Source organism: Microcaecilia unicolor, chromosome 8 (genome assembly GCF_901765095.1).
Source record: "Microcaecilia unicolor chromosome 8, aMicUni1.1, whole genome shotgun sequence".
Taxonomy (NCBI): domain Eukaryota; kingdom Metazoa; phylum Chordata; class Amphibia; order Gymnophiona; family Siphonopidae; genus Microcaecilia; species Microcaecilia unicolor.
The window spans coordinates 51,975,007-52,119,185 of NC_044038.1; the positions used below are offsets into that span (position 1 = coordinate 51,975,007).

At 44.2% G+C, this 144,179-nt stretch overlaps 1 protein-coding gene across 1 annotated transcript; it reads left to right on the top strand.

Moving 5' to 3' along the window:
* Window positions 1–54,619: 54,619 nt before the first annotated feature.
* Window positions 54,620–112,445, top strand: METRN (meteorin, glial cell differentiation regulator). The gene is made up of 4 exons (XM_030213144.1): window positions 54,620–54,933; window positions 88,116–88,543; window positions 103,048–103,107; window positions 109,682–112,445. The coding sequence occupies exons 1-4, from the start codon at window positions 54,839–54,841 to the stop codon at window positions 109,996–109,998; spliced, it is 900 nt and encodes a 299-aa protein (XP_030069004.1). The 5' UTR covers window positions 54,620–54,838; the 3' UTR covers window positions 109,999–112,445.
* The last annotated feature ends 31,734 nt before the right edge of the window (window positions 112,446–144,179 follow it).

The window sequence follows — 144,179 nt, forward strand, 5'->3', positions numbered from 1 at the left end:
GCAGCAGCGGCTTGAGGCTCCGGGTGTACCCGCTCCAAAACGATATAAAAATTGCCTAAAACGGCGAACAAATTCCTCCGGACAGCCCTCCATTCGAATACCAGACCGCATGGAAAAATATTTAGGTAAATCACCTACCGAGATGGCGCAGAAATCCAGCGCGAAGACACGGGGTAAGGTAGCGAGCGGAGAAAACAAGATGGCGGATGTGGCGCCGCAACCGGCCCCAATATTCACAGATCAACAGTTAGAACAAATAACGGCGGCGGTGATCCGTGCCCTGAATCCCCGTTGGGACGCTTTGTCTGAGAAGTTAGAAACTATACAAGTTGGGCTGGACGGCCTAGAAACGAGAACTGGCGATTTGGAAGTGAGAGTCTCCGCGCTGGAAGACGATTCCCGCGCATGGGGCCCGGACATTACGCAACTGAAAAAACAACTCGCAGAACAAGCTGAAAAACTAGAGGATTTAGAAAACCGCTCTCGGCGCAATAACATCAGGATCGTAGGGATCCCAGAGAGAGTGCCAGAGCGGAACCTGACTGATTGGTTAGAGACATGGTTATCAAAAGAACTGGCGCTAACCGATTCCATGGGCACTATGACTATCGAAAGGGCACACAGAGTGGGAAAGAAAATGGAGAACTCACAACGCCCGAGAATAGTTGTGGCAAAAATTTTAAATTTTCGACATAAAGTGGAGATTCTTAGAGGATTCCGTTTAAAGAGAGACAATTTGCGTTTTGAAGGTCAACAAATAATGATATTTCAAGACTACTCACAGAAGGTTCAAGAACAAAGGCGAGCATTCCATCCGGTTTGCTCTGAACTGGCCAAAAATAAAATAAAATTTGCACTCATGTACCCGGCGCACTTGAAGATAATGCACCAGGAAAAGTGGCATCATTTTCAATCGGTTGTGGAATCACGGGCATTTATGTCAGAAAATAAACTAAGCAGCGGGACATAGATGGACTGTCCGGAGGGCAAGAATATTAGGTGATGTATGTAATGTTATGCCTGTAAAGTATTACTCTGAGACAACAAGGAGCGGGGGGCCCCTCGCCGACTAAGGGAGTCTTAATCCGTGGGTAAGCCTACGGAGCAAAGGGAGCAAAGAGGGGGGAAAGGGAAAGGGATAAGGGGGGGAGGGATAGAAGAAATGTCGGGGATTCAAGTAAGGAAAGATAAAAGGGTTCCAATAAGAAGATTACAGAAAGTAAGAGGGAGGCAAATTAGGGGCGAAAGACTGAGGCTGTTGGAGCAGAATAAAAACACACCAAGACAAGATGCACAAAATCACACAATGAATATATTTGGGGGAGACAGGGGTAGAAGGTCAATACAGAAGAATGGGACAAGTTTGTTAGGAAATCATACACAACATATGTTATGCCAGCCAGGTTAATCACATGGAATGTGGGAGGCATCACCTCCCCCATAAAGAGGGCGAAAATATTGACGGCTTTAAAGAGGCATAAAGCTGATATAGTATGCCTGCAGGAAACAAGGCTTACAGACCTAGAACATGCCAAATTGCAAAGGCTCTGGGTGGGAGAGTGTTATGCGGCTTCCCCACAGGGGCGGAGAGGGGGCGTAGCAGTCCTATTTCGCAAGGGGTTGCAATATAGGGCCAAATTGTTGGCAAAAGGGGATCAAGGGAACTATATTATAATACAAATATGGTTGCAGGGCATTGAATTTGTTTTGGTGGGAATTTATGGGCCTAACCTCTGTGATCCAAAATTCTATAACATGATAATAGGCCAATGTCTTGAATACCAGCCAAAGCAGATCGTGGTGATGGGGGACCTTAACATGGTCGCAGACCCAGAACAAGATAGCAGTAATCCCACATCCTGCCACTATACAGGTCAACGTATGCAAGAATTTGATAAACTCTCCCAAACTTTGGGGCTAATTGACGCCTGGAGAACACTGCACCCTGGGGAAAGAGATTATACCCATAGGTCTAGAGCACATGGTACCTTGTCTCGACTAGATTATGTTTTGATAGACCGGAGAATGTTCCACCTAGTAAAAACTGCAACTATAGGTCCGGAGGAGATATCCGATCACACTCTGGTTTGGGTGGACTTGGTCATGCCGGCAGACGACATGGGGGGCAGAGGTTGGAGGTTCCCAACATATTTATACACAGACCCCAAATTTAAGGCTTATATAAAGGCCAAATGGGAAGAGTATGCTTTGAATAACGATATACATGCACACATACAACCTACGCTATTTTGGTCAGCCTCAAAAGCAGTGTTACGGGGGGAGATAATTGCATACACTAGCCTGAAAAGGAAGAAAAGAGCACAAGGTATTTTATTACTTGAAGAGCAGATGAAGAAGGCGAAACGCGCACATATACAACGCCCCAATCAAGACTCACTAGACACACTGAAGGCTGCTCAGATAGCACTCAATACGCTGCTGCATGACCAGGAAAACAGATCTTTGCTCTATTATAAATATAAATTGCAGAGATTTGGAAATCGCACAGGGAACTTACTGACGCGGGTAATAAAAAACTGGGGAGGTCCTAGAACGGTGGCAGCCTTAAAAGATAATAATGGTAACATTACAACATGCAGGAAGGAGATAGGGCAGCTATTTACTGACTATTTTTCAAATCTTTATTCTGTAGAGCATGGGCCGCAGGGTACTCAACTTTCAGAATACTTGGCCAAGGCGGGGTTGGATAGGATTCCCCCAGCAGGCTTAGAAACATTGAACGGCCCCCTCACATTGTCAGAAATCCAAGCAGTTGTGAAATCCCTAAAGCAACATTCTGCCCCAGGACCTGATGGCTTTACGGGGGAATACTATAAAATGCTGCCCCCAGGTGCGATGATACCCTTATTGGAGTTTTATGAGGAAGTGATACAGGAGGGAACCTTCCCTAAATTTATGAATACGGCACATATTACATTAATACCAAAGCCGGGAAAACCACCTGAGGAGGTAGGCTCATATAGGCCCATTTCCCTACTTAATTTAGATGTCAAAATACTCGCAAAAGTGCTGGCAGAAAGATTGGCTCAATGGCTTCCCGTCCTTATAGGGCCTGAACAGGTAGGGTTCGTCAGACGCAGACAAGCAACCCACAATGTAAGAAAGCTTCTAGTAGCAATGGCAGCGTGTTTGGAGGCTAGAGACTCGGCCATGGTGATCAGCTTGGATGCTGAAAAAGCTTTCGACCAGGTGCGCTGGGATTGGCTGTTCCAAACACTGGGTCATATGGGAATTCAAGGATGGTTCGTGAAAGCAGTAGAAACCCTATATTGTGGCCCAGAAGCGAAGGTGATAGTGAATGGGACAAGTGAGCCGGCGTTTGCCATTGGGAGAGGGACGAGACAGGGATGTCCCTTGTCCCCCCTATTATTTGTAATTGCACTGGAACCACTGCTCCGGACGTTAAAATTTGCTGCAGAAATAGAGGGAGTTCCAATAACAGGCCAGGAAATAAAAGCCTTGGCGTATGCTGATGACTTATTACTAACTCTGACTAATCCAGATCACTCCCTGGACAAATTATTAGACAGCATAGGCCAATATGGCCAGCTGTCAGGTTTTAAACTAAATAAGGGCAAATCGACGGTCCTCGTCTTAGGGCCGAAAACTAGAACTCTTACCGAACACAGATTACCATTACAGTTGGCACATAGAGAGCTCAAATATTTAGGAGTGTATATTCCCTCTGATCTTACTACTTTGTACGAATCTAATGTCCGTAGGCTTATTAGAGGAACGGAGGGGAGATTGCGGGCTTGGACTCCCTTGCCTCTCTCATTGGGGGGAAGAATTGCACTGTATAATACGATGGTAATACCCCAGTGGTTATATGTATTGCAAACATTACCATTGTATTTGAAAAAGACAGATGAAAGACAATTAAATGCTATGCTCCAACGTTTTCTATGGAGGGGGAAAAGAGCACGGCTTCCCATAGAAACACTTCAGATCCCAGTGGAATATGGGGGGCTGGGGCTCCTTAATCTTAGATGGCTAAATGTGGCTTGTGGCATGAGACATGTAAACGACTGGTTTCGGAAAACACAAGAATACTCTAACACAGAACTAGAACAGAGATTGACATCAGGGGTTCACTTTAGTAACTACTTGCATGTTACGGGGGCAAGAATACCAAATTTATTGAAATCAACTCAGATAATACAGGTAGCCAGGGCGGCGTGGAGGTGGATATGTAAAATGCACAAATTCTCTACAAAAAACACTCCATACTTACCGATTTGTGGTAACGTAGCATTTCCTCCAGGGCAAATGTACTCAGTCTTTCGCAGATGGGATGAGAAAGGCATAAAATATATATTACAGGTAGTTACAGAAGAGGGCAGAATGAAACCATTCTCAGACCTGCAGGCAGAATTTGCCCTGCCGGACAGAGATGCATTTTATTATGGACAACTACATCACTATGTATCATCCTTGCCCTGGGAAGATCTGGCAGAGGATGTTCAGAAAGAACTGTCAACAGCCTTTACATTGGGGGCTCAGGACAAAGTGCCCCTTTCATTTCACCACAGACACATAAGGGACACAATGCCAGAACTGGACTATGGTAAACTAGTCAACTCCTGGCAACAAGACTTAACTTTAACCATATCATCGGAGACCATTAAATCATACATTTTGTCTATCAGAAGCAGATCGGCCTGGCCAATACACTGGGAGCAACAATATAAATTTGCACTTCGGCTCTATATTCCACCAAGACGGGCCTTTCATATGGGGCTCTCCCCTTGGGGAGCATGCCCAAAATGTGGAGGCGGTGGGGCAACTTTAGGCCACATGTTTTGGTCGTGTGAAGGCATATTCAAGTTTTGGGAAACCGTGGTGCAATATATTTCCAAACTATGGAAGAACAGATGGAAATGCGAACCGGCACTACTCTTTGGACAGCCAGATTTGGGACACCCAATTCCAAAAGGATATAAAATGTTTATCAATAAAGCAATCATTGTGGCACGACAAGTTATATTGCAGGAATGGTTGACAAACAAATACCCCACGTTATCGCAGTGGCGGACAACAATGATGAGGATGTTACGCTTGGAACGCATTGGAATAAAAGACATGGACTCGGATGCAGGAGAGGAATTGCAATTGGTGTGGTCACCTTTTTGGAACACTATGACTCCCGCAGCCAGAAGTCACTTATTGAATCTATAAGACTACCCGACTGATAATTACAAGGACATTGAGGGGAAGGTTACGGGAGAAGTTGGGGGAGGGAATGAAAGGGGATAGGTAGGGGGGAGGGCAGTGGGAGGGCAATGGGAAGAAACAGGAGACTTGATGATGGAATAATTAGCAGTGGATCAATGTTACGTTGTTGTATGTGTTTATTATTATCACTGAAACAGGAAGATGCTTGTCTTATAACAATGTTCACTTTTAAATCAATAGGAACTGTAAAGAAAGAGAGCTGATTGGGGGGGGGGGGGGAAGGAAGGGAGATAAACTGAAGAAAAGAGAAAAGAAGTGAGAATAATTTTGACAAATTGGTAATAACTGATTGCATTGGTTAAAGTATTATGAGTGTACATTGTGAGTTAATAAAGAGATTTAAACATAAACCGTATTATCGAAAAAAAGAGATGGCCGGCCATCTTTTTCGATAATACGGTTCCGACCAGCTGTAGCGCCGCCGCCAACATAGATCGCCGGCGATCTATTTGGCCGGCGACGTTCGATTATGCCCCTCTAAGTTGACTACTGCTGAACATCTTAAATTGAAAAGGGGCTGGGTGGGGGAGATCTATTTCTCATCTACCACACATAAGGGGGGGCGTGGCTGTCATTTAAAAAAATCTGCCTTGTGAGGTGAAGCAGCTCAGTGTAGATCCCCTGGGGCTTTATCATCTTCTGAAAATTACAGGGAACTAAGTTTTTTCTGTTAACGGTATATGCCCCTAATTTCTATTATCACTCCTTTTTTGAACTGTTAGCCAATATGGGGACTCGCGATTTGATTGTCCCCCTGGTGATAGTGGGTGACCTCAATAGGGTTCTGAATTTTGAATCGGATCGAATAGGCAGGAGAGCTGCTCTGGATGAACGAAGTGAAGTAAAGGGGGTTCGCTAACTCTGTAATACACTGGACCTGGTTGATCCATGGTGCTTATTGCACCGGGAAGAAAGAGATTACACCCATCTTTCTTATATAGATTATGTGCTTGTCTCATGTGCTCCGCTGGCATTTTCAGCGCTGAGATTGGTCCACAGGAAGTGTCTGATCATTCCTTTATCCAGGTGCGGTTTGACTTGGGTGGTTTCTCCATGCCTCAGAGCATTTGAAGTCTTTTGCAGATTTGCAGGCAGAGTTTGGGTTGGATGGCACTGCCCTTTTTCAATATACCAGTTATGGCACTATGTAGCTTCTTTGCGGCCAGCTGCTCTTACATCCTCCACTTGTATACTGAAGCCTATTGGTTGGATGCCCAGCACTCAGTCCATCTCAAATGCTATCATAAATATCTGCAAGACCTGGTCTCGGAATTAGGCTATTCTTGTTATGTGCACCAATGGAATGTAGATCTGGGGATCGCTCTCACTATCGTCCAATTTACACATAGCCTCAAGGCAAGAGATGCTCTTACTCGCAATGTTATGCATGGTGAGCTTCACTAGAAATTTTTTGTTGTGTTTATATGTTTCCCTACACAGGGCCTTTTTGGCTACATTATGAGCTACTGATGCTTGTTTGAAATGTGGCCATTCCCCAACTACACTTGGCCATACTGTATGTTTTGGTCTTGTTCACAGATTTTTTCTTTTTGGAGAGTCATTGTGACACATGTCTTACAATTATGGCATTGGACTTGGTGCCAATCTGTGTTATGATTGACATTATTAACTGTACCCATCCAGCACCTAAAGGTTTTCTGGGGTTTGTAAGTGGGCAGTACTGATAGGAAAGAAATGTATCTTGCAATGGTGGCTGGCTCAGTGGCATTCGGAGATGATGCAGCTAGCGGCGCTGGAGCGTTGTGACTTGCGGGATCTGGACTTGAAGCAGGGGAAGAGATTTCAACAGGTGTGGGAACCCTTTTGGAACTCTATGACACCCCTGGCACCCAGCTTACTGCTTAATCATTGATTGTTTGATTGGTTTGGGACTTTTGAGTGTATGAAGCATCCAGACAGTTGGGGGGATGGGGGGTGAGAGGTCCTTGGGAGGGGTGGTGTTGTACGGATGGGGTATGGGGTGGGGAGAGATTGAGATGAGGATTGGAGTGGGACGAAGGGGTGGGGGAGAAAATATAAACCCTTTGACGATTCTTGTTATTTGAAGACACTTGTAATAGTTTGTTGTGTTATCGTCAATAAAAATGATTAAAAAAAAAAAGACATACTATAAGACTCAGCTATCTCAGAAAACAGACTCCACAAGAGCACTGGCAGTTAAAAAGAAAATAATTACCACTTAGTTTCATGAAATTCTTAGAGTTGCATACTGCATGGAATGAAAATGGTAGACAATCTTAGTACAGCTGCTTCATTTAGTAAATTAAACAATTACACCAAGTTTGCATATAACTTACATTTTGAAGAAAAGCTGCTGTACTGAAAAGACAAATAAAGCAATATTTATTTAATTAAGAAAACTGTGTGCTTGTGCTGAAAAGCACCCCAAAGGTGTCTTGTTTCTGAATTTCTAGAATGCGGTAGGACTCCTTTTTTTTTTTTTTTTAGATCAGAAAGCTATCTATAGGGGCAGTTTTGAAAACTGCCCATATTGGGGCAAAGTCTGCATACTTTTATTTTACCCACAGGCTTTGCAGCAATTCTCAAACACAAACGTTCATTTGTATTTGAGAATTTCTGCAACGCCTGTAGGTACTTCCATTTTGAAACTTGTGGTGTGTACAAAATACATACAGAAATAGCATAACTGAACTTTTATTAGGTATTTCTTGTGATCATAAAGATTATGCATAAAAATGGGAAGGTGCATCCTTAAACCTTCTGATTTGCAAATAGATCTCATGCATATTCATTGTGGAAATCTTTAAAACCCAACTGAGTTATGGCCCTCAAGGATTGTGTTGCCCACTCCTAGACTAGTGGGTTTTTATAGTTAAATGCACACGTTTTGGATGCTTCCAAATACTTGATCATTCTTTGTACCATTCCTGTAAGGAAACAAATGCATCATTTAATCACCAAATGCTCAAATATCAAACCAAGAAAACCCAACGTTTACCAGAAGAGTACATAAGAACAGGAATCTCTATATTCTCAGTCAACAAATAAACATCTGAGAAAAGCAAATTTTAGTCCACTTATACTACATGTTTACTGAGGCCTTAGCAATGAAAAACTAGCCATCAGATAGTTATATAGTGACACCTTAGAAGACCTGGATTTTGCAAATGATATGGCCTTGTTGGCAGTTTCTCAGGCAATGCAGACCACAACAGAATAATTCATTTTGGTGAACAGATTGAGTTACTACACATCTAGCAAAAAGATGAAGTTTATGACCATGAACATAGCAGATTACACAGCAATCAAGTTTTAAAGAGCTGAAATGGGAAAAAGTACCAGAATTCACATTTATTAGGAAGTCTGGTACAACAGCACTGAAAAAGAAATGAAAATTAGAATTGGTAAAACGGTATCAGTTGTGAACAGATTGGGTAAGATCGGGTCAATAGGAAGCTAACAACTCAACAAAGATGGATGTGTGTAACAGTATTGTGATGCCCACTCTGTTTTATGGTGTAGAAACCTGGCCGAGTAATGAAAACTCTCCAAAACAAACTAAGACGGTTTTGATTCACGCAGCTTAAGAAGAATGCTGCACGTCAAGAGGCATGAAAAGGTTAACACCAAAGCAATAAGAGAAATGACTAAACAGCCACCAGTTAGTAAGATACTTTAGCAACAGTGACTCATATGGTTCAGCACCTACAAAGAATGGATGTATTGCACATGGAAGATGAGTCTGTCTGCCTATATGCCGACTAGCTCAGGAAGACATAATAATGTTAATAATGACATCTAGTGGCTGAGCATCAGACATGGCAAATAATCCAGAGGATGCAGCCACCTGGTGTGTCTGCCAGGCGAAGGGACTGCAGCACATTGCCTGTGGCTGGCAGGATAGGAATGGAGCAGTCGAGTACTTGCTCATTTTGTGTTGCTCTTCAGTCTATCATAGCACAGGTCTTCCTATGGCTGTTTGCAGCAGTTTGGAAACTAAGGAAATATATTTCTTGTGTGATACAATAAGATCCATCTATTTCAATAATTAGTTTAAGGAAACAAATTTACAAGAATATTACTTTTATGCAGTACGTTTGAAGGGGAAGAGCTTAGATGCTCTAGCCCTTGTCTTTCAAAACAGATGAAAATCCAATCTTAAATCTCACATGAAACCAATTTTGATGATCACAGATTATACTTTCAGAGCTCCCAAGTGGGCCCGATTTTTGAGAGGAAGATTTTAGGACACACCCTAGCCCTCTGGCTGCACTCCCTGGCACACCTCGATTCCATGGGTCACAGCACCAACAAACCACCTCCCCATCCTGCAGCAGGAGAAATCTTAATTAAACATGTCTCCTGCTGCTGCTGGACCAGTCTCATGATAAGACCTGTGAGATTTTGCAGCTGTTATTGAGAAAATGGCCCCATGGCAGGAGGAGATGACATCGTAGAAACATATCTCCTGCCGCCAGTGGAGAGGGAGACTGTTGAGTGAGAGTTCTTGGCTCCCCAGCAGGAGTGTGGGACATGACTCGCGAAAGCAGGAGTCTCCCACTGAATGCAGGAGACTTGGCAAGTCTGTATGATAGTGGACAGATTTGGTATAATTAGGCTGCATAAAATAAGTCATACTAGAAGCATGGCCTACGATGGGGGGTGGGGGGGGGGGGGGAGATGAGTATGGATAGATTGTATATTCAAATCTACACATGCTATTTTCCACACAAAAAAGTTCCTGAGGAGAAAGTAGCTGCAACACTCTGTGGATATTTTTACCTGCAGCAAGTTTCAAGGCTAAAGTACATGAATACTTTCACTTTCAGAGATGGTGCAAAATGCACAGTTAAAAAGTACCTGTGGATGTTATCCCAGTGTGGACAGTATCTTTCTAGAAGTGATGGGTTATTTTACTGTAGGAATTATCCAAAGCATTGCATAGACCACATCTTCCATTTTAATGTTGGTTATTCCTCTGCTAATTTTTCTACAACTGAGTTTTCTGCTTGAGACAAAAACAACATAAACTTTACTAATAAAGTAAAAATTAAAATTAAGGTTACCTGTTCAGTCCATGTTTTAGTCCTAAATGTGTCCCACTGCATACAGAGACTTGTAATTTTACTTTTAATGGGAAATCGAATTACAGTGTGTAGGAGTAGCCTAATGGTTAGTGTAGTGACCTGAGATCCTGGTGAACTTGGTTCAATTCCCACTGCAGCTCCTTGTGACTCTGGGCAAGTCACTTACCCCTCCATTGCCCCAGATACAAAAAAAACACCTTAGATTGTGAGCCCACTGGGGACAGAGAAAGTTTTAGTATAATGCGTACAGTGCTGTGTATATCTAGTAGCATTATCCTTCTTATCTGTTCCCTTCTCCACTACTGCCAACTCCAGACTTCGCGCCTTCTGTCTCGCTGTACCCTACGCCTGGAAATAAACTTCCTGAGCCCCTACGTCTTGCCCCATCCTTGGCCACCTTTAAATCTAGACTGAAAGCCCACCTCTTTAACATTGCTTTTGACTCGTAACCACTTGTAACCACTCGCCTCCACCTACCCTCCTCTCTTCCTTCCCGTTCACATTAATTGATTTGATTTGCTTACTTTATTTATTTTTTGTCTATTAGATTGTAAGCTCTTTGAGCAGGGACTGTCTTTCTTCTATGTTTGTGCAGCACTGCGTATGCCTTGTAGCGCTATAGAAATGCTAAATAGTAGTAGTAGTAGTAATTATAGAAATGATAAGTAGTAGCAGAGTTGTGAGGGATGTGAAGCCATGTGCAGAGACTCACTACAGGACCTCATTTGCATAACAGATTAATAAGTAATGCATTTGCATAATAGATTAATAAGTAATGCCCTTTGATATACTGCCTTTCTGTGGTGCAACCAAAGCAGTATGCATATTATATACAGTACACTCTCAATTATCCAACCATCTGGCATATCCGACAGACCTCCCATTGTGTCTCTTTCCATTTTCCAGTACACGGGAAGTTTTGCACCTGAGACAATTTGTTTCAGACCTGGGACCCTGCTTTTAAAGCAAAACAGCACCGTTGTGACCCGGGACTTTGCTTTTACAGCAAAACAGCACTGTTGTGACCCGAGACCCTGCTTTTGTTTATGCATTGTTTGAGGGGTTACCGTTGTTTTCCATATTATCCGACTTTTCACTTATCTGACAATGGGTTGGTCCCGTTTGCATTAGATGATCAAGACTTTACATAAATAAGTAGAGGCTGAAGAGCAGGGCAAAGCACAGTCACTCATTGGTAAAGCCAGCTTTGCACCGAGGTAAACTCAAGACTGGATCAACTTTTCCTGAAAAACTGGATCCAGCTGGCAACCATGTTTAAAACTCTGTTTAGTTTAGTGCTGAGTTTGTATTATAATGGAAAGGTCCTTGAATTCTATCTGCACAGCCCTGAGCTAAGTCTTGCTGTCACAGCTCTCCGAGCGCCCTCTAGTAGGACTTTGATGGAAGCCACACTTAAAAAAGAATTTAAGGATTGATTCAAGTGACTTGGAAGTCCTTTTAATATGCTGCAGCAAAAACCGGCCTTAGCATAGCCTTGCATGGGGCTTTCCCATGCGATATGATCATTTTTTATTGCAGCAGTAAAATGGCCAATTTTCCATTTTTTTTTTGTATTAATGACCATGTGCTAATGCTGGTCCAAGAAAACAAATAGGCAATTGATCTACAAGATACAGCAAGGAAAAAAGAAGCAGAAGAGCTAAAAATAAAAAAATCCTCCAAGATGTGCAAATTGTACAAAATGTTCAATTTATTCAAGCCCGCCGAGGCCATATTTCACCCTCTCAAAGGGCTGAGTCAGGGGCTTGAAACAGAACCCAGTGGTGTTCACAGAATGCTTCACCTAATGGTTTTAAACTACTCTGTCTTCAGAAGCAGCCCCTTGAGAGGGTGAAACATGGCCATGTCTGGCTTTTAATTATTTATGTATTTATTATTTTAGTGGTGAATAAGTTGAACATTTTGTACAATTTGCACATTTTGGAAGTTTTGGTTTTTTTTTCTTAGATCTAGTGCTTCTTTTTTTCTTCATGTGCTAATGCTGCCATAAAAAAAAATTACTGTTTGAGCACTTACACCTATTTTGTAGGTGGTAAGGCCTTGTGGTAATCCATATGCACTAACAGATTAGCGCATGCTAATTTGGCAGCTACTGCAGGATGCATGAGCGCATACCACAATGCACCATTTTAAGCTGCGTTCGGTGTACATAAGCACCTAACATTGCTTAGTAAAAGGACCCTTGATTAGGAGTGTAGCATCTCTCTGTTTTTCAGTTTATATTTTTCCGTTCCATCTCTCTTTTTCACTTACCCAACGACTGCCATTCAACTAAAGGAAGTGTACACTTCATTACAAAAGTTTTCCAAGTTTCATTGCAAATTAGACTAATGTCCTACTAGTTTTCATAGCTTGGCTGTCCACTTGGTTAGATGGTCTATTTAAAATAGACTGTTTTCCAAGATCTTTAGGTGATATTTTACTGAAGCCAATTCTTAAAAATTCTTCCTCCGATGGCAGGGTACTATCCAATTACTGACCTAATTGCTAATATCCCAATTTTTGCAAAAATAATGGAAAGTCTAGTTGCTAATCAGTCATCAGATTATAATGAATCAATCCAGTTTTTGTATAGGCTTTAGTAAAGAGACTCTCCTAGGAACTCTGCTGTCTGAAATTAAACAACTTCTATCCAGAGGGAACCAGGAAACCTTGTTTATTACACTTAAATTTATCATCTGTATTTGACCTGGTGGATCATGATCTCCTATTACAATTATTAAGCGGTTCTTTTACTAAGGTACATTAATGGATTTAGCGTGCGCTAATGGTTAGCGTGCACTAAATGATAAGATGCCCTATTATATTCCTATGGAGATCTTATAATTTAGCATGCTAATTATTAGTACACGCTAAATCTGTTAGTGCACCTTAGTAAAGGGACCCCTAAGTGGTGGTTTAAAGATTTTGTGTTGAGTACAACAAACAGGGTGAAAATGTCCAATTCATTTTCCAATTCTTGGAAAGTATTATATGGAACCTCCTGGGGGTCACCCCTATCACCTATTCTTTTCAGTATTGTGATGAGCTCCTTTGTTAAAACTATTCCATTTAAGGGGTTAGTTTTTACACTTACGTGGATGACATTACTGTACTCAACCCTCTGGTTTGACAAATATTAAAGTATCAATACAGGCAAGGTAGATTATTGGGCTACTACCAATTATTTAAAGATAAAGACAAGAAAAAAAATTAAGTTAGGCCATACCTTGGACATTCTGCCCCATAATAATTTGACCACTGGTAGTAGGGAATTCCCTTTAGAATACTGAGCGTTACACAACCTGAACTTTAGAAAGCATTTTGACTGTACAGTAACTGATTTTAACCTGTGAGGTAAACCAAAGCTTATATAGGACTAAGAACTCTAGTCTTCTCTGTACCACTTTTCTGTACACTTTATACCTGCTATGTCTGTTGAACTACTGTGAATAGACAGTAAATTGACAGAGAAATACTTACGGGCTCTTTTACTAAGCTATGTTAAGCACTTAACATTGGGTTTACCCTGTATTAACTGTTAGTAGAGAGCCTTATTAAGGGGCTTTGTGGTATTTTCACAGTTAGCGCATGGTAAAAAGAGTGTTAAGTGTGTTTTATATCGGGGCCTGGCATGGGCGAAGACTGGGCATGGAAGGCATTTGGCAGTTAAGCTTTCAACTTACTTTGTGCTAAACCTGCCTAACTCACAGGCTAATGCCCAAAGGTTTGCAGTAGAATCAAATTCTACCACAAACCTAGTGCAGCAAAATTGCCAGGGCATGCTCAAAATAATGAGCATGCAAATGAATGCTACAATAAAATCACAGTATTAATTAGCTGCTCAATTTTCTGTGCTAATTTCCCTGTCAGTGGCTGAGCACTGATTGGCTCAGGCACTGAAAGGAAAGTTAATGTCTCTTTAAAAGAAAAAAAAAACATGCCACAGTGTCCCTTACCCCAACCCCTTCCTTATTAATAATTTTTTTAAATCTGGTCCATCCTGTGCTGTGCTGTGCCTCCCCCCAAGCATTGGCCCAACCTTTTAAAAAATCTTTGGTGGTCTGGTGGACCCCTGACCTCCCCCCCCAAATATTAGAAAATGCTCTCGTGGTCCAGTGGACCTGACCCCTTCTTTCCATAAACTTTGAAAAAGCACTGGTGGTCCAGTGGGACTCCAGCCCAGCAAGGCCAGGACCCCCTGAAGTCCACCCTGGTAGGTGACCCCCCCAAATCCCTCCATACCTGTGTAGCACGGGAGCCCTTACCACCTCCTAAATGGGTGGTGGTAAGGGCTCCTGGTGGTAATGACCACACACTAATGGGGAAATTAGCATGTGGCCATTAAAAAAACCCCAAACACAGCCATTTTACTGGTGCACTAAAAGTGGCTGCAGTGCATGTGAAACTCACGCGCTGACAGATGTGCCGGTGCAGCTTAGTAAAAGGACCCCTTAATCAAGGTTCAAGGGTCAATTTTATTTGATATTTCACCTATATCAAAAATAGATTCTAAGTAGTTTACATCAATTATTTTTTTAAAGAAAAAAATGGGGGAAGTGGGAACAAGGACAAAGTAAAACACCAATAGGACTAGAGTCATAAGTACATAAGTACTTAAGTATTGCCACACTGGGACCGACCAAAGGTCCATCAAGCCCAACATCCTGTTTCCAAGAGTGGCCAATCCAGGTCACAAATACATGGCAAGATCCCAAAAAAGTTCAATACAGGTCTTCCACTGTCCAGGCCATCTGGTGTTAAGGATGGTGCAGTCAATGATCATAGGGGTCCTTTTACTAAGCCGCGGTAGTGCGAGCTCATCTTTTGGGTGCACGCTGGGCCATTTTTTTACCGCATCTAGGCAAAAAGGCCTTTTTTAAGGGGCCAGAAAATGGACATGTGCTAAAATTGAAACGAGCACGTATCTATTTTCGAACTGAGACCTTACTGCCAGTCTTTGACCTAGAGGTAAGGTCTCACACGCTACCCGTGCGGTAAGCAAACAGCGCACACCAATTGCTGTTTACTGCCTGGTAAGCAGCCCACGGTAGAAAATAGAAAATTATTTTCTACCGCAGGATTCAGCATGTGCCAAATTCAGAATTACCAGCCAGCTCACACATTAACTGGGCAGTAGTGCCAATTTGGCACATGCTACACGTGCGTAGGCCCTCCTGCGCCTTTGTAAAAGGGCCCCATAGTGAAGAAGTCATAACCATCATACTTCCTGACATTTTTCTTGAGTCTGCCCCTCATGATATGAGATTGAAGGGGGGCAGACTCAAGAAAAATGTCAGGAAGTATTTTTTCACGGAGAGAGTGGTGGATACTTGGAATGCCCTCCCGCGGGAAGTGGTGGAGATGAAAACGGTAGTGGAATTCAAGCATGCGTGGGATAAACATAAAGGAATCCTGTTCAGAAGGAATGGATCCTCAGAAGCTTAGCCGAGATTGGGAGGCGGGGCTGGTGTTTGGGAGGCGGGGCTAGTGCTGGGCAAGACTTCTACGGTGTGTGCCCTGAAATGGCAGATACAAATCAAGGTAAGGTATACACAAAAAGTAGCCCCTGTGAGTTTATCTTGTTGGGCAGACTGGATGGACCGTGCAGGTCGTTTTCTGCCGTCATCTACTATGTTACTGTTACTATCATGCAATGGTGACACCTAGTGGCAAGATTTCAGGCTGATGATTGCAGGCTTTAGAAGGAGACATGGTTTATGGTTTGTGGCCCCTGGTTGAAGACTGTCATTGCAATGACTGGACTAAATTAAGTTCAAAGGAAATATAAAATAGGAGGGAAAATCCCCAGCTAGTTGCAGATGAAGGCACATGCCTCCAGATTCAATATATGGTGCCCAAAATTATGCGCTCAGATTTGGGCACGCACCCAATTTTCATGCACAATTTAACTGAATAACGAACCAATTAGTGCTAAGTGGGTGCTATAATGAATTATCAAGACTAATTGGTACCAATTAGAATTTACACATCTTGTTAGGCATATTCTATAAAGATGCATATGTAAATTCTAGTGTATGAATCTGAAAAGGATTGAAATCACACCTTTTTCAGTAGTAACTCAAGGTGAGTTACATTCAGGTACAGTAGATATTTCCCTGACAATCTAATTTTGTACTGGAGGCAATAGAGGGTTAATGAGTCCTTTTATGAAGCTGTGGCAAAAGGGGGCCTGTGCTGGCATCGGCGCGTGTTTTTGAAGCACACTGAGGACCCCTTTTACTACAGCGGGTAAAAGGCCGGGTTTTTTAAAAAAAGAAATGGACGTGCGGCAAGTGAAGTACTTGTCGTGTGCCCATTTTGGGTGGAAGCATTTCAAACCACCACCCATTGAGGTGGCAGTAAGGGCTTCCGTGCTACCCTGACAGTAACCAGGCAGCGCACAGCACTGCCCGATTACCTCTGGGTACACGCTGGGGGAGGGAACTACCGCCGGGCTGCACTGGTAGCCTGGCAGTATTTCCCTTTTAGCGAGTGGTAAGCCTGCGTTAGGCTTACCACCGCTTTGTAAAAGGGTGACTTCCCAAGGTCACAAGGAGCAGCAGTGGGATTTGAATGGGGTTTTCCTGGTTGTCAGCCCACTCTTCTAACCACCAGGCCACTAGAGGAAACATCTCTAGGCTCATGGCTCATGGCTTTGGATGCCAGCTCTAGTTTTGATTGAATTGGCAGCCCACAGAAGCAGGAGAACTGCCAGGCAAAATGGAAAAAAAACAAAACAAAAACATGCATTCAGGGGATGCAGACTGACAGACAGAGTAAATCTGGCTACCACTAGGAGGTAAACAATTGGTTTGTTTGTTCATTTATTTATTTATTGCTTTATTTTAGTTCCTGTCTTTTTATTAATAGCTCATAGTAGGTTAAGTTTAAGTGTAGTAGGCATCTTCCTATCCCTAGAAAGCTTATAATCAAAGGGGCTTATTGAACACAAGCCCCATTATTTTCAAAGGGGTCCATATACTAATAATTTATGTTACTCACAATAATATACATTTAGGATTAGATTCTATATATGGTACCTGAAAAATCAGTGCCAAAAATATTTCTGTCTAGGCATATTCTGTAAACCGTGCCTAGATTTAGGTGCAGTTTATAGAATACACTTAGCCAGTTTATGGAATATGCACTGGGTGGCAGTATTGCTTCACTGCCCCTTTTATTTAGAGGGGCTTTTTTTCTTGTTACAAGCTGTCCTATCTGTGTTCTGCACTGCTGCCCAGGATCACTGATTTTCACTTCTATCAAGATTTTTGTTTTCTGTAACTAGAAGCAGTTAATCAACTACACCATTCAACTGTTCACAGCACAGTGATAACTGACTTTTGGTCATCAAAATATCCACAATGATGAATCATGAGATATATATTTTTTGTAGCATGATTCAGTTGTCTGCCTTAGGAATGGGATGTATCAGATTAGGATGGGCAGGATGAGGGGTGGGTATCACAGCAGGACAGAGCAGACATGGTTGAGTGACACACTGAGACAACAGGAAGGATGGGATAAGACTTGGTCATCGGTTTTCACTAAAATGTAAGAGCTCATCCCTATTATTGAAAGGCTGCTGCTAGCTCTGGGTGGGACTATCCTAGCATCTGCATTTTTCACATACTGGGTCAATGCCTGGAGAAAGGGGGATAGTGCTACAGGTCACAACACTGGAACAGGTTTTTAATCATGCCACAGACCACAGTTACCTATACCATGCCCATACATGACTTCCCATGTGTAGGATGCAAAAAGTGGAACTCCCAGGAGCAGTACCAAATATTTACTTATTTCTAAACATTTCTAGCTCTAGCCAGTTACAAGCTGCCCTCCCCCTCCTTTGGCTCTTGTGCTGTACCTCATATTCTCCAGCATTACAGAAACTTCCTCTTGTCTTGTCTCATATTTTTCTCCAGTGCTAGCCTTAACCCTCTTGGAACCCAGCCCCTCCTTCTTGTTCAACACTCCCTTTTTCTCTCCAGTGTTAAGTATGAAACTCCTGAGCAATAAAGGATCTCTCACCCTCCCCATTTCTTCCAGTGCTATTCTATCTCCAGCTGTGTTTGGTGAGTCTGTGGATTTGTCTCAGTGAATGACTGAATCCATGGGTCACCTGATGGCTGTTGGCCATGAGGTCACAGCTGTACTGCTCAGCTAAGCTCTGACCAGCATAAAGGGGCCCAGGCCTAGCGGACCTTTGTCTGGTGCACAGAGGGCATCGCCATAGCAACCAGGGAGAAGGGAGGCCAGGCCAAGCTTGGCTGGAGATTGATGAACTGTTTGCTACTGCCTCCAGTTCCATTGAAACTTTAACCTTGCATTTTTTTTTTTTTTGCCTTACTAAGAAAAGTGGTTGAATTAGTTTGAGGCTTAGTCATTTTGTTGTGCGTCACTGTGTGTTCAGTACTTTTCCTGACTGCTCTAAAAAGACACTAAGTGAAAAAGTTCAGGAAGTCCCTAATTAAATTAAATACAAGCTCACAACCATACAGAGGCAAAACCATAATCTGCTCATTGATATAAAACTCTACTGACTGAACTATCCTTGCTCAGGATGACAGAGTCTGTCTCCAGAAGTCCCCAGGATCGTATTTATGTATGTTGTGGCCCCTAAGCTGTAAAATTAAGAACCCCCCCCCCCCAGGAAGTAAAATTTAGGTTTAAAAGTTTTCATTGCTAGTGAAGTCTGAGGCCCCTTGTGATGTGAGGCTCTAAGCTGTAGCTTGTCTATCATATACATAAATCCTGCCCTGGCTGTGCTCATAAAATGTCATACTCAACTCCATTGCAGCAGTATGCAGGTCCCTGGAGCAGATTTAGTGCCTGCAGTGCACTTCAGGCAGGCGGACCCAGGCCCATCCCCCCCTACCTACTTGTGGTGGTAAATGTGAGCCCTCCAAAACCCACCAGAAACCCACTGTACCCATATCTAGGTGCCCCCACCCATAAGGGCTATGGTAGTGGTGTACAGTTTTGGATATGGGGTTTCAGGGGGCTCAGCACACAAAGTAAGGGAGCTGTGTACCTGGAAGCAATTTCTGAAGTCCACTGCAGTGCTCCCTAGGGTGCCCGGTTGGTGTCCTGGCATATAAACCAATACTATACAAACTGACTCCAACGTAAATGTATTAGTGTTGAATTGGTATGGCAGAGAAAAGCCCTCAGAAACCGCTGGCAAACTGCCTACGGTTTAGTGCGTGGTTATATATTACTCAAATTATAACTCACACAGCGTTTCTATCACTGGGCAAAAAACTCTGTCAAGCCTGGGCTAAATTGTTTAAAAAGCCTCAACAAAATATATTAACTGATAGCGGTGCTTTTAAAGAAGCAGGCCCCACTCATAGCCTGGATCAGTTCAGCATAACAGAAAAAAGACTTAGCTTTAAACTGAATTCAAGCACTCTTCTTTATCCGTGAGTAACCTATATGCTTTGAAATGAGCCTCAGTTACTTTCTGTTCTGTCCCAGAGAGATATATACAATTTATTCCCTAAACCTTTAATAAGGTGAAAGATTAGGTTTTCTGCTGCATCTTGAGTATGTTAGAAGAAATTCATTCTGGAAGACATGTTAGCTGTGCTCCAAATGGAGGTACAATTTCTGGTACCTGTCCAAAGAAAGGTGCTGCAAATGCAATGAGTAGGGAGGTGGGAGAAAAACATAATATATTTATTTGGATATAGCTCAAGAGTTTTCAGTAGTAGCTCAAGACAAGTTACATCCAGGTATAGTAGTTATTTCAATATTCCTGAAGGACTTACATTCAGCTGGCAGCAGTCAGTGATTTTGGCTGTCACTGGCTTTATCCCTGGATATTTAATGCCAGGCCCATATCCAAGCACCAGCACTGAATACCCAGGCATATGCGGCCGGTTAAAACTTATGTGTTTAAGTGCAATATTCAGCATGTAACCACATACCCCCTAATTCTATAAAAGTTGCCAAAAATTACATGCACAATTTTAGATGTGCGCCCAATTTGCATGCATAAGTTAATTGAATAATGAGTTAATGAGTGCCAATAATTGGCTTTTTAACAATTATTGGCACTAATTAGATTTAACTGGCACATACACACGTATATTTAGGCATTGGATCTGCATCTAAATTTTATGCACAAGTGAAAAAAGGGGCACGGAAATGGAAGGGTCATGAGTGGAATGGGGGTGTTCCTAGCATTTATAGTAGCACTAGTAAAAAAAGGCCCATTTCTCACACAAATGGCGCTAGTTATCATGTAATGGCAATTATGTTTTAAGGGAACTGTTGGAGAAATGTTCTATCATGATAAGTAATAATTGGGAAGGGTGTATAATGAGTAATATGCTCCAGGGGTATGAGATACGGATTGTTTTATCTATGGTTTTTTTTTTTTTTTTTTAATCTTTCTTTTTTTGTGATTTTTTATGTATAGTATTTTATTTCCTCTCTCCCCTGCCCCCATTCATCCATCCATGCCCAGCAATTCTCCTCTCTCCCCTGCCCTCCCCTCTATCCATCCATGTCCAGCAACTCTCCATTCTCCCCTGCCCTCTCCTCCATCCATCCATGTCCAGCAGCTCTCCATTCTCCCCTGCCCTCTCCTCCATCCATCCATATCCAGCAAATTTGCTCTCTCCCCTGCCCCTTCCATCCATCCATGCCCAGCAATTCTCCTCTCTTCCCCGCCCTCCCCTCCTCTCCTGTCCAGCGATCTCTTCTCCCCCTGCCCTCCTCTCCAATTCCAGCCATCTCTTCTCTCCCCCTGCCCTCCCATCCAAGTCCAGCGATTCTCCCTGCCCTCCCTCAGCTCCCTGACAGCCCTCCTCTCCGTTCCTTTCCCCCCCTGCGCATTTAACCCTTTTACTTTCAGGCGCAGCGATGGCAGTGAAGAGGACAACACAGCTTCTCCCCTCACACAGTGTCCCGCCCTCGCGGAAACAGGAAATGCATTATCGCAGAAGGTGGGACACTGTGTGAGGGAAGGGAGAAGCTGGAGGCAAGCCCGCTGTGTTGTCCTCTTCACTGCCATCGCTGCGCCTGAAAGTAAAAGGGTTAAACACACGCAAGGGGGGAGGAATGGAGAGGAGGGCTGTCGATCGGGGAGCTGAGGGTGGGAAGGAGTGGAGGGACCGTCCGAAAGCTGCCTGGCTGCAGCGCTGCTGCACCAGGCAGCCCTGCGTTTGGGGGGGCAGCAGCCAGGGGAAGGTCACGGTTGGGCTGTGGAGGCTTAGCCTCCTCAAGCCTCTTATACAGGGTGCCTATGACTGTCCTCCCATCCCATCCATGTCCATCAATTCTCCCCTGCCCTCCCCTTCCCTTCCTCCCTCCCTCCCCTTAATGTCCTGCGATTCTCTCCTCCTGACATCATCTCGCCTCCAGCGTTCCCTTCCCCCTCATTGCTCCACCCTCTGACGTCATTATGTTTTGACACAAGGGCGGGGCAATGAGTGGGAATGGATGTTACGAACCCAGGCATTCAGACGTAGAATGTTGGAGGTGCAAATTATTATATAGGATAGTAAATGACGGCACATAAAGACCTGAATGGTCTATACAGTCTGCTCAACAGTCACATTTGTTATCAATTCGAGATTAAATCAGCTGTGAATGTGATATTACATACTTGATCATGGTCTTTCTTTGATGTTTCTGGGACATAAACCGTAGAAGTCCACCTGGCTCTGGTCTTATGTTCCAACTATTGGAGTTGCTGTCAAAGCCTACTTCAGCCTATCTGAATCTGTCTTGTCATTTGTGGGACACACCATAAAAATCTGCCCGGCACTGTCCTTACTTTCCAAATTACTTGATGTGAGTTGTTATAAAATACAGAGGACATGTGCGAAATTTAGACACGTACATTTCAACCTAAAGTTAAGTACCTAACTGGGAGACATGCTATGACCTGTCCATTCTCCACCCAGGTGTATGCCCCTTTTGCAGTTAGGAGTCACGGCACTTAGGGTGCACACAGGCATCTCTCAATGTGATAGCGCTTTTGATGTCTACCTCCACTGTTTCCTCTAAGCTAAGCAGGAGTCCTCCATCTACAGCTCTGCCAGTGGGGGGGGGGGGGGGGGGTGCTGTTTCACTTTTACATTTACAATAGTGAGGCACAGGCAAGCTTTGCAGTATTCCAGGGAACCTGCCTGTCCCTAGTGATATAAAACACAATATTGAAGTAGCACCCCACCCCACCCCACTGGCAGAGCTGTGGCTGGAGGACTCCTGCTCAGCTTAGAAGGAACAGAGCCCACCTCTAAGCTCCACTTTACAGAATTGTACCTAAAGCAGTAAAGAAGGTTAAGTGAATTGCCCAAGGTCACAGGGAATGTCGGTAGGATTTGAACCCTGGCTTCCCTGATTCTCAGCCTATTTGTCAAATTAGTAGGCTATTCCTAGTCTAGCTACAAATAAAGGTTTGCGGTACCACAAAATAAATAAATAAAACATAAAAATAGAAAGAAAGAAGATATGAGATGCACGTTTCCCAAAGCTGCCAGAGAAAATAAAGAACTTGCCACAAAAGAATGAGCAAGAAAAAATCTCTGTACGATCAGCAGGAAAGCAGGAAAAACAGTAGCCACAGCAGCAAAACAATGTCATATTCTGCTACCAGGCCTGAAATGTTTCATGGTTGGAATATCACCGGAGCCCTGGATTTGTCTTTGTCATTTCTGCTCTGCACTCTGTCACTCTTTCCTTTAACCACTTTTATGTATTTCTTTGGCAATATGCATGCAAGTCATCTCTGCAACAGGGTTTCTTGAATCAGACTCAAGAGGGAGAGGGCAAGAGAATATTAATGTCTGTGTGCATTCTTTATTCCATGCACTGTAACACTGAGTGAAACAAAATACAATAAACCCCTTTCTAGCTGATCCTATTTCACACAGTTGGAATCTTTTTGTAAGACACAGCATTTAAACTTACGAACAGTTTTGTGGCATTATTTTTTGACAGGCTGTTCCTTCAGAGTCTTCATGAAGTTTTTGGAAGGATTCAGCTTTTTTTTCTACAGTGGAGTTTTTTTTTTTTAAATATCTGTTTCTAACTGCAGTTAAAATGCAGCTGTAAAAAGAATTAGATATAGCAGCCAGCTCATGTGTTACAAAAGGAACTTTTGATAGAGCTATTGTTAATGTGAAGCACAATGATTCTCAATTACTGCATCAGTGGGAACAAAATGGAGTAAGGCATTTGCCCCAGAGAATTTGTTACTCTGCTGGTCCCAGGGAAAGGTGAATGCTTAAGAGGTTGTGGTAATTTTTAAAGGCAAAATTACACTACACTAGGACGGAGCAAATTTTGTTTGTTTGTTGCATTTGTATCCCACACTTTCCCACCTATTTGCAGGCTCAGTGTGGCTTTCATTATTCCGATCGCCATTTCCGGAATGAAAAATACAAAGTGGTGTTGCATTAAAGTTCATAAGTGACAGAGTAGATTAAGCAGTCAAGTATAGAGAATTCATTCCGGAATGAGAAATAAAGTGGTATTGCGTTAAAGTTCATTAGTGACGAAGTAAATGAAGCAGTCAAGTATAGAGAGTTCGGTTTTGTCCAGTTGTGGTATAAGTTTCGTTGGTGCAGTGCACTTCAGGCAGGCGGACCCAGGCCCATCCCCCTCCCCCACCTGTTACACTTGTGGTGGTAAATGTGAGCCCTTCAAAACCCACCCGAAACCCACTGTACCCACATCTCTATGGCATCACTACGTAGGTGCAATGGTCAACAATTGTATAACATCATCTGTGCACCATAGTAACATGATAAAGGCCTGCACGGTCCATCCAGTATGCCCAACAAGGTGGCTAAAGTTGAATCTGGCACTCTGCACATGATTTAACACTAGTATACTAATGGGCTCATTTTTGAAAGACGTCCTTCTCACAGGGACGTCCAAATCGGTATAATCGAAACCCGATTTAGGACGTCCCCAACTGCACTCCGTCGCAAGGACAGCCAAAGTTCAAGGGGGCATGTCGGAGGTGTAGCGAAGGCGGGACTTGGGCATGCCTAACACTTGGACGTTCTTGACCCATAATCGAAAAAAAACAAGGACGTCCCTGACGACAACTTGGATGTTTTCACCCAGACCTGTTTTTCTTACGACTAAGGCACAAAAATGTGCCTGAAATGACCAGATGACCACCAGAGAGAATCGGGGATGACCTCCCGTTACTCCCCCAGTGGTCACTAACCCCCTTTCCACCCTCAAAAAATATCTTTAAAAATATGTCGTGCCAGCCTCTATGCCAGCCTCAGATGTCATTCTCAGGTTCGTGACAGCAGTATGCAGGTCCCTAGGGCTTAGTGGGTGCAGTGCACTTCAGACAGGCAGCCCCATCCCCATCCCCCCCACCTGTTACGTTTGTGGAGGAAACAGCGAGCCCTCCAAAACCCACCAGAAACACACTGTACCCACATCTAGGTGCCCCTGTAAGGACTATGGTAGTGGTGTACAGTTGTGGGTAGTGGGTTTGGGGGGGGTTGTGGGGGCTCAGCACACAAGGTAAGGGAGCTATGTACCTGGAAGCAATTTATGAAGTCCACTGCAGTGCCCCCTAGGGTGCCCGGTTGGTGTCCTGGCATGTCAGGGGGACTGGTACACTACAAATGCTGGCTCCTCCCACGACCAAATGGCTTGTATTTGGTCGTTTCTGACATGGATGTCTTTGGTTTCAAAAATCGCCGAAAATCAGAAACGACCATGTCTAGGGACGTCCAAATCTAGGGACAGCAAAATTTAAGGATTTGGATGTCCCTGATGTTATTTTCGAAACAAAAGATGGACATCCATCTTGTTTCGAAAATATAGGTTTCCCCGCCCCTAGATTTCGCCGTTTTGCAAGGACGTCCAAATCGCAATTTGGATGTCCCTTTCGAAAATGCCCCTCTAAATCTCTATCTGTCCCTGCCAATTTTGGAGCACAGACCGCAGAAGTCCCCCTGACAGTGGTCCTGCTTCTCAACTACTGGAGTTGCTGTTGAAGCCCACTCCAGCTTTGGTCCTGATCTGTTTTTACCATTTATGGGATCCAGACCATAGAAGTCTGCCCAGCACCGGTCCCAACTACTAAGATTCCATTATAGAATAGTAGTGTACGGTGGCATGGGTTCACCTAGGTTTAGGTGTGACCATTTATGCCATGCCAATGTCAGGTGTAAATATGCACACCTACATCCCCCAAATGATGTGCATAACTGATAGTATTCTTTAAGGAGCCCTTTTTTTTTTTTTTTTAATTTGCATAAAGTCTTTATTAACCATTGAAACATGACATCAAATGCATGGTGCAGGCAACAAAGTAGCTCTGTTCCATTGTATATACAAATAATCAACTTGAACAGCTAACGCTTCAATATTCAACAGTTTCAATTCCCAGTTATTAACATCTCAAAACTTCAGACTTTTTGAATTTTTACAGAAACTAATGTTACCCTCCACAAGCCCTCCCCCCTCCCCCCTCCCCCCTTCCCGCCTCCCTCCCAAAGGATACCACTGACCACTATCATCCATATCACCCTCTCATCAGTCATGCTAAACTTTCTGGGTATCCAAAGAAATATTTTTCCAGACAGAGTGCCATCTTCCCATCTGTTGTTTGCGTTCGGCCACTAGTCTCTCCATTTCACACACATACCTCAATTTATTAAGCCACTTCACTACCGGGGGTACCCCCTCCTGCCACCAATGAGAGGCTACAACCACCCGTGCTGTTCCAACCACATGCCTCACCAAAATCTGCTGGTCTGCTGCGAGTCCTGCAACTCGTGCAGAGAACAGGAACACTTCAGGGGCCCATGGAACCGTGCACCCCAGCCAGCTCTGCAGCCTATAGTGGACCGCTTTCCAGAACACACGAATTTTAACACAGCTCCACTATATGTGCCCCATTGTTGCATGGAACAGGTAGCACTTCCGAAAATGCTACCCTAGAGGTTCTGGATTTGAACTTTCTACCTAAGAGAATTTATATGAAGTCCACAGCAGTGTCCCTGAGGGTGCCCCATTTTCTACGTTTTTCACTTATGTGGTTCCCCCCCCCCCCCAAAAAAAAAAAAAAATTGGCCTGGAAAGATAAATGCAGAGAGCACAAAACCTTGTTACAAATGGTCTTTTTGAAAAAAAAAAAAAGATGTTTTGCTTTTTCAAAAATGGTTACATTTACTATTCAGATTTGGGACATTTACCGCAAAATGTCCAAAGTCCGACTTAGATATCATATCGAAAATGCCCCTCATTGTGGACAGCATGTTGAAATCTCCTGCTCGGTATGTGGCAGCAGACCTATAGCAAATATAATGTTAGGAATTATTAGAAAAGGAATAGAAAATAAAGTGGAGAATATTATAACGCCTGTGAATTGCTCCATGATGCAACGTCACCTTGAGTACTGTGTGCAATTCTGGTTGCTGCATCTCAAAAAAGGCATAATAGGATTAGAAAAGGTACAAAGAAGGGTGACCAAAATGATGGAACAATTCTTATATGAGGAAAGGGGCTTAAGAGGTTAGGGCTCTTTAGCTTGGAGAAGAGATAACTGAGGAGGGATATGATAGAGGTCTACAAAATCTTAAGTAGTGTGGAATGGATAAATGCAAATCAATTGTTTACTCCTTCAACAAGTACAAAGTCTAGGGGGCATTCCATGAAGTTACACAGTAATGCTTTTAAAACCGATAAGAGAAAATATTTTTTAACTCCACGCATAGTAAAACTCTGGAACTCCTTGCCAGCAAATATGGTAAAAGCAGCTAGTGTAGCTAGGTTTAAAAAATGTTTGGGTAAGAGCAGGAATATGAGGCTCTGAGGGGGGAGGAGGGAATGGAAATGTTGGTTTTCTCAGGGGGGGGGGGGCTATAAGAACACAAGCCCTCTCTGCTGTTTCCATGATAATTTTTTAAATAGCTTTGGTTGGATGGGATTGGGGGGTGTTTTATGATTATAGATGTCTTGTGGTAAAGGGTTTTCGTGTATTGTGTAGGGTTTATGAGGCAGTGTGTTTTTGGGAAGGGTTAAAGCAAAGTGATCTGTATATAGAATAAATAATATTTCTGTACAATATATAGAGAGGGTGGGGAAGGCTATAAGTAGGAGGTTGGGAGGGGAGGGATAAAATCTGAAAAATAATCGATGAAGGAATTTTCCATTACTGTTTTTTTATAAGCTTTGACACTTTATTTTCATTGTATAGCAACTGTGTTGGATAAGTTGTCTTATACTTTGTCATCAATACAAACACTGGAAAAAAACACTTGATAAATTCCGGGAGGTCAAATCCATAAACCGTTATTAAGATAGACCCAGGGAAAGCCACCGTTTATCCCTGGGGGTAGGTAGCATGGAATCTTGCTACTTTTTGGGATTCTTTCAGGTACTTGTGACCTGGATTGGTCACTGTTGGATGCAGGATACTGGGCTAGATGGACCATTGGTCTGACTCAGTATGGCAATTTTTAAGGACCTAGGTTTTTAACTTCTGGCCTCACCCCCAGCATACCTCTGATCTTGCACTAACTCTGTGCTCTCTTCATCAGTTCAGTGAAGAAACAATGCAGTATAGTATAAATTCATCTAGATTTAGGTTGCGTGCATTGCGTTAGTACATCTCAGGGAAAGGGGATGGAGCATATCATATCAAAGGTCCTATATCCGATAATGGATGAGAAAGCCTATGTCTCTATTGAGTCCTTCTGTGTGTCTGTTTCATATTGTTTGATCATTCTAATTTTTAAAGTTTTCCATTCATTTGTACTTCTGATGTTTCCATTAAGCATTTTATTGTAAGATCATTAAGAGAATGACCTCCCTTTGATATATGTTCACCTACTGAGCTGTCATTCTATTTTCTTTTATAATAGTTTATGTTTATTACGTTTGATGTGTGTCAATTATTGGCTTATTTCTCTGACGTAGCATTTCTCTTCACATTGGAATCTTTTTACTAAGTTGTGGTAAAAAGTGGCCTTAGGGCGCCCTTACCCAGGTTTTGCACTGTTTTCTTCTGTTTGGAATTCTGTTTGGAGTTTGCTTCTTATAAGTTTTTGTTTCAGCTCGGTTGGCGGAAGATAAGAATGGGGGGGGGGGGAGGTGGAGGGAGAGAAATGTTTCTTTTAGTAATTCAGACTCCAGAAGTAGGAATTGAAGACATTTTATAGTTCTAGATTATATGTTAGAATAAGCCAGGGGTGGGCAATCTTTATATACAGAGGGCTGCATGAATGTCAGTAATATTCCTAACTGGCCACAACATTATGAAATGTTGCGACTGGAAATGCACAGAGCTCCATTTTCCTCCTGTGATAAATAAATAAATAACAATTTAACGAAGAGCAATGGAAACAAACTAGAGTGGCTATTCTGAAAATATTTGCGAAACTGCCAAAACTCTAGTTAATGATATTTTCTGTGTATACTTCCCATGGCCTTGTGGGGGGCCACATAAAATTCAATGGAGACCACAGGTTGTCTACCCCTGGTATAGGTGGTACATATTCCATTATTTCTCTTTGTATTGTAACTGTACAGCACTGCGTAACCCTAGTAGCACTCTAGAAATGTTAAGTAGTAGTAGTAGGTCTTTCCTAGGTATTTAGAGTGAAGATGCAGTTTTCTTGGAGATGATTTTGGTGTGATAGCTCTCTTATTGAGCTTTAAGGTAACTACGGGTCAGAGCAAATGCAGTGGTATTTTGTAGTTTGACTGTATATAATGTTCCTCCTCCCTCTCCACACACACACACACACACACACACACACACACACACACACACACACTTTTATTACCCAACACCTCACATAGCCACATGCCTTTGCTCCCAGAGAACAAAAGCCCAGCATCCCCTTTGTCTCCCACCTTTAGAGTAAAAGAAAAGGCGGCTGCTTGGGTGCAAGAGACCAGGCATGACAATATTAACATAATTGAGGATAGGCAGATGGTGGGGGTGTGGAGGGAGTTGGAAAGAGAGCCAGGGAGCAGGGGGTTGGGCACACAGCTCCCGCCAGAATTATGATGAGGTTTTGAGTCTTTGCAGAAAGAATCAAGGACCCTGTGGAGGAAAGAAAAGAAAAGAAAAGGAAACACTGAGTCTTCTTGTCCCAGTGAGAAATGAAGTTCATTGAAGCAAGGTTGGCTGTGGATTCATTCCAGGTGGTCCAATTCTGGTTTTGCTTCATTGTGGACATGTCGATACAGTTCTGAATTCCTTCAAAAGTCAGGACAAAAATGCTTATGGGCCAATATTCAGCTTATGGTGGTCATCATTTTAAATGCCAGTCTACACAGGCTTTTTTATACCAGGATATTCAATGTTGAGCCATACCCAGGTATAAAGCAGACGCAAGAATTTAACTGATTGATTAATTGCTGTCAGTCAAAGCCGACTCCTGGCGACCATATAGATTGACTTTCTCCAAAATGTCCTGTTGTGTGCAGAGGCTTTTTAATGGAGCCCTTAACCTGATTACTGGTGATATTCGGACCAGTACCCATGTAATTGTTCAGATAATAATTAGAGCAGCCTTTTTGCTGTCCTGTCAAATGAAGGAGGTGGACTCTGGCCTCTTTCCAAATACTGGGAAATACTTATTGGGAAAGATTCATAAAGATCATAGAGTAAAGATATGGAAGAAGAACATAGGAAAAATCTGTGACCAGCTTAGAAGGGAGTGAGTCAGTTTAAGAGAACGAAGATCTAGACAGTAGAGACTGGAAGATTGAAGGCTGTGAAAATACTAAAGCTGTTCCATGCATGCAGTGGGGTAAAACAAGGCCTGGATAAACTTCTTAGAATTGATCTGGCTGAGTTGTCAACCCTAGGTGGCCTTTTCAGTGGTCACTCTCTTTTTCCCTTTTCCTTGCTGTGGCTGTGGTAAGACCTTTCATAGGGGCCCTTTTACTAAGCCGCATAGGCGCCTACGTGCTCCCAACGTGCGCCAAATTGGAGTTACCGCATGGCCCTTGCAGTAATTTCAATTTTGGCACACATCCATTACGCGCGTCCGAAAAAATATTTTTTATTTTCTGATGCACAGCAGCTACGCGCGTCAAGTGGCATTTGACGCGCGTAGACCATTACCACCCGGTTACCGCATGAGACCTTACCGCTAGGTAAATGACTTGCGGTAAGGACTCAGACCCAAAATGGACGTGTGACAATTTTCATTTTGCTGCACATCCATTTTCGGCAACATTTTTAAAAAGGCATTTTTTTGTAGGTATGCTGAAAAATAATTCTGCGCGCGCCCAAAACATGCATCTACACTACCACAGGCCATTTTCAGTGCACCTTAGTAAAAGTACTACTACTACTACTACTACTTAACACTTCTAAAGCGCTACTAGGGTTACGCAGCGCTGTACAGTTTAACAAAGAAGGACTGTCCTTGCTCAAAGGAGCTTACAATCTAATGGACAAAATGTGCGGTCAATCAAATTGGGGCAGTCTAAATTTCCTGAATAGAGGTAAAATGGTTAGGTGCCGAAGGCGACATTGAAGAGGTGGGCTTTGAGCAAGGATTTGAAGATGGGTAGGGAGGGGGCTTGACGTATGGGCTTAGGAAATTTATTCCAAGCATAGGGAGAGGCAAGGCAGAAAGGGCGGAGCCTGGAGTTGGCGGTGGTGGAGAAGGGTACAGAGAAGAGGGATTTGTCCTGTGAGCAGAGGTTTCGGGTAGCAGCGTAAGGGGAGATAAGGGTAGAGAGGTAATGAGGGGCTGCAGATTGAGTGCATTTGTAGGTTAGTAGGAGAAGCTTGAACTGTATGCGGTACCTGATCGGAAGCCAGTGAAGTGACTTGAGAGGGGTGATATGAGCATAATGGTCCATGTGGAAGATAAGGCGTGTGGCAGAGTTCTGAACGAATTGAAGAGGGGATAGATGGCTAAGTGGGAGGCCGGCGAGGAGTAGGTTGCAGCAGTGGCGTAGCAAGGGTGGGACGGTGGGGGCGGTCTGCCCCGGGTGTCATTGGGTGAGGGGGTGCTCCCCTCCCGCTGCTCCGCCTTAAAAAAAATTTTTTCGAAGCGCCGGAGAGTGGCAGGCAGCGCGCCTCGCGTCTGCCCTGCTAGTAAAGAAGATCTCGCTGATGTCGTCGTCCTTCCCACACTGAGTCCCGCCCACCCTCGCGGTAATAGGAAGTTGCCTCAGAGGGGGGCGGGACTCAATGTGGGAAGAACGACGACGTCAGCGAGATCTTCTTTACTAGCAGGCAGACGCGAGGCGCGCTGCCTGCCACTTTCCGGCGCTTTGAAAAATTTTTTTTTAAAGCAGGACAGGGTAGGAAAACGGATCTCAGGTCGGGTCGGGGGGGGGATTCAAAGGGGAGAAGGGGATTGGGGAGGGTGGGGGCGCTCAGAGGGGTGCTTAAAGGGGATTAGGGAGGGTGGGAGAGCATCAAGGAGGGGAGAAGGGGATTGAGGAGGGGTGGGGGACCTCAGAGGGGTGCTTAAAGGGGATTAGGGAGGGTGGGGGAGCTCAGAGAGGGGAGAAGGGTGGGGGAGCTCAGAGGGGTGCTTAAAGGGGGTTAGAGAGGGTGGGGGAGCTTAGAGAGAGGAGAAGGGGATTGGGGAAGGGTGGGGAGCTCAGAGGGGTCCTTAAAGGGGATTAGGGAGGGTGGGAGAGCTCAGAGAGGGGAGAAGGGGATTGGGGAAGGGTGGGGACCTCAGAGGGGTGCTTAAAGGGGATTAGGGAGGGTGGGGAGCTCAGAGAGGGGAGAAGGGGATTGGGGAGGGGTGGGGGACCTCAGAGGGGTTCTTAAAGGGGGTTAGGGAGGGTGGGTGAGCTCAGAGAGGGGAGAAGAGGATTGGGGAAGGGTGGGGGAGCTCAGAGGGGTGTTTAAAGGGGATTAGGGAGGGTGGGGAGCTCAGAGAGGGGAGAAGGGGATTGGGGAAGGGTGGGGGAGCTCAGAGGGGTGCTTAAAGGGGATTAGGGAGGGTGGGGAGCTCAGAGAGGGGAGAAGGGGATTGGGGAGGGGTGAGGGAGCTCAGAGGGGTGCTTAAAGGGGATTAGGGAGGGTGGGGGAGCTCAGATGGGTGCTCAGAGAAGGGGATTGGGGGGGAGGGGAGTGCTCAGATGGGAGAAGGGGTCTGAAGCTGGAACTGGGGTCTGACAAGGGGGCAGGATGGAAAATGGGTCCATGCCTGGGGCAGGTGGGAGAATGTGTCTGGGGCTGAAAGGGGGGGATGCAAGGCATGTGGTGGATGAAGGGGACTGGAACTGGGGGCTGAAAAGAGGGGCAGAGAGAGAGGGGACAGATCCTGGATGGAAGGGGGGCACGTGAGGGAGGACAGACCCTGGACGGATGGGAGAGGGAGGGCAGACGGATTGAAGGGGCAGAGAGAAAGGGTAGATGGTGGGTGGAAGGAGAGAGAGAAAGAGGGCAGACTGGGGCAAATGGTGGATGGAAGGGGCAGAGATAGAGGGCAGATGTTGATGGAAGGGGGAGAGAGAGATGGCAGACTGGGGCAGATGGTGCATGGAAGGGGCAGAAGTGGATGGAAGGGAGAGAGGGCAGACAGTGGATGGAAGGGGCAGAGAGAGAGAGGGCAGACATTGGATGGCAGAGAGAGAGAGCGAAGACAGATGCTGGATAGAAGGAAGACAGTGAAAAGATGAGGAAAGCAGAAACCAGAGACAACGAACTGTAAATATATATTTTTATTTTTTTGCTTTAGGATAAAGTAGTATTGTAGCTGTGTTAATAAATGTTTATAATAGAACATGTAAATAAGGTAATCTTTTTATTGGACTAATTTTAATACATTTTACTTTCGGAGAACAAAACCCCCTTCCTCAGGTCAGGTACTATACTGAATTGACCTGAGGAAGGAGGTTTTGGCCTCTGAAAGCTAAATGTATTAGTCCAATAAAATGATATTATTTGTTTTATTTCTATTTGTTAATTTGTAAAGAGGTGATTGGTATTTGTTAGTTTTTTCAAATTTACATCTGCTGTCTTTATATTTTGCACAGTACTAGAGGACATTTTCTGTTTCTGTGGTGTTGCATTGTATGCAGAGTCTGGCATCGGGGGTTCAGTTTAATTTTTGTCTAAATAGAAAGTTTATGATTATTTATTCTATAGTGGATTAGGGTGTATCTATTTGTGAAAAAGACATGGCTTTCAGTTGGCATTGACTGTGCAGGATCGACGATCTGTACTAATCTGTCTGTTTTGGTTTTACAATAGGTGAATTGATGTTCTAGTGCTCACTGTAGTGTTTAACATGCATTCCTTTTCCTTGTGTGACTCGTACAAATTACTGCTTATGGTATGGTAGAATTGCTCTATAGGTCCTGAGTGTTTTGTATTCTCGGTATACCTAGTACTGGATTTCGGGGGGGGGGGGGGGGGAGGGGTGTTAAAAAATGACCTGCCCCGGGTGTTAACTACCTTAGCTACGCCACTGGGTTGCAGTAGTCAAGGCGACAGGTAATGAGAGAGTGGACGAGAGTTCGGGTGGTGTGCTCAGAGAGGAAAGGGCGAATTTTGCTGATGTTATAGAGAAAGAAGCGACAGGTCTTGGCTATCTGCTGGATATGGGCAGAGAAGGAGAGGGAGGAGTTGAAGATGACTCCGAGGTTGCGTGCAGATGAGACGGTGAGGATGAGGGTGCCATCGACTGAGATAGAGAGTAGAGGGAGAGGAGAAGTGGGTTTGGGTGGAAAGACAATAAGCTCTGTCTTGGCCATGTTCAGTTTCAGGTGGCGGTTGGACATCCAGGCAGCAATGTCGGATAAGCAGGCCGATACTTTGGCCTGGGTTTCCGCAGTGATGTCTGGTGTGGAGAGATAAAGCTGGGTGTCGTCAGCATAGAGATGATATTGAAAACCATGAGATAAGATCAGCGAGCCCAGGGAAGAGGTGTAGAGTGAAAAAAGAAGGGGTCCAAGGACAGATCCCTGAGGAACTCCAAAAGAGAGCGGGATGGGGGTGGAGGAAGATCCTTGAGAGTGTACTCTGAAGGTACGGTGGGAGAGATAAGAGGAGAACCAGGAGAGGACAGAGCCCTGGAACCTAAATGAGGACAGTGCAGCGAAGTAGATTATGATTGACAGTGTCAAAAGCGGCGGATAGGTCAAGGAGGATGAGGATGGAGTAGTGACCTTTGGATTTGGCAAGGAACAGGTCATTACAGACTTTAGTGAGTGCCGTTTCTGTCGAGTGTAGAGGGCAAAAACCGGATTGAAGCGGATCGAGGATGGCATGAGAGGAGAGAACATCAAGGCAGCGGCTGTGAACAGCGCGTTCAAGTATCTTGGAGAGGAAGGGTAGGAGGGAGATGGGGCGGTAGTTGGAGGGCAGGTAGGGTCTAGTGATGGTTTTTTGAGGTGTGACTACAGCATGCTTGAAGGTGTCGGGGACAGTTGCACCTTCAAGCATGCTGTAGTCACACCACTCCTCAAAAAAACAAGCGCCGCGTTATTTAAAGCCCTGCTGCCTGTCTCCAGCCTTCTCTGCTTGCTTTGTGATGAGTTCGTTCCCTTAGTCCCGCTTTCTGACGTCATTTCCTTTTTCTGCGTAGGCAGGACTGTGGGAACAAACTCATCATGAAGCAAGCAGGGAAGGCTGGAGACGGGCAGCAGGGCTTTAAATAACGTGGCGCTTTGACGGAGGTAATAGAAAAAGACGGATGGAAGTGGGAGGGGAGGGTGGGGGCAAAGGACATCGCTGGACATGTTTGGGAGGGGAGGGCAGGGGAGGGAAGAGAATCGCTGGGTTAGGATGGGTAGAGGGGGGCAGGGAAGAGAATTGCATGGATGGGTAGAGGGGGCAGGGGAGAAAATTGCTGGGCATGGATGGGTAGAGGGGGGCAGGGGAGAGAAAACAATTGCTGCGTATGGATGGATAGAGAGGGGCAGGGGAGAGAGGAGAGTTTCAGGTCATGGATGGAGGGGAGGGCAAGAGAAATTCTGGACATGGATGGAGGGGAGGGGAGGGAAGGGAGAGAGAAGAAATGCTGGACATGGAGGGAAGATAGAGGAAGGAGATCAGATGAGGGGAAAAGGAAGCGAGGAGAGAAACTGCACATGGACGGAGAAAATAGGCAGAAGTTGGATCCACTGTACAGTCAAGTCTGTGAAGGACCAGAAATGAAGAAGAAAGGAGGAAAGAAAAGAAATAAATGGAAAGGAACCCTGGAAACGGAGTCAAGGGAACAGACAGAGAGCAGCAGAATCAGATACTGGCCAGCATGATCAGAGAAACAAAGTCACCAAACAACAAAGGTAGAAAAAAATAATTTTATTTTCATTATAGTGTTTGGAATATGTCCACTTTGAGAATCAGGTGCTGAACGTTAAAAGTTTATATTTATTTACTTTTTATGGCATTTTATCCCATATTAAACATGAATTAGATTGGAACCTGGGATCATTTAATTTTTTTTCCTGGAGAGAGTAATGCATTGCCCCCCCCCCCCCCCCGGCTATAGCCAGCTCTGCAATTTTGGGGGGGGGGGCGCAGCGGTGGGGGGGGGGCGCAGAGGTGGATGGGGGGACGCAGTGGTGGACGGGGGGGCACCGAGGTGGATCGGGGAGAGAGCCTGTTGTTAAAAATTTACCAGCACACCACTGGACAGATCCCTATACAGAACCTACACATTAGCAAAATACCTGACCTCAGTCACACCTGCAAAACACAGACATGTCCTCCCCAAATACAGAATAAGTGACTGTATGTAATGCAATGCTGGGGAATAGAGTCACTCCTGTACATGCAAAGATAGCAGAGAGAAACTTTTTTCAGAACAACAAAAAAAAATCTGACTTTCCACAAAAGGATGAGCAGGAGAAACTGTACCATTCTGGGAGAAAGAGTTAAAACAGCACCTATATAGCAGCAAAATACATTGCATCCTGCCACTCGGCATGAAATGTAACCTAAGTAAGGACAATACAGACCAGAACCTGGGAGTTGTCTATGTTATTGTCCTCTGTGTACTCTGTAATTTTATTTAACTGTTAGTACCAGTCGGGGCCATCCCCAGGGCTGTACGAGAATGTAGCCACACAGGGTACAAGGGAGACCAGAGTACAAAAATTGCTCCATATTCATTACTTTTCCTGTGGTGCTCACAGTGCAGTGGATGGGGTGGATGCAGTGTTGCACAAGGCGCGATTCCAGCTTCAGACACTCCTACCACTATTTTGTAGATTAATACTTTCTGTTTTATTTTTAACCTTAACCACTTTAAATTAGTCATGCCAATATAGTTATGTGAATCTGAAACAAATGCCCACATTGCTATACACTGGCTAGTTTAAATTTCATCTATGTATCCTGTTACTATTGGGAGAGAGAACTTTAACTTTCTGCTGTGAAAATGAATACATTTGGGGATGGTGGGTTGAAATGTGAGGAGGGCTGAAGTTGTGCTGGAGCATTAGGGATGGGGTTTGCAGAGCAGAGTTGGGAATGGAGACCCTAGTGCTCCATAGAGTGACTGTTCCAGTCCCTGGAACTTGTACAACTTTTAAACTGCAATTATAGCCCTGTTACAAAAGTCCTTTACATCCTTCCAACAAAGGGAAGCATGGGAGGGGGGAGGTGACAGGCCCACAACAGGCAAATCTGGCATGGGAAGAGGGGTGGGGGGGGGGGGGGTAGAGAAAGCAGGTTGGGGGGGGGGGGAATCTGCTGGTTGCTGTCTGTGCAGCAGTAACTCTTTGATCTCTTCACAGACTGACATTCACTTGTGAAAATCAACTGTGGGGGGTGTCACACATGCATTGATCTTCCCCCTTGGCCACCATCCCCCCCCCCCCCTACACACTCCATAGTACTCCCACCCAGTCTTACATGCAGGAGCATTAGGCATCGGTGATTAATGCCTGGGGCTTTGTTCTGCACCCCTGGTGCAAATACAGAAACCCACAACAGTAGAAGAAGCCTTAGAAATAGTAAAGGCAAAGATATTTAAGTGATTATTATTCTGATATCTAGTCTCCATTGCCTCAAGTAGAACTTAACCTGTAAATGCACTTGGACAGGGAAATATCTTGTGTACCTTCTTGTAACTGACATCGGGCTCGGATTTGGAAAAGGTGAGTAATTAAATTTGACATCCAGATCCAAAACTGAAGCAAGAAGTTCTAGGAACAGGCCTGATGGGGGAGGGAGAGTTAGGATTTAGCTCAGGCCTTTTTTTTTTTTTTAGTTGAAGTTAAAGGTAAGTTACATTCAGGTACACTAGGAATTTTCCGTGTCCCTAGAGGGCTTACAATCTACAGGTTCCTTTTACAAAGGTGTAGTAGAAAATGGCCTTAGAGTGTCTTTACACAGGTCTTTCCCACACACAGGGCCGCCGGGAGACTAAGCTGGGCCCGGGGTAAGACCACATCGCCCCCACCTGCTCCCAGGCCGCTGGTGCTGCAGTCCCCGGTCTCACCTGCCTGCCCTCGGCTCCGTCGACATCCCCCCTCCGTCCGCCACCGGGCCCCCTGCATTCAAATTGGCAGCGCCTCAGCTCCATGTGGAAAGGCAGATCGCCTCCCTTCGGGCCTTCCCTCACTGTGTCCCGCCCTCGTCTGATGTAACTTCTGGTTTCCGCGAGGGTGGGACACAGGGAGGGCCCGAAGGGAGGCGATCTGCCTTTCCACACAGAGCTGAGGCGCTGCCAATTTTAATGCAAGGGGCCCAGTGGCGGATGGAGGGAGGCCTGACCCCGGTGCCGGGTCCCTCTTGGAGGCCTGGGCCCGGGGAATTTCACCCCCCCTGCCCCCCCTGTCGGCAGCCCTGCCCACACGCTATGACCACTTTTACCATGGCCATTTTGATTGTGTTAATGGCTGTGTGTTAATGTTGCCATTGTTTAAAGTCAGCTGGAACAAGCATCTGGCGCTGAGCCCACTAGAGACAGAGAAAGTACATGCATATAATAAAAGTAAACTGCTTAAGTTGTACCAGAAAGGCAGTATATCAAATCCATGACCCTTTAGCTTTACCTAACTATAAGTGAGAAATTTTAAACTTCATGGCCAGATGTATTGATGTCATGGTGGACAAATCTGATGCCAACATTATGGGGCCCTTTTACTAAACCGCGTAAGAGTAAATGTATACCCAACGCGTGCCAAAATGGAGTTACTGCCTGACTACTGCGTGGCTCTTATGGTAATTTCATTTTTGGCACATGTCCAATACACATGTCTGAAAAACATTTTTTATTTTAGGGTGCGCATAATGAACACGCGCTAATTTGCATTTGGCACGCGTAGGTCATTACCGCCCAGTTACCGCATGAGTCTTTACCGTTAGGTCAATGGCTGGCAGTAAGGTCTCAGACCCAAAATGGGCGTGCGGCAATTTTCATTTTGCTGCATGTCCATTTTCGGGAAAAATGTTTTAAAGGCCCTTTTTACAGGCGTGCTAAAAAATCTGCACCCTCACTACCGCAATCCATTTTTCAGTGTGCCTTTGTAACAGGACCCCTATATGAGTAATAGTGGGTGGCAACAGGATTGTGCTGGGCTCCATCTCTGCCTCCTCAGAGGTGACAGGAATGTGTGGAGACTTCCCTTTGTATTGCACCAGAATACTTTCCCCATCCAGAAGCGCCAAGATTGTGGAGGTTGTCATTCCTTCCCTCTCTTCCCCTGGGTCCTTCCTGGAGATCTGATTTTGTCAGAGTTGTGGCTCTGGGAAATTATTTATATTTATTAAATCCTTGCTATACTGTATGTACAAAACCAGTGGATCTAATCGGCGTACAAATCTAATCTAAATCAATAGAAAAGAACACCATTGAGTATAGGAAAGAAAGGAAATGGTGAACCAATCTCACAAGCACAAATATACAGAACAGTCAGATAGAAAGACAGAACAATCAGTCATTAAGCATAAAAACCAAGGGGTATACCAGGTCAACACCCCCCTAGCCAACTCGCTAGAGAATAATGTTAAAAGCCTACTTGAAATAATGAGTTTTAAGAAGGGTTTTAAAACATGGGAAACATTCCTCGGAAGCCCATAACCTCTTTAGTTTGTGTGGAAGAAGGGAGCAAATCTCACAAATCATAGTGTCCAAGGTTATCTGATGTCATATGTAACATTCAGCCATGCAAAATACCCTTTGTAGTCCAACTTCTTCCCTTGCTTCCCTCCCCCATCTGTATCCAGGATCTCCTCTTCCCCATCCTCCCATAGTCTAGTCTAGACGCTAGCATCTCCCCTTCTCTTCTCTTCTACCCTCCCACATGTCCAACATCTCCCCTTCTCCTCCCTACCACCCTCCCAGGTGTCCAACATCTCCCTTTCTCTCCCTACCACCCTCCCAGATGTCCAACATCTCCCCTTCTCTCCCTCCCACCCTCCCACGTGTCCAGGATTACCACTCTCTCCGATCCTCTTCAACTTAATGATGACCCCACTAGCAAGTCCTTATCCAACCATGGCCTTAACCCTTTCATCTACGCAGACGATGTCACAATATACATCCCTTATAAACATGATCTGACCGAAATCTCCAACGAAATCAAACTCAGCTTGAATATCATGAACTCATGGGCAAATGCATTTCAACTAAAACTCAACACAGAAAAAACACACTGTCTCGTCCTCTCATCCCAATACAATACAAACAAACCCACAAGCATAAACACCCCAGATTACACGCTTCCTATCTCAGACAGCTTGAAAATTCTCGGCGTTACAATTGACCATAACCTCACTCTAGAGAACCGAGTGAATCTACAACAAAGAAAATGATCCAGTCAATGTGGAAACTCAAACGCGTGAAACCATTCTTCCCGAGGGATACATTTCGTAACCTGATACAATCAATGGTACTTAGCCATGTAGACTACTGCAATGGAATCTATGCGGGATGTAAAGAACAAATCATAAAGAAACTTTAGGTGCTCAAAACGTGGCAGTCAGGCTCATATTTGGAAAAATGCGATTCGAAAGCACCAAACCCCTCCAAGAAAAACTGCACTGGCTCCAAATCAAAGAACATATTGCTTTCAAAATCTGCACCTTGGTTCATAAAATCATCTATGGCAAAGCCCCAGGATACATGACAGACCTCATAGACCTACCAACCAGAAACACAACAAGATCAGCATGAACATACCTAAATTTCCACTACCCAAACTGCAAAGGACTCAAATACAAATCAACCTATGCATCCAGCTTTTCCTGCATAAGCACACAACTATGGAACACATTACCAAAAGTCGTGAAAACAACTTGTGACCACCTAAACTTCCGGAAATCACTAAAAACTAACCTGTTCAAAAAAGCATACCCTACCGACCCAACCTAAATGCCTGAACCCTGCAACACAATTGAAACCAAAGAGCATAATGGACTCAACACAACTCTTCCTCTCTACGATTCCCTATTGTGTCTGTTACACATGAACCTTATTCTACCACTACATCACTTTGTAATTGTTCATACTGGAACTGGCAATTACCATTACGGTACTATGTAAGCCACATTGAGCCTGCAAATAGGTGGGAAAATGTGGGATACAAATGTAACAAATAAATAAAATAAAAATAAGTGGACTTTCATGTGTTTTCTAAGATAGTTTAAAATAAGAGGAAATATTTTTTCACTCAAAGAATAGTTAAGCTCTGGAACTCATCGCCAGAGGATGTAGTAACAGCAGATAGTGTATCTGGGTTTAAAAAAAGGTTTGGACATGTTCCTGGAGGAAAAGTCCAGTCTGTTATTGAGATGGTCATGGGGAAGTCACTGGTTGCCCTAAGATTGGTAACATGGAATCTTGTTACTCCTTGGGATTCCAGAATCTTGCTACAGTTTGGGGTTCTGGAATGTTGCTACTATTTGAGTTTCTGCCAGGTACTTGTGACTTGGATTGGTCACTGTTGGAAGCAGGATACTGGGCTAGATGAACCATTAGTCTGACCCAGTATGGCTATTCTTATGTTCTTATCCCTATAGTAGGGTACAATGCCCATGTTCTGCCCTCACTCCATCCCGACACTTTCTGGATAGTGCTAGAATGGTCTGTAAGAATTTCAGTAACACTGTCCAAATAGTACATGGAATATTCTCAAACAAAGCACTTCTATGTTTAACAACCCATCAATTTTAAGTTTTGCACTTTTTATTTTATGCGCATGTGCTTTACTTATTTGGTTTGTTTCTAAATGATGTATTATTTTATGGATTAGAATGTATTGTGATCAGCTCTGATGAACAGCAAGGAGTGGTTAAATCAATAAATCAAATCAGAAAAAAATATATATGTAAAAGAGAAGGTTCCACATAAGCATGTATCCCAAGCAAAGCTATGGGGCATTGCAAATGTGGTAAAGGAGATTCAGGGGCCAAAAAAAAAACCCAACATTCCTGGACTTTTACCCCAAAATGGCTGAGCAATCAGACAGTGCACTGTGGTGACCTCAGAAAGGCAGGTTCACTTTAAAAGCAATGGCTAGCAGGAGAGGCCTGTCATGTGTTAAAAGCACACTCCCTTTCAGCATTGACTAATGTGTTTGTTTACACACTCAGTTGTATTTACTTTAAGATGGTTGCATCCCTTTAGAATCCCTTCCCATCTTACACAAAGATCAGGAAGAAAGTGGGAAATCTCTCTTCTGAGAATCAGGAGTTCACACCCTAAGAATCAGAGCAAACAATCAGAATTACAAAAAAATATATAGTACTGCTTTTCTACCTATAGCATTCAAAACAAGTTCTAATGGTTAGAGAAGTGGAGTGAGAACCAAGGAAGCCAGGTTTCAAATCCTACTTTGGCCTTGGCAAGTTTCCTAACCTTCATAAGTACATAAGTGTTGCCATACTAGGACAGACAGAAGGTCCATCAAGCCCAGTATCCTGTTTCCAACAGTGGCCAATCCAGGTTACAAGTACCTGGCAAGATCCCAAAATAGTACAATATATTTTATGCTGCTTATCCTAGAAATAAGCAGTGGATTCTCCCCAAGTCCATTTTAATAATGGCTTATGGACTTTTCTTTTAGGAAGCTATCCAAACCTTGTTTAAACCCCACTAAGCTACCTACTTCTACATCTACCCAACTGCAAAAACACTATCTACAAAACTATCTACACAGCAGGATTTAGCTACCTGGGTTGCAAAATGGTGGAACTCAATACCTAAAACCATAAGAAGCATCACAAATCTGCTCCAGTTCAGAAAAGAAATGAAAACCTACCTCTTCCAAGAATTCTACAGCTAATCACAAAGATATCATTGCCTTACTTTCAAATCTACCTCTTCAAAAACTATATGAATGAATATTATCAAAACTCTACAACTGAACACAAAAGCTACCAGTACCTTTTCCACTTCAAATCTATCTCTTCAAAAACTGTATGAACAACCACATGAACTATAGATGCCCTCTTCACATTGTACAACACTATTGTAACTTCACCGAAATGTAAATTGTAAGCCACTTTGAACCAAAACTTGTTTTTGGATAATAGTGGGATACATACATACATACATAAATTCTTAACAGGAGAAGAGAAGGTGGAACTTTGTGATGGTAGTGGGCATGGAGTATTTCATGCCTGGGGGGAGAGAAGCCAATCCTTATAATGGGAGAATTCTACAAAGAAAATTACAAATAAAAAGTGCAGAATTTTCAAATATTGTGTGCAGAATATCCCCAGGACTAAAATAAGAATCTCCTTCATAAAATTGAGGGGTCCAGAGCTCAATCAGGGAAAAATGAGGGAACACATAAGAAGCTCCCTTACGTTTAGGAATAGACTCAGATACCTGGAAACTATTTATATTAATATTCTTAGGGGTTCACTGGTACAATCATTTTGGAACTCTAAAAGGCCACCAAGTGAGCTGGATCATAAAATATGTGAAGTATAGACTGCAACTTGATAAGAGGGGAAATTTAACAAAAAATAAAAAATAAAGCCCACCTAGCTGTTATCACTTTAGGTTCCAAAAGAAGAATTTGTTTCCTCCTCTTCTGTGTAGCTCTATCTACATCTGAAGAAACTCTAACCCAGAAACTGGGTCTCATGGTTATGCAAAAATAACCTTAAGAACAAGTCCCTATCTGGTTCCAACACAAAATTTACAATCAACCCCCCCCCCCCCCCCATTTTAAAAAGCAGCGTGGCAATGCCAACACAGCCTATTCACTTTGAATAGGCTGTGTCGGCATTACCGCACCGGCAGCTGCTAGCGCAGCTTTGTAAAAAGGGGGGGAAGTCACAGTTAATCCTATTTCAACTTGTCCACAATTTGAGAAAGACTCAATGAGTCCAAGAATATCTCAAACCCAACACTCATTTTTGCTCACACCTTTTTCAATAGTAGCTCAAGGTGAGTTGATTTCAGGGTATTTTCTCTGTTCTTGGAGGCCTCATAGTCTAATTTTGTATCTGAGGCAATGGAAAGTTAAGTGACTTTCCCAAGGTCACTATGAACAGCAATGGGATTAAAACCAGGCTCCCCTAAATAGCAAGCCCAGTGCTCTAACCACTAGGCTACTCCTCCACTCAAAAGTCTGGTCAAACTTTTTCTTTGCAAAGGGTGATAGCTATAGGAGGGCAGGAAGATTCAGGGATCTTCAATATCTCAAGCACCTGTCTCCTGAATGTACTTAAAAGGGACACAACTGGCAGTTTTGGAAAACTTATAACACGCAAACAAGGTCCCGCTTCTCACCAAATGATCCAGATTATCTTCCGATACAACACTAAATTGTCCTTGATCAAAGCAAATACAATCCCTAGACATTTTTTAAATAGATTCCTCCACCACTTAAGTACATAAGTAATCCCATACTGGGAAAAGTCCAAGGGTCCATCGAGCCCAGCATCTTGTCCACGACAGCGGCCAATCCAGGCCAAGGGCACCTGGCAAGCTTCCCAAACGTACAAACATTCTATACATGTTATTCCTGGGATTTTGGATATTTCCAAGTCCGTTTAGTAGCGGTTTATGGACTTGTCCTTTAGGAAACCGTCCAACCCCTTTTTAAACTCTGCTAAGCTAACCGCCTTCACCACATTTTCCGGCAATGAATTCCAGAGTTTAATTACACGTTGGGTGAAGAAAATTTCCACTCTTTTTACAGTCTTCTGAAGTTTGGACTCCATCTCTTGAAATTTGATTAATTATAGCTGAAGTTGAGCTGAAACAGATTGTAACAGTATAGTAAGTGAATGTTTCAACTTGGCTATGGTTTCCCATATAATTTATTTATTTATTGTGATTTATCAACCACCTTTACGAAGAGATTCACCCAAGGTGATGTACAGCAGGTATAGTTTAACATAAAACTTACAATTTTGTTAACAGCATAACTATAGTAAGATGACCAAATACAAACATAAATACAATAAATGAGGTAAAATTGAAACCTAATAATAAGACTACCATGAAACAGCATCAAAAATATACACATTTAACAGCACTGAAATTCAAATTACACAGATATAATACGATGTCAGCTTAATACCAATTAAACACCTAATAGGCATGCATTAGAACATTCAAATAACATGATTTTCTACAATACAGCTTACCATGCAGCCAAGGAGCCAAGTGCAGATATATAGATGGGGACAAAATGGGTAGTAGAGTCAGTTGGGATAAATAGATGGGTGGCTAAACTCAAGGTAAGTACTTTATATAGTCCATTGTCAAAAGTAATAGAAGATGGCTTACTAAGCCACAGCTCACTAATTGGTGATGTCCCGTCTAGCTTTGGAAGATTTCCCTCTAACTGCTCAGCTTTCCTTAGTATCCTCCCACAGGGATGAGGCTGTCTCTGATGACTTGCCTAAATCTCCCTTCAAGTTGGATTTAACAGCCCTGCATCCAGCACTAGCTTCCTCAAGCTGCACTCTACCTGTACCTGCTGTCTCCACGGCAACTACCATGGGAGTCACAGGGGTATGGCGCAGTTCTGGGCTGAGCAAAATCTCGACCTCCAGCAATGTCAATGGTTCTCCTTCCCCTATTGGAGACTGAAAGAAAGTTCATCCAGCAGTTATAGTTTCTCTGATTACAAACCCATCCATTGGGTTGTGGATAGGAGAAGAAGTCGCAGCTGTAGGTAAACTTGAACCTTCCCCCAAAGCTTTCCCATAAGAAACCATTGCTTGAGGAGAACAAAATATACATAGCTCAATTCCTGGGTCGAGCTGCAAGTACTACCATAAGCGTCCACCATCTTGGCACCCAAAAGATCATACCATATCTACCAGTGGTTTTATAGAGAATATTAGAGCAGAATTAACAGCGGTCATTCTTGGGAAATTCCCTTCTCTAAGCTTATAGCATGATTGCAGCTGCTGCATTTCTCTATGGGGAGAGGAGCAGAATAAATAAAGTTGATATTAGTAAATAAATGATGTTAGTTAGTGGTGAAAGCAATGATGTGGAGAGGGCAAGACATTCTTAGGGTTGAAACCAACAGTACTGTGATATTCTCTTCCAAGAATGTATCATATAACTGCCTATATGAGGTTGGTAACTGCCAATTGCTCTGTTTAGATGCTAGTGTTTAATCAAGAAGATGTGCAAACTGCGCAGAGTGCCAGGTACAACTCTGGCTACCTTGTTGGGCAGACTGGATGGACCACGCAGGTCTTTATCATGTCAACATTTACTATGTAACTCCAATTTCATGGCCTCTATGATGCAACAGGGTGCATGCAAAGCACATTTCAGAGGGCACTGTGGTCTGTGACCCTTGGCCAAAGACTACCATAGAAATTATTGAAGTAGCCAGCGAGTTATAAAATGGGAGGTTGGGGGGGGGGGGGATATCTCAGGTAGTTGCAAAGTCTTATGGCACTGTAGTCCAATAGAGGTTGGTTCTGTTTGAGCTAAAAGAGTAAGAAGAAATTCATGGGCCAAAAGTAACAATAATTTAAAGAAATGCAAGAAAAAAGAAAGAAGAAGATTTGGAAAATATGGGCCTAGGTTAGAAGGGAGAAAGTGAAAAATCAATTTATTTTCAATTGGGAGGGTTTCAGGTAGAAGAACATTTCCTACTTACAGACAGAAAGTGGAAATACATGGTTGTCTTTTCTCCCCAGTACTTACAAGCATAAAGTAAACTTTTGAAGCTAAGTGTTATGGGCTACTAGGAAGTTTCTATAGTTCTATCCTCTGAAGTAAAAGAATACTGCTAAACTCCATAATGCTCAGCAGGTCTTAATTTTAGCTGGGGATTTGTGTGTGTCTGTTATTTCTTTATAGAGTCTGACACGTGGAGAGCAAATGTGACAAGAAATAAACCTTCCCTCTGTTTTTCTCTGTCCACAGCCCCTGAAGGGCATTTCTGGGTCATCACAAGGCTACAAGATCAGAGATGCCATCAAATGTCCCCATAGTTACCAAGCTGCCAGGACACAATGGGAGGGTCGGTAACCATGCTAGGAGAGGGGGAAGAACTGTCAATAATCATTCTAAGAGCAGGAATAGAGTGTCAGTAACCTTACTAGGAGTGAAGGAACAGGACTGGATTTCAGATTTTGTCATTTATAGATAATACCAGAAATTGGGGGGGGGGGAGGGGAGTGGGGTGTCCACTGGAAAGTGTAAAGGACAGTAGTGTCAATGCGTGGGAAGCAGTAGTGAGGTCCTCTTCAGCCCAATTATTTAGGATTTCTAAATTTGGCACCTTAGGCTACTGTCTATGTTCTTTTGCAAACCTGTGGGGAACAGAGCAACAGTATCCATTCCATGCAAGAGTTGAAGGAAAGAGCATCGGAAGGTATCAAGTTTCAAGACTTCAGAGTGGTTTACAAATGCAAAATTATAAAAGTAATAGAAAATTATTGGATAAGGAGCAGAAGGGTAGAAAAGGTACCAGAGAGGGAGGAAAGGAATTCCATAAATATATAGGAAAGAGAGACGAAGGAGTGGAGGGATAGAGAAGATCCTGGGCTGTCTATTCGGGCCTACACCAACTATAGTGAGAATGGGAGGGATGGGTCATGGCAAGCCAAGGTGACTGTAGGCATCTTTGAACAGAAAGGTTTTAAGGGCAGCACAGAAGTCAGAGTTATGAGGGGCTGGGGGGATGGAATTCCAGAGGGAGGGGCAATTACACTCAAAGTTTTAGTGCGAATAGAGTCAAAGCAGATTTTGTGAAAGGAAAGGACATAGAGTAGGTTGGAGGATGAAGAGCAAAGGGATCTGGTTGGCATGTAAGGTAAGGCAGACTATCAGAATGGAGAATTTTGTGAGTCAAGGTAAGAATTTTGAAGATGATTCTATGGCCCATCGGGAGCCAATGTTCATTAATAAGAAAGAAGAGGGGTACCATGATCATACCGTTTGAAATTGGTTAAAAGTTTTACAGCTGTATTCTGAACTAATTGAAGATGGCATTTCTCTGATAGAGTAGTACCATGGAGGAGACCACTGCAGTAATCTAAGGAGGAGATAACTAGGGAGTGGATGAAGACTTGTAAAGCAGACTTAGTGAAGAGATGGCGAACTGAGGAGAACATTTTAAGTTTATAAAAACATCATTGTACTACAGTAGAGATATGAGAGTAGTAGGTAGGTGCTGAATCAAAAGTAACGTCTAGAACTTTAAAAGTGGTTTGAAAGACGACAGGAGAGCCAGCAAGAATAATCGGGGGGATCAGGAGGGGGGATCCTTGATGGGTCATAAGGAGGGTCTGAGTTTTCTCTGGGTTAAGTTTCAGTTTAGATGAGGAAAGCCAGTGAGCAATAGTGAGAAGTTTGTCATTCAGAGCTAAGATGGTAAAAGAGTTTGCATCATTAAGTGGCATCACAATTTGTATGTCGTCCACATAGACTTATGCTGTAAGGCCAAATGATTGTATAACAATCAGAAGAGGTGCCATGCAGATATTAAACATGGTGGGAGTAAGTAGGAAGCCCTGAGGAACTCCGCAGCATAAGTCATACAAAACAAAAGTAGAATCATGCCAGTGAACATAGTAGTGTCTATCTGAGAGGTAAGCTTTAAACCAAGATAAGGCAGTGCCAGAAACACCAAGATGAGATAAATGCTGTAAAATAATGGGATGATCAACCAGTGGTGTAGCTACGTGAGGCCATAGGCGCCTGGGCCCCCCCAGCTTTCCTCTGGGCCCCTGGTTTTGCTGTTGGGGGCCCCCAACCCCCGCCAGCTGAAGCCTTGTCCAGCGCCGGTCTCCAGCGCCGACACGTTGCCTACCCTGCTGTCTCTTCCCCTCATGTCCTGCAAGCTCCTTTTAGTGAAATTGAACATGCTCAGTTTTACTAAAAGGAGCTTGCAGGACGTGAGGGGGGAAGAGAGAGCAGGGCAGGCAATGCGGCGGCACCAGAGTCTGGTGCTGGAGAAGGCGTCAGCTGGCAGGGGTTGGGGAACCCCACCAGCCAAGAAATTTGCTGCAGCAGTGGGTGGGGAACGGCAGGGCAGCGAGGAGTGGCGAGGTGGTGGGGGGCGCTGGCGGGGTGGCAGACCAAAATGTGCCCCCCCACCTCAGGCTCTGCCCCCCCCACCTCAGGCTCTGGCCCCTCCCACCGTGAGGTCTGGCTACACCCCTGTGGCAGCAGATAGGTCAAGGGGAGGAGGACAACCATTTTATTTTGGTCCAAGTGGTGAAGGATGGTAGTAGTAAGGCCTAAAAGAGCTGTTTCTGTGCTATGTGATGTTTTAAAACTTGTCTGATGGGGTTGAAGCGCATTAACTTTCTCTAAATAATCATTGCGTATGGTGTGGGAGGGTGGAGGAAGGAGGGGTATGAAGATGGAATGAGGAGGAGGAATACCAGAAATCATATAAGGGAGGGGGGAAATTTGTAGATGTATTTCTTTGCACCCTAATGCAATAATCCAATAGTATGCAAATAATCTGTGTACAAGACATGTATGCTAACATGGGAGAGCATGCCAGAAGCATGTGCACATGGGTTTGTGCTAGCAGCAGTTATATTTTACACACATGAAAAAATTGTATTAGTACTCGCTGTTGCATGCACATACATATACACATGTGCTGGAATGCTATTCTGTGCATAAAATATTGTTATTGGGAAATATTTAACTGTGAACAGTGTTTTAATGTGTATAAATTATGCACATTTGCTGATGTGATATTTTATGCATAATGCTATTCTGTGCAGAAATATTATTGTATTGTGTTATAATGTCAGCAGTCCAGGACGTTCCTGTTTTTGTCAAGATTCTGATCCCATGCTGTTTTTTTTTTCACTCGCCCCCTTCAAAAAAGCCAGAAAAAAAAATGTGTGGGTCCAGTATGCTTGCATTAAGAGAATAAATGAACATGAACTTGCCACTAACATTAGGGCTGATGCAGGATTAGTATGGCTTTAGTGCACAATTTTTGTGCAAAGCCTTGCATTAGATACCGGTGCACAGCATATTTAAAACTATGGTAATGAAGTCATTAGCTAGTCTGGACCGATGCACAGAAGTACACAGAAGACTGGAAAGCTAAACACAACCCTGGTTCTTTAGCGCCAAGTCTGAAGAGGCATAGAAGGGTTAAGTTGTTCTTCTGAAGTACTGTTTGTGAGGATTTAATGCCTGTTTCTTCTTTTTGCTGAGACCATACAAGACCCACCACTTTTTCTGGCCTCCATGACAGGGTCATATCTGCGTGGGGCCACGGGGGCCTGGGCCCCCTGCGATTTCACCCGGGACCCCCCTGCCGCCGTCATCTACCTTTGCTGGCGGGGGACCCCAACCCCCGCCAGCCGAGGTCCGCTTCCTCCTGCCGCTGCCTTTAAAAATATTTCTTCGGCTGGCGGGGTATCCCAACCCCCGCCAGCCGAGCCAAGGTCTTTTTTTTTTAGTTTCAACAGTTTTATTAATGAAGCACAAAACTTATATTTGCATGTTATAATTGTCATTACAATCAACCAGAGAACAGTAGTTTCAATAAATGTCGAATATTACACACCTTCATTAATCTTTTAACTTTTATCCTCCCCCTTTTCCCCTTGATACTTAACATTCTATTCAACAGGGTTTATTAATAACAATTTAACTAAATCTCTTTTCCCCTTCTCACTGAGTCAAGACTCCGGCATGCAGAGGCCTTCTGAAACATCCAACTTGCAGTGACGTCAGACTCCGAAAGGAGCAGCTTTGAACAGCACGGACTCCAGAGGACGAAAAAGAACTTTAAAGGCCCTTGGCTCGGCTGGCAGGGGTTGGGGTCCCCCGCCAGCCGAAGGAATATTTTTAAAGGCAGCGGCAGGAGGAAGCGGACCTCGGCTGGCGGGGGTTGGGGTCCCCCGCCAGCAAAGGTAGGTGACGACAGCGGCGGCGACGACGGTGGGGGGGGGGCTATAATGTGCCCCTTCACACTGGCCTTGGCCCCCCCTACCGCCGCATTTCAGATACGCCTCTGCTCCATGAAGAGCATGGATAAAAAAAGACAGCATGGGGGAGGTGCGCTGGAAGAGCTGGATTGCTGAGAGCACAGATGGGGCAGATGCTCAGAACCTAATGCTGGTGCTAAAGCCGATTAGCGCCAGTGTTAAGCTGTGCACAATGTTCAGAGAGCTCTAGCGCCAGAAACAACCTGCCTGCCAAAGATTACCACAACTTAGATTTAATAGGCAAGTGTATATTAAAGAGCTCATTAGATATTACCTCCCAATGCCCAGAGAACCAGTGTGTGGCATGTCTGGCACTAGTGGAAATATTCAAAAAATATTTCCACATGGGGTTACCAAGCGGTAAATGGGCAATGCCGTGTGCTACCTAATTACTGCCAGGTTAGTGCAGGAACCGTTACTGCTACCTCAATGGGTGGTTGTAAGTGCTTCCCCCCCCCCAACCCCCTCCCCCCCACCGCATGGTCATGTTTGTTTTTTCGACCTTTTCACCTGCTGCGGTAAAAAGAGCTTCGTGCACTAATGATCAAAAGTCAACGCGAGCGTGCAAGCCCATTAGCGCCGTTTTTGCGCATGCTTTTAACAACATGGGATGATCAACGTGGTTACCGCCATAAACTGCAAGCGTGCCAGGCACTTGCGCACATGACATTTTTAAAATTTTTTTATTTATCATTTTACATAATTACATTCACATTTATGACATAAATATAAGGAAAAACAGAAATTAATATAAAGGAAAAAGACGCACATGACATTTAAATGTAGTCAATCACATGTAAATAAGGTCATTTCGCGTTCCTCCTGGATGATCGAAAACTAGCGCCTCATGAACAGAGGTGTTGAACAGCGCTATGCCAAAAAACAGCGCCGCAGAATAACGCCAGGTCCTAGCTGGCGTTCTTGTGGCACAGGTCCCATCAGAGCTAAAAAAAAAAAAAAGTTAATTTCCTCTGTATGAACATTTTTCATTCATTCTTTAACAGATTACACACACAAGTTTTCATTTAACATTTATTTATAGATTTAAAGTTCTTAAGGGTTTCATTCATTCTTTTTCAGATTATATACATTATTCTCATGTTGTGGAGGGTCGTGAGTTGTGTAAATAAGAGATTTGTTGTCACCAGACCCTTACATCACCCCAAAAACTTTACACCACCCCCTAGAAAACAACAAAAACCCTGGAGGAAGTGAGAAAACCCAGTTACCAGCAAAGGACGAACGAGGTACAAACAATACAATGCAAAGCCACCTCGATCAACAGGGAACCAATGTTTTAAGGCACCATGTGGTTGAAACCGCTTTATGACAGGACGCAGTATATGAAAAAATGACAAGCAGCCCTACGCACATGCATGCTGTTCGTAGCCTAGCGCGTCTGATTAGTGCGCATGCATCCTGGCTACTTAGCTTCATTTAACTACGCTGTCTAAAGGGTATAGCGCCGCTACACCGCTGCATGTATCTGCCTACATTAACTTCTGATCATGCCTTAGCGCTACACTGTGCTACTACAGCGTTGGAAGAGCAGTATTTCCAGAGCGCTATCTAAAATAGCGCCGGGTTTGATCACCTACTTCTCATTGAGGGAGCAAAAACAGCTCCCGCCGCTGGTTCAGGGCCCTTTTTAGCACAGCTTAGTAAAAGGACTCCCAAGGGCAGCTACAGCTGTGCACAGGTCTGACCAGAAGAAAATTGTATTGGCTCACAACTGCATACGTGCTTGAATGTTATTCTGACAGCCCAGTATCTCTCAACAAAAACAAACAATTCTCTCCAGAAAACAATCTTTTGATTACGTTTGGGATCCTCAGATGTTGAGTTTGATCAAGCCACTCTTGGTCAATCACCACATTCCTCACAGGATCATTTTTCTTAACATAACGCTTTAAAGATAGTTGCCGCTTCATTCAATTTTCAATTCTGAGCTATTTTCAATTCTCAGTTTTGCAATAAACACTTTCATTATGTAGCTATGCACTTATCTAATCAACATTACTAAAAGCAAACCAAAATTAATATTACATTTAATTTAATTTAAACATTCTCCAAAAATGTTTTGAAATAGCCATGTTTTAACTAACTTTCTAAATCTCAAATAATTGGAAGTGCTTCTGATCACTGAAGACAGCTCTAGGCCTTTCCCCAATATAATTATATTACTAGTTCTTTGCAAATAACATATTTTATGATCTAATCTCTTTGAATTTATCTTAATTTCCTAATAGGACAATATAATATTACATAATCTTACAGATATCTAGGGCTTAGAGCATATAATGCTTTAAACACAAAATCAAACATTTAAAATAATTCCTTCCTTTAAAAAGAAACCATTGAAGGTGGGTCAAATATGGTGATGCATGTTCAAACCCTTTTCACCCTAAAATTAACTTAGCTGCAGCATTTTGCAGAATTTGTAATTTTTTTAAAACTGTTTTCTGGGAGACTCCAAGTACAATAATCAAGATGGGATAATACCATGAATTGAACAACCACTTGAATATAAAGATGGAAATGATCTTGAGAGCTGTGTACAGTAAAGATCCTTTTAATAAATTACATAACATTACAGCCTTCATGATGCTTCCAGGTCCAGTTCCACCTTAAACTACCACCAGCAGGGCGCATTCTCTCCTTTGGTTGCCATTGCAGAGCGTTCAGCTCCTTTTCACTGGATTCCGAAAGTGACTTTTAGAAGTGTCACGTCAAGGCCCGAGGGGGCTGAGTCCAATCTCCCTCCCTTCCCCCTTTCCCCTTTCATTCTCTTTACAATCCCTCATTTCCATGCCGCCCCACACCCTCCCTCTTTCTCTCTCTAGAGACTTTTCCCTCTTGTTTGCTTCTATCCATTGCAATGCAATTGTTCCCTGGTCTTATTTCAAATGTTTTGGCGGGCTGTCACTAAAACAGAGGCTTTTAATTAATTACTTATAGAGGTTTTGTCGTGCTTGGACAATACTAGTGTCTGATCAGAAGAATAAAAAAAGAAGAAGCGGGAATTGGGTTTTACAGGGGAAAAGGCTCTTCGTATTATTTTGATGATCAAGCTAGTATGCTAACTGGAATTTCCCGTTCATTTTTATCTGGCAAAAACTGAATCATTTTTATGAAAGAGCTGCAATGAAATAAAATGGGATAGGCGACAACAATGCGCACCACTCCGTCTTTGTTTAAATTACTAGAACAAAATTAAAAAGCACAGCGTGTCTAAATTTGAGACTCAGCTTTACAATTAACACGTAAACATTTCTAGGATGGATTTTAGAGGCTGTGACACCAAGCCAGACCTAGTGGCTCCAGACTGATTTTCCACAGCCTGGCTGTGGTGTTGGTGTGTGAATATTTGAGCTTACTACAAGCTACTCGTATGACCTCACGTTTGACAGGTTTTTCAAATTATAAACAGGCCTTGCTTAGATCCCTCTTTTCATTCTCAGAACAGGATTTTTTTTTTTGGCCCTCAGAAAGGAAATAGAATATATTTCCTGCAAAAATATGCAAAGTTCCTTAGCTCCTAGGTGCTACTTTTCAATTGCATCGTTTGACGTACACGTTTAACTGTAAAGAAAATGTGGCATATACTGTAAAAATAGACTGCAAATTTTTATTGTAATTCTCAGACCTCCCCTTCTCCCCCCCCACCCCCCACTAAGTTATTGTTTTTTTCAACCAAGAAAATTTTAAAGAAGAAAAATAACAATGCCTACAACCGAAAATTTGCAAAGGGCTTCTCAGATATACTGTATCAGAGCTCCCAACATCTGTGACAAGTATCATTCCACAGCAGCTTAATTCTAATCTTTAATTTTTGCTCTTTAATTATATTGTACTCAAGTTCTGTTTTGTAAGGGTGGTGGCTTCTCTCGTCCCTCACTTCTGATTGGCCTGAAGTTTGCATACTCAGGTCTGATTGGACGGTAAACATTGTTCCCCTCCCCTACTCTCCATCGCTCTTTGAAACTGACCTGCAGGACTGCTACGGAGACCATTAAGTTCTACTCTGGGAGCGTCCGGGGTGGCATCTACTTACTCTGTTGGCTTCTAACCCGCGTCCGAAAGTGATGAGGCAACAGGACAAAGCTGTAGAGTCTTGGGGTCCGCCTGCGCCCGCCTTCTCCGAGAAAGTCCGCCATGCGGAGGTTTACGGTGCCTTTGACCTTTAGGTTGGGGCTGTGGGCAGAAGCTCTTTAAGATGCCGGCTGTGTGGCTGCGATGGGCCGCCTGCTTCGGGATCCTGAGCACGGTGATCTGCAGTTACTCCGAAGACCAGTGCAGCTGGAGGGGCAGGTACGAAATCAACCTCATATAGTGCTTCAAAGGGGCACAAATAAAGATAGTACGTTATTCCGTTACTCGCAGTTTATCTAGCGGACCCTCTTTTTTTTCTGCTGTTTTCCGGTGCACCATTTATTTTAGCATTGTTTTGTTGCTGCGGCTACTACATTAAATTAGGGTTATAGACTGTAAGATTTGCAAACTTTATTCTGAGTAGTGGTAGTAGTGGTGGGAGAGGGGGGGTCCATTTGAGCTAATGTCTCTGGCTTTTGTTATCATGGCATTATTGGTAGAAGTAAGCTTTCCAGTCAAAGGAATTGTGATACATAGGAGTCGGCTCTGTGGATGCCAGTGGGTGCTCAGCGCCCCCTCCCCATTATTGAGCGAGGCAGCGAGACCCTTTATTGTGTCCAGGGAGGGGCAATTTGTATTATGTTTGGCAGCCCAAATCACGCCTAAGTGTGATGAATTTTGCAGTTCCTAGGTTCTTAGCAAAGAACATAGCAAAACAAAGGAAATAGCAAAAGTTTATTATTATTATTTAAAGATGTTGCAAGGTATTTTGTTTCACCTTATAAAGACCTCAGCAAAATCCTAGAGTAACTCTTTGAAATAGAAAGGGGCTTTTTATATTTTGCAGGGGTAGAGTGATCTGGCTGTATTTAAAATGTTTTTTTTTTTTTCTCATTCCAATCCAAGTCCTTGAACAAGAAACATCTGTTGTCAGAGTGGCTTCGCTGCTGTGCTCTGAGCATCTCAGCCTGCAAAAGGCTTAATAGGGGCCCAAGCTCCTCATTTTCTATCAATGGGGCTTTCATTTCTCTGGTACAAGCTGCGTTTCAGTCATATGACCGTACAAGCCAAGCCAGCTCTGTGGGTGCTCCCAGCTCCCAGTATTGATCAAGCTCCTTCATTGTGCCCAGGGAGGGGTAATTTGTATTGTGTTTTGGTACCTATGAATATGGCCTTTTTTTTTTCTTTGAAAGATGCAAAGGAAAATAGCCACACTTTTTAAATTTGTTTTGTTGGACTTCCTTCTGTCCGCAATCCAGAATCTTGAATTTAATGTTGCTTCTTTAGCAATGTGGCTTCAGTACATGTCTTTCAAAATGAGTACTCTAGATTTAGCTCACACACTTCTCTACCAGTTATTGGGAAAAGGGTCAAAATTTTGCCATGGGGTAAATTCTCAACAAGTCGCTGAAATTTAGGCACCAGGAGGATATACGCTAAGCGTAAATTTCTATAACAGCAGTTGCAACTGCCGTTACTATCTAAGTCTGCATTTACATGCCTAACTTTAGGTGCGAGCACTAGCTCAATGGCTAGCATAAATGCTCTCATCTGACTATAGGCAGTTAGGCACATAGGGGTCCTTTTACTAAGCTGCAGGAAAAAGAGCCCTGTGGTAGCGGTGGGTGCCGTTTTTCCTGCATGCCAGGGCCCTTGTTACCACAGCAAGTAAAAAGCCCAACCCAAAAATGACCATGCAGGGGGGAGCACTTGCCACCACTCATTGAGGTGGCAGTAAGGATTCCGGCAGTAACCGGGCAGCGCGATGCCTGATTACAGCTGGGTTAGCACTGCGCTAGACAAAAATATTTCCAGGGAGCGCTGGAAGTGGCATGTGTTCAACCCTGAGCCACCGCCGGCAGCCGCGTTGCTCCAGCGGTAGTTCAGTTTTAGAGTGCTGTAAGCCCGCATTGGGCTTACCACTGCTTTGTGAAAGGGCCCCATAAATGCTAGTATTCTATTACCCACATGCCCCTGACCTGCCCATGCCCCTCCCAGCTCCACGCCCCCTCTCCAGAGCACGCAACTTATAAAATAGTGACTAATGGCAGTTATGCGCATAACTGCTAACTGGTGCCAGTTACGGCCAATTATAGCCAAATAGGCTGTTAATGCCAATTAACAGCCAATTATTGAATTAAGTTATGCGCACAGTTGTCTTTATTCTATAACTAGTGCATGCAAATTTGCACTCTAGTTGGAAAATGGAACATGTAAGTTTATGGATTTAGGGGGATACTGTGCACATATTTTCAACAGCTGTGCTGTGGGAGGAGGGAAAGTTCAGGGGCTGTATTAGATCATTACTGCATTTACTAGCTTTTAAATTATAAACCCTATGTATTCAGTGCTAGAATTCTTCCAGAAAAATGATATCATCCAGTTTCTATAAAGTAAAATAGTGGATTCATTAACCAGTCAGAATGACAGAAACAGTTGAATGCAACAGATGACTTTAAGCCATAAACCATTGTTAGCTAGATAGATTTGAGAAAGATGTTACTTTTCCTTGGGATCTGCTGAGTATTTCTTAATGACTTGGGGCCCCTTTTACAAAGGTGCACTAGGATTTTTAGCGCACTTTAACCATGTAGATGCCCGTAGGAATATTATGGGCTTCTACGTGGTTAGCATGCGCTAAAAACGTGTAAAACTTCCTTGGAGTGGCCACTGTCAGAGACAGAGTGATGACTTTCACCCTGTTGCCATGTAGGCTAATAAAATTTTTTTCAATCGTAACTTTATATCATTTAGACAGACATTGCCTCTTTGTACCATTAAAAATGTTACATAACGTTATATGACAACTTCATACTTTCATGCCAAAAAACAAAAGGCAGGATGCTGGACTTTAATAATCTTTTCTTTGATCAGTTCCTCGTTTATATGGACACGAGTGAATGGAATTTCATCTTAATGGAGATTCTGTATTGGAATCTGGATTCAAGATATGGGATACAAGGACTTGCTGTAATGAAATTCATCCTGGCATTCTTCCTATACCAGGTCCTCATAGGTTCTGGAATGGAGACTAAAAGCCTGCAATGAGCCAGACACATTGTAAATGATGCCCTATGTCAGAGTAAAGAAATGGTAGCAAACATTTTCTTCACATCCACTTCAGGAATGGAAACCCTGGGGTACAATTCTGCCACAGTGCATGGCCTCCTCTTAACCTATAAATTTACTAAAAGTTAAGTGGAAATATCTGTGAAGTATTCATTATGTGCAGGTCAACAAGAGAGACTGATCAAACTTGACTTTGGATGTGATATTTAGAAAGTTTGAGGAACTTTACTATGGTGAAAAATTGACCTACCTACTACAGCCAACAGATGTTGCAGGTTACGAACAAGAACACGTGTTCAGTGCTGATGAGACAGGCGCTCACTTCCTGAAAAGTACTAACAGAACCTTTTTTAAGAAAAAAAAAATCTGTACCAAGTTTTAAAGCTGCCAAAGATCATTTGGCACTTCTCCTGGGAAGCGATATATTCTGGTGATTTTAAATTGAAACACCTGTTAATATACAATTTTGAAAATCCAAGGACCATAAAGAGCTGTGCAAAGCCAAACTGACCAGTTCTTGAACTGGAAGGCCTTGGGAGACTAGTAATATATATATTTTTTTTCAGAACTGATTTCACTACTGTTTCAGGAAAAATATTGCCAACAAGACATTCCTTCTCATAAGTAATGCCATATACAGTGCAGTCAATGGAGACCCATATGACAGTTGGGAGGTATCTGACTCTCCCAAACAATATCATTGATCCAACTCATGGATCAAGGAACGAGAGCTACATTCAAGGCTTAATAACTGCACTAAACCTTTTGCAAACTCACGAAGAAATCAATGAGGCAGAAAATCAAACAGTTCAGGAGTTCTGACAAATCAACAAGATCATGAGTGTCATTGACATCATCATCAAATCATGGGAGAAAACATTGTAACATAGTTAGTGATGGCAAAGAAAGCCCAGTATGGCCCATCAAGTCTGCCCTGGAAGGATATTGTGGTTCTACCTGCTGCACATTGATTTCTTGGACATGCAAAAGTCATTACTTAGCTGAAGTGCTCTCTGTTTGGTTTATATCCTCTTGCCTTTTAGGGATTTACTGCATATATCGTACTTCTTTTTTAATTTTAGCACAATTTTTGCTTCCACTACCTTTTCCAGGAGGTCATTCCAGGCATCTGCTACCTTTTCCATGAAAAAATATTTTCTTATGTTGGTTTGACTCCACCTCTCTGTACCTTCAGATCCTATCCTCTTGTTCTAGAGCTTCATTTGGAAAAGGCTTGTATGTTTGGTAATTCCTTTCAAGTATTTAAAGGTCTGTATCATATCTTCTCTGTCTCCTTAGGGTATAAATATTTAGGATCTCCAGTCTCTTATATGTCTTCTGATAAAGACCTCTTACTATTTTGGTCACCTTTCATCTGTACCGCCTCCAGTATCTTTATGTCCTCAGGAAGGTACTGAATACAGCATTCTTGGAGAGGGCTCGCTAATACCCTGTATAGGGGCATTGTGACCTCCTCCTTTCTATTTCATATGCCCCTCACTATGCAGTCTAGCATCCCTCTGGTTTTAGCCACCACCTTGTCACATTGCTTTGCCGCCTTGAAATCTTTAGGCACTATCACCTCAAGGTCTTTCTCCTGGTGTGTACCCATCAGCCTCTCCCCTTCTATTGCATACTGATCCTTTTGATTTTTGCACCCAAAATTAATTATTCTGCACTTTTTTGCACGAAAAGCTTAACTGCCAAGCATTTGACCAGTCTTTTACTTTTTGTATTTCACTTCTCATTTTGCTTACTCCCTCTGGATGTCTACTCTGTTGTAGACTTTTGTATCATCAGCAGAAAGGCAAATTTTCCCTTCTGACCCTTCAGAGATATTGTTCACAAAGATTTTGAGTAGATTTGGACCCAAGACCAATTCTCTACTACTCATCTTTCTGCCAAATGAATACCATTTACCACTACCCTCTGTCATTTGTCAGTCAACCAATTTTTTATCCAGTTGACCACCTTGGAACCCATCTGTAGGCTGGTCAATTTATTTATAAGCATGGTAACATCATAGAAGACAGCAGATAAAGACCCGTATGGTCCATCCAGTCTGCCCAGCAAGACGTGATACTACATATGCATACTTGAATTTGATTTGTCCTTGCCATTTTCAGGGTACAGACCATAGAAGTCTGCCTAGCACTAGGCTGAATCTTTCCAGCCATGATCAGGGCACAGACCATAGAAGTCTGCCAGGATTGGCTTTGCCTCTCTATTACTGGTGTTGCCATCTAATAACCACTAAGCTTGTTTGGTTCCATGCCTTCCATACAGGATTCCTTTGTGTTCATCTCTGTTTCCATTATCGCCGATTTGTGCAACCTTGAGAGAAGGACGCCCATCTCCCAATTTGTGTCGAAAGATGGGTGCCCTTCTCTTTCGAAAATAAGCCTGATAGTTTCCTACTTCTTTCCTGCCCCTGCATTTCTGAAGAGGGACCATATCCGCTTATCTCCAATTTGGCAGAACCTCTCCCATTTCTAAAGATCTATTAAATAAATCCTTCAAGAGGTACCTCGGTATGTATCCCACCCAGCCCCATAGCTTTTATCCGTGAATGGTGCAATATCTACTCCACTCCCAGATATACTCTCAGCAGCCGATCGTGGTCCTCCTCCAGGATTTTCTTCTGTGAACATAATAATGGCTGACCAGGCCCTCTGGACTGCAGAAAGGGGCCAGTATTCCTCAAAAAGGGATTCCTGAAAATTAACCCCATAACTGGCTACGGAAGAGAACAGATAATGATGGATTTTCATGTATGGATACTAATTATGGGACCAAAGGTCATGAGTCTTCCGCACACTACAATAGACTAGCAAAGTAGCTTCATCCTCATCCACATGATGAAGCAACATCTGTAATCCTGCCTCCCCCCAATAGTTGTAACAAGGGTCTGTCATTTCCAGCGGAAAATCTGCATTAACCACAACGGGTAAATGGCGAGAACAATGGGAAAGCAGACCAAAATGCTTTCTCATTGCAGTCCATGCCCAGCGCAAGGGTTTTAGTAACTAATGTCTCTTAATGTCACTAGGGAGGTGGTTCACCTTGGCATGGATTAGATAAAATGTGGCTGTGCCACATGAACTTTATCTTACCACAACATCACTTTGTATTTGTTCACACCGAAGTCTGCAAACGCCTCTCCGGTACTATGTAAGCCACATTGAGCGTACAAATAGCTGGGAAAATGTGGGATACAAATGTAATAAATAAATAAATAAATAAATAAGATAAGGATAAAGCAACACCTATAGAGCACTCACTCCAAGGACACATCATAAAATTTGGAGGTGCCAAAAACCCAATCCCTTATAAATTGCAAATGACAGACAACACAGTAGGCCTTTAAATCCAGGAGTCCTGGTTCTCCATCCTGCTTCAAAAGTTGTAATGTACTAAGGCGTGTTCTTGCCTCCCCCACCCCCACCCCCACACACAAAAATTGCTGGATCATGGTGTTCCAAAACATTCAGATCTCTTGGTTTCAGTATTATAGGCAAGTGCTGTAAGGTATACATCCATTTTCTCCTGCCTTATCTCTCTTGTATATCTCTGGATTCCTATATTTCTTTCTAAAGCATCTTCACAGGAATCAGAGTAGAAAGTTGGTAGCTGGCATTGTGAGAGAGATTTTTATGTTGTAGATTAGCTGCATACTGAAAACTGGAGCCTCACTATTACTATGCAGGGCTGCTGTTTATAGTGGTACTTCTCAATCTTTTTAATTTCATTGCATTCTTTCTTTTTTTTTTTGTTCAGTCCTCTCAGCACAGCCAAATTTTTGCCATATCCTTCCACCACCCCAGTCCTCTCTCTCTCTCTTCCATATGATCCTCTTTCACCTATCCTTCCTCCTTAGCTTGTTTTCTTGATCCTTTACTCTCTCCTGGGGGCATAGCCAGACATCCAATTTTGGGTGGGCCTGAGCCCAAAGTAGGTGGGCATGAGAACCCTGCCCCTCCACTTGGCATATCTACCTGCCCTCCCCCACTCAAGCAACTGGGGATCTCTTAATTCCACTCCCCCAACACTGAGTACCTTTTACATAGCAGTGACTCATATCTGCTGCTTCTGCCGGCCCTGAACCTTCCCTCTGACGCAACACAGGAAGTTGTGTCAGAAGAAAGGCTCGGTGCTGGCTTCAGCAAAGGATGAGTCACTGCTTGCTGCCATTGAACTGAAGGATTTTAAAGGTACTGGGTGGCTGGGAAAGTGGAATTATGAGACCCCCCAATCACCTGGGGGGAAGGAGAGGGAGAGATGGTGGGAGTCTTCGGTTGGCAGGGCTTGGGGATGCCTGCCAGCCAGCCACATCATAGCCATGCCACTGATGGGTGAGCCTGAGGCCTGTGCTCACCCATGGCTACGCCACTGCTGTTTCCATTCGGCATGAAGAGAGGGGCACTTCTCTGCCTGTCTTTTTCTCTGCTGGCTTCAGATGTCAAGAGTGCATAGCTCCTCCCATGAGGGTAATACCACATGTAATAAGCTAACTGCATGCAAATTTCATGCACAGCAAATCTGTGGCACATGTGGGGGGGTGCATGTGCCTAATATGAGCTTGCACAAATTGCACTTCAAATTTTTTTAAAAGAACAGGCGCCGATGTGCGTTTTCACATTCAATTTTGTTCAGACACACGCGCATATTTGTTACCATCTGCCTTTAAAACTTGCAGGGCTTCCTTCCATTTGAGAACCAGCACTTAAATGTGGAAGATTGATGAGAAATTTCTGCAATACCTTCAACACCACCCAGTCCCTCGTGGAAAAATTCTCACGTTGTGCACGCGTAAAATTGGGTAACATACTCTCTCTGCATTGCACAGTATACCTTCATTAGCTCATTAGCATACATTTTAATACAGCTTATGCTGTCTTCCTGCACGAGCTAACACCTGCGCAAAATTCCTCTGTGCATTGCTCGATGTGTACAACCTGCATTCATCCCACAGCTGCTTTCTTCATCAGCCCTGCAGAGACTTTAAATTGAAGCTGGTTGACAGGTAAACAGATGCAGTGGACAGAATCGCACTGGGGCTTCTGCTACCATGACATGTGAAGAGCTTTGCTGCAGCACGCTGATGGAGAAGCAGTTTGATGAGATGGTTTGAGATGGTCAAGCCTCCCTCACAAGGTAACTGACTTCTGCAACTGTTGGTCTTTTTGTGGTTTCTTATTAACACAAATGCAGAAAAGGAGTTTGCAGTGTACAGGGTGGGGGTGAGTCAAAGCAAACAAGGGTGATAAAAGGAAACAAGGGGATTCAGAAAGTCACCCCCATAAAAAACATGATGGCAGAGGGAAGGGTCATATAAATAACGAAAACCATCCTAACTCAATTCACATATGGAAAGCAATGAGAACTAACTAATACTTGTAGTCTAAGCAGAAAGGTTCAAGATCTTCAAGCCCTGATGTTTGAGGAAAACTTGGATATTGTTGCCATTACAGAGACATGATTCAATGATTCCCGTGAATGGGATGCGACCCATACCAGGCTATAATCTTTTTAGAAAGGATAGGGAGGCAAAGAGATGGAGGAGTGGTGTTGTATGTGAAAATCAATATCAGAGCGGCTGAAAATGGGGTACCTGGGGAAAGGAAGAAACTATATGGATCATCCTGGAAAGAGAAGATTTAACTTGTATCCACATGGGTGTTATCTACAGACCTGCAGCACAAATGGAGAAGCTGGACAAGGACAGGATAGAAGCTATTCATAAGCTTGGTGTGAAAGGGGAGGTGCTTTTGTTGGGAGATTTCAACTTGCCTGATGTGGATTGGAACATTCCGTCAGCAGAATCGGAAAGAAGCAGAGAATTCAAGAATGGTGCTGGGGCCAATTCTGTTTTAATATATTTCTGAGAGACATTACTGAAGGGTTCGAAGGAAAAGTTTGCCTTTTTGCAGATGACACAAAGATAACCAATAGAGTGGATACCCTGGAAGGAGTAGAAACCATGAGAAGGCATCTCCAAAGCAGAAGAATGGTCAAGGGTCTGGCTGTTAAAGTCAACACAAGCTTAGTAGATACTAGGATATAAGTTTTTGAAAGCTGTATTTGTGGACTGGTTTAGCTGGTATACTACTACACAGTGGAGTGGAAGTTGGGTGTGCTATGATGGTGGTAATGGTGTTTTTACATAACTGAACACAATTTGAAATGTTTATTCACAACTATATATATATATATATATATATAACTATATATATATATATATATATATATATATATAACTATATATATATATATATATATATATATATATATATATATATATATATAACTATATATATATATATATATATATATATATATATATATATAAATAATTTTTATTTATTTATTTATTATTATTTATTTATTTATTTATTTTTTCACTACCCTGTTTCCCCCAAAATAAGACATCCCTTGAAAATAAGACCTAGTAGAGGTTTTGCTGAATTGCTAAATATAAGGCCTCCCCCGAAAGTAAGACCTAGCAAAGTTTTTGTTTGGCCCCGATGGGACATGGACACAACCTTAATTTTTTTCGCTGCAACCCAAAGACGAAATAACATTAAAGAAACAAGACTGAGGTGGAAAATCTATTGTCCAGCGGACTCCTACCATCCTCCTTCACGCTTTTGTGAAGATCAACTACCGGTAAGTGAGCTCGGAAAGAAAAGAAACATCCCCCTTGCAGAAATAATAAAAGAAAAGAAAATGAGTAACAGCCCTTTCGGCGCTGCTCCATCGCCCAAGGGCTAAGTCAGACTAGAAGGATGGAAAGTGTTGCGAATGTACAGGAGGAGCGCATAAAGCGCCACCAACGGGGAACGGAGCTACCGTAGAATTTTTTTTTTAAACGTTTGTAATACGATAGGGATGATCCTGCGCCCTAAGCCCTCTCACAACCTCTCGAGACCCCCAGCCAGAGCAGCCCGGCCCCACATTCCATTACCTTCCCTAGTGCATACCCCTCCTCCATTCCCAGCCTGGCCAGGGCGGCTCTGCTCCGCTCGAGTCCTGCAGTCACTGTGGGCAGATAGGCGAGCCACGGCCTACTCCTGCAGGATACCGCCCCCCCCACTTCAATACTGTTCCCGACCGCCATAGTCCCCCAACTACTCCCGAATAAGACATCCCCTGAAAATAAGACCTAGTGCATCTTTGGGAGCAAAAATTAATATAAGACACTGTCTTATTTTCAGGGAAACACGGTAAAAGGTTTTTATATATACCATATATTTAGCTTTGATTTTCTCTTTGGTTTCTGTAAAAGTTCCAGTATGTTAAAATTTAATGCCACTAGAAATGCAGAGGATGCACTTGGGGTGAGAAATACAAAACAGATGTACTGGATAAGAGGGGAGAGATAGGTAAGCTCGGCTCAGGAGAGGGACGGATAGGGACGAAACAGTGCGACAAGGTGTTGGCCATGTCCAGATGGATGCTAGGCTGCGTAGAGAGGGGTATAACTAGCAGAAGAAAGGAGGTGTTGATGCCCCTTTACAAGTCATTGGTGAGGCCCTACTTGGAGTATTGGGTTCAGTTTTGGAGGCCTTATCTTGCTAAGGATGTAAAAAGACTTGAAGCAGTTCAGAGAAAAGTGACAAAAATGGTAGGGGGTTTACTTAGCAAGACATAGCAAGATGTATGTGGAGAGACTTACTGACCTAAGTATTTATACCCTGGAGGAAAAGTGATATGATACAGATTTTCTAATATTTGAAAGGTATTGATCCACAAATAAACCTTTTCCAGAGAGAGAAAGCTGGTAGAACCAGAGGGCATGAATTGAAGTTGAAAGGGGGCCGACTCAGGAATAATGTCAGGAATTATTTTGTCACTGAGAGGGTGGTACCTGGAATGCCCTCCTGCGGAAGGTGGTACAGGTTGAAACAGTAACGGAATTCAAAAATGCGGGGGGACAAACACAAAGGAAACCTATTTAGAAGGATCGGATCCAAATAAGCTTAGTGGAGATTAGGTAGGAAAGCCGGTGCTGGGCAGACTTCTATGTTCTAAAAATAGCAAGGATAAATCAAGATCAGGTATGCATATGATGTATCACTTCATACCATTTGTAATGAGTTTATCTTATTAGGCAGACTGGATGGACCATCATCTACTATATTACTATGTTAGTAGTAAAAGATGCATGCCCTTTTGTTTTAAAACATGGATAAAGGAAAAAAAAAAAGAAAATGAGAACCAAAAGAAACTTAAGAGTATGACCAAAATAGCCAATTTATTTTGAACACCCTTAATTGGCCATTCAGTACAGTTGTCTTTGATTTTCCTCCCTGGTGATGCATTGAACTGAACCAGGCTGCAGGGATGCTGCAGATGACTGACAGGAAGCATTCTAAAGGAGTCTGCATCACTCACACAAAGGAGGCATCCCTTGAATATTTCAGAACTCGCCACAATGCACTGCATTGGGCAGTCCTCATTCCATTGCTAAATTAGCACTCCAAAAGCTTCCAAAGAATGGCATAAACTGCTACTACAAAGTCAATACATTTATTCCAGTGCTAACTCTGGAATGCTGACCTGCCCTCTGGCGTTGTAGCTGATATGGACTTATAAAATGTATTTATTTGTTTATTCGTTCAGAATTTGCTATATCACTTGAACTAGCAAGTAGGGCTAAGCAGTTTACAGACTGAAATTAAATCATGAAAAGAAATCCATTAATCATAGAATAGGACAGACAGACAAGGAGCAAATAGTTCCAGGTAGTGCGTCGAGTCCAACTTGATCCACCTGACCTTGAGGCCCAAAAGCTTGCCAAAAAAGCCATGTTTTAACTTTTGTTTTAAACACTTTTAAAGATGATTTCACTACAAATCCCGTACTGAAACAGGTGGGAAATCAGGAGACGAAAGGCAAATTTTGGTTCCAAACAAGGCAACTTTATTGCTAGCAAGTGAACAGTACCGAGTAGCCTCGGGACACTGTGTGTCATAAATCATCTGACGCTTACATTTATACTTCCCTACTGGGCCTGCGCATTTGGCCCCTTACACGTCATACCTGTCATGCGCAGTAAACATTTGTAGTTCTTACAGTACAAAATTGTAGTCCCAGTACGTACACACGTCATAACACTGAAATGATACTGGCAAGAAAAACGAAACTTAGCAGCTTATTCTGTACACACACAATGCTCCTTTCTAGCACAGGAGATAAGGTGCGGCTCAGGAATGCAAGGGGGGTGTCAGCACCCTCCAAGGTCGCCTATTCAGATGGCGTTGCTACGTGCAAGCTGGTCTTGTATAGGCCTTGAAAACTACTGTTACAAGCTATATATCTAATAGCCCTGCATTCTGTCTGTATATTAGTAAACAGCGAACTTGTCTTGTTAGTAAACAGTAAAACTGGATAAGGCACAAATGTCCAGTGCAGTAATAAGGTGTGGCCAAACAGCCAAAAGCAGAGGTAGAGTGCATAAGTAAAAGTCCATCAGTAGGCACAAAACATGAGGTTGTCCTGTTGCTCATTAGTATTCAGGTAGTACCGGCGTTCCACTCCTTCATTCCCCCCTTTTGATACTTGAACATCCATTCTGGTGGAGAGTATCACCTCCATGAACCCTGAAACGGAAAGAAAGGACAAGGATAGTTAGCGAGGGAGGCAACAAGCGAGCCCTAAGCCCTTGCGCAGCCGTTGGTTGCTTCGCCGGGGTTGAGACGGAGGGCCCCTAGTGGAATCCCCCCCCCCTTTGTAGCCGGTCTTTTGCTGGCACAAGGGTGATGGCCCATTGAGTGACTCAGGGGGTTCAAAGTGCACATCAGCCACAAGGTGCTTCGTCGTCAGCTTCATCAGACTGGGGAATGGGGGAGTACATCTGGAGAGCCATAAGTTGGGCAGCAGCACGGCGGTCAGCGATGCTTTCCATGGTGGAGCGGAGACACCTGAAAACTAAGGGGAGAGACAAAGGTATTATTAGGCAAGACAGCAAGAACAGGCCACCCATGACGAGGAGGCCTTGCAGGCTCCCGGAGGTTGGGAGCCAGCTGGTGAGGGAGGAAGTCCAATCCCACGCACTGTTCCAGGTCTGGACGGGGACGTGGGCTAGTTTGACCATCCGGTCAGTTATCTCCCTGATGACATGGCTCTGGTCATCAATCTGTAAGCAGCAATTACTGAGGTTAAACTTGCCACACACCCCGCCCTCCTGGGCTAAGAGGTAGTCAAGAGCCAAGCGATTTTGGTAGACGGCGGTAATGAGCTTAGTGTTCTGTCGAGCTAGGATATTGAGGGCCAGGGCAGAATCGTTAGTAAGGATTTCGAGTACGGCCTGTAGGCGAATAATGCGATTCAGCATGTAGATAGGGGTGCGGTACCCGTATGTACCATCTTCAGCCCATGTGGCCGGTCCATAGTAGTGAATGATTCGTTCAGGCGGCCACTCGTTGTCCTTCCAGTCTCCAATCTGGACTCTGGGCTTGATGATTGGGAAAGACCGTTTTCGTCGGGTAGGGTTATTAGGCCCCTTTTCCACGTATAGGGGGATTCCCAAAGTTTCGCCGACTTGTATGGGCAGAAGGAAAAAACTAGGTCGGACCGTGCCCAAGAGGCAGGTACCGTACCAGCGGGTCGGGAGTTGTTCATAGGCCCTGCGTCCGCAGATATAGTAGTAGCCCGCCGGGGCTACCCACTTGAGGGAGGCGTTCCCTCCGTATGTCCATGTCGTGTTCAAGGTGGGTTCTGTCCAGATAGGCTCCGGGGCGGGCAGGTTGTCCGTTTGCCACCAGGTCGTCCGGCTGCCATTATACTGAAGAACCCCCGTACAAGCAGAGTCTCCCACTGGTACAGAGTAACGCTTCGATGGCGCTCGACTAGCGCAGAGGGTACCTATGATATTTGTTCTCAGGGCCCATTCGTACGGCTTCGGCCGTTGGGGAAAGGTAATGTTAGTGGTGTTGAGTGCATCCCATGTGTGTTGTCGGATCTCTCTCGCTTCCCAGGGCCATTGTTCACCCATGTCGGTGCCTCCACAGACGAAACAGTTGGCAATTCCGAGGGAGAGGGCGATGTTTTCAGCCAAATTGAGGAACATATTTCGGGCTTCTGGGGAAATGGGGAATTTAGTCTCGGTCTGCTCAGCACGAGCAATTTCATCAAATACGTCCTGGTAGCCGACAACAGTAGTCTGGTAGTGCGTAGGAGGCTTCGTTTCGAGACTCTGATATATGGTAATATATGTCAACGGATCCATCCCTCCGCCGTCAATGCCGAGGCCCCACGTTCCTCTCCAGGGCATGTCGTGTCCTCGGATGGGCCAGTCTAGGGACACATAGTTACCAGAACCTCGACGAAATTCGCCCAGGCCGGCGCATCCGGCATATCCTCCTCCCGTATAAGCACATACTCGGTCCCAGCCCGAGGCTCGAGTGTCGCCGGCGCATGGGAGCCACACCCACGGGGAGCAGCATCTCATGTCTGGACTGAAGGGGCAGACATACTTGTGGTCCTTAACGTATGCCTCTCGCCAACTTTGGCTACCACACTTGCGAGACCAAGGGTGCTTGTCCATGGCGGCACAGACGTCGAAGGTGAGGGTTGCTACAGTTTGGATGCCACCGACAAGGATACGAGTAGAATTGATGTAATACAGAATGCCATCTCCCTCGACTCCCGGAGGTCCGGCCACATACGCAGGGAGTCCTACGCTGAGGGTGACATTGTAATATCTTGGTTTGGTAGGGCTGTGGCAGATAGTGAGATTTCCTTGGAGGCATCTGTGGAACTGTTGGAGGCCATTCGGAGTGATGAGGGCACAAGTCGGGAGAAACTGGCAATCGCCTTCCGGGGGCTGCGTCTGGTGAATGAGGGTAGTGACTAGGTGATATCCTCCCTCTATACGGTGGCGCACGAGGCGCAAACATTCAGTGCAATTCAGGCTCAGGGTGGCAGGATGATAGCTCGGAACTGCACACAGGAGAAGGAAGATGGTCAGCATTATATATGTGGTGGGAGGTATCCGAGCTTTTGCAGCAAGAAGATAATGAGGCCCACGATGAAGGCTGCGATAAAGAGAGAGCCAAAAACGCAGTGGGTCCAGAAACTGAGTTCCTGTTGCTGGGCAGGCATGAATCTGGTGGTTCACGTCTTTCTTAGAGTCAGCCGTAATGGAGCGTCAGGATGTTGGTGCGCAGTCCAACGCTTCAGGGTGCTGCTAGTGGGAGCAGCAGGCTTCAATCGGGTCCAATGTATCCACACTGGGCTTCCTGCAATTTTAACAGCGGTGGAGGTCGTTAGGAGAACAAGGGAGGGCCCCTTCCATTTTGGCTTTAGGCAGTCAGATTCATCCCACTCTTTTACCCAGACCTCGTCTCCCACCCTGAACCTGTGCGTAGGATTGGTGAGGACCAAGGGAGCTACTCTTTCAGTGTACTGCTGGATGTCTTGCATTACCTGGTGTAAGGCTCTCATCTGTTTCACTAAGGAACTCTCACCCTGTATCTGCAAGGAGTCGGGAAAGGAGGGTAGTGGTGGTGGCCTAGCATACATCATCTCGTAGGGAGTAAGGCCGGTAGCCTTGGGGGTACACCTAAGATGCAGCAAGGCCAGTGGAAGCAGGTCGGGCCACTTGGCTTTTGCTTCTTGGCATAGCTTGGCTAGCTGGTTCTTCAGGGATCGGTTAGCCCTCTCCACTACTCCACTGCTTTGGGGTCTCCAGGCACAATGCAACTTCCAATCGAGACCCAGCCTTGTACTGAGTTGTTGTGTTACTTCACTAGCGAAGGCGGGGCCGTTGTCAGAGTTTATTTGCTTGGGGAGGCCGTATCTGGGTAGGATTTGATGAAGCAGTAGGGAGGTGACTTCTTTAGCCATTTCCGTTCTAGTAGGCTGGGCTTCAATCCATCCGGTGTAGGTACACACGGCGACGAGGATAGCTTTGTAGCCGCGCGCCGGGGGCATGTGTGTGAAGTCAATCTGGCACACGTGGAAAGGGCTGGTGCCTCGGAGAACATGTCCTGGCATAGGGCCGGGCCCCGTTCGAGGGTTGTTCCGGGCACAAGTCGCGCATCGGCTGGAAGCGTTTTTGGTCCACAGGGATAGTTTGTTGATGTAGTAGGTCTTCTCAAGTAAGCGCCCCAGGGCGTCCCTTCCCAGGTGGGTGCGGTCGTGAGCCTCCTTGGCCACCGTCCAGGCCAAAGCTTCGGGTATCCATATGCGCCCATCCTGTAGTATCCACCAGCCATTGCGTGACTGTAGACCCTCTTGTTGGGCCCATTCCGTTTCTTGGGGGGTGTAAATAGGGGTCTCCGTAGGGAGCTGGACGACGAGTACGGGGTCAGGAGGGTGAGAGGAGTAGGGGAGCTGACTTGCCCTTTTTGCAGCGTCGTCTGCCCGCTGATTTCCCCGGGCGATAGGGTCCGTTCTTCCAGTGTGGGCCCTGCAGTGCATCACAGCCACCTTCTTCGGCTTCCATACCGACTCGAGTAATTGGCAGATCTCAGCGGCATTTGCAAGTCCTTTCCCTTCAGCTGTCAGAAATCCCCTCTCCTTGTACAAGGCTCCGTGCACCTGGAGGGTGAGGAAAGCGTATTTGGAGTCGGTGTAAATGTTGACAACTTTTCCTTCAGCCCACAGGAGGGCTCTGGTGAGGGCGATTAGCTCCGCTTTCTGGGCTGATGTTCCGGGTGTCAGAGCCATAGCCTCGATCACATGGTCCTCAGATACCACCGCATAGCCAGCTCTTCGAATTCCCTCTATCACCTGGCTGCTTCCATCGGTAAAAAGGGTGATGCCCCCTTGCCAGGGTTGATCCTTCAGGTCAGGTCTGCTCGAGTGCACAGTGGCCATTACCTCTTCACAGTCGTGGAGTGGTGGTTCAGGGGCCGGAAGGAGGGTGGCAGGATTGAGGTTGGTCGTGTCCAGGATCCGCACCTCCGGATTTTCGCACAGGAGGGCTTGGTATTTGACCAATCGGGAGTTGGTCATCCATCTGGGTCCGTGGCTCTCGAGTAAGCCGCGGATGGTGTGGGGTGTGGTCACAAAAAGTGTTTGGCCGAATGTGAGTTTATTGGCCTCGTGTATCAGGAGACAAGCAGCCGCAATGCTTCGTAGGCAGCCCGGCCATCCTCGTGCCACGTTGTCCATGCTCTTGGAGAGGTATGCTACAGGGCGTTGCCAGGTACCGACCAGTTGGGTGAGGACTCCAAGTGCCAGTCCCTTCTTTTCGTCGACGAACAAGTGGAACGGCTTAGTCACATCTGGCAGTCCGAGCGCTGGTGGGGCTACAAGGGCCTCCTTAAGGTCCTGAAGGGCTTTCAGTTCGTTTTTCTCCCACTGGAGATCCTGGCCCTCGAGTTCAGGTCCTTTTAGCTTGGCGTACAGATCATGGGTCAGAACAGCGAAGTTGATGATCCATATCCGGCAGTATCCAGCGGCTCCGAGGAATGCCCGTAATTCCTTCTTGTTTGCAGGAGTGGGTTGGTTGCGAATAGCTTGGGTTCGGGGGATACCGAGCCTTCGGGTTCCTTCTCGGAGGCGAAACCCCAGATACTCGACTTCGATCTCGCATATCTGCGCCTTCTTGCGACTGGCCCGGTACCCCTGGGCTTCCAGGGTCTTCAAGAGGTAGAGTGTAGCTTCAGCACATTCGGTGTACGTTTCACGGGCCACCAACAGGTCATCCACGTATTGGACGACCGGCCCATACTCGTCCTGATACGTCTTCAGGTCCTGGGCGAGTTGGTCGCCGAAGAGGGTAGGCGAGTTCTTGAACCCCTGGGGAAGACGGGTCCATGTATATTGCTGCTTGGTTCCCGTCTGCAAGTCTTCCCACGTGAAGGCAAACAACTTTTGGCTGTCGACAGCAAGAGGGATGGAGAAGAAGGCGTCCTTCAAATCAATGACACTGTACCACTTGGTCTGAGATGGCACTTGGGCTAGGATGGAGTATGGATTTGGTACGAGGGCAACTATGTCGGCTACCTGGTTGTTGACTTTCCTCAGGTCCTGGACGGGTCTGTACTCGGATGTTCCTGGTTTCTTAACGGGCAACAATGGGGTGTTCCATGCGGATCTGATCGGTTTAAGGACTCCCTGTTGAAGGAGTTTCTGTAGATGTGTATGCATACTATGCCGGGCTGCATAGGGGATGTGGTATTGTCCTTGGTTGACAACTTGAGCATTTGGTTTGAGCTCAATCCAGATGGGGATAGCGTTAACGGCCAGTCCGCCGGGGTTCAATTCTGCCCATACATCAGGCACTTCATCCATTATGGCTCGCCTCTGCTGGGCGAAAGGGGTGTTCTGGTCGTAACGGCAGTCGCCGGGTCCTACAGTTGGGGGAACGTGTAGTCTCCATTCTTCTCTTACTGGACAGATAAGTGTCACTGGCCGATCTTCAAAGCGAGCTTCCACTTCACCCGTAGTCTTGAACTTCAAGGTGGCCTGGAGCTTACAGAGTAGGTCTCGACCAATCAAGGGGACCGGGCATCCAGGGATGTGTATGAACTGATGGGACACCATCGTCCCTCCGATCTGGACTTGGCGCTCTTTGAGGAGGGGGGCCGCAAGGGATTTCCCGGAGGCTCCCACAATTGGTATAGTTTCTTTCGTGGCTGGGGCTATGGCAGTGGTGATAACAGATCGCTGGGCCCCCGTGTCTAGTAAGGCCTTCATAGATTCTGTCCCCACCCGAATTTCCACCAGAGGGTCAGTGGGGACTCTGCCCTCCCGGTTTCTTCATGCTGTGCCGTCTCGGGTAGCGTCCACAGCCATCTGCCATTCCCTCCGGTCATCCCGTCCTCTCTCTCTTCGGCCCCTTCCACGGCCTCGCCTAGGGGCCCCCGTGCGGTCGCCGGTCTCCTCCTCTCTCTGCCGGTCCCATGATTCCTCTTCTCTCGGGTTGTCCCGTATCTCCTCTGGACAATCAGCCCACCAGTGTCCTTCTTGTCGGCAATTTGCACACTGGTTACGCCCTATGGGGGACCGCGTTCCTCTTGTTCTCCTGCCCCTCCCCTTTGGTCTAGACCTCATTCGTTCTTCCAGCACCGTGGCCAACACATCTGCCTTCTCCCGCATCCGTCTGGTCGATTCCTTCCGGGCCTCCACCTTCTCCTCCTGGTCGCGATATCCGAATACGCGATCAGCTATAGCTTTCAGTTGGCTTAGGCTCATCCCTTCGAACCCCTCCGTTCTCTGTAGCTTTCTTCGTATATCCGGTGCTGACTGGCTAACAAAACTCATAACCACGGTTGGGAGGTTCTTGGGGTCTTCGGGATTTATCGGGCTGTGCCTTCTGAATGCTTCCATAAGTCGTTCAAGGAAGTCCCCTGGACTCTCGTCCTTTTGTTGGACTACACTGTGGATTTTTCCCATGTTGGTAACCTTCTGCTTCCCCTTCTTTAAGGCGGCCAGGTACGCCTGCTGGTATCGGCGGATAAAGGTTTGGCCTTCGGCGGTTCGGTAGTCCCACGTAGGGGCAGCGATGGGCGCCTCCGTTTCTATTAGGTTCTGTAAATTGGCATGGGCCGGATTCGCATCCCGGATGGCTTGCTCCATATTTTGTTGTAAAAGGCGGCGTTCTTCAGAGGTCAGGATGTGGGCGCTCAACTGCCTAAGGTCTGCCCAAGTTGGATTATAGCTGTATATAATGCCTTCCACCAGCTCTATCAGCTGCTCGGGTTTCTGGTCGTAGGACGGCCCATGGAATTTCCAGTTATACAAATCGGCACTTGAGAAGGGAACATGGCTATAAACTGTTGATTCGATGGGCTGGCCCCCCCCTTCCGCCGGGTTAGGGGTATAGGTGGTGGACTGTCGAACTGGGAATAAGTGGGAGGTTCCCCCTTTTCGGTTGGACGGAAGGGCCTGGGCCTGTTGCGGACTCGATTGGGGGAACCGAGTAATGTTCTTCACAACCCGTTTACTCTTCCGTGTGGTTGCGAGGCCAGGTGACTCAGGTGAGGCTGGGCGGGACGTCTCCCCGGCATCCGACTCTGACCCGGAAGTCTCGGCGTCAGCGGGGCCTTCTGCTAGGCCCGTAAGGTCAGGGTACATAGGAGCATAGGGCGGCGGCGCAATGTCGTCTTCGTATGCCTCCGCCGTAGCAAGTATCGGGGCTTTTGGAGGCTTCTTCTCGGCCGAACCCTGAACTTTCCCTGCGGTTTTCTTTGGGGTTTTTTTTCTAGAAAGTGTGTTGGTGGTACTGGGCGTAGTTCCTGCCTTGACTCTGGTAGCAGGGGGCGTGGTCTCAGTGGCTTCAGTGCTAGGGGCGGTAGGCCGTATGGGGGCGGTCCCTGCGGCCTTCGGGACGGCAGCGGTTGCCGAGCTTTGGAGAGCGAAGGCATGGGTCGGCAGGGTTCTAAGTTTGGTTTTCCGGCCTTTTCTCTGCTTTACCAACATAAGGGCGGCCTTTTCTACCTTCCGTTGGGCCCAAGCCGGCGGATCCCGGACTACATCCAACCACGCTTCTATGTATGGAATGTCCTCGGGACAGCCTGGGTTTCCCTCAATTATAACAATATTCATGACCGCCGCCACTTTTTCATACTCGAATGACCCTTCCGGGGGCCATCCAGCAATTCCTAGCCCTGGCCACATAAATTGACATCTCTGTATCATCCCGGCCCTGCTACATTTATCTAGGTCGAACACTTCGCTAAAGTGTTCCGTCATTAAATCTAACGGTGAGGACCCACCCCCGCCCATCCTAACCTGAGTGCCAAAGGACAGGTGACGGACAAAAGGGGGAAAGGGGAGGTGGAGGAGTAAGGGGTCTCGTTCCACCAGACACAGAAGGGTCAACACTCGGCCTGACCAGGACGCGGTCGCCCGGCCTGGAACTGCAAGCCCATTCACACACTTTCATACGCCACAAGAAACCCTCCCGTTCGCCGCTCGGTTTCGTCGTCGGAGCCTAGTGAGTTTCGGGACCTAGTCGGATACCAATAGTCCGTATTAGTCACTGGCTAAAAGAGGGTGATCACGCCTCTTCTTCGGTCCTTACTGGGCCGGTTACTACGTAGAGTATACTCGCCTGTCCGCCGGGGTCGCAGGCTGCGCCGTCGTACGCTTCTCTCTGAAATGGAAAAAGGTGCCTTGTCGGAACCACACAGCCCCCTCTACAGTCAGGCGGAGTGGATCGGCCCTCCTCTGGGAGATGGACGCTGAAATCAGCGGTGGCCACTCACCACCTTCTCAGGTGGGGGTCGATGACCCGATCCGACCGCAGTGGGGGAGGGGAAGAATATAATCCGATTCCCCTTTCTACTTCTGTCCCATCTGGGTCGCCAATGAAACAGGTGGGAAATCAGGAGACGAAAGGCAAATTTTGGTTCCAAACAAGGCAACTTTATTGCTAGCAAGTGAACAGTACCGAGTAGCCTCGGGACACTGTGTGTCATAAATCATCTGACGCTTACATTTATACTTCCCTACTGGGCCTGCGCATTTGGCCCCTTACACGTCATACCTGTCATGCGCAGTAAACATTTGTAGTTCTTACAGTACAAAATTGTAGTCCCAGTACGTACACACGTCATAACACTGAAATGATACTGGCAAGAAAAACGAAACTTAGCAGCTTATTCTGTACACACACAATGCTCCTTTCTAGCACAGGAGATAAGGTGCGGCTCAGGAATGCAAGGGGGGTGTCAGCACCCTCCAAGGTCGCCTATTCAGATGGCGTTGCTACGTGCAAGCTGGTCTTGTATAGGCCTTGCAAACTACTGTTACAAGCTATATATCTAATAGCCCTGCATTCTGTCTGTATATTAGTAAACAGCGAACTTGTCTTGTTAGTAAACAGTAAAACTGGATAAGGCACAAATGTCCAGTGCAGTAATAAGGTGTGGCCAAACAGCCAAAAGCAGAGGTAGAGTGCATAAGTAAAAGTCCATCAGTAGGCACAAAACATGAGGTTGTCCTGTTGCTCATTAGTATTCAGGTAGTACCGGCGTTCCACTCCTTCAGTACTACTTACTACTACTTATCATTTTTATAGCACTACAAGATACACACAGCACTGTGAATTCCAAAGCACTGGAGTAGTAAAGAAAAAAGCACTATGTCTCGTAGACTCAAATTGTACTATCTGTGGCCAGGGCAGGACAATCCTGTGATCATTTAAAGACCTGAGGACATGCATTGGGGCATAAGGAATAGTAAAGGATGTGAAATATGGTGGCTCTCCCATCTGAAAAGCATGAAACATCAATAATAAAATTTTTAACTAAACCCGATAGGCGACTGACTGGCAGCCAGTGATGACTTTATGTTTCAACATTTTTGTTGATGTCAACACAGTACAAAACATTCCATTCTGGCCTGAACAAAAAGGCCAACATCAAAATCCACAGTCAAACTAAGTGATAAGACCCGTCATCAAACATTTTACCAATTTTTCGCCCCACCCCCTTCTCCTCCCCTCTCCCCCTCCCCAACACGTTTATGTTTCAACAGTTTTTGTATTTGGGTCAACCAAAGGTGTACAACCATTAAACTCCTATACATTGCATCAGTACTTTTAGCATACATTGGTGTAAGCCGTATAAAGTCTACAATCAACAAAGTTTTTCATGTTTTCTTCCCCCCCCCCCTACTGTCTCCCCCCCCCCCCCCCCCCCCCCCGCCACATCAGGGACAGGACTCACTTGCAAATCAGGTTATCTGAAAACAAATCACAAATGGTTAAGCAATAAACTTTTACCTCTTGGACTCAGCCCTTGTATGTATTGACCCCATATTTGCATGAAAATTTTTTTTCCTTTTTGGGTTACCTCTCGCCTCTCTAGCTTCCCAGGTTGCCATTTCATGTATTTGGTTCCGCCAGTGCCAATATGCTGGTGGATCCTGGGCTATCCATTTTTGTAATATGGTCTTTCGAGCCAACAGACAGACTTTACGGCACCACAGCCTAGGTCCTTTCGCCTGTGAGCTAAACGCAGACTGTGTATCCAGCACGTAATGGTCCCACGTCCCCCTTGTTGTTAACTGTACTGTTTTAATCAGGAAGTGCTGAATTTGCCTCCAGAATACACAAATACTTGGGCAAGCCCAAAAGGCATGAAATAATGTGGGAGCTTCATTGTCACACCTAGCGCATTTCGCTTCCCTGGATGACTTTTAAGTAAAGGGGAGACATGGTAAACCTACATGACTAACAGAGGAGTCGAATGGCTAATTCTGCAGAGTTTGGAGCCGACAAAGAGTACTGATGTATGCCAGAATAAATGATGTTACAGTAGGCAAGTCTGGTCCTAAGTAGAGCTAACAAGAGATTGAAACGCATCATGACTGAAAAATGAGCGAATGGAATGTAACTGATGCAGTATCAGAAAGCCAGTTTTACACACAGCGGAAACCTGTAGGGTAAAGGAAAGATGAGAGTCCACAAGAACACTTAGACATCAAAAACTTTCCAAAGGAGGTATAGGGGTGCCAAACAGAGAGAGAGAGAGAGGCGCAACTGGAAAAGAATAATGACCTGAGATTCAACATGCTACAGTGGGGTTTTTTTTTCACTGTTCAATACCAGACCATTGTTGGCTAGCCATTGAGTAATGGCATCTAAACAGCGCTGTAAAGAAGAAAGAGATCCGAATTGAACGGATAGATATGATACAAAAGTAATATATGATCCGCATATATAGAAAGAAATATTAAAACTTTGGATTAGCGTGGCAAGTGGAGCTAAGAATAAATTAAAAAGCAATGGCAACAAAATGGCACCTTGAGGAACACAGCACAAAAGGGTTGTTCCATTTGGATTCCCAGGTTCAGCGTTCCTTTCTGGAGTCAGTTGGGTTGGGTATAGTGGCACAGTAAAACACCAACCTGGCCCGTCTAGTAAAACATCGACCTGCCCAGCAAGATTTTTGAGAGTTGCTTCTGCACTGTGCAGAAAAGTTAAACCCAGTGCTTTATTTCCATGTTCTTACCTCTATGGATCCTCCTGTGTTTTTCCATTCCTTTTAAATTCTGTTACTGTTTTGTTTTTTGTTTTTTTGCCTCCACCGCCTCTCCTAGGTATCCCCTAGAATTCTGTGAGGAAGAAAAAAAAATCCAGGTATTCTTGAGTCTGCCTCCTTGGAGCTTCATATCATTATCCTAGGACTACAGCTTTCTTTCCACTGGAAAAGGTGTATTGAGGAGTTTTAATACCTTCCAGGTATTAGTCTCTGCATCATATGCCCCAGTACCTCGTGTTCTGAGTATTTTATATTTTAGTCTTCAGGTTTCTTTGCATGTCTTTTAGTACACACCATGTGCCATTTTGGTTGCCTTTCTCTGGACTGCCTCTGTCCTGTCCCAAGATGCTCTGGGTGCAGTATTTACAACCTCAGTGGTAACACCCACTATACGAATCTCAGATGCATGTGCACTGAATTCTGGAGGGTCTCGTTCCCTGTTTCTCTATACCCTAGTTTTCTAACCTTTTTCCTTTTGCTTTTCTTTGCTCCTTCCTATCTCACTTCTGCCTTTTCCTTTGCCCTTCCTTCCTGCACTTTCTTCTCTCTAGGGATGTGCATGTTAACCTATGAATTAGCATGCATTTAAGTAGATTGCCCTGTCTTTCTATACTCTTACATATGCTTAATGCACAAAATTGCACACGCAGATTATAGAATATCTACAGTTGCGCACATAAGTTAATTGGCAAATTAGCTTCTAATTGGCACTAACGACCAACGATCTGTGATAATTGGATTATTATTATTATATTTCTTTATTTCAACAAATTAAACAAGAACAATCTTGTTATGAAATACAGCCATAAAATATAAGAAAAGAACTTTAACAAAAAACTGTTTTGCTTGTTAGCTTCCTTAGACCACTAAATTCTTAGGGGGGGGGGGGGCTAAATGAAAAGAAAAGATTACATTCCATGTATTATTTTTATAAACAAGGCTGCATACCTCCCATTATTAAATTTCAAGTGATATTACAGTTGTCTCGTCTCTAGAAATGATTTAACTTGATCTGGTGAATAAAATACATATTTCATCAATCCCATTTTTATAACAGAAAGAAAAAAAGGGACATAATAAACTTAAATATCAAGAGGACAGACAACTAATAAAAATCATCACAGTCTCGACCCCGACTGAACCCCAACAACTAATACAAATGGGTTATATAAATGCCAGATCTGCAGTTAATAAAACTACTACAATAACAGACTGGATTTTCTATTCATAAGTGAAACCTGGATCCATAACCTCAAGGACCCCATAATCTTATTAGAGCTATGCCCCCCAGGATACAAAATCACCCACTGGACAAGAAATGGAAAAAGAGGAGGAGGCATAACTATAATCTATACATCCCAATTCACCGTCACAACAACAGCCGAATCAATACTTCCCCAATTGGAAATCGCTTCAGTTAGAGTCAACCACCCAACCCTGCAAGACCATCTAAACCTTATCTTGTTCTGTAGACCACCAGGCAACTGGCAAGACTGCCAACTACATTTTATGGACTTCATATCGAACACATGTATCGCTGCCCAAAACCTTCTTATAGCAGGAGACATCAACCTCCACCTTGAGGATACTAACCTAACAAACATAGCTGAATGCAAGGACTTCCTTCAACTATGGGAGCTTCACTGGCCAAACATACAACCCACACATATCAAAAGGCACACACTAGACATCATTACACACAAATTCTCACCAGAACTAAATATCACACTAAAAGACATAAAATGGACAGCCGTACCATGGTCTAATCACTATAAAGCAAGCCTCTCCCTTCACTGGCGAACAAAAAATTCTCAACATAAACAAGAACAACAAACCTATACCACGAGAGGCAAAATAGACCCACCAGCATTTTGGCAACAATTCTATAATAATGAATGAACAGCAACAATAGATTCTACCCAATTTCTTCATGACTGGGATAACAGATGCAGAACTATACTAGACCACATAGCACCACTTCAAACCAGAACCTCACACAGAAAAATTCAATACCATGGTTTAATGAAGAACTCAAAAAACTAAAAACACAAGTCAGAAGATTAGAACGTGCCTGGAATAAGAAAAAAGATGACTCTGCATTCAACGAATGGAAACAATTACAAAGAAAATACAAATACACCATCAGACAGGCTAAAAGGACACACATAAGCTCTTCCAACTCGTAAACAAACTACTAAATACCACTCCGATTACCTCTAACAGCATAGACACTCCATTAGCAAACAACCTTGTGAATTACTTCAAAGAGAAAATTATAAAGCTACGACTCATGATACCCATCAACTCTACTGATTTTGTAGATCTCCTTGAATGTCTAGACCTAATACCTGGGGAATATCCAGCTGATCAATCATGGACCAATTTTGACATACTGTCAACTGATAGTATCTCCCAATTGCTTAAAAGTTATGCCAAATCTCAATGCAATTTAGACATCTGCCCTAGCTACCTTATAAGGTCTGCCCCTCAACAATTCAGAACAGACCTCACGAGGCACCTGAACTACATGCTACAAAATGGCCTCTTCCTAAAAGACAAAGGAAATATCTTACTCACCACTTTACCCAAAGACGCAAAGAAAACTGCAAATGACCTAACCAATTATCGCCCAGTGGCATCGATCCCACTGATAACCAAACTCATGGAAGACACAGTGATGAAACAGCTCAATAACCACCTAAACAAATTCTCAATTCTACATGAATCCCAATCAGGATTTCGATTGAACTACAGCACCGAAACAACACTAGTAACCTTAATGAATAAATTTAAACAAACAATTGCAACTGGCAACAACATACTTCTATTGCAATTTGACATGTCCAGTGCCTTCGAGATGGTCAATCATGGAATACTACTACACATTCTGGAATACTATGGAATTGGAGGCAACGTTCTTAATTGGTTTAGAGGATTTCTAACAACAAGATCATACCAAGTCATAACTAAAGGGGCGACTTCAGACCCATGGACACCCAAATGTGGCATTCCCCAAGGATCTCCCCTTTCACCAACCCTCTTTAACCTAATGATGATACCTCTAGCCAAACTTCTAGACAATCAAAACCTCAATCCATACATATATGCAGACGACGTCACGATCTACATCCCGTTCAAATGTGAAATAAAGGAAATCACCAGCAAGATCAACCAAAGCTTCCAAATCATGCACTCCTGGGCAGATGCATTTCAGCTAAAACTCAATGCAGAAAAAACACAATGTCTTTTACTTAACTCACAACATAATACAAGTATGTTCTCCACCATAACCACCCCAAACTTCTCCCTTCCCGTCTCAAACATGCTGAAAATTCTTGGAGTCACCATTGATCGAAACCTCACACTTGAAAACCACGTGAAGAATACTACTAAGAAAATGTTCCAGTCCATGTGGAAACTCAAAAGAGTAAAACTTTACTTCCCAAGGGCCATTTTTCGAAACCTGGTACAATCAATGGTACTAAGTCACCTGGACTACTGCAATGCACTTTACGCTGGCTTTAAAGAACAGATCATCAAGAAACTTCAAACTGTCCAAAATACCGCAGCCAGACTTATATTTGGAAAAACAAAATACGAAAGTGCAAAACCCCTAAGAAAGAAATTACACTGGCTCCCACTAAAAGAACGTATCACGTTCAAGATCTACACAATTGTTCATAAAATCATTTATGAAGACGCCCTCTCATACATGTTTGACCTCGTGGACCTCCCACCCAGAAATACTAAAAGATCCGCCTGCACTTTTCTTAATTTACATTTCCCCAGCTGCAAAGGACTAAAATATAGACTAACACATGCGTCCAACTTTTCCTACATGAGCACACAGCTGTGGAATGCACTACCAACTCACTTGAAAACGATTAACGAAATAACTAACTTTCGCAAATCGCTGAAAACCTATCTCTTCAACAAAGCCTATCACTAGAATCCATAACTAACCACAAAAACACCACTCCTCCCTTATTCCTACTGTCTTTTTTCCATAATTGCTTGACTAGATCGACTTGTTAGCCTTGATATCTTTGTAACACCAATTGTATTTCTTGTACCCTGAAATGGTGATGCCATAACAGGTTTTTGTAAGCCACATTGAGCCTGCAAATAGGTGGGAAAATGTGGGATACAAGTGCAATAAATAAATACATAGTAACATAGTAGATGACAGCAGAAAAAGACCTGCACGGTCCATCCAGTCTGCCCAACAAGAGAACTCATATTTGCTGCTTTTTGTGTATACCCTACTTTGATTTGTACCTATGCTCTTCAGGGCACAGACCGTATAAGTCTGCCCCGCACTATCCCCGCCTCCCAACCACCAGCCCCACCTCCCAACCACCGGCTCTGGCACAGGCACAGACCGTATAAGTCTGCCCAGCACTATCCTCACCTCCCCAGCCCTGCCTCCCAACCCCGGCTCTGTCACAGACCGTACAAGTCTGTCCAGCACTATCCCCGCCTCCCAACCACCAGTCCCGCTTCCCACCACCGGCTCTGGCACAGACCGTATAAGTCTGCCCAGCCCTATCCCGCCTCCCAACCACCAGCCCTGCCTCCCGATCTTGACTAAGCTCCTGAGGATCCATTCCTTCGGCACAGGATTCCTTTATGCTTATCCCACGCATGTTTGAATTCCGTTACCGTTTTCATTTCCACCACCTCCCGCGGGAGGGCATTCCAAGCATCCACTACTCTCTCCGTGAAAAAATACTTCCTGACATTTTTCTTGAGTCTGCCCCCCTTCAATCTCATTTCATGTCCTCTCGTTCTACCACCTTCCCATCTCCGGAAAAGATTCGTTTGCGGATTAATACCTTTCAAATATTTGAACGTCTGTATCATATCACCCCTGTTTCTCCTTTCCTCCAGAGTATACATGTTTAGTTCAGCAAGTGTCTCCTCATACGTCTTGTAACGCAAATCCCATACCATTCTCGTAGCTTTTCTTTGCACCGTTTCAATTCTTTTTACATCCTTAACAAGATACGGCCTCCAAAACTGAACACAATACTCCAGGTGGGGCCTCACCAACGACTTATACAGGGGCATCAACACCCCCTTTCTTCTGCTGGTCACACCTCTCTTTATACAGCCTAACAACCTTCTAGCTACTGCACCGCCTTGTCACACTGTTTCGTCGCCTTCAAATCCTCAGATACTATCACCCCAAGATCCCTCTCTCCGCCCGTACCTATCAGACTCTCCCCGCCTAACACATATGTCTCCCATGGATTTCTACTTCCTAAGTGCATCACTTTGCATTTCTTCGCATTGAATTTTAATTGCCAAACCTTAGACCATTCTTCTAGCTTCCGTATGTCTTTTTTCATGTTTTCCACTCCCTCCGGGGTGTCCACTCTGTTACAGATCTTAGTATCATCTGCAAATAGGCAAACTTTACCTTCTAACCCTTCGGCAATGTCACTCACGAATATATTGAACAGAATCGGCCCCAGCACCGATCCTTGAGGCACTCCACTACTTACCTTTCGCTCCTCCGAGCGAATTCCATTCACCACCACCATCTGGCGTCTGTCCGTCAACCAGTTCCTAATCCAGTTCACCACTTCGGGTCCTATCTTCAGCCCCTCCAGTTTATTTAAGAGCCTCCTGTGGGGAACCGTGTCAAAAGCTTTGCTGAAATCTAAGTAGATTACGTCCATAGCTCGTCCCTGATTCAATTCTCCTGTCACCCAATCAAAGAACTCAATGAGGTTCGTTTGGCACGATTTCCCTTTGGTAAATCCATGCTGTCTTGGATCTTGCAACTTATTGGCTTCCAGGAAATTCACTATCCTTTCCTTCAGCATCGCTTCCATTACTTTTCCAATAACTGAAGTGAGGCTTACCGGCCTGTAGTTTGCAGCTTCTTCCCTATCACCACTTTTGTGAAGTGGGACCACATCCGCTGATCTCCAATCCCTCGGAACCTCTCCCGTCTCCAAGGATTTAGTAAACAAATCTTTAAGAGGACCCGCCAGAACCTCTCTGAGCTCCCTCAATATCCTAGGGTGGATCCCATCCGGCCCCATGCATTTATTTTTGTTACATTTGTACCCCGCACTTTCCCACTCATGGCAGGCTCAATGTGGCTTACATGGGGCAATGGAGGGTTAAGTGACTTGCCCAGAGTCACAAGGAGCTGCCTGTGCCTGAAGTGGGAATTGAACTCAGTTCCCCAGGACCAAAGTCCACCACCCTAACCACTAGGCCAATCTCCAATGTCCCCTTTTTCAAAGCCAAAAATGCCTTCCTCTTGTGCTGGGTTTGTTTGGTGACATTGGGATATATCCAGACCTTCTGTTCTCCGAAGAGGGAACTGGCGTTTTTGAAGTAGAGTCTCATAACAGATTTTTAAGTCTTGCTCGAATACAAAAGAGACTAAAAGCGTAGCTCTTTGTGTAGTATTTTCCAAGGATTGTCCCAGTAAGAGTGAGATATTATTCAAATCAATTTGTCGATTTCCTGCGTCTCCAGTTTTTCCTATTTCTCGTTTGGAATTTTCAATATAATATATTTTATTTATTGGAGGAATAGCTTCATCAGGAATTTTTAAGATGTCTTTAAGATACCTTTTAAATAAATCCATTCGGGAATTTCCTAAAAGCTTAGGAAAATTTAAAAGACACAGGCTCAGGCGCCTGTTATAATTTTCAATTTGCTCTAATTTTTGACGTGTCTGAATTATCTTTAATTACTGTTATCTTAAAGTCTTGTAACTGTTCAATATCTTTTTCTACTTTAACTACTTTCGCTGTTAATTCTTGTTTCACAACATCCATCATATTTTTCATCTCTTCAAATTTCCTATTCAAAAGTTGTAACTCACCTGATGTCTTTTGAAAGGTGCCTTTCATTTTATTCAACATGATCCAAATCATTTCCAAATTTACCTCCGGAGTTTTTCCTTGGGCTCCTGCCTCAGGTCTCGGCGTTTCTTTTGGCAGCTCTAGTCCCTCAGTCGACGGCTTTCCTATCACACTTCCGGTGGCAGGCTGAGTCGTCTCCAGGGTCTCCAGGGCTGTCATCAACACCGGGTCAACATTGGTGGTGAAAGGGAGATTTCCTCTCCCCGTGAGGTTTCCTCTTCTCCGGCAAACTTCATATTGGAATCCCTCCCCCAGTTATTCTGAGAGGACCCGGTAAAGAAATGCTCTATTCTTGGCTGAACAGGCGTAGAGGTCGTGGGGGGCGAGGGAATCCGTCTCACCACTCCTTTACACTTCGTATGCGGCATAGTTAGAAAATTCAGGAAAAATTGCTGATTTGAAAAGAGCATTTCGCCACCGATCAGCTATGCGGCCATCTTCTGTGATAATTGGATTAATGGGCATCAGTTGGCACTAATTTGCAGTTATGCACATAGCTGTGCTTAGTCGGCATTTTATTATCTTAGCATACAAATTCTATAGCAAGTAACTGCAAGGGGGTGTGGGTATGGGAGGGGCATGGGTGGGTCAAGGGTGTGCCCAGCACTTATGTGCTAAGCAGGGGCGTAGCGAGACTTTGGCGGGATGGGGGGGTCCAGAGCCCGAGGTGAGGGGGCACATTTTAGCCCCCTTGGTTCTGCCCCCCCCCCCCGCCATTTTTGACCGCCACCGCCGCCCCCACTTTTGACCCCCCCGGCACCAACCCTTTCGACCCCCCCCTTCCCGCCGCCGCCGCCACCACCACCAACCCTCCCCTGCTGCCGTCAGGTACCTTTGCTGGCGGGGGTCCCCAACCCCCGCCAGCCAAAGTCCTTTTCTCTGGCACGGCTGCGTTACTGATCTGCAAGGCTTCTGTTTCTGTGAGTCTGATGTCCAGCTGGTATTTTCCTGCAGGATTTATAATCTAAGGGCCCTTTTTATTAAGGTGCGTTAGTGTTTTTATTGCGCTTACACTTAGCATGTGTGCTAATTATATAGGCGCGTATAGGTATATTGTAGACACATACATGGTTAATGCACGCTAAAAACATTAACGCGCCTACAATGCTGCTTAGTAAACAGGGCCCTAAGTTTGCACCTAAGACAGACAGGGGTATGTATTTGATTGGCATGTGAGGATATTGAGGTAGGGATATGGGTGTATATAACACTAAGGATGTATATAATAGATTTTGCAGTGTTTACGGTGACATAGGGAAACACTCAATTTTGGGTGGGCCTAAGCTTGAAAGTGGATGACCACAAGAACCCAGTCCCCAGCAGGCGAACCAGGATCTCTGAAATCTCCCCCCCCCCCCCCCCCCAACATGTGCCTTTTTAATCACTCCAGTTCTTTGTTGGCCGTGAAGAGCAAGAAGAGCAAGTCATGCATGCTGTTCACACGACCAGCCCTAGAGCCTTCCCTTTGAAGGGGTCCCACTGATGTGAAAACTGGCATTTGCATCAGAGGGAAGTCTCTAGGGCCAGCACCAGTAGTATGCAGGTGAAGAACTGAAGTATTTAAAATGTACTTTGGGGTGGGGGGGGGGAGGAGTTTGAGAGATGCCACTTCACCTGCGGGGAGGGAGAGATGCCAGGATTTTTCAGCTGACTGGGCTTATGGGATCCCTGCCAGCCACATCACAGGTACACCACTCATGGGTAGGCCTAGGCCCACCTGTGGCTATGTGTATATAATTGGAATGTGAGTTTGATAGGGGTAGATGTGGGCACTGGGTGGAATAAAACTGGGTGCCAAATCTCAGCCACCTAAACTTTGGGGCCTGGTGCCTGTCCCTAGACCCAGGTGGGAGAACTAATGTAAAGTATAGGTCTGGGCTGGACCAGCAGAGGCAGGGGTGGACTGAGAGTACCCTGGGCCCTTGGGCACTGAGACTACTCTGGGTGTGTCCCCCCCCCCCCCACCATGCTGCCGCAACTGCTGCCAGTGCCCCCCCCCCCATGCTGCCTCCCTCCCACCATGTTGCTGCTGTCTCCCCCTACCTTGAAGGGCCTTGGTCAGCAGTGGTATCTGAATTGGGGTCCCATAGTTGTCAGCCTGCTGCTGTAACCACTAGGCTACTCCGCCACTTGAATATGGTAAGATGAGAGTTTCCAAAGTGGAATAGTCTCTGAACACAAAGATGAGACTAGCAAGACTGAACCAACATACAGTGTTGTCTCATGAGGGAGACCAGCCCTGCACTACACTAGAGAAGTTACTAGTTAGGAAGGACATCCTGTAAGTATCTAAAATAACTAACTTATAGAGTCAATGTGAATTGTACAGATTGGAGTGCCAGAACATTCCAAGTCCTTTGTCAGCTCTTTCACTTAACCTGCTTGCCATGATCTTGTGATATGAGACATTGCCCAGAGTGCCTGTTCTGTCCTGCACTGATGGTTTAGCAGGGTAGCCGGCACTGATGTAAAATAAAACTTCATTGTTACATTACAGTGGCCTGTCTCAGGAACCGAGCAGCGTGGAGCAGATCTCATTGCGGTGTGCTGAAGGCTCACTGGAGTGGCTCTACCCGTCGGGAGCTTTACGCCTTAGCCTGTCTCCTCGTCTCCCCTTGGGCACAGCAGCTATAGGGAATGGCTCGGGTCGCATCACCGCCTGCATCAAACCCGCCACCTACTTCCAAGGGGCCCAGATCTACCTGGAGAGAGATGGCCTTCTGGAGTTGTTGCTGTCTGAGACAGATTCCTCTCTGCGCCCTCGAGTGCACTGCTTCAGCTGGCAGGGCTGGGAGAAAGTGGCCCTCTTCTTGCAGTCCACCCTTCACCAGGACATCAGCCGGCGCATCGCTGCTTTCCGCTATGAGCTCCGAGGGGACTGGTCCACCCGACTTTCACTACCCTTAAACAAACTCAGCATGGAAGGTAAGAAAGTTGTTATGACAACCAAATCAGCTAAAGATGAAGTTAACAAATACCTTATGATATACGCTTATGAATTACCCAGCAATCCAGGAAAATCCTATCCTCGGCAGGGTACAAATTAACATAGTAAATACAAAGGAATTGATATTCAAAATGGTTTAACTGAGCAGGAGAAGCTCCTGCCCATTTAAACCCCAACTGAGCCGGCTGGCCACTGATATGTAGTGGCTCTGTACTTTTACTACTACTACTAATCATTTCTATAGTGCTACTAGATGTATGCAGTGCTGTACACATTATATGCAGGTACTTCCTCTGTCACTAGAGGGCTCACAGTCTAAACTTTTTTTTTGTTTGTTTGTTTCTGGGGCAATGGAGGATTGAATGACTTACCAAAGGTCACAAAGAGCTGCAATGGGAATTGAGCCCAGGTTGCCAGGATCAAGGCCTACTGCACTAACCATTAGGCCACTCCTCCTTCTCCCAATCAGCTGCAAGCCGCATCTGACACCGCTTGGAAAGCCTGTAGAGGAGGAGAAGCAGAGGGATAGAAAATACTTTGTTTTAAACTACTTAAGCAGTACTTTAGCAACAAATTTGGAAAGTAGTTTAAAAAAAAAATTATTTCCATCCCTCTGGTTCTCTTCCTCTACAGGCTTTCCAAGTGGTGTCGGACACGGTTTGCAGCTGATTGGGCCTCATCTTCCGGTCCCAAAAACAGCTGGCGTAGGACCGGAAGTTCTGCCCCAATCAGATGAAAGCCAGGGTCTGACATCACCTGGAAACCCTGGTCCCTGCCCTCTACACCTGCCCAGAACAGCAGTTGATTGGATGTTACTTTGTTGTTGTCAGGCTCATCTTCCTCCCCAGTCTGAACCACACATTCACTATATGCAAGGCCTGCTCCCTCTCCCCTCCCAACCACCATGATCCTGCAGCACAGTCTTTCTCCCTACCTCCCTCCCTCTACCAGGCTTGCACTAATAAACTACCACGGGAGACTATATACATTTTTTGACTAACTTTCAGAGACCAAAACCTACTTCTTCAGGTCGGGACAGTATACTGTTGTAATATTTTATTTATTATGTATTTATTATTAGGATTTATTTACCGCCTTTTTGAAGGAATTCACACAAGGCGGTGTACAGTATGTTTGTCCTGACTTAAGGAAGGAAGTTTTCACCTCCAAAAACTAGTCAAAAATGTACTGCTAGTCCAATAGAAATGTATTACTTAAAATTTTTGTTTTATTTGTTAACTTTTAATGTAGTAATTGTAATATGTACATTTTTGAAATTTACATCTGCACTGTTTTATATTTTGCACGGTACAAAAGGATGTGTCACTGTTTGTTTGGTTTTGCACTGTATACAGATTATGACTTCTGGGGTTCAGTTTAATTTTGTCTACATATTTCTATTTTTAGTTTGTGGTTACTTATTCAATATTTCATGAGGGGCTACCTTTGTTCATGTGTGAAAAAGGCCGGGTATTCTGTTAGCATCAAGTGTCTGAGTAGGACTAATCTGTACTAATCCAGTTTGTTTTGTTTTCCAATAGGTGTACAGTATTAATGTTCTGCCCACTGCAGTGCTCGGAGTGTTTTTTCTAGGAAGGAACTTGTGTGACCCCCCCCCCCCCCCCCCTGGAAGTTTGCTTGTAAACATAGTAGATTCAATGGTCCAAATTGTTAAGAATACTTTTTACTTTGTAGCAAAATAATAGTTTTAAAATTTAAAAAAAAAGCAGTTTTAAGATCTGTACTTTATTATTTTTACTTGAGTATATTTTTGGGGGATAAAGACTTTCTTCTTTGACTTCACTGCTTTTGAAGCCAGAACTTTTATTTTTTACTTAAGTACTTTTAAACCTCATCTGTGTTAACCAAGTGGGGCTGCTGAAAATCTCCACTAACTGACCATTCCCTAACCAGCTAGGTTAGGAGAGGTCCAGGGGGTGGTGCTTGGGTGGAGTCAGCACTTAACTGGTTAACGGTGATATTCAATCCACAACAGGCTGAGTAAGCACATAAAGGGGCCCTTTTACTAAAGGGTGGTAGGGCTTCGGCACAGTAACACAGCACTACAGCAGGGCGTGCCCAGATGCCCGGCGGTAGTAGTGTGATCAGCATATGTCATTTCTCACACCCAGAAAATAAAATTTTATTTTCTAGCGGGGGGGGGGGGGGGGGGGGGGTGCCCAGCGGTAATGGGCAGTGCACAGCTGTTGCCGCACGCTATCCAACCTTACCACCTGCTAAAGAGGAGATGGTAAGGGTTCAGGCAGTAAATGGTTATGCCCCAATGTTTTTATTAGCACATGGCCATTTACTGCTTCCATTGAAAACAAGGGGTTTTTGGCTGTGGTAAAATGTGACCAGAGTGCATGGGAGACCCATGCGCTAAAACTGTTGCTGGCCATTGTTTAGCGCAGCTTAGTAAAAGAGCCCCAAAGTTAGGATAGAAAAAAGGCTATCCTAACTTTATGCACCAGGTTAACTGGGCACTGGTCTGAATATCAGCCAATACCCATTTAACTTCCAGGTTGGTGCACATACCCAGATATTCAGTGCCAGGGCAGGAATATCCAGGTTTTAGGTCAGCCCATGGCTGGAAGCAGCTTACAAGCCTCAGGTTGAATATTACCCAGAAAGAATATAAAAACAACCCTCATACCCCTCCCAACCCATTCCTTACAAGCTCCTCATCACAAAGCCAACACAAAAACTACCTCATCACAAAATTCCAGTTAGAGAGCTGCATGGGACAGAAATTTCACCTGTCCCGGCCCATCCCCACTGGAATCTCCTTCATCCCCACAAGTAATCTCCTCCATCCCCGCCCATCCCTTGTACTAAAATAACCTGACTTAAAAGTAGCCCATGTTGATAATGTCCCCTCTCAGTGCTTATGGGGATTTCAGTGCTATCAACCATATCCCTTAACTTTTTTAGTGCTGTTATAATTGCTAAGCTATCTTAGAAACACATGAAAAGGATAGGTAGCTTGGCCTAGCAGCACTACACTTCCATGAGAACCCTGCAGGACCTGGAGGGGATTCCTGCTAACCCTGTTCCTGTGCAGCTCTCTTATCTCAACAATCCTATTAGTAAACCAGTCATTTTCCAGAAGCTTCAACAAATAAAGACTTTTACTTCTTCTGAAACAATTTAAAATCCTCCTTAGAAAGTAATGCCAGTAGTAAACTTTTCCAAAGAACAGATCCCACAACAGAAAACACTCTTGATCTAGTGCAGGCCAGGCTCTCCTCCTTGCGTGTATAACAGCATCAATCCTTTATCCTCAGAATGCAGAACTGGCCTTCGCGCAAAAGGGATTTAAGTGTTGTAAATATTCTAAGCTAGTCCCTGAATAATGTAAAACATCAGAGAAAGCGCTGGTAAGACTTGTGGCTCTGTCTGAGGGTAAGGCAACATCCAGGGCAGGATTAACCCTTTGTATCGCTCCATGGTGCGACCGCACCTCGAGTATTGTGTCCAGTTCTGGTCGCCGCATCTCAAAAAAGATATAAAGGAATTAGAAAAGGTGCAGAGAAGGGCGTCGAAAATGATAAAGGGAATGGAACGACTTCCCTATGAGGAAAGGCTGAGAAGGTTAGGGCTCTTCAGCTTGGAGAAAAGGCAACTGAGGGGTGATATGATAGAAGTCTACAAGATAATGAGCGGAGTAGAGCGGACAGATGTGAAGCGTTTGTTTACACTTTCAAACAACAACAAAACCAGGGGACACAAGATGAAGCTAGAATATGGTAGATTTAAAACAAATAGGAGAAAGTTTTTCTTTACTCAGCGTGTATTTAGACTCAGGAACTCGTTGCCGGAGAATGTAGTGACAGCAGCTGGCCTTACGGAATTTAAAGGGGGTTTGGACAGATTCCTGAGGGAAAAGTCCATTGAACATTATTAATTTTTTTTTTTTTTTTGGAGGGGGGGGGGGGGGGGGGGTTGCCGGGTTCTTGAAGCCTGGATTGGCCGCTGTCGCAGACAGGATGCTGGGCTTAATGGACCCTTGGTCTTTTCCCAGTATGGCGGTGCTTATGTACTTATGTAGATGTTGGTCCTCCATCTTAATAGAAATACATTTTAACACTCTACAAATGGTGTCCTGTATGTTTCTGATTGCAGAAGAAAACTGTCCCAGGAGGAAGCAGCAGATGAGAAGTGCTGCTGGCTAACTCCTCAATGCTCAGAGGTAGGAAGAATAGATAGAGCTACTGTAGCCTGCAGAGGTCTATGTCCCTCCCCTCCCCCAACAGACAAACTCTTCTTTCTGCCAGCAGTTGACTTCCAGAGCAAAAGCTGCTGTGGAGCCACTGAAATAGCATACCTTAGAGGGCCCTTCCTAAACATTTGGGCACTGACCATGTGCCTAGTTTGCCTATGCTTTAATCCTGCCCTTGCAATATCTTCCGGGGTGGCTGAACATTTCAGTGCTATTTCTCCACTGCATCTGAAGGTTCTCATTCATAAGATCCCTCTGTTTGCCGTTCTTCTCCATTTCCCCTCCCCGGATTTCCAGTGATCTTGCTATCATTATCCAACAAATCCCACCTGTTGGAAAATGTCCAGACTGGAGGTGGGTTTCGGATCAGATTCCTAAACTGTGATTTATGATCCCTGGTGTGGAGACGGGTACTCAGCACTCTCGGGGATTTATTACACTTTCCTATGGTTTGTAGCAGGTGTCTCATCCAGTGTCAGAACAGTGACTTATGAGGAGTTTGAGAGCTCTGGGATTTATAAAACTGAGCTTTTCTGATCTCCAGCTTGTATAAGACATGAGAGGCTACAGCATAGTGATTATACTCAAATGCACCATGCTCTCTACCTGCTCTCTCCCCCCCCCCCCCAAAATAAAATTTTTTAAAATTGTTATGTTATTTGGAATGATAACATTCAATGCCTGAGGGGCTGAAAGACGGCCTTCCTGACAGAAAATGTCCATTCCAGCAAATTCACAAAAAAAAAAAAAAACTTAAAGAAGGTTTTAGATTTTTGTCATTGGAGACATTTTAGTGAGCACAAATTGTTTCTTGACATGTCTTTCCTGTTCTCCCTCTGCTTGTAGCAGGTTACGGTGCTCATTTTCAAAACACATAGACTTACAAAGTTAGGTAAGTTACTATGTGCTTTAAAAATGAGCCTCATTGCCTCTCAGGAAGTCATTTCTTCAATAGCTCATTTTGTGCTGAGGAAATTTGGCAATTATTAATGAAAAGTAGTTTTTATCCTGGGCATCTCTAGGCATAGGCACATGGGTTCCTGGCCTCAATTCTAATTGACAGCACTCAAATCAGCAACAGAGATGACAAGTCACCCATTTCCATGCTGGACACTTTTTGTCCAGTCCTGGTTTTGAACTTACATCCCAAAGTAGTGTGGTATTTGTAGTGCCTGATCTTGCCCATTGAAATTAGTGCTGCAAGTCTTATAATGTGGTGGTCAGAAATTCAGGGCAACCCAAAATCTCTATTCTGGCACTGGGTAACTTGACATCTCTGCCAGCAACCCTTAGAGCTAGACACAGGATGCCACAATTGGGCTTAAAAACCCTGTCAGCTTGGATGGCAATGTACGCTGCAGGGCATCGGCCTGCTTATCCGACATTGCTGCCTGGATGTCCAACCGCCACCTGAAACTGAACATGGCCAAGACCAAACTTCTTGTCTTCCCACCCAAACCCACTTCTCCTCTACCTCCACTCTCTATTTCGGTTGACAACACCCTCATTGTCCCCGTCTCTTCTGCCCGCAACCTCGGTGTCATCTTCGACTCCTCCCTCTCCTTCTCTGCGCACATCCAGCAGATAGCCAAGACCTGTCGCTTCTTCCTCTATAACATTAGCAAAATCCGCCCTTTCCTCTCTGAGCACACCACCCGAACTCTCATCCACTCCCTCGTTACCTCTCGCCTTGACTACTGCAACCTGCTCCTCACTGGTCTCCCACTTAGCCACCTATCCCCCCTTCAGTCCATTCAGAACTCTGCCGCACGTCTTATCTTCCGCCTGAACCGATACACTCATACCACCCCTCTCCTCAAGTCACTTCATTGGCTTCCGATCAGGTACCGCATTCAATTCAAGCTTCTGCTACTAACCTACAAATGTACTCGATCTGCAGCCCCTCCTTACCTCTCAACCCTCATCTCCCCTTACGTTCCTACCCGTACCCTCCGCTCTCAAGACAAATCCCTCCTTTCAGTACCCTTCTCCACCACCGCCAACTCCAGACTCCGCCCTTTTTGCCTCGCCTCACCCCACGCATGGAACAAACTCCCCGAGCCCATACGCCAGGCCCCCTCCCTGCCCATCTTCAAATCTCTGCTTAAAGCCCACCTCTTCAATGTCGCCTTCGGCACCTAACCTCTACACCTCTGCCCAGGAAACCTAGACTGCCCAACTTGACATTTCGTTACTTAGATTGTAAGCTCCTTTGAGCAGGGACCGTCCTTCTTTGTTTATTTTGTACAGCGCTGCGTAACCCTAGTAGCGCTCTAGAAATGTTAAGTAGTAGTAGTAGTGGTTCCTGGCCTCAATTCTAATTGACAGCACTCAAATCAGCAACAGAGATGACAAGTCACCCATTTCCATGCTGGACACTTTTTGTCCAGTCCTGGTTTTGAACTTACATCCCAAAGTAGTGTGGTATTTGTAGTGCCTGATCTTGCCCATTGAAATTAGTGCTGCAAGTCTTATAATGTGGTGGTCAGAAATTCAGGGCAACCCAAAATCTCTATCCTGGCACTGGGTAACTTGACATCTCTGCCAGCAACCCTTAGAGCTAGACACAGGATGCCACAATTGGGCTTAAAAACCCAGTCAGCTTGGATGGCAATGTACGCTGCAGGGCAGTATAAGCAGGGTGTCCCCGCTCGCATTACCAGCTGCCTCTCTTGTAGTCCTGGGCTCTGAAAGCACAAGTGCTGCAAAATGAGAAGGTGGTAGGGGCTGGACTGCCATGGGGACAATAACCAACTGGTTCTATAAAGTTGTGCATTCAGATTTCTAGCTAGTGTGCAAAATTGCGCTCGCAAGTTAAAGAATAAAGGTTGATTGCACATGCAACAATAATTGGCTGTTAATTGGCCTTAATTGGCACCAATTAGCAGTTACATGCATAACTGCCCTTAGTTGCTATTCTGTAAGTTGCATGCTGAAAGTCAAGAGAGTGGGGGGGGGGGGCATGAATCTGGGAGGGACATGGGTGGCTCAGAGGCATGTCAGATAGGTGCACAAGTTATAAAATACTATCCGTTGAGCTGGTGTAAGTGCTTGCACCTGAAGTTAGGCGTGTAAGTGAAAACTTAAGATAGCATTCTGCAATGGTAGTTGTGGGTTCAGCTGCCATTATAGAATTCCCAGCACCTAAATTTCAGGGATCCATTGCAAATTTACCCCTAAGTGTGTGGGCTGTTTCAACAGCCCTGTGGTGCACACTGTCGATCACGTCCCACTGGGGAGAATGAGGAGGCCTTGGGGTGGGGGTGGGGGTGAGCTGCAGGAACTGCTTCAGATGTCCTTCTGCATACCCTGAGCAGCAAGAAGATGGATTACACTCTTACACAGACAGGTGCAAGCATGCAAACTTCTAATGACCCAAGGAGCGGCAGCACCTGACAACGAACTCCCCTCCCCCCTCAAAGGGCACCAGAAGCTTAGAGGACTGGCCCTGGGCTCAAGCCATGAATCAAATCAATTCTTTTATACCACCACTAATATCCCCTTTCTAGGGTTCAGTGCAGTTTACATTCTAGGTGAGACAAAAGCTGATAATGTTAGTGTGAGGTATGAGATAAAGACCATTCTACCTAGCAATGTCTGTGGTCTTTATAGTCTTAAGTTTAATTTGGTATCTTTCTCCATGAGAACGGATTTGATAGAGAGACCAAATCCTTAGGGGGAACTAAGCATATGAACGTAGTTTCATAAATCTCTGGTGCATTTATGGTTTCTTAGTGAAAATTCCAATAGACCTTGATAATGTAAGGTTTATATTTCTACTAGCTATCTAGGGGAACTGTTTCATTTTCCCACATATGATCTTTCACATTAACATTCTGAGAACTGTAAGGTGAGTTACAGGTGGGCTAAAGATGATATCAGTTATGATGGGGAAGAGGAAATTCACCACGAATGCGCTATTAGTAGTCTCCTCCCCCTCCCCCCAGGGCAAGTTTAAATGATTTGCAGAACAAATTTTAAAGCAATTCACAAGTGTGTTAATCAGGTGTCTGAAAACTGCACTCCCCTCCTGTGGCTTAAAAGTCTTATCTTCTCCTGCAGTGAGTGTATTTTAGCCACATTCAGAGGAGGTTGTCCCAGGGTGTGTGTGTGTAGGTTGGGGGAGAAAGGGTAGACACACAGATGTATTTTCAAATCTTCATGCAAACTGCTTTTTTTTTCCCAGTAAAATTCTACCCTCAGAAAAGGCAGGTACAAATGACTACAAGTACTTTGCCCTCCTGATTAGTGACTATTTCAGAGTGGAAAAACACAAGTTCCTTTTCTTTGAGAATTAGTGTAAACAGAGCTGCCAAGTTACTCAGTTCCAAGGGGGAAACTTGTACCAGTCCTGGTTCAGCATACTATCTGTTGTCCTGACTCTACCTGTCAAAATCAGGGCAGCAGATAGTGGATCAGGTCAGGATAGGGTTGTCAGAAATCCAAGACTAGCTTTTCAGGATCTTTTTTTTTTTTTCCTCCCTTGCTTCTCTTCCTCCCCCCACCTCTCTCTGTAGGACAGCAAACAAAAGTCCAGTGTGCTGCTGGTCCTGGGACACTGCCTGCCAGTTTTCACTGGGTCATGTGCAAGTGAAGGAGTCTTTGTTGCTAAGGAAACCGAGTAGGCTGGTGACAGACTGGTTTTGCTTCTCTGTGAACTCCTGTGGCCGGATTAGCTGAACTGGTTTTTCAGGAGGGTCCTCTAGAGGGAAACATAGGGTGGCTGAGCAGTGGTGCTCCCTTACTGGAAGAGAGTCTGGCCTGGAACTGGAAGGAAGGGAGATCACTGTGCCTAGGGGTGGGTTATTTGCTGTCCTTTCACCACTGATTTTTTTTTTAATCTTATCAATAGAAATCAAACAAAATAAAACATGGAAAAGAAAATAAGATGATACCTTTTTTATTGGACATAACTTAATACATTTCTTGATTAGCTTTGGAAGGTTGCCCTTCTTCGTCAGATCGGAAATAAGCAAATGTGGTAGCAGATAGTATATATAAGAGAAACATCAAAGCATTACTTTGACAGTTTGACAGAGTGGGAGGGTGGGGGTATGCATGGGGACATCAAAGCATTTCATTGATATTCTAACAGGATGGTGTGGGAAGGTGAGAGGAGGGTGATAAACAGAGAAATAAACAGAGAAATACAACTTTATGGTTTATAATGGGCTAGAAAACCCAGATCCTTATTAAGTCCTGTCTGTTGGGTGTCAAAATATTCAATCATTCTGACTTCAAAGGTCTTACGTTCTTTTATGGTTTTAAAGTTACCTTTCAGTATTCTCACTGTGAAATCACTGGTACAGTGTCCTGGTTCTGTGAAGTGCTGTCCCACCGGGGTGGGGGCCCTACTGGCTGTATTGTTTTTTTAATCAAAATCCCAATATATTCTGTGTCCAGTTTGAGAATCACAGTTGCTGCTCCAGTCAAAGGAAAACAAGAAAACTTTACATTTCTGTCTCATTGGAACCTACAACAACCTAAACAGTTCAACCCTTATTCCAAACCATCCACAGACTGTAATGTAGCAGACCCTCATTTCTGGCCTTTAATGGTGACACTTAGCATAGTAGCAATAGTAGGTGATTGCAGATAAAGACCATTAAAGGGTCTTCTGTATTTATCCAAGGCCTTTTTTAAATTGTATCACCGCTTTTGTCTTCACCTTTCCTCTAGGAAGGCATTCCAGGCATCCATCAACTTTTCCATGAAAAAAAACTGTAGTATTATTTTTAATTTCCTATATATTAGGATTTATTTACCTATACTGCCTGAAAGCTGTTGAAGCAGTCAGTGTGTTTTTTCTAGCAAAAAAGGTGCCGATACTCAAATGCTAGGCCACCCTTGAGGGGTGAGGTGATCACTGGGGGACTCATCCCACAATAGCCAGGCCCCCTGCAACCAGTCACAGAATCTATGACAAGGCACAATTGGTGTGTAGAACCTGAGCTCTTTCATTAAAACTTGGGGTCCAATTTTAGCAGACAATGGACAAGGTGCCGGTACTCGGTACTCGGTACTTCCAAGTACCACTTCAAAGCCCTGGAAGAGGTGTACATTCAGGTACAAAAGGTATTTCTGAGTTACCCCTCAGTCTGCCTGTGTGCAGTTTCTCCTAATTCTACAGCTTCTTTCATTTGGAAAGGGTTTGTTTGGTGAGTTAAAGAATTTAGATGTCTCCCCTATCCCTCCTTTCCTGTAGGGTATGTATACCCAGGTGTTAGTCTCATTTCCCATTGTTCGGTGTGTACCCCATACCACCTAGCCTCTTTAAATGGCTTCACCAAGAACTTGCATAAGAGTATTATCAGCTTCTTTCTGTGCAGCCTGGTGTCCCTCTGCCTTCAGCCTCCACCTTTTCATATTCATTTTGTTACATTGAGATTATCAGATACACCCATCATGTATAAGTCCTTTAGATTTCTGAATCCCAAATTTGTATTCTATTCTATTCTTCTGATTTATAGTCTGCGCTAATCTCATCAATAGATTCTAGGCAGGTAACACATCATAGACATCTAACCAGATAGACATTTACAACAGATTGCACTATAGAACTGCATCGTAATAACAATTAAAATGTTTTTAAAAAACTTATTGAAAATGAAAATGAGATGAAATTTGTCTTAAATCCACTGAAAAATTATTCCACTGCTTAGTTCCCTGATTTCCAAAAGAATTATCAAATAGCGATTTTTAAATGAACAGATTTTACTGAAGGAAAGCCAAATTTCAACAAATATTGGTACCGGGAATTCATATGGTCAGTTGGAAATGAGTGAACCAACCCTTCTTGCACCCATATCATGTAAAGTTTTATATACAAATGTTACCAATTCAAAATCAACTCTCTCCTTAATAGGGAGCCAATGCAATTGTCACCGAAAGTAGGGTAGCCCGATCATATTTTTTAGCTCCAAAAATTAGCTAGTGGATGTGTTTTGGAGCAGCAGCAGACTAGCCCGCAGGTTTGCTGTAATCCCACCATACAAAGAATTGCAATAATCTAATTGAGGTAAAATGATTGCCTGAACTACTACCCGAAAACGTTGGAAGTTAAATATAAACGTATGGTTCCTTTACTAGTAGTTTGTTTATCTCTATCTCAAAAGATAAGTTAGAATCAAGAAATACACCCAAAACTGTGGACTTTTCTTCTGTATTGAACACTTCCCCAGAGCGCAGCATAATCTTTCTTCCAATAATAAGCAAACTAATTTGGTTTTTTATTATTTAACTTCAAAAAGTTGTTATACGTCCAATCTATCAATCGAATAACATACTGGGCAAACCCGTTTATTTCTTCAAAATTCACATATGCAGGACTTAAAATAAAAATATTAGCATAAGATAATATACAAATACCCAGATTAGACTGCATTTCCCTTGGAGAACTCATATAGACACTAAACAGCAAAGGTGAAAGAGGGGGATCGTGCGGAACTCCATAATGAGCTTCCCATGTTGCTGAAACTGAATTTATTTTATTTCTTTCTTTATTTTTAGAATTTTTCTAAGTTTTATTTTGAAGATTTTCATAAAGAACACCATAAGCAGAATAACGTCAACAATCACCTACCAACCCTTCTCCCTTCAACCCAGGAATGTAGTAGTGGCTAAACATCAAAATTTCCAACCTCATGTATGGCCTAAATACCAAACATTTAGAAAACAGTGACCCATTGTATTGCCCCACACACACACACACTGTGGGCCCTGGCTTGGCATGGCTCTCCAAGTCTCATAGATACACCAGACTTTATAAAATTTGGTTAAATGCCCCTGTCTCAATGCCTGAAATAAAAGAACAAGGAAAAGTCCACCTTGAACACAATAATATACCATAGAAAAACCAAGATGAGTAGCAAAATTTATATCGGTGCCAAGCACAGATATACATATATCCACCATACCTGAATGTAACTCACCTTGAGCTACTACTGAAAAAGGTGTGAGCAAAATCTAAATAAATAAGAGGAGAACAAGGAAGGACCTGCATCAAAATGGATTTTGGGGGGCATAAGACCTTAAAAGATTGATTTCACTGAATTATCTGACTTAACTGCCAAGCATTCAGCCACTCTTAATTTTCCAAGATCACTTCTCATTAAAATTTGCTTCATTTAGGGGAACTCCTGCTTTTCCTGTTTAATCCCTGAAGGCTTTTAAATGTAGATACTTATTTTGCATCACAAACTTATTGTCAGTTATGGTTCTAGCTGAATGTTGATCTTAAAATGCAGCTTTTTAACCCTTTGCCAACCAGGAAAGTTAACACTGGGTGAGCTTCCTTTAAACAATTAATGCTTCTCAAGTATCTTTTTTCATGGGGCTGAGGGGCATCATGCTCCTGTCACTGGAATATGCAAAGTACAATCCACAGAGAGGTGCCTTGTTTGATCCCCCCCCCCCACCCCCCTCTCCTGGGAGCAGGACTGGGAAGCTATCAAAGGCAAGCTTATTTTTCATGTTCACCTATGCAGCCTCACCTTCCCTCTTCTCTCCCTGCCAGCTGACTAGTCAAAACATTTGTAGTGCATCAACCATTAGTGCAGGGACAGATATTTTGTCATGGATGTGCTAGGTTAAGGATAGGCTGCCTAAAGATAACTTGAGACGGATTCTTTTTGGACTGGCTTGTGGGTTTTGGGAATACCTTAGTTTGTAAGGTCTCTGCAGGTGGCACTGCTGACAGTTTCGTAGGGCATCTATGCTGAGCCAGTGCAACAGTGTCCGAATACTGGGGTCCCATTATCATGGAAGGTCTGGAAGCTGTGGGTCTTGATTAAATCCCAGTACAGGCTTCCCAGTGTCATCCTGAATATTCACTGGACCAGGACTTCCTATGCCTGCCCCAGTGACCCCACAGTCAGGCACCTTTAAATATGGATAATTTTGAAAGCAATTGATTTGGTGAATTTCAAATATAGAAAGTATGGTTGTCTTTTGAGGCTTTACTGTATTTACATAATGTGAAGGAACCCAGGGGTGAGGTGGGGGGGGGGGGGGGGGAGTGGAGACTTGTGATGTGGGTGTATACCACCAACCATGAGCGAGGAAAAGAATAAATGTTTTTTCAGGCATCTTTCTTCAGGAGAGCAAACTCATACCATCTTCATGGGTTAAAATTCAACAAATATTCCAAGATGTAGTTATCACCTCAGATGGCAGATCCTGTGGAAGCTTAGGGATGCTTTATTTCCTCTTGGCTTGCCAGGCTCTTCCCCATTAAACTCGACACCACCTACTATCTCAGTCCCCTCTTTTACTCATGTTGGGTCCTGAGGGAATCTACACCTGAATTTTAGAATGTCACAAGCACATAAGTATAGCAGAGAAGGTGGTCATAGTAAATTTGTTCCCAGGCAGAAAGACAATTTGGGAACTGGAGGGAGAATAGCATGCTGGGTACACATTTTAGAAACTAGTCTGGAAAGGAAAGCTCTCTGTCTTCATTCAGTTAGTAGTATTGGACTGGGTTTCCTGGACACTGGCGCTTGCTGAATAGTATCATATTGGTCAGATATGAGAACACTTTGATCTACATAAGGGGCTCGCAATCCATCCTCGGGACACACCCAGCCAGTCAGGTTTTCAGAATAATCACAAATAATATGTATGAGATAGTAGTATCTACATTTGTACCCCGCGCTTTCCCACTCATGGCAGGCTCAATGTGGCTTACATGGGGCAATGGAGGGTTAAGTGACTTGCCCAGAGTCACAAGGAGCTGCCTGTGCCTGAAGTGGGAATCAAACTCAGTTCCTCAGTTCCCCAGGACCAAAGTCCACCACCCTAACCACTAGGCCACTCCTCCACTCCCACTTGCATGCATTACCATTGTATTCAAATACATCTCATGCATGGGTATTCTGAAAATCTGACTAGTTGGGTGTGTCATAAGGACTGAGAAATCCTGCTCTACACACAGAGCCCTTGGACCATTGGATATTCCAGGCATTTCATTTATTTTTATTTGGAAAAACTTGATATACTGCTATTCAAGAAGCCATCATGGTGGTAAACAAATGAAAGTAATTAATCTGTACATGCAAGACAGACAACAAACAGTCACAGTTGGCCATTAGGGCCAGGAAGGGAGTGAAAATAGCACAGCTAAATAATCCAGTTCACAATGATAGCTGCATGGAACCATAGAAAGGAAAACCATCCAGCAATTTAAAGTAACTAACTAACTTACAGCCCTGACATCAAGGAAGGTCATTGATGACATGTTGCTTCATGTTTACCCTGTAGGAGCATGCCGGCCCTGCAACGATACAGAGATCCTGATGGCTGTCTGCATGAGTGACTTTGGTGAGTAAAACAGAGTAGTAAATGCATGAAGTACCCTACCAGCAGGGGTGTTAGTAACCAAGGGAAAGAGAGGGGTTAGAGGCAAATAGGCAGGGATTTCATATGCTCTTCATCCCCAGATGAAGGAAGTCAAAGGAGGAAGACAAAAAGACTGTGCTGGAGAAGGAGAAATCTAGCAGGTAATGATGCTCTGTGCCTGGCAGCCAGGAGGTATCCTTAGCAGGGATATTGGGTTTGACGGACCTTTGGTCTGACCCAGTTTGACAACACTTATGTTCTTATACAACTGCTTTTTGATCTTTTCACTGGAGGCCTTTTCAGAATTTATTGCTCGGGGTGGGAGGGCTGGGACTGATTTTGCTCACAAGCCTTACTGCACTGCATTGTAGGCTGCTATAGAGGCTGACTAAACTTCATTTTCGGATTCACCGAAAATGGCCTGAAAGTTTAGGTTTTGGCCAAAAATGCATTTTCATCTGAAATAGAAACTCTCTTCCCCCTCTCATTTACCCTCAACCCACTGGCAGCCCCCTCTTGAACCTATCTTTTTTGTTGATAGGTAGTGGGAGCAGGAACATCTCTACTTCCTCCTGCTCCTACACATGCCCAGCTCAGAAAATGGCTTCCAGGACTTGCCCATGCTGGTTCTATTCTCAAGATGGCTGCTGGGACCTCTAGTGGCAGTCTCACAAGTCCTGGAAGCCATTTTCTTAGCCAGGTGTGCACAGGAGCAGGAGTGAGTAGGGACACTCCTGCGCCCACTGCCCACCAACAAAAAGGTAGGCCCAGGAGGGGACTGCCAAGAAGGGAAGGGTGCATGCTCAGTAGGGGAAAGCTGCCGGCCGTCGTGTCTGTGTGTGAGGGGGTGGGGGTGCAGTTTTGTTTTTGACTTGTTTCTGCTGAAACCGAGCAATGAATTTCAGTCACAGATCCAGTTTCAGTCGGGTTCTAGTAACCTACAGCTGAGCTTCCACAAAGAAAGGAGAATGAAGTCTGTTTCTACAGCGGCAGTGCTAGCTGTAAAAAGCTATTTAGCGGTTTCTTGACTTTGTTGCTTGCTCTTGATCTTCTACCTAGGTTTTTTCTATCATGTTATGCCTTATTTTTTAAACAAAAAGGGGAAACAGTCTTCCCGTAAAACGATCCCAAGAAAAGGAACGGGAGGAGCCAAACCCACAAGACAGAAAGTTACAAAATGGCTCAATTTATTAACAAAAGTAGTCTTCTATGAACAATATCCAAAATGAATGTACATTAAAAAAATAGCATACGATAGGTACAGTCGGTATGTACAGTCAGTACTTCAAGATGGAGAAACCCAACACTGCAGTGTTCCGGAAAAAAATTGCCTTCATCAAGGGTCCTAGTATGAATGTACCTGTCGTGCCATCGGTATCAGAGATGCTGTTCATGACCAGTGGTTTGTCCTTACAGCTTTCAGGGGTCTTTTACAAAGGCGCACTGGTGTTTTTAGCGTGCGCTAAACACCAGACGCCCATAGGAATATATGGGCATCTCTAGTGTTTAGTGGACACTTATTTTTACCACGCACTAAAAACGCTAGCATGCCTTTGCAAAAGGACCCCTCGGTGAGTTATCCATAGTTCTGTTTTGGTAGGTACATGTGATATAGAGCTCTTCATATTATGACCCTTGATGAAGGCAATTTTTTGCCAAAACACTGCAGTGTTGGTTTTTTTCATCTTGAAGTACTGACTGTACCTACTGACTATACCTACTGTGCATTATTCTTTATGTACGTTCATTTTGGATATTGTTCCTGGAAGACTGCTTTTGTTAATAAATTGAGCCATTTTGTAACGTCCTGTCTTGTGGGTTTGGCTCCTTCCATTCCTTTTCTTTCTATGCCTTACTTTTCCCCATTTTGGAATAAGGGTGTACATATTTTTATTATGCCCACAACCCGCTTCCTGGGAATTCTTTCCTCAGTCATTTGTGCTGTTTTCTTTCCTAAATAAAAATATCAATGTGATCTGGGAAGGACGTGCACAGCAGTTTCCTAATATACTTCCATTCATAATGCTATGTAGAAGTACACAGAAGATGCTTTTGACCATTTAAACTTGGTCACCTCAGGAGTTAAAAGTAAGAAAATGAAAGGGAAAGTCTAACAGTTATGTATCTTAAGCTCTTTCTAGAATTATTTTAAGAAAACTTTTATATTGGTACTGCAGTTGATAAGGAAATGGGGTTGATCTTTTGTGGGGGTCTCTGAGCCCCCTATAAATTTTGCTCCAGACTGGAACAAAAGTGAAATAATTGCACAAGATAGATTTTGATGACTCTCTATCCGTGGGGGAGGGGGCATAGTCCAACACTGCCCTTATTAATCCTGGCACCAGCTAAATCTCCTGGTCCTTGACTTCCCTCGTTGAAGAGCACTGTGTGAAGGCCCAGGCTGAAGACCAAAATACCATGGAGGAAAGAGCTTGCAGCTGCTTTTGGGACTGGAGATTGGGATGAATCTCTGGCTCTTGCCTTCAGTGCTGGGACATGATGCGATGTCCAGGGAAAGAAAAGAATACTTTATTAGTGCTTTGGATAGAGATGTCTGCAGGACAGAGTTAACAAGTGACTGTTTTCTAGAGTGAGAACAGTACAACAGATCTGACAGAAAGCCTTTAACAGTGCAAAGGGGCAAGTTAGTGTTTGTACTGAGGTCCTGAGAATTTGATATCTGTTGCATCCAGCTGTTGATGTATGATGGGTGTCCAACATCCTAGTGCCCCCGGTGTGTTTAATGTACAAAGGAATCCTTGACTGGTAAATGTTAAAAAAAACAAAAACCTTTATATTAACTGAAAGTTTATAAAAAGATCTTCCTAGCAATGCTGTGTTCAAATCGAGAAACATCCCCAGTCTGCTCTATATACAGATTGTATGCAAGCAACAAGCCAGTTTGTCTTGCTCTCTTGAGTGAATATAGTTGTGAAGCACATTCTTATTACATTTATTTACATATAGTATAAACAGGCAAAAATTAATTAGTGAGCTGTTTTATATACTGTACTCTACTTGTCAGTGACTTTTCACTGTAACAGCTGTTTCAGTCATTGAATCATGTTGGAAAGAAACTGAACTTCCTATAAATGTTCACTAAGGTTTCCTTTTACTAATCTGTGGGTTTTGGGTGCGCGACGTTCCATTTTTTAGCGCACCTGTAAAAAGGGCCTTTTTTTTTTTTTGCCAAAAATGGGACGTGCAGCAAAATGAAAATTGTCACACGTCCATTTTGGGGCTGAGACCTTACGTCCAGCCGTTGACCTAGCAGTAAAGACTTATGCGGTAACCGGGCAGTAATGACCTACGTGTGCCAAATACCACTTGGCGCGTGTCCATTACGCGCGCCAGAAAATAAAAAGATATTTTTCAGACGTGTGTAGCGGACACGCACCACAAATGAAATTACCGCAAGAGCTACGTGGTAGTCAGGCGGCAACTCCATTTTGGCGTGCATTGGGCATGCGTAGCATGCTTACGTGGCTTAGTAAAAGGACCCCTAAATACAGCTGAAATGGCCGAACACTGGATGTGCTAAAGCGTTGCACATTATTTTTGCCAGGTGTGTGCGCTAACTGCACACTAAATATTTTTTTTTGAGGGACTGTCAGGGGTGAAAAGTGGGCATTCCAGTGCTATTCAGGTAGTGATTAGCACATGAATATTGCAGGAACCCTTACTGCCTACAAAATTAGATGGCAGTAATTGCTTCTGCAGTAATTTAAAAAAAAATGGTCATGCACTGATGGCAATATTAGCACACGGCCATAATGAAATAAGTACAAACTTGTATTTGTTAAGGCTGCAGTAAAAATGGCCTTAGGCCGTGTGAAAAATCCATGTAAGGGCATGCCAAGGACAATTTTTAATCGCAGCTTTGTAAATGGACCCCTAGGTCATGAAAATTATTATACTTGGGTTCCACTATATTACATTAACGCATTATTCAGTGCTTCCTTGTTAATTCTATAGTTCAGTCTCTTTGCTATGTTAAAGCAGGAAAGTTACATAAAGAACCTGAAAATATCTGCACAGCCCTTTAAAAACAGGGTGATGGAATTAATATGTCTAGAATACACAGTGCTTTTTTTGTAGAAAAAAAGGTGCCGGTACTCATTGTGGGCGGGGTCATCACACATGGCACCGCCCCTATTATAGCCACCCCCACATTAGTCACACCCCTTGTACCAGCCATGGCGCATATAAACAGACATCATTGAAAATATTATACTAGTATAGGAGAAAAAATAATTTGATTTTTTTTCATTATAAATAATTTCTGTAAGCTGTTACAGCTCCAGTATACCCAGTGCAAAATAAGACAAATTCCAAACACTAAAATGAAAATAAAATGATTTTTTCTACCTTTGTTGTCTGGTGACTTTGTTTTTCTATCCATATTGGTCCCAGGCTCTGATTCTGCTGCTATCTGTTCTCTTAACTCCATTTCCAGGGCTTCCTTTCCATTTATTTCTTTACTTTCTTCCTTTCTTCTTCTTTTGTTGCCCTGCATCCATAAGTAAAAGCTGGGTCCTCCTCCATGGAATTGACTGGAGGAGGTATAACATGGATCCAGCTTTTGCCTATTTTCTCCATCCATGTGCAGTTTTTCTCCTCTTCCCTTTCCCTCATCTCCATCCATGTGCATCTTCTTTTTTCTTTCCTCCCCTCCATTCATGTCCAGCACTTCTCCTCTCTCCTCCCCTCCATCCAAGTCAGCATTTCTCCTCTCTCCTAGCCAACTCCTCCATCCATCCATGTCCAGCAATTCTCCTCTATCTCCTGCTCTCCTCTCCATCCATTTCTAGCATTTCTCCTCTCTCCCCTCTCATCCATGTCCAGCAATTCTCACTTCCCTGTCCTCCCCTCCCTGTCCAGCGATTCTCCTCTCTCCCCTCCATGTCCAGCAATTCTCTCTTCCCTGTCCTCCCCTCCCCATCCAGCGATTCACCTCTCTCCCCTCCATGTCCAGCAATTCTCTCTTCCCTGCCCTTCCCATGTCCAGCAATTCTCTCTCCCCTGCCCTTCCCTCCCATCCCATGTCCAGCAATTCTCTCTCCCCTGCCCATCCCATGTCCAGCAATTCTCTCTCCCCTGCCCTTCCCTCCCATCCCATGTCCAGCAATTCTCTCTCCCCTGCCCTTCCCATGTCCAGCAATCCTCTCTCCCTTGCCCTTCCCTCCCATCCCATGTCCAGCAATTGTCTCTCCCCTGCCCTTCCCATGTCCAGCAATCCTCTCTCCCTTGCCCTTCCCTCCCATCCCATGTCCAGCAATTCTCTCTCCCCTGCCCTTCCCATGTCCAGCAATTCTCTCTCCCCTGCCCTTCCCTCCCATCCCATGTCCAGCAATTCTCTCTCCCTTGCCCTTCCCTCCCATCCCATATCCAGCAATTCTCTCTCCCCTGCCCTTCCCATGTCCAGCAATTTTCTCTCCCCTGCCCTTCCCATGTCCAGCAATTCTCTCTCCCTTGCCCTTCCCTCCCATCCCATGTCCAGCAATTCTCTCTCTTTCCCTTCCCTCCCATCCCATGTCCAGCAATTCTCTCTCCCCTGCCCTTCCCATGTCCAGCAATTCTCTCTCCCTTGCCCTTCCCTCCCTTCCCATGTCCAGCAATTCTCTCTCCCCTGCCCTTCCCATGTCCAGCAATTCTCTCTCCCTTGCCCTTCCCTCCCATCCCATGTCCAGCAATTCTCTCTCTTTCCCTTCCCTCCCATCCCATGTCCAGCAATTCTCTCTCCCCTGCCCTTCCCATGTCCAGCAATTCTCTCTCCCCTGCCCTTCCCATGTCCAGCAATTCTCTCTCCCTTGCCCTTCCCTCCCTTCCCATGTCCAGCAATTCTCTCTCCCCTGCCCTTCCCTCCCATTATTTCCAGCGATTCTCCGCCTCTTTCCTGCCCTCCCATCGACGTGCAGTGATTTTTCCGTCCCTCCCCTGCCCTCACCTCTCCCATTTCCAGCGATTCTTCGTCCCCCAGCCGTCCTCCTTCACTGCCTGCCAGCCAGCGTCGGAGTCAGAAGCGAACGGTGCAGGCAGCGATTGGCTGGCAGCGTCGTAGCTTCCCTCTGCAAGTCCCGCCTATGCGTAAACAGGAAGTTGTAGGCGGGACTTGCAGAGGGAAGCTACGACGCTGCCAGCCAATCGCTGCCTGCACCGTTCGCTTCTGACTCCGACGCTGGCTGGCAGGCAGTGAAGGAGGACGGCTGGGGGACGAAGAATCGCTGGAAATGGGAGAGGTGAGGGCAGGGGAGGGACGGAAAAATCACTGCACGTCGATGGGAGGGCAGGAAAGAGGCGGAGAATCGCTGGAAATAATGGGAGGGGAGGGGAGGAGGAGAAAAAGGTGCCGGTACGCCGTACCGTTGCGTACCGGCACAAAAAAAGCACTGAGAATACATGAATTGCTACTTACAGCCTAATTCATGCCACGAAAGAGAGATGACAGAAGTACACAGATATCTCTGCTGGTGAATACATTAATTTAGCCCCTTTTATTTACATCTAGTTTTTTTCAAACCATTCTAACTCTCCTCTTTCCTCTTATTTTTCCTAGTCGTGCATGGCAGCATCCAGGTGGTATCCAATGACTCTGAGATGCAAGAATCCATCATTGGTGTCAGTGCTACCAAGATCCACCGTCAGAAGTTCACCTTGTTCCAACCCATGGATGGGTCTGTCAAGTTGTCAGGGAGCATCCGCACATTGTTGCGCTGTGGTGTCAAACCTGGGCCAGGCAGCTTCATCTTCATGGGCTGGGTGCACTTTGGCGAAGCGTGGCTTGGTTGTGCCCCTCGCTACAATGACTTCCTGCATATCTATGAGAGAGCGCAGCAAGCTCATGAGAACCCGTGTGAGGTTGCTTTGGATTGAGGAGGACTGTTTTCTTCTCATCTTGATCTTCTTAGTGGGAATTGTTGCCAATGTTGACAATACCATTGCTTGTCATGGATGTGCATCATTCCAGTTAGCATTATTCACACAGGGCAAATGTGAGTGGGCAGTGTTTTCTGCCACAGATTGGTCAGCTTCCTGGTCCTTTTGTTATTGCTCAAACATACTTGCTACTGGAGCAAGGTGTACCATCTTTTCTGTTGCACTGGGGAATTATCTGCATGCTGAAGGCAGTGGACCCTGCGGCCTAGGAGGCTGGGTACAGATTTAGTAAATAGGTGTGAATTTATCCAGTATTCCTAGGGTACAGAACAGTGAAGCATGCATGCTCAGAGGGTTGGCTAGAGGCTTGGGCTAATCAATGTATATAGAACCAGAGCAACTGGTTGCCAAATGATGGGCCCACACAGCTGAATGTCTGAAGATTTGTTGCCAAAGGCCTTCAGGATTCCTGCATGGCATACCATCGGCTGGGACTTGGATTTTACAAGTGCTGGGCAGAAGACAGTCACATGAGCTGAGAAACAAGAAGTGATAGAACTAGATTAAATGCACAAGATTAGCGATCCACTCCATCATTCTTAGATGAAAACAATGCTCTTCTGGGAGAGACTGGACAAACCAGATTCAGGTCAGCAAAGGTGACTAACTCTTGGGGCCTGATCTTGGAACATAGATCTGCTCTGTCCTCTCCTGCCTATTATCACTGCACTCATATTTGCATTCTCCTGATGAACATTCAGTTTCGGAACTGAGCCAGTTTTGCCCCTCCCTGTAATCCCAGTGCTGATTCATGAAAATTGCTGTGTTTTTTTTTGTAGAGGAAGAGGGGAATCAGAGGGCTAGCAGAAGGTTTTTTTTTTTTTTTCGAAAAGTGGGTGGGAGACAGGCATGAATACAGGGTCACACAAAGCCCTTTGTTTACATTCCACAATCTCTATCAAATGTTGGGAAAAGTCCCTTTGTGTAAAGCCTCTTTAGTGGGCCCAATTTAGAAAGAGAGGGCTTGAGGGACCATTGTAGATCACAGTAGAACAAAAATGAAGTGAGATTAAGCCTTTACAAGTTCAGTCCTGGGTGGGGGTTATTCAGTATTAATGTTGAATGGTTGTGTACACCCATTACCTCTCGCCTACATAGTCTGATTTATTATTTCAAGGGATTTTGCCTTTCTTTTGGGCATCTGTCAGACCTTTGGTATTCTATTTGTGTTTTGTTTTATTTTTTCATAAGATGCTTTGAGTAGCTTGGAGAGGAAAAGGGTCTGCCTAGGCAGCTCTGACAGCAGTGGATCACTCGTAATCTTGGTCAGAGACTTTAAGAAATGAGTCCATGGCCTGTCAGAAAGTTGTTGGAACCTGAGTCTGTCCAGACGAACATTCAACACAGTATTTCATGCTACTTGGCCCCCCTCCTGCACCATAAGAGTTTCAACAGGCACTTTCTGCCAGTGCTAGGCAAGAGCAGTCCAGCTATTATAGTCTGTCATGCCAGTGTTTGGTAAGGGCAGGCCGTAGTCTGGCCTTGTAGTGCTTAAACTAGCCTCATATTTTCTTTGTCCAAGCTACTTCCCACTGCATGCCATAGACCCTAGTTAATCTCATGTGGTCGTACCACAGAAAGGCAGTATATCAAAATCCATGACCCCTCTATGCTTTTGACAACTGTAGTGGTCTGTCCTGCCAGAGGTTGTTTGGGGGTGGGGGAGGTGAGTCAGTCTGGTCTTCGGGGTTTAGCAGGTTAACTAAGGAAATCTGCTTTTTACTGCTAGGAGGATGGGACAAGACCAGCTGAGCCTACAGTGCTATTTTCCATGTATTTAAAATGATCTTACATAAAGTTTTTTTTTTAATATATATATATTATATTTAATATTTTTAATCATTTAGCTGAATTGCTGCCACTTTTTAGTCGCTAAGCAGCTATTTCAAAAAGGGGCAGCACATATTGGAAGGAAGTAAGAGAGAAAACACAATGAACTGGGCTATCGTTTTGTCCGAGTCTGTGTCATCCTGTATTTCTTTGGTATTCCTTTTCTGACTGCTGCTGGTTCTCAGGACTTCACTTAGGAAAAGCTCCTGAATTAGTGTCTGTTTTTCCTGCTTTGTGATTGCAGAAACATTAGAGATGATTACTGGTGCCCATGCAAGGGTGTTTGAGGCGAGGGAGGGATTTCACTGAGTAGGTTGATAGGAATTGGATATAGGTTTATGCAGGGACTTATTCACAATATCCCAGACTCCTTTGTAGTGGTCATGTTTAGCTTGGGTAGCAAAGCTAATATTAAAAAGACAGAAAAAGGTTAGGGACACTTAAGTGAAGGTACAGTTAAAGTGATTTTTCTCACGGTGAGACTGTGAAGCAGGAGCGAAGCCAGACAACAGATTTTGGGTGGGCCTAGGTAAGAAGTGGGTGGGCATTAAATGTTCCCCCACCACCACCACCACCAAAAAAGATATCTCAGCTGGCAGGAAAATGCTTCTTTCCACCTTGGCAGGCATGCGCAGGTGCCAGTATCATGGAGAGTAGTGTTTTTCATTACCATCAGGGGGAAGTATTCAACTGGTGGAGCTTGGGATCCCCACCAGCTACCACTAAACGTGTGCTACTGTTGGGTGGGCCTAAGTGGCCCACCTTTGACTATGCCACTGCTGTGAAGCAGCAATGATGAGATATGTCCCTTAGTTCTGCAACATTCCTGAGCTGTATAGAAAGCTAGCTATCTGGAGAGAGTTTACCTTCAGCACTGAAAGTCAAACTTGGCCTAGTTTGGCAGCTACTTCAGCTGTATTCTGCAAGGCTTCGAGTCTGAGTGTCACAGAATCAAGACCTAAGCTGCTAATATCAGTTTTATTCACCGTGGTTTATTATCTGTAACAAAGTATTTCACCATGCTAATGGGCCCTTTTACCAAGTGGCGGTAGAGCTACCACATGGGTAGCACAGCAAAATAGCGCTATCACCAGGCACACCCAGGCCAGCGGTAGTTTTAAGTTTGCTGCACTCCGTTTCCTATGCTAGAAAAATTATTTTCTAGTGCGGGGGACAGGGAATAGGCATTTCCAGTGGTAATAGGGCAGTGTGGGCACACTGTCGCATGCTGCCCGATTACCACCGGGTTAGCGCCTGAGCCCTTACTACCTTCTAAATAGGTGGTGGTAAGGGTTCAGGGCAGTAAATGGCCACACACTAATTTTGATATTGGCACACCATTAATGACACCAAAACAAAAAAGAAGCCTTTTCCCCGCCACGATAAAAAGTGGCCTTGGCACATGGCAATTCCACATGGTAACACTACCACGGGTCACTTTTTACCGCTGCTTGGTAAAAGGGCCCCTTTAGTGATTTTAAATTTTAAAAAAATCTACAGCAGTTTAAATCCAAATATGAAGGCAGTCCGTCATAGCACCAAGTGCAACACTCCCAGGACTAATCTTTAAAGTTTGAGCATTTATCTTGTATAACTTCGACACAGGAAACAACTTCTCTGTTGTCAAAGTGGGTGTAGAGATCATAAGTGTCATTTCCCAACAAATGACTATGTATCAGTGTAATATAAGAATTAGAACATGGGACTATAACTGTATTCTTATAGCTGTCACTGACCATAGGACCTTGATCACTTAACATCCAATCTCAAATCTTGAAACACAAGCTCTTTGATCATTACAGTATATCTAGATCAAATTATGCTAAGTAACACAGGAAATAGTAAGCTGCTGCTAGTTACGTGAGATTGTTAGTGAAATATTTGAGATGTGAGTTTGTTCAAGCTCATGAGAAGCTTCTGAGGTGGTTTGGCCTGAGCCAAAGCAGGATTAACCCTTTGGTGGGCTCAAGGCCTCAAGCGTGCTGATGGGAAGCACCAGGTAAGAAGCGCTGTTTGCTGATTGCTCCTGCCAAATGGAGGGCAATGTGCAGGGAGTGAGAAGACTGAAAATTCTGTCCAGATAGTACTTGTCCTGGTACTGCTCCCCCCCCCCCCCCCCCCCCCCCCCCCCCACACACACACACACACTGTTCTGCCAGCTACTGGCATACCAGGGCAAAAGCCATCTTTGGAGCCACTGAATTAGCACAGGCTTCTCAAGCTTCAGTCCTTGAAGGCTGCAAATAGGTCAGATTATATGCTGAAGACCTGGCTTGTTGGCCCCTTGAGGACTGAAATTGGATAATCCTGAATTAGCACATCTGAGAGGGCTCCTCGCAAACATTTGGGCCCTAGGCATATTTCGTTTGCCTATGCCTTAATGCTGCTCTAACCTGAATTGTGCTTAGGTGCTTATGGAATAAAAACTCACATCATTAGTGTTATCATTTGGCCTTGGGAGGAAGGAGAGAAGGGATCCCGGGGGGTGGGGGGGAATATTGGGTTATTTTGTAGGACAAGCTGATCCAGTTTGGGTTCAACTTCTGTCCTCATATGTATGAACTTGCAGTTCTGCTCAAAATCGGAGCTATTGTTCCATGCCTACAGTGGGGCAAAACCAGCACTGGATCTACTTAGTTACCCTACCAGGGCACCTACAGTATTTTTTTTTTCTTTTGGGAGTAAAACTAAAGCTTGTTTATGCACTATAATGCGATACCAAATTTACTTTCCTTTTTTTTTTCCAGCCAAACTTTAATGTATGTATATGGTGGTGTTTTCTGAATCTCTATAGCTAGGACACTGCCAGGCCTCTGGGTCAGAATGAATATTCTAGTGTGGTTTTAAATTCTGTTTGTCTGTATGTATATAGATTTATATATATATTTTGTACATATCTATGTTTACAATGTAAGGATGAAGATTTATAAATATGCTTAGTAAGTTTAGGACATCTTTTTTTTTGTGACCAAATAAGTTGTCTTTTGCATTGTGAAATGGTTTTATATAAAAACATATTTCTAACTCCTCACTGGCTGTGGTTCTTATCTAGAATGATGCAAGATGGGACTAGAAACTAGGGAGGCCTGTGTAAAAATGAAAAACAAGGCATTTCTACCTGTCTCTTCCATCACTTGAACTCTCAGCCCAGAAAGAATGGTTAACTTTAAGAAGTTCATTTAGTCCTGATTCCACCTTGATATACACAAAGTTGTTGCTTTGATTTTCCCAAGAAAAGGATTATCTCTGTGCGCATTAAGTGCAGAAAACCAGGACTAAATCAGCCTCTTTGGGTTGACCTGGGTGAATGGTGACAGACAGTCCATCAGCTGGCTGGTATACATTCTTCTAGTAATGGTGTCTTCTATCCTCCCCAGGCTCAAACACAGAGGTGGGCAGCTCTAGTTGAGGAATGCCATAAACCTGCCTGGTTTTCAGGATATCCCTATCTAATATGCATAAAGTAGATATGTATTCAAATGTGTCTTCTGCATATTCATTAGCACTTTCCAGGAAACTAGATGATTTGTGGCCCACAAGAATTGGTGTTGCCCACCCTGCTCAAATTGGTTGCCTCTGTGGTTCACTGAGCCTGACCTCTGGTAGCAAGGTGGTTACCTGAGCCCTAATGATCATTAGATGGTGTGGCATGGATGGGTCATTGCCCTGCCAATTTGGAGTCAGGCTCACCTAGTCAACAGGAGCAGCACAGGCCAATGAGAGGAGAACAGGAAGTGCTGTCAACATGTGGCTTGCCTTGTGCCCCACCCATGATGACCTTTGGCATCACCCAAAAATCAGTCCTGGCAACGCCACTGGTTTAATGCTAGACCCAAAATTGAGAGGAGCAGAGCCCTGGACTTCAGGAGTTCCAAATTTGGTAGATGTGTGTTGTACAGAAGTGTTTGTAAGGTGGGGAGGTTTTGTAACATAGATCAGTTGGCTGAAATAGAGGGTTAGTAAGAGCAATTAATCTTCATGTTAGGAATGGAAATTTAAAGTAAGAATGAAAGAAAAGAAAGATGATTTCTCAAAAAGATAAAGGTATATTTTCAAAGCAGTTAGATTTACAAAGTTACCTGATCTATTGAACTTTGTAAGTCTAAGTGCTTTGAAAATGAACCCCATGGCCAAAAAGTAAGAGTAAGTACAAGGTGTCTAGTGAAAGGGGATACAGAGAAGGAATGGGGCAGGATTTTGCTCATGCATTTTTTCAGTTGTAGCTGAGGGTCAGTTACATTCAAATATAGTAGGCATTTTCCTGTACCCAAAAGCTTACAATCAAAAAGCCTGATATTTTTTTAAAAACTGAGCTCCTAAATTTAGGATCCTATTTTCAGCCAAACCTAGGAGTCTAAAGGTTCGATATTCAAAGTGAGTTAACTGGTTAAGAGAGGCTCTTGTCCGGTTAACGCATGGTGACCAGACCCTGAGGGAATATTCAGCAGCTCTTACCTGGATAGTGCTGCTGAATATCTTCTCTAGCCAATAAAACTAAAACCGGCTATTGTGTAGGAGGTCCGAGGACAGAGTCAGCACTTAACCAGATAAATGCCAATATTTAGCCCTTAACCCCCCAGTTTCTATATGGTGTGACTTGAACTGCACGCACAATGCAGGTCATATTCTGTATTGTGTGCACAATTCAGGTCGTATTTTGTATTGTGCACGCAACTTAACTATCTTAAGCCAATCAGTGCTGATAATTGCCAATTAACAAGCAATTATTGACACTAATTGGCTTTAATTAGAACTTACATGCACAGCTTGTTAAGTGTATTATATAAAGGGATGCGTGTAAATTCTAATGCATGCTGCCAAAAAGGGGATGTGGCCATGGGTGGATGGGAATGGGCGGATCGTGGATGTTACTAAAAATTATGCGTGCTGTTATAGAATACACGTGCTCCACGCCTAACTTAGTCAGCACATTTACATCAAGTTTTACTTGGTGTAAATTCCTGTGACTATATTTAGTTGCACAGACAAGCCCTAGGTGTATTGTGTAAACCATATCTAACTTTAGACATAGTTTATAGAATATGCCTAGGCGTATTTTTTTTTTTGGCGTTGATTTTAAACTGCCATATATGGAATCTAGCCTTAACTGGGTAAGTTAACTAGGCAAAAAGGACCACATAGAACTCTTTGGTTTAAGTTATCTGGTTAAGGGTTGAAATCGGCTCTTAATCTGGTTAAATACCGGCCAGCTGCACATACCCAAATAACGTGGGTATCTGGACGTAGTCCGACATTGAATATCTGGGCAAGATTTTGGCAGCAGCAGTGAGTGTTAAAAAAAAATATTGACCATCACCAGCTGAATATTACCCCCTACGTTTTCAGCTGTAAGTTTGTCGTAATTATGTTTTATAAGTTTAGGATTGCCATTCATTTATCTAGGTTTATGAGCCTAGTGTTGAAAATCAGTGCTAAGCTCCTAACTTTTCCCCCTGCCCTAAATCTGCCCCTGTTGCTACACATACCTTTTGTGCTCTTAAATTTAGGAGTTTTGTGAAATTTTGAGCCCGAGTAAATGCTCAGAGGATCATGCAGACGCTTAACTCAGTTAGAAGTGTCAATCCTTTGCAAATTGGTCTTTGTTTGCGCCTGAAACAACGGAGGGTTAGCCCCCTAATTCTATAAAATTGCACACATATTTTTATGCTTAGTGCGCAAAGCTGCATGTGCAAGTTACAGAATAGTGTCAGTTATGCACATAACTAATATGATAATGAGCTGCAAATTGGCATTAACTACCTATTTTTAGCTCTAGTTGGTATTGATTGGTACTAATTAGCAGTTATGTGCATAACTACCCTTAGGATTAAGTAAATTGTGGGGCCCTTTTAGAAAGGTGCTTAGGCGCCTATGCGCGTCCAAAACACGTCAAATTGGCCTGGTTACCGCATGCCCTGAGCGGTAATTCCATTTTTGGTGCATGCCCAAAAGACGTGGTAGAAAATATTTTCTCTCTTTTACCGCGTGGCATTTACCCGGCGGTACTCGGCAATTGATGCACGCTGGATGCTTACCACCCAGTTAGTGTGTGAGACCTTACTGCGAAGTCAATGGGTGGCAGTAAGGTCTCAGGCTGAAAATGGATGTGCGCTGGTTTTCATTTTGCCTCACGTCCATTTTCTGACACATTAAAAAAAATCCCTTATTTCCAGGTGTGCTCAAGAAATGGACCAGCGCGCATCCAAAACACGTGCCTACATCAGCAGAGGCCATTTATAGGCGCACCTTAGTAAAAGGGCCCCACAGTGTGCAAAGTCCTTAGTGTGCAACTGCAAGGGGGCATGTACTTAGGAAGGACATGGGTGGGTCAGGGATGTGCCTAGTAATTACGCATACAGGTTATGGAATACTCTCAGTTACACATCTAACCTGATAGTAGTTAGGCACGAGCATTTCCACCAGCCTTTGAGCTAGAATAGGTGCTTGTGCCTAAAAGTTACACAACGATGAACTTACGCTCTCTTCTATAATGACCAGTATGTGCATAATTCCCATTATAGAATTTGCACTTAGTGTGCAGCGCTTAATTTTAGGTGCCCTGTAGAGAATTATCCCCTAATGACTTGCGTGGAGGGTTCAGTGACTTGCCCAAGATCATAAGGAGCTGCAGTGGTATTTGAACCAGCTTTTACTGGTTCTCAGGCTGCTGCACTAACCATTAGGCTAGTCCTCGACTCAGAGTATCCAGTAAAGCTGAAAGAAGCAGAGAAGGTCATTGAGAGAGACCAGGGAAACGTGGAAGAAATGATTGTGGAGGTGAGAAGACTTTTCAGGTATGTCAGTGGAAGGAAGAAGTGCAAGTGGGAAAGTGAGAGATGTAGAGAACTGTCTGGAGAGTATTGAGGAAAACGGGAATTCACCAAAGCAGAATAGAGGACTTCTGATTTGATGGTAGGGTGCATAAGGCAATGCGATATAGGTCCATTAGGAGACAGGGTAAATCCAGGGAATTTCATTAGGCATGAGCACAAGGGAGTTGTGTCCTGAGTTTGCAGCAAAGAACAGCTGCTTGACTCCAGCACCTCCCCTCCTGTCTCATTGCAACCGGCAGCACTAAAAAACAGGAGGTGATGGGGTGAAGCTGGACACAACAAAACAGAGAAGAGTTGCTCTGCTCCCTGCTCCTGCCCCCATCCCAAATAGCCCTTCCCACTCCTGTACAGACTCCCCCTATCTTCTGTCTGGTGGAACTCATTTCTGCTGTGCTGTGTCTGCTCCAGTCTCATCTCCATGGATGGTCCTTGCAGGAGGAGGGTTGACAGTGACTGCTTGTTTTATTTATGAAACTCTGAGTGGGGCAGGGGCCCTATAGGCCCTAGATGCAAATCTTTTGAGTACCTGGCAATGCCTCTGGATAAAGCTCTGGGTCCTATAGGGTGTATGCTAAGATGTTAAGAGCTCAGAGAGGCTCTGGCAGATCCACTGATGGATCTGTTAAATGGGACATTGGAGTGGTTCAGAGAAGGATGGAGAATACAGTCTGGTTAGTTTTAACCTTGGTGGTGTGAAAATTTAATAGAGACTCTACAGTAGAAAGAGAGAGTAATGTATCTATAGCTTGACAAATTGTATGGTCTGCGATAACATGGGAGAGCATGTCAATTAGGATTTATTTCTTTGCTCAGGTGACTAAAGAATTAAATCTGAGGCCTGTGTTTGGATGTGTTTACTTGATTTCAGCAAAGGCTTTGATTATTGTTTAGTACAGGAGGAATGGGCCTTGGGGTCGTCACCTGAATTTAGAAATTGAGTGTTAGGCAACAGAGGGCAATGGTAAATGAAATCCTTTACTGGGAAAGAAAAATGATCAGTGAAGTGACTGGAGGATTTGCGCTGGTGTCTGGTCTGTTTGGTTAATTTTGTGAGCAATATTGTGTAGGGGTTAGAAGGGAAAGTTTTTTTTCCCATTTTGCAACTGACATTGAGGCTATAGACAAAATGGTGAGTGAGTGAGGGAAGCTCAAGGATTAAGTGAATGCTTGGCAGTTACTACCTCCTCAATATGGAAAAGTGTAGAATCGGGTTTTGGAGGGGTGGAAATCCATAGTGGCCCTTTTACTAAAGTGCACTAGAATCTGTGCTTAATGTGGTAACAAAGGATTTTACCATCCACTGAAAGGGTCTTATACGAAGCTGTGGTAGAAATCAGCTGGCGGTAAATGCCAAGACACCCATAGGAATATAATGGGCATCTCGGCACTTACCACCAGCTGATTTCTAGCACAGCTTAGTAAAAGACCTCCTAAGCCCACATTTAATGCAGTACTTTGGGGGGGGGGGGGGGGGAGATTTTTAAAATATATTTAATTGCAGGTTGTGCACTAATGTCATTATCACTCAGTACCAGCATCAGCCTAGAGTTAAAATGGGAGCATTTGATTTACCGCTTCCTATTTGGGAGGTGCTAAGTGCTCCTGCATTAATTCAGTGTTAGTCAGTTAGTGCATGTTAAGTATGACACACTAGCTGGTTGATGTTTCCACACCCACTCTGTGAGCATGATGTCCCCTCCCATGGGTTCACGAGCATAGACATGCTTTAACATGTTTCTGTGGTAGCTTGTTTGTGTGTGGTAACCACGCAATAAGGGCTTAATGCCCTTTGGTAAAAGGGCCCAAAAATGAGGGAAGTGGGGGTGGGGAGAAACTGATCTGCACTAAGGGGGTATTTAGAGATGCATAACTAGCAGAAAAAGGACTTGAAAATGCCTCTAAATAGAATAAGGACACAGAACTGAGCGCAGCAACTGCAACACATCCCAGTTCAGCCACAGCAGCGAAGGAAACGATAACACAGCAGATAAAAATCACAAGAATGTATTGACTAGATTAGAAGCAAAGTTTAAACACAAGCACCCTACACCTTAAGCTTGAGTTGACCAAATTTCAGCATGCCTAGGGCCACTTGCACAAAGTCTGTGAGTGAATCTCGAAGGAAAATACATCAGAAAACCAATAAAACTAGGCAAAAGCAATGCAATTCAGGCTAAAATATTTTACACACCTGAGACTACACAAGTCAAAACATATGGCAAAGTGCTTAACCTAGAGGCACAGAAAATATATTTAAAAACATAAATTATACAACTGATAAAGTATCACTAATAATCAACAAAAATAATTACTGATAAAAAAATGGTGGCAATTTTTTAAGGTGGCACCTAATTTTAGGCACCACAAAGGGACATGCGAGTGCCAATTCAGTAATGACTTTGGGGTGCACCTAAGCCATTATAGAATAGTAGCTTAAATCCACTTTGGTATGCCTAATGGTAGATGGACGAGGTGTATTTTCAAAGCACTTAGACTTACAAAGTTACGTAGTAACCTGTGGAACTTTGTAAGTAAGTGCTTTCAAAATGAAACCCACAGTCGCTTAATGCAATGTCGGTGGCAGGCATAACAGGTACACCTTGCAATATTGCATAGTGACACGCCCATGATCCTCCCACAATCACACCCCCTTGCAGATGTGTGCTATCCCCCTAATTCTACAAAAGTCACCAAAAATTGCAGACGCCCAATCTGCATGCATGATTTAATTGGGTAACAAGCTAATTAGCACCAATAATTGGCTTTCCAACAAGCAATCATGGGTACTAATTAGATTTAATTGGCATTTACGTGTGTAAATTCAGGTGCAGGATCCATGCCTAAAATTTATGCATAATCTGAAAAAGAGCAGAAAAGGGAGGGTTATAGGTGTAATGGGAGCTTTCCTAACAACGCGTGTTGTTATTGAATAACGGGGAAATGCATCCAATATAGGCACATACTTTTGCATCTCTTTTCAGTTGGTGCAAACAGGGGCGTAGCCAGACTTCGGCGGGAGGGGGGGGCCAGAGCCCGAGGTGAGGGGGGGCCAGAGCCTGAGGCGAGGGGCACATTTTAGCCCCCCCCTGGCGCCGCCGACCCCCCTGCTATTGCCAACCCCCCTGCCACCACCAACGTTGACGACCCCTGCCGACGACCCTCTCGACCCCTCTCCCGCTGCCAACCCTCCCCCGCTGTCACCGTGGGCTACCTTTGCTGGCGGGGGACCCCAATCCCTGCCAGCCGAGGAGGTCCTCTTCTTCCTCCAAAGGCTTCGTTCTGTTTCTGACGTCCTGCACGTTGTATGTGCGGGATGTCAGACTCACAGAAAGAGAACGAAGCTGGCTGATCTGCAAGGCTTCGTTCTCTTTCTGTGAGTCTGACGTCCGTTGCTGGCTGATCTGCAAAGCTTCGTTCTGTTTCTGTGAGTCTGACATCCTGCACATACAACGTGCAGGACGTCAGAAACAGAATGAAGTCTTCGGAGGAAGAAGAGGACCTCCTCAGCTGGCAGGGATTGGGGTCCCCCGCCAGCAAAGGTAGCCCACGGCGACGACGGGGGAGGGTTGGCGGCGGGAGAGGGGGTCGAGAGGGTCGTTGGCAGGGGGGTCCAGGGCCACATCTATGGGGGCCCAGGCCCCCTGGCCCCACGTAGTTACGCCACTGGGTGCAAATGGCTGCACCTAAAGTTAGGCATGATTCCCGGGTGTAAGTGCTATTCTACAAACCATTCCTAACTTTAAGCACAGCGTACAGAATAGCACTTTTTTGGCACCATATATAGAATTTAGTCCTATATGACTTAAGTGCACTGTTTATAGAATAATGCCTAGCAACTAGACATGTAAATGCTAATTAGTGATGTCATCTACACACATGGGTCTATTTGTTCTATAAATTAGTGTGCATATGTAGTAACTAAAATTAGGTACCTCTTAGCCCATAAAGTGATTAAAACCCAAACTGTCAAACAGGGCCAATGTCATACAGTCAATGAATTGCTTTCTGTAATAGGCTAAATTCTTGGAATTTTTTGTTTGTTTATTTTTAATCTTTGGATAGATTTTTTAACCTCCCTGTTTGGCAGCCTTTCACTGTTTCTCAGCATTTTGAGTGATTGCAGGTTCACTGATACTAAGTGCACCTATTTTCTGTCAATTATTACCTCTAGGAAGGTTTGCAGAGATTTTTAATGCATCAGGACGCTTTTAAATCAAGAAGAAATCAATAAGGTGAATTTTAACTTTTGATGCTGTACTTCAATTTGCCTTGTTTATTAACTCTCTTAGGGTCCCTTTTACTAAGGTGTGTAAAGCTGTTAAAGACCAAATTTGTGCACGCTTTCGGCTACTACACAAGCATGCCAACTGTCAGCACCATGTCATACAAGTTAGCAAGCACATATTTGTGCGTTAATTGCATGTCATCATAATGGGCAGGGAGCACTGTTCCCTCTAAGCTGAGCGGGAGTCGTCCAACTGCATTGCTGTCAGTGGAAGGCAGTGCTACAATAATGTGTTTTCAATCACTAGGGACAGGCAGGTTCCCTGGGGTCCTGCAGAGTTTGCTCGTCGTTCTCTACAGAAAATGTGAAAGTGAAATAGCTCCCCCTACTGGTAGGACTGTAGGTGGAGGACTCCCGCTCAGCTAAGAGGGAATGGGCGGGGACTTCATGTTACAGTTGGTGCACAGTACTTACCGCACACTAACTGTAACTTTTGCTGTTAGCTTAGGACCACTTATTGCCTCCTAAATAAGAGGTGCTACATGCCTTTGCTCTAACTGACAAAGGGGCTCATTTTCAAAGCACTTAGCCTTCCAAAGTTCCATAGGTTTCTATGGAACTTTGGAAGGCTAAGTGCTTTGAAAATATGCCTAAAAGTGTATGCATGTTAATGAACTTTTTTAGTGAGGTAATTGCTGATGTCATGCTTGGCATACTCCCACCAATTAACACACAGCCTTTGCACTTAGCACATTGTAACATTTGCTGTTAAGGCATGCTAAGTTCAAAAACTTAGAGCCCAATGCTCAAAACTCCGGTGCGGGTTCCAAATTGCGCCATAAAAATACCGCTGGAACAGCGCAGAAGAACAATGCCTTAATGCTCAACGCTAATGAGATGTAAATATAGGTGTGCTCATAGTGTTGAGCATTAGGGAGTTCAGCGGGAGGATTGCGCTATGGTGCGGGAGGATTGCGCTTGGTGCATGCGCAGAGGAGTTCCGCTGTAAGCTGAGCTCCTGTGTGCACACACCTGGTAAAACCCGAACATGAAGCACACATTGGCGTCTGTTTTCTGCGGCCTAAATATAAGCGTTTAAAAATTTTTTCTTATAGCTTGGATGCTTATATTTAGATGCAGGTAACGGATGCCAATGTGTGTTTTCACTTTGCCCATTTTTAATTTTTTTTAGCATGGACGCTTTAAATTTAGATGCAGGAAACGGATGCCAAAGTTGTACTTTCTCTTGGGTCTGCTGTTTTCTCATGACCAGCACTTAACGGCTTGACAGGCTTCCTTCTGCTTCCAAAAGCAATCAAAATCAGCAGATTTTGCAGAGAGAAGCATGAGAATCACGGGAAATCCTCTCTTCCAACACCCTAACGCTTGCTCTGACCTGGTGTTATTTTTGCAGCAGTAAGGCAGTTTTGTTTCAGTTGCTCTTTTCTGAGCATTGGGGAGGAATACAAAATGACCTCATGAGCCTGACTACGTTTGCATGCTATCTGCATTAGTGCCTAACGTGCTTGTTATTCCCCGCACTAGACCCAGCTGAACATTCTGCGCAGATAAATGCAGGCGCTAGTATTGCACTAATGGCCTCTAGCGCCCGTGTTTACTTTGAGCATTGGGGCCTTAGTGCACTTTAGTAAAAGACACTCTTTACTGGAGGGAATTCTCTAAACGATGCTCAAAATTCAGTGTCTGAAAATATCAGTGCTAAGTGCAATTGTATAAAGGGCACATTTTATAGAATAGTACATAGCGCCAACTCCCAGACCTAACTTTAGATGCCAACGATTATGCCTGCTGAAACATGGTGTAAATGCTGGTGCCCAAGTTAAGTGCACTGAGACTGTATTCTATAACTATGCACACAACATTTTGGAATGTCTCTGACATGCCCGTGGTCACCCCCCCCCCCCTCCCTTATGAGTTATGTGCTAGTAAAGTTAGGCGCAATGCCTTATAGAATGACGCACAGCCAGATGCGCATGCAGATTTTAATGAGTGCCATTGAACTTCAAAATTGGTTATTAGCACCCAATTATTGACAAAGGCTTGTTACTCAATTAAGTTACGTGCATGGGGTAGGGAGGTGCCATATATAGAGTCTGGGAGTTAACCTGTAGTTGTGATTTATAGTAATTGTCTTGCACTGAAAAGGCTTCCTTATACTGTATAAAACATTAACAGAGCAAAACAAATTCACAATAACTTTTTAAAAGCAAAAATAGAAATATCAGTATCTCTATATTTACCAACAACACATAAAATTGGTTTAAGAGACATATGATGACATCACCTTAATAAAATCATTAAATACTAAAGGATAAATATTGGCCTAAAGTTTTATTTGATGTCTCTTTTTCATCCACATATCTTTATGACGATAACATAGTAATGTTTGTATTTTTGATACGTTTTCTAATAAGCATAGATAATTTATCAATATACCACTCTTCCATAATATCAAAACAGTTATGTGTGACATCATTGAAAGTGGTCTGAGGAGGATATCCAGCTGGGGAGTGGGGGAAGCCATTTCTAAGGAACTCTACCGATTGTAAGCACAACAGAAGATGCTAGGCTAGTTCCTGGGGAAGCCTTGGAAGCAAGGGAGGCCAAAAGGGAGTCTTCTAACTGTTGTGTTTTTCTTGGCTTTTTTTTTTTTTTTGCTGGACTGTAATTTTGAATTGAAGAAGTAATGCTTTTGACTTTGCAATTACTTTTAACATTCTCACATCAGTAAACTGGATTGGAACAACAAATTAATGTACGCAGAGCTTTATTTAAGTGACTTTGGTTACCATTCCTCAGCAGCCTAGAAGCATTTGCTTCCTCCCTATCCCACTGAACCCAAGTTGAGTTTTGCCTGGCCTCAACAGCCCCTGAAGGTAGACCTTATCTTAAGTGATGATCTACACTGCTAATGCTACCCTGTTGCATGATAGGTAAGCTGAGTGCAAAATGTCTCCCCTGCATTGTTTACTAACTTTGCATGTCAGGAAATAGCTTGGATGCTGGGAAGCTCACAGCCCTGTCTTGTGGCTGTGCAAAACTTGAATACTAAGAGCAAATTGTAAAAATCTCTTCAGTGTAGGTCAAGAGTAAATGTATATTATACAGAGCAATTCTAAATGCTTAGAGCGTCACACAACTTACATGCGTCAAAGGCACCTTTAATTTGTGTTTTTGTGCGTAAGTACATTAGGCTGTAACTACAAGGTGAGCATAAACATGGGAGGAGCATGAGTAGATCATGGGTGTGGCACCATCAACACACATAACTTCTAGAATGCTGATAGCTATGAGCACAACTTGGCGCACTTAAGCATGACCATTTACACCCATGAAGGGTCGCACCTAAGTTTTGGCATTCCAGTGCAGGTTTGCACTAAGTGCTGTTACAGAATTGATGCTAACCCCATAATTCTATAAAAAGCGCTTAAAATTGCATGCACAATTGAATTGAATAACAAGCTAATTAGCACCAATAATTGGCATTTTACCAAGCAACTATTGGCACTAATTGGAGTAAATTGACATGTGAGTGTGTAAATTTAGGCACAGGATCCATGCCAAAGTTTTAGGCCAGCCCACAAAAGGGGACACGGAAATGGGAGGGTTGTGGGCATTTCAGGGCAGACTGGGGGCATGGTTTTCAATTACACACGTAATTATAGAATATGGGGACTACGCACATATGTGCATATATTTAGGTGTCGGCATGTGCACCACATTTTTGTTGGTGGAAATGGCAGCGCTTATGCTTATGTGTGACCCCTGCACGTAAGCGCTATTCTATAAATCGCACCTAACTTTAAGCATGGTTTATAGAATAGTGCTTTTTTTGGAGCGATGCATAGAATTCACCCCTAAGGGTGCCCCATTGTAGCACCTAAATCAAGGTACTAAGCTATAGAATTGCCTCCTAAATGTTCAGTATTTCTTGTTTAATGAACAGAGAATTGTAATTTCCCCATTAGTCCACTTGGATTTGTGGAAACAAGAATCAACTTAATTGTAGGAGACACCTTTTAACCTTTGACAAGCTTTGGAGATGCAGATACACTTTGTTTAAATGGTACAAACACATCTAGGTTTTACGTTGTCTGCATATGTTAGTAATCTTCTTTTGGGATATCATTTTTTAGGGATATCTGTATTCTGCTTCTTTCCTCCTCCCCTGTTGCTGGTTGTCTATTACAATCTGCCTGTTAAAAAAAAATCCTGTTTATTTTATTTATTTTATTTTTACTTTGGGTTCCATTTCCAGTGTATTGTTATTGCTAATATCAAGAGTTGCTCTTGATTGTATTTTGGAATATTTACAAATTTTTTTTAAACCCTGTGATATCAAAAGCTCTGGTACATCTTGAAATTATTCTTCTGTTGTTTCAATAATAGATCTTATAAACTGCTCAAAAATAAGAGCATAATAAAAAGTATCTTTCCCACTTCTCTCTCTTGAATTATTCTTCTTTATACACCATCAGGTTGCCTGACCTCGGAATTAGCATTACAGGCAGGGCACTGGAACTGAAGCTCCATATTAGTGAGAAGTAGCTGGAGCAGTATCTTTGTGGTCTGATCAAATCTGAGATCTCAGTCAGGGACAAAGGATGATTCCTTCTTGGCCTTTTGACCAGGATGCTACAACATTAGGGGGGGGGAGGGGTAAGGAGGGATTATGTCCTGCCACTCAAGTCCTAAGGGGCAAGGTAATGTGCAAAGCATGAGAATCGAACCTGTTTCCGAAAGACTGCTGCAAGACTAGCATCCTAATTTTCTTACCTTCTTTTGCTGTCCAGAGACTTTAGCCATAAAGTTGGCATAAACACCAGTGAAGGATGATTCCAATCCAAGCTGTCAAACCTAATTCTTGTCACAGAGCACAAACCACAGCACTGCATTGTTCTGGTCTTTTCTGACAATCTTCCCAGGCAAAAGCTCTTCCTTCTCTGCAAATACTTACTGCCAGGTCTCCGTTTCTTCTTTCTGTCCCTTTCTTTGTCTTCTCAATCTCTAACTAACCATCCTTGTTGCAAACCAACTGTTCTTTACCCTGTAGAAATATATGTTTGTTCAAATGCCCTCATCTCCTAGGTGCCCCTGTATTTGAAAGTACCTCTGAAAAATTCTCCACACTCCTAATGAGGTCATGAATTTTACAGTTGAATTTCATTTTTTGAGGGAGGCAGATTGCTATCCTTCAAGACTGAGAGAAGCTCGTGATAGCACCTTTTGAATATGTGGCTGTGGGGTGCTATTATATGATGCAATAGAAGGGGATGCATAAGACCTGAAGAATGACTCCAAGAAAAAATGAATGCCTCAGTTAAATATCAGTCTTCAAACAGTAGGACATCTGAGATGGGGTGCTTCTGGGAGCTCACTAACCCTTAAGAACCTCAGCTTCCTCAGGACAGATGAAGGGTAATAGAGGAAGCTGAGCCTCCCTGTGAATGAGAACATGATGAGAAATGTAAAATTATTTAGAAAGCTTGGGTACCAGCCACAAGATTTTAAGAGTCAGGGCAAACATTCATTTTTACTTCATTTATTTTTATGCTTTCTTGCTGTTTTGCTTGTTTTAACAGATATACAGGAGTCACACCAAAGAAAACTATTAATTGACCTGATAGCATGCCATGTTTCTGCATGCTTCTAAATTAGGGGTCCTAACAATTAAGAACATACAAAAATATACTTAGAACACATACATAAATATATAACTAAAATAACATAAACATAAAAAAATCAAATTAAAATCTGAAAATTTGAAAACAAAGATTATATATAAAAGCAAAGAATGCCAACCATATGTGAATTAATAACAAATGATGAAATGAATAAATAAATAAATAAAAGTATGCAAACTAAATTCAAACCTTAGACTGAACAACTAATACATGTTTTTGCAGAATTTCAGAACAAATCCTCAACCTATAATTATAAATATTAATCAATTATTAAATATACGTGCACAGACAAACTGGCTTTTTAAAAATCAATTTTGAAAGGTGTTTATTAAGATATATTGGGGCCCTTTTACTAAGCTGTGCTAAAAAGTGGCCAGTGCTATATTTAATGTGTGGGTTTCCCATGCACTGAAGCCACTTTTATCGTGGCTATAAAATGCCCACAATTTCTTTGTTTTCCATTAATGGCCATGTGCTAATTTCCCAATTAGCGCATGGCCATTAGCGCAGAAACCATTACCACCACCTATTGTGTAGGTGGTAGGGGCTTCCGCGTTACCCGCATTAATCCTGCACTAATCAGTCAGTATGCACTGTGCACCAATGCTCCCACGCTAAGTGATTAGTGCAGGGCAGGCCTACTCTCCACCTCCAAAATAAAATCTATTTGTAGTGCATGGGAAGTGGACACCAATTCCAAAACTACCGTGGGACACGAGTGCATCCTGCGTAGTGCCTTTTTAACCTGTGGTAAGCACGCGCTAGTGCTTACCGCAGCTTAGTAAAAGGACTCCATAGCAAATAATCATAAACTAAAAGGAATGCCATGTTTAAAAAAAAACTGGGCTGTACTAAAAAGATTTTGTATACTACAATCCACATCCAATGAGAGGAGTGCCATATGGAATAAATCATAATGGTGGACCATCTAAAAAAAATCAAAATACCATCCAAATAAGTACATAAATTGCGGTATAGAGAAAACCACTATGGAACCACATGGCACTTTTTTTGAATTTAGAATATTTCTTAATAAATTACCTTTCAAAATTATCTTTTAAAAGTCAGTTTGTGAACACATATATATTTAATAATTGATTAATATATATGATTATAGGTTGAGGACCTTCTGTGAAACAAGTATTATTTGTTTAAACAGTCTAAGATTTGGATTTTTATGTTTGAATTCTTTGTTCATCTTAGTCATTTATATTTGTGTCCCTGTTATTATTGTCGCTGCTGCTCCTTGTGATCTTGGGCAAGTCACTTAACCCTCCATTGCCTCAGGTACAAACTTAGATTGTGAGCCCTCCTGGGACAGAGAAATATCCAGAGAACCTGGATGTAACTCACCTTGAGCTACTATTGAAAAAGGTGTGAGCAAAATCTAAATAAATAAATAAAATATGTAACTTACTGGAAAGTACGTATAACACTAATGTTTACAGATTATTACCATCTTTGTTTATATGATCTACATGTTCGTATCCATTTTTTCTGTGCTATGTTATTATTGGTTTGTTATTAATTCACATATGGTTGGCATTTTTTTGCTTTTATATATAATCTTTGTTTTATAATTTTCAGATTTTAATTTGATTTTATTTATTTATGTTATTTTGTTTATATAATTATGTATGTGTTCTAAGTATGTTTTGAATTGTGTTAGGATCCCTGATGTAGGCATATGCCAAAACATGACTATGTCGGGTCAGTGAACACAGTTTTCTTCAGTGTGACTTCTGTGTCTCCTGTAATGATTCGGGGTAGTGAGCCCTTGGACCACAGTCGTAGGCCCGACTGTGTGGCAGACAGGTCACCTCTGAAGCCAAAGAAAAGGAGATAAGGCAGTGACTCAAAAGCTAGGTAAAGCAGGAGCTCTGGAACTAGTGAAGCTGGAACTCAGGAACTAGCGAGGCTAGAACTCAGGACTTGACAAGGCTAGGAAAGCCAAGTTGTGAAGGCACGGAAAGAGGGTCTGGGCTTCCATGAAATATGCCCACACCCATGACGTTGCTATGGACATATCCAGGGAAATTCCTGCAGCTAGCCTGATAAACCAAGGGCTGCGCTCCCAAGGAAGGTGGTGTTCAGCAGACGAGCAAAGAGATGCCGTCCCACAGAGGCCCTGGATGGAGCGGTGTGCATTGGGGAAAAGAAGTCACATGACATCTGTATATCGGCTTATCCATCTCCACTCTTCTTTGGATCATGCTTACTGTGGAGATTGGTTCTTCTTTTTGTCTTCTTTTTTTGTTTATTTTTCCATTTTTGCATGTTTTTGTTTTGTCCATTTGTATTTTTTTGACTAGTTTTATTTTCTAGTTTCTCTCTTTCTGCTAGTTTCTAGTTTTTATGACACTAACAGGTGAATTTTCGAAAGAGAAGGGCACCCATCTTCCGACAAATCGGGAGATGGGCGTCCTTCTCGCGAGGTCGCCCAAATCAGCATAATCGAAAGATGATTTTGGGCGCCCTCAGCTGCTTTTCGTTGCGGGGACGACCAAAGTTCACAGGGGTGTGTCGGCAGTGTAGCGAAGGTGGGACTGGGGCATGCTTAGGAGATGGGCGTCCTTGGCCAATAATGGAAAAAAGAAGGGCGTCCCTGACGAACACTTGAGCAACTTTACTTGGTCCATTGTTTTTCATGACCAAGCATCAAAAAGGTGCCTGAACTGACCAGATGATCACCGGAGGGAATCCCCAGTGGTCACTAAACTCCTCCCACCCTCCAAAAAATCTTTAAAAATACTTTTTTACCAGCCTCAAATGCCATACTCAGGTCCATCGCAGCAGTATGCAGGTACCTGGAGCAGTTGTAGTGGGTGCAGTCTACTTCAGGCAGGCAGACGCAGGCCCATCCCCCCCTACCTGTTACACTTGTGGTGGTAAATGTGAGCCCTCCAAAACCCACCAGAAACCCACTGTACCCACATGTAGGTGCCCCCCTTCATCCCTAAGGTGCACAGTTGTGGGGTTTGGGGGGCTCAGCACCCAAGGTAAGGGAGCTATGTACCTGGGACTTTTCTCTGAAGTCCACTGCAGTGCCCCCTAGGGTGTCTGGTTGGTGTCCTGGCACGTCAGGGGGGCCAGTGCACTGCAAATGCTGGCTTCTCCCATGACCAAATGGCTTGGATTTGGCGTTTTTGAGATGGCCGTCCTCGGTTTCCATTATCGCCGAAAACCAGGGACAACCATCTCAAAATTGACCTAAGGACAACCATCTCTAAGGTTGGCCTAAATTTCATGATTTGGGCATTTCGACCATATTATCGAAATGAAAGATGGACGCCCATCTTGTTTCAATAATACGGGTTGCCCCGCTCCTTTACGGGGCCGTCCTGCGAGGATGCCCTCATGAAAACTTGGGCACCCCATTCGATTATGCCCCTCTAAGGGGCCATTTTACTAAACCATGTTAAGGATTAACACTTTGTTAATGCAAAAAAAAAAAAGGCTTACATCAAAATGTGTTAAAAATTTGCAAGTTAGCACTTCCTAATCATACTCTGTTGAATTTGTAAACATTATTTTCGGGAGGAGGCATGTCATGGGCAGGGAATGAGCATGGAAGTGTTATCCAGATTGTGTGTTAGCATTAACGTTGCTAACTGGATAAAGCTGTGGCAAAATGGGCTCTGCAGCAGCATCAGTGCGTGGATTTGCCATGCGCCAAGGCCCCATTTACCTCAGCGGATAAAAGGCAAACAAGGAAATGGTTGTGTGGTAAGTGCACACTTGCCATGCAGCCATTTCCGAGAGCAGCCCTTACCACCACCTTTTTAGGAGTCAGTAAGGGATACTGCGCTAACCCAGCAGTAAAAAAAACTAAAAATTCCTGTCATGCTGGAAATGGTATGTGCTGGGGGTGGAACTACTGCTGGCTCGTGCGGAAGGCTGACAGTAGTGCCAGATTGGTGTGCGACAACACCGTGGTACATAGCATTGTAAAAGGGCCCCTTAATGCAGGATCACTTAGTGCCTCCTAAGTTCTGATAGGACAAATTTCGTATCTATGTAAAGGCACAATAATATGGCAGGAGCATAACTACCACTGAGTAAAAAATACAAAAGGCCATGGCTGCCCAATTGTAGGGGCAGTGGCGTTGTAAGAGAAGACGGTGCCCAGGGCGGGTGGTCCTTCCTCACAACCCCTCACCTTACTATGCTACTGCATCTGTAACCAGTCCCTTATCCGCTGCTGCTACTGGATCATATATGCAGCAGCGATGGTTATCAGAAGGCAGCGGGATCTCCCAGCTGCACACTGACAAAGCTGCAGCGTCCAGCCTTTCACAGAAACAGGAAGTTGGTGTCTTGGGCGGAAGGATGATGCAGAATCATTAGTGCGCACGTGACTGGGAGGTCTCCCACTGCCTTCTGACTACAGGTCCCTGAGAGGCCGGATCTCTGCACCAGTTGAGATTGGAGGGAGAGCACTCTGAGTTCGGTGGTCGTCATTAACAGCAGAACAGGATGATGGCTGATTTTTTGTTCTAGGGGCTTGGGGAGTGGGCCCGAAGCAGCAGTGTATAGACTGAAGTTGGCATCACTTGTTAAGACACTGCCTGGGGTGGTCTCCCCCTGCCCCACTTACTATGCTACTGGGTAAGGGCAACCTGTTGCTGGTCTGAAGTACCCTCTTCGCAGCCTGGTTCCTGGTTCACTATCCCTGTGGTGTAGCATTTCTCTTTCTCCTTTCCCTTCCCTCCCCTCTCTGCAGCTCCAGTGTCTCTCCCTACCCCCCCCCCCCCCATGGTTCTCCAAACTTACGTTGGGTCGCCAGCAGCAATAAAGACACTCTGCCTCTGGCCAGTCCCGGACACCTTCTCTCTCCTGTATCCCACCTCCAATGATATAACTTCCTGTGGGTGGATGTAGTAGTGAGAAGGTGTCCAGGGTTGGCTGGAGACCCAATTTAAATATGGAGGAATGTTAAGGGGGGGGAGGGTGTGCAGGGAGAGATACCAGATCCATGGGAGAAAGGAAAAGAAGAAAGAGAGATGCTAGACAGCAGGGGAGAGGGAAGAGAGAGCAAATTATTCTGGACCTGGGGTGGGGGAGAAGCAAAATGAAAAGAGAGAGAAAAACTAGACCCATCTGGTGGTGGGGTGGGAGGGAAAAGGAAAAGAGGAGTGAGAAACCAGACCACGGGGCGAAGCAAAAGATATTGGAATGGGGGGAGGTGAGTGGAGTGGTGTAAGAATGAAAGAGATGCTGGACTCAGGTGGGGAAGGGAAGTGAAAGGGAGAAAGAGAGATGCTGGGCCCAGGGGGTAGGAGGTGGAGGGAAAAGAGAGACTGAGACCAGACGGGGGAGAGAGGGAAAGATGATAGAGCAGGGAAGAGAGAGAGAGGGAGAGATGCTGGTCAGAGGTGGGTGATGTAGGGAATGGGGGGAAGGGATGGCAGAGGAAAGAGAAGAGATGTTGGCCCCTTATGGTGGTTTAGGTGTGAGGTTCATTACCATCATGGTATGCACAAAATTAATCTATTGGAATTATTGTTCTTGAGTAGTCTCAGTTCTAGGAGAGTAATTCCCCAATGTCTTCGGTGTAGGAGTCAGAGTTCACTAATTGATTGTATATGTAAAAGAAGATGTCTGTATTTATGCTATTTAACAAAGCTAAGCAAATCTTTTCAATACTCCCATAATTCATTATGCACGTGCAAATTATTTGTTTTGTTTCTCTCCAGGGAGGCTAATTGGGAGTTTATCTTGTTACCTGAGGAGTTTTATGAATATACCTGCAATATTGCTGGAGTGATTCCTTTGTTCCTTTTTTCTGTTTTATTTCGTTCTCTTTCTCTCCAGGTGGTATTGCACGATTCCTTTTTTATTCTCTTGTTTACAGTATAAAGAAGGCCAACCAAAATGATAGAGGTGTTGGAAGGGCTCTCCTGTTAAGAAAGGTTAAATATGTTAGGGGTCTTCAGTTTGAAGAAGAGACAGCTAAGAGGAGATATAATAGAGATCCATCAAACATGAGTGAGGTGGAACAGAAAAATATGGAATGGTTGTCTACCCTTTTAAACAGAATAAGACTGAGGAAAACTCTATGAATCTTACATACTGTAGAAAGTTTTTTTTTTCCTTCAGTGCACAATTAAGTTGTGGAATTCGTTGCCAGATATAATTAAGGCAGTTTATCATAGTGGGGTTAAAAAAAGAGTTAGAAAGGTCTCTGAAGGAAAAGTCCATATACCATTATTAGCCTTGTAGGTTTGGTGAAACCACACTTATCTCCGGGTGTGATAAAGGAACGGATCTACTTCTCGGAATCCTGACTTGTGACCTTTGCTGGAGACAGGATGCTGGGCTCAACTGGCCTTTATTCTGACCCAGTGTGGTATATCTTATTTTCTTATCTTCTGAGTGTCATGGAAGTTCATTCACATTTTATAGCTGTACAATAAAAGTGCACTTTATTAGAGTTTCCATGAAAGATCATTTCCATTAAATTTCAACGCCTCTAAGCGTCAACAGCCCATGCAAAGTTGCCAAGTTACTCGCTTCTAGAAGTGAAGCTTTTTGGCCAGGCCTTATTTTGAACTTACATCACAAAAGCACTATAGGATTTGTAGTTCTTGACACTAAACATTGAAATCAAAGTTTCAGGTTCCACAATGTATCAGGATAGAGTCATTAAAAATCCAGGACTGGTCTAGAATCTCCCTCTTGGAACTGGGTAACTAGGCATCTCTGCTCATGTACTAATACAGCTCTAGTGCATAAATCAGAAATCTGCCTTTCAATCCTTCTGCTTTGTATGTTTAATTTCTAGCTCCTCCTCCACACCGATGCCCCAACCCAACCCAACCCAAAGCACTGGAGAATCATTTTACAGTGCAGTGTCTCAGCACTCATTGTTCCACTTTTCTCTGATTTGTCTCTTTTATACACTTTCATGTCCATTCTTCATCATTTTCCACCCCTGCCCATCCTTTCAATCCTTCAGTAACTGCTGAGTATTATTTCATTCTTTCCACATTTTTTTCTGATTGTCTTGTTTCTCAGCACCCTCTCTTCTGTCTCAGTTCCCAGACTCCCTCCCCATCTCTTCTCTTGTATACATATTTCTTTCCACCCCTTCCACTGGTACTTTTCTTTTTTTTTTCTCTCTCTCTCTCTATCCTTTGCCCATGAATGAAAGTTATTTTGTGGTCCCAGGCCCTCACACAAACAACTCACTTCCTGACACATCCATTTTCTTGATTTGTGTTAAAAACAAACTCTCTTCTCACAAACACTGGAGGTCCTTAGTCTCCTGCTGTTCCCAGCAGAAGGTATAAACAACCAGGAAGTCAATGAGAAGACAAAGCAGCTTCCAGGCTTGTTCTGGGATTCCCATACAGAGTTGCTTTATAGGATGCTGTAGTCCATTAGGATAAGATTTATTAATATCTTCTGACCATTTAACTAACTGCAGCATTTCAGTGGCAGAGACAAAAGAGTGGAAGTGTGGGACACAGAGGATTCTTTGGGTTAAGAATATCCCCTCCCCCCCAAAAGAAAACACCAAAACCTGTACTTGATACCTTTTCATTAGACTAGCTCAGTGGAATTCACTGCCAGTACTTGAGGACCACAAATAGTTAAGGTTTTCAGGACACCCTTAATGAATATGCATGAGAGAAACTTGCATGCATACTACCACCATTACATATAGTTTTATGGATACTCTGAAAACCTGACCTGTATGTGGCCCTTGAGGGCCACAAATGAATACTACTGAACTAACAATACATTTCTGACTAGCATTTGAGAGTTATGGTCAAAGCAAAATAAGCAAGTTAATGCAAAGAATGATGTTGCCTGAATAACAAGCAAATCAAAGACTGCTTTACAATGTGGATGTGAAGCAACAGAGGAGGGAGATGTGCCTTTAGTCTTCTTTAAGATGGTCAGTAGCCTCTCTCCTCTTCAGTTCTTGAGCATGGATTAAACCCTATAATTCACTTTACTCATTTGCTCTTGGTAGGCAGACAGATCTTCTGTGCTCCAATCATACTTCTATTCACCCTCTTCTTCCAGAATCAGGTTAAGCACATTCCTCTTTTTGTCTCTTTCAGGATCTCAGTTCTCACCCACTCCACTACTCCCAGCATCCAAATTCTTTCCCCATTAAGGATTTTAACAGTGTAGTAAGCCAGATGACAAATTTTGGGTGGACCAATAGGCAAAATGGATGGGCATAACATTTCTTCTCTGCCTCTCATCCACCCCTTCTCTCCACCCCCTCTCTGCCCAACCCTGGTACCCCCTGCCTGCTCCACTTAAAATATAAATACCATAGCTCCTGTGGATCCACAAACCCCACCAGCTGAAGCCATCCTTTTAAGGCACTCAAAAATCTCTACAGCCAAGCTTGGCAGCCAGTGGCAGTGCTGGACCATGGGATGACTTTCCAAGGGCTGCTGAGCAGAGATGGTGTCCTTCTATCAAAGAAGAGGAACAGACTGGCTAACCTACTGAAGAGGGCTTTAAACTAGAATTATTGGGGCTGGTTGAACAAACCCACAGGTAAGTATAAGCCCTCAGGTAAGCGAAACATTAAATACCTCTACACAAATGGGAAAAATGAGCAACATCTGGAAAGCTGTGTTTACTAATGCCCATAGTATGGAAAATAAGGTTCTGGATTTAGAGGCTGGGATAGAAGAAATTGATTTGGGTTTAGTGGCAGTCACAGATATGTGGTTCACAGAGAACCATGACTAAGATGACTAAGATATACTCTTCTGGGCTATAATCTGTTCAGGAAAGACAGGATAGGAAGAAAAAGGGAGGGGAATTGGCATTATATGTTAAAGCTAATATTAGAGTGACCGAATTGCAAAACTTGCAGGGTAAGGAAGAGGCACTGTGGGTCAGACTGGAAAGAGGGAATGAAAATGTATTTACAATGGTGTGATATACATACCTCTTCACAGACAGAAGACGTGGACAGAGATTTAATTGAATACATCTGAAATATAGCTATGAAAGGGGAAGTACTACTAATAGCTGATTTTAATATGCCAGATATTGATTGGGGTATCCTTTTTGTGGGGTCTTCTAGAATTAGGGAAATCCTGGATTCTTTACAGGGAAAACTATCCCAGCAGTTGGTAATGGAAACCACGCAGGATGGGGACATACTGGACTTATGGGTAAATTCAATAAATGGGGCTGAAATTTAAGCAACAGGATGAAGTGTGCTGAGTGCGAATTCTATAACGGCCATTCTATGCTGAACTGGCATTATAGAATACTAGTTTAAGTCCACAGTTTTGTGCCTAACTTTAGACGCAAGCACTTATGTCATGTTATACACTTACTCGCACCTAACTGCTGGTAGTTGGGCACATAACTCCTAGTATTCTATATCCTGCACGCATAACTCATAGATGTGCCCCTCCCATGGCCATGCCTCCCTTGAACTTGCATGCAGCAGAAATTGCAAATGCAGCTTCTACAAGAGTGACAAAGGTCAGTTGAACATGCAATTGCCAATTACTGCCAACTGACACCATTTACTGCCAATTGACTGCAATTAAATTGTGTGCACAAATGACCTTATTCTATAAATTGGGCATCCAACTTTGCGCGCTAAGCATAAAGTTGGACACCTAATGTTATAGAATTAGGGGTTTAGGGCTATTCTATATATCACGCCTAAAAAATTGGTGGCAAAAAAAATACGCCTAGGTGTATTCTATAAACTATGCCTAAAGTTAGGTGCGGTTTATAGAATATGCCTAAATCTAGGTGTAATTTATGGATTACACCCTGCACCCATTTTCTGCAATTGTATTTAGTCATGGCCATTTACACCAATGAAAACCTGGTGTAAATGCTGACACCTAAATTGCGCATGGAACAGGCATATTCTATAACACTGCAGGTAAATTCAAGAAATGTCCATGACCCCCCCCCCCCCCCCCCCATGCCCATCCCATTGTCACACCCCTTTTCAGATCTGCATCTTAGAATTTACCTCGCATCACTTTATAGAATACGCTTAGACAGTTATGCTCATAAGTTCTAATTAATGCCAATTAGTGTCAGTAATTGCTTGTTAAGTGTAATTATAGGTGCTGCTTGGTTTGTTAAGCTATTTAAGTTGTGTGTGCAAATCCAGAATATGACCGGATTGGCTTGCACAATTTAAGTTGCACTATATAGAATCCAGGGATTAGTGCATACAAATGGGGAGAGTGTTTCTGATGTTATAGTGGGTGATCATCTGGCACCAAGTGATCACCAGATAGTGTGGTTCAATATTCAGGTGTGGAGAGAGTTCATTCAAAAGTGAAGGTTCTAGACTTCAAAAAGCTAACTTTGTTGAAATGGGAGATTGCCTCAAGGAGTTGTTAGCTGGATGGGAACATTTGGAAGAAGGAAGAAAACAGTGGGCAAAACTGAAAGGAGCTATTTTAAGGGCAACAAACATTTTGTAAGGAAAGTAAATAAAAGTAAGAGGAAAAGAAAGCCACCTTGGTTCTTAAAAGTAGTAGCTGAAAAGGTAAGGAAAAAGATAGCCTTCATAAAACACTGGAGATTGCAGAAAGAGGAAGACAGGCAGCAATATCTGGAAAAGCTAAGAGAAGCAGGTAAAGTAGTCAGGAAAGCAAAGATGCAAGTGTAAGAAAAAAATAGGCAATATGGTAAAGTGGTGGGGGGGAATAAAGCATTTTTTAGATATGTTAGTGATATGAGAATGTGCAAAAATGGCATTGTGAAACTCAAGTGGGAAGGGGAGGAATAGGTAAAAGCTGATAAGGATAAGGTGGAATTGTTTAACAAATATTTCTGTTCTGTGTTCACAGCTGAAGGGCTGGGAGCAGGACTGCAGAAGACAAACACTTTCAGAGGACTGTTTTTTTTTTTTTCTTGAGGAACTGGCTAAACTAAAGGTGGACACAGAATGGGTCAGGATGGCATACATCAGAGGGTATTGAAGGAACTTAATAGAAGTTCTGGTGGCTCCGTAGTCTGACTTTTTCAATGCTTCTCTAGAGTGAGGGGAGGACTGGAGAAGGACAGATATGGTCCGTCTTCACAAAAGTGGAAGTACGGAGGAAGCTGCCAGTTAGTCTCATCTCTGTGGTAAGTAAATTAATGGAAATGCTTCTAAAACAGAGAATGGTGAGATTTATGGAATCCAGTGGATTGTAGGACCGACGCAACATGGTTTCACTAGAGGCAGATCTTGTCAGATAAATCTGATTAATTTTTTGACTGGGTGACCAGAGAGTTGGATCGAAGGAAAGTGTTAGATGTGGTGTACTTAGATTTTAGCAAAGCCTTTGACATAATTCTGCATTGGCAACTTATAAGTAAACTGAGTGCCCTCAGTATGGGCTCTAAAGTGACTGACTGAGTTAGGAACTGGTTGAGTGGAAGGAGACAGAGACTAGTGGTACATGGAGCTCATTCTGAGAAAAGGGATATCACCAGTGGTGTGCTGCAAGATTCAGTTCTTGGTCCAAAGGTTTTTTTGTTTACATTTTTGTAAGCAGTATTGCCAAAGGGTTGTCTAGTAAGGTTTGCCTTTATTTATTTATTTATTTATTACATTTGTACCCCGCGCTTTCCCACTCAAAGCAGGTTCAATGCAGCTTACATAGTAATTGGGATTACAAAGTATTGGTGGAGAGAAATAAGTTGAGTATTATCGGAGTAATAAAAGAAATAGGAATGTAGAAATGCAGGGATGAGGGGAGTAGGAGAAGTATGAGCAAGGGTAAGTGAGCAATTGGAGGGTAGATGAGGCAGAGGGGAATGGGCAAGAGTGAAGGGAGTAGGAGAGGTGTGAGTAAGGATAGGTGAGCATTGGGGAAGGGGTCGATGAGGCGAAAGGGGATAGAACAGGGGATAAGCAGGGGAAAATGAGGCGGGAGATGTAGTCTAGGTCGTTGTCATTGTCTCCTGGATATGTGATAAATAGATGGGTTTGTGGGAATTAATCTGGATCGTTTGGGTAGGCTTGCCTGAACAGATGGGTTTTTAGTGATTTCCGAAAGGGCAGATGGTCACTGAATGATCGGACTGGTCTGGGGAGGGCATTCCAGAGTTGGCTGCCTAAGAAGGAGAAGTTGGATCCATAATAGGTTTATGCCGATGATAACCAAAATCTGCAATAAGGTAGAAACCCTTGATGGTGTGCATAACATGAGGAGGGACCTAGCAAAGTTTGGTAGCTCAGATTTAAAATATTCAGGGTCATGCATTTCAGCTGTAAAAACTCAAGGGCGATACTGTTTAGAGGGTGAAGTACTATTGTAAGAAAGTGGAGCAGCACTTGGATGTGATCGTATGTGATAATCTTAAGGTGGCCAAACATGTAGAAAAAGGAGGTGACAATACATAGTAACATAGTAACATAGTAGATGATGGCAGAAAAAGACCTGCACGGTCCATCCAGTCTGCCCAACAAGACAAACATATGTGTATACATTACCTTGATTTGTACCTACCTTATTCAGGGCACAGACCGTACAAGTCTGCCCAGCAGTACTTCCCGCCTCCCAACCACCAGTCTCGCCTCCCATCACCGGCTCTGGCACAGACCGTATAAGTCTGCCCTCCACTATCCTCGCCTCCCAACCACCAACCCCTCTTCCCCCCACCTGCTCCGCCACCCAATTTCGGCTAAGCTTCTGAGGATCCATTCCTTCTGCACAGGATTCCTTTTTGCATATCCCACGCATGTTTGAATTCCGTTACCGTTTTCATCTCCACCACCTCCCACGGGAGGGCATTCCAAGCATCCACCACCCTCTCTGTAAAAAAATACTTCCTTACATCTTTCCTGAGGCTGCCCCCCTTCAACCTCATTTCATGTCCTTTCGTTCTACCGCCTTCCCATCTCCGGAAAAGATTTGTTTGCGGATTAATACCTTTCAAATATTTGAACGTCTGTATCATATCACCCCTGTTCCTCCTTTCTTCCAGGGTATACATGTTCAGGTCAGCAAGTCTCTCTTCATACGTCTTGGAACGCAAATCCCGTACCATTCTCGTAGACAATGCCTCGGTATAAGTCTCTGATGAAACTTCATTTAGGGTCCTGTGTACTAAGCCATGTCTCTAGCATTAGCACATGCTAATTTTTAATGTGCACTAAAAACGCTAGTGCACCTTAGTAAACAGGGCCCTTAGAGTATTGTGTACAATTCTGGCTATAAACAGGATGGAGTTGGTCCAGATGACAGCTACTAAAATGGTCAGTGGTCTTCATCTTAAAGGTTAAGGGGATAGACTTAAAGATCTCAATATGTATGCTTTGGAAGAAACAGATATGGGTAAAAAGTGGGATGTTTGACCACGGAAATACAAATCCTGGAAACAATATCATAAAAACTTCTTTATTGAAGAAGTCTTTTCTTCAATAAAGAAGTTTTTATGATATTGTTTCCAGGATTTGTATTTCCGTGGTCAAACATCCCACTTTTTACCCATATCTGTGTTTTCCCGTGGGGCATTCGAGTTCTCTGCTTGATTGCGGATTGCTTTGGAAGAAAGGCATGAGAGGGGAGATATGATGGAGATGTTTAAATACCTTCATAGCATAAAATGACAAGCCTCTAACAATTGACAGGAAGCTCTGGAATGAGGGTGCATAGGATGAAGGTGAAAGAGGACAGGCTCAGAAGTAACCTGAAGAAATATTTCTTCATGGAAAAGGTGGCGAGTTTGTGGAATGGCCTCCCGGTGGACGTGCTGAGGACAAAAACTATATCTGATTTCAAGCAAGCTTGGGACAAGTGCATAGGATCTCTAAGGGAGAGGAAAGGATAGTAGATGGCATGGATGGGCAGTCCGGATAGGCCTTTATGTTTCTACTAGCCGTTAAACCTGTTAAAACGGGCGAGATTTGTGTTTTGCAAAATGTAATAATTCTCACCTCCATCCATCCATGTCCAGCAAACCTCCTCTCTCCCCTCCCCCAATCCATGTCCAGCAACCCTGCTCTCTCCCCTGCCCTCCCCCCATGTCCAGCAGCCCTCATATATCCCCTGGCCTCCCCCGTCTACCAACCATCCTCTCTCCCCTGCCCTCCCCCCATGTCCAGCAGCCCTCCTCTTTCCCCTGGCTTCACCCCGTCCACCAACCCTCCTCTCTCCCCTGCCCTCCCCCCATGTCCAGCAGCCCTCCTCTTTCCCTTGCCTCCCCGTCCACCAACCCTGCTCTCTCCCCTGCCCCCCCCCCACGTCCAGCAGCCCTCCTCTGTCCCCTGGCCTCACCCCGTCCACCGACCCTCCTCTTTCCCCTGCCCTCCCCCCATATCCAGCAACCCTCCTCTTTCCCTTGGCCTCCTCCCCATCCACCAACCCTGCTCTGTACCCTGCTCTCTCCCCATGTCCAGCAACCCTCCTCTCTCCCCCCTGCCCTCCCCCCATGTCCAGCTACTCTCCTCGCCACCGCTCCCTCCCCCCTCCGTGCCGGGCCCCCTGCAGGGACATGAGAGCGCCTCTCACCTCCGTGTGAAAGCGCTTCAGGCAGCAGCAGATCGCTCTGCTGCTGCCTGCAGCGCTTCCCCACGGAGGTGAGAGGCGCTGTCAAGTCAGTGCAGGGGGCCCGATACGGAGGGGGGCGGGAGTGGCGGCAATGACATCGGGGATGGGGTGGTGGAGGTTGGTGCGCCGGCGATGTTGCTTCGTCTCCCTGGCTGCAGCGGCAGCGTCCAACTCCGTTTCCCTCTCTGTCCGCCCTCTGATGTCATCACGTCTTGACGCAAGGGCGAGACAGAGAGGAAAGTCTCTACTGCGCATTTGCGGGTGAGTCGGTCACTTGTCATTTATATGTTTGATGTGTCTTGGCCTTTCTGTTTCCCCTGCTATTTCTCTCTCCAACCTTTCTGACCTTCAATATAAGGTGATAAATGTGTTCGTTTTTTCTCCCTCCAATTTTTGTCATGACATATTAATAGGAAATGTATTTTCCTTCCCCCCCCCCCCCCCCCCCCCCCCCGTTCAGTCTCTCCACCCTCTCATTCACACACAAACACACGCTCCTTCGCTTTGGCTGTGGGTGATCCAAAGATTCCCAGAGACTGAGATCATACTTGGCAAAGATCAGACTGACAATAGGAGCAGGCAAGAGAAAAAGTGCATTGAAAAGAGAGAGGGGATTGAAGACAGATACACTGGGAAGGAGAGAGACATGCTGGACACATGACGACTGATAAGGATAAGATTGGTCACAGGTATCAGCAAGACAGTGAAAAGGATAGAAGGAATGAAAACAGAGATGAAGACAGGGAACAGAGAACTAACTCATTTTAATATTCCCAGAATTAATGGCTAGTCCTGGTTTTAAACTTGCATCCCAAAGCAGTGTAGTATTTATATTCTCCGATTCCACCCACCGATATCTGTACTAAAGGACCCATAATGGAACAGGATTAGATTGTCAGAAATCCAGGACTAGCCTCAAATCTCCCTCCTGGAACTGGATAATTTGGAAGCTCTACAATGTCCAGCACTGTCACTCAGCACTAGGCCAGCCCCCAAAAACATTTCCTAAGGGATAAATTTA

What these genes read in the sequence shown, in the direction of transcription:
- METRN (XM_030213144.1), top strand. Translation starts at nt 54,839, where the DNA reads ATGCCGGCTGTGTGGCTGCGATGGGCCGCCTGCTTCGGGATCCTGAGC. An exon ending in CAGTGCAGCTGGAGGGGCAG is followed by an intron (nt 54,934 to 88,115) that starts GTACGAAATCAA and finishes GTTACATTACAG; the next exon opens with TGGCCTGTCTCAGGAACCGA. An exon ending in AAACAAACTCAGCATGGAAG is followed by an intron (nt 88,544 to 103,047) that starts GTAAGAAAGTTG and finishes TTTACCCTGTAG; the next exon opens with GAGCATGCCGGCCCTGCAAC.